Source organism: Onychostruthus taczanowskii, unplaced genomic scaffold, assembly GCF_017590055.1.
Source record: "Onychostruthus taczanowskii isolate IOZ18803 unplaced genomic scaffold, ASM1759005v1 scaffold29, whole genome shotgun sequence".
Lineage (NCBI taxonomy): Eukaryota > Metazoa > Chordata > Aves > Passeriformes > Passeridae > Onychostruthus > Onychostruthus taczanowskii.
This window is the reverse complement of record NW_024500239.1, coordinates 7,669,461-7,785,386: the sequence shown is the minus strand read 5'-3', so window position 1 is coordinate 7,785,386 and position 115,926 is coordinate 7,669,461. Positions and strand designations below refer to the sequence as shown.

The 115,926-nt window shown below is 39.2% G+C and overlaps 1 protein-coding gene across 8 annotated transcripts; it reads right to left on the bottom strand.

The window, feature by feature from the left end:
* Positions 1-820: 820 nt before the first annotated feature.
* On the bottom strand, positions 821-111,235 carry LOC121337816 (myelin basic protein). Of its 8 annotated transcripts, none has more exons than XM_041408156.1 (11): positions 110,904-111,235; positions 85,410-85,483; positions 55,018-55,108; positions 19,448-19,878; positions 16,182-16,205; positions 9,763-9,789; positions 7,286-7,393; positions 6,786-6,821; positions 6,181-6,213; positions 5,094-5,216; positions 821-2,623 (listed from the first exon to the last, which is right to left on the bottom strand). In XM_041408156.1, exons 2-11 carry the CDS (start codon positions 85,458-85,460, stop codon positions 2,567-2,569), a joined length of 981 nt encoding a protein of 326 aa, XP_041264090.1. In that variant the 5' UTR covers positions 85,461-85,483; positions 110,904-111,235; the 3' UTR covers positions 821-2,566. The 8 variants fall into 8 exon arrangements, with proteins under 8 accessions (XP_041264090.1, XP_041264091.1, XP_041264089.1 ...); XM_041408157.1 differs by lacking the exon at positions 110,904-111,235 and adding an exon at positions 109,926-110,828; XM_041408155.1 differs by lacking the exon at positions 110,904-111,235 and adding an exon at positions 110,522-110,828.
* Between the last annotated feature and the right edge of the window lie 4,691 nt (positions 111,236-115,926).

Here is a 115,926-nt window from a genome sequence, read left to right as displayed (position 1 = left end):
TCTTTCTGGTTCAATGTAGTAGTAGGCTTGTGCTAGCCTTGGGGGTTTTGGCTTGAGTCTGCTCAAGCAATTATTTTTATATGTCCATTCCTTCAGTACATTAAATTACACACTCCTGGTATTGGTTGTGCATTCTTGTTTCAGGAAAAATCCTTTACTTAAAAATCAAATGGCCATTTAAACTGCTGGTTTTCATCAAAACTACTGGTGTGTAACTAAAAGAATAAATTTCAGGCTAAGTTTTAGTCTCTTTTCATATTGGTAAAACAATGCCTTCAAGTACTGTACCTATTTCTCTAAAGGAAATAAATCCAAAAAAGCCACTTCGACCCTCTGGGAAAGGTAACTGAGGGGAAAGAAGAGAGATGAAGGCAAGAAAGAAGTTTTGGTTAAATTCTGTTACTCTACAGAGCAGTATTTTGAAATATGTATTTCTCTGGGTTTTTTATTTTAAACAATGTTTCACATTTTTGAGGGCTTTTTGCACCACAGTTGTTCATGAAGGGGGCTGGTTTTTATTTCCTGTTCATAGACATTTTGTGCCTTGCAATATCCCTCTGGCCTGTAGCTGTCACTCCATAGACACTGGCATTCCATAATTCTTGTGTCCTAATGTCAACCTTCTGGGCCATACAATGTCGCTAGAAGCCTGTGTGCAGGGTCCCAAGGTGTCATTGTGTTATTTTCTAGTATCTGAACATTATTAATAAACCCTGGGGGATGGTGGGGGAGCAATAAATCAAACAGACATAAATATATATAACTATATATAAATATATGTATATTCTTCTCCTTTGTAAAAAAACAAAACTGGCCCAAGTTTCATTTCAAGTTGATTACTTTATTTCAATAGTGACTATTTTTAAAAGCTGTGTTCCTATAAGAACAACACCTGTTCAAATTAAATCAACTATTATGTTGCAGAGTATACATCTGAATGAAGCTACAATAGAAAAATACACATAGCAACCAACAAAGGTAATAGATGTAATAGTGTATGTATGCATAATAATTTTGGCAGTTTTGTTTTCTTTAGTCTCTATGTATTTTCTATCATCTCATCTTCCATTGCTTCATACTAATGGACACTGATTTAAACCTACAATAGATTTAGATGTGAAATGTAAATAACATATATATTTATAGGTAACTTTTACTGGGCACTTATTAGGAATGCTATTTCAACCTAGGAAGCACTAATTGTAATCTACAGTGCATAGGCTAAAACTAAAAAAATAAAATAATTAATCAGACACTTAGATGACAGTTTGAAGAAATAGTAAGTTTAAGTAATAAAACAGTGCAATTCAGAAGAGCCTTTTATTTCCCTAAGTGTGGTTGGAATACCATCTCCACACATTCATTTTAGTAATTTATGAACAATTCATATCTAAATCTAACTGAACTATAATTTATTTCTATGAGGCAACTACAATACAACAGTTAAATGTTCACAGTAGTTTACTACGAGTTTGCTTTGGTGCACTGCCCTTAAAAGGCATCCAGGTGTTACTCAGGCAAAATATGAGCCAATCAAATACAACACTGCTGCAATACCAAGAGAAAGATTTCAAATTCTAATGTGAGATGTGCAGGACTATCTGAGATACCAGTACTGAAGGGCTTTCTTTCAGAAATTAGACTTTTTTTGTTTATACGCTTATTTACTTACTGTACTGCAAAGTTAATGCTATTGCAGCAGAGTTTATGTGAAGCACCAGTGACGTCCAGTGGTCACATGTGCAGTCTTAGATGTTTCTCTGGGAATATCCCTTGTTTTGTAACATTAGTCTAACTCAAATTTGAAATCCTCTTTCTCTCCCTCATCTACTCTTTATTCTAATGGTTTGGATGCAATGAGCAAATCATAGTATGGAAAGAATTTCCTTATTGCTATTGCTCCACATCGTATTGATTCTTCAACATCTGCCCCCTCCCACACTTCACATACCTTGAACTCCCAATGTTTGATAAACCTTTCCATGACTGCCTAATCCTGTTATGAAAATTAATTATTCTGTGAGTGAGAGAAGGAAGATTAAAACAAAAGAAAAAAAATAAAAAAGAAACCAAAAAGAAAATTTGGATAAACAGTCCTTACAACTTCTGCACATGTTGGATTTTTTTTTGTTTGTTTTCAACAGCAGTGTCTCAAAAATTCATTAACAGCAGTGCTCAGTGTCCAAGACATTATAGCTCTTTATTTGTAATTCTGATGTTCACTAAAACGAAACCAGAAGGGTTGAGCTTAAATTAGGTGCTTGGGAGAAATAAAGGAGTCCAGCATACAGTTAGGGCATCCTGAAGAAGAAGGGGTAAAGTCAGAGATCTTGTTACTTCACATAAAATAAGGAAAACATCTAGCAAAGCTACTTTTTGTGTTCCTTTCATTCAACTGTTGCTCAGGGATTGCCAATAGAAGTTTGTATCATCTACTGCATGCAGAATCTAATTGGCATTAAGTAATGGATTGCATCTATCTAGGTAATTGTGGCAACTGTTACTAATTTTAAGGCAGTTATATTATGAAGCAGAGTACATGATCCTTGGATGGCATCTTGGAGCTTCAGCGCCTAGCAATGGGGGAACCAGACCGCGATCCAGGTCGGGACCCAGAGCCTCCCTGTGGAGGGAAGAACACAGTTGCATTAATTAGAAATTAATATGTATTTGGGGCTGTGCATTGAAGAATATCAATCTGTTGTAAGTATGATAAAATTTTAAATACTATCTAATGAAAATAGCCTGCAGTTGTTTCTAGTATGTCACTAAATATTATTGGAATTTTCACTTCAAAAAGAAGATTGATTTTCACATAGGATTAACTTGCTGTCATTAAATCTTCCACAGAGGACGAGGCAGTCTCTCATTAACTACTTCTAAGTGCGTGTTCTTATTCAGGCCTTTCTAAGGGAAACAATATGTTTCCTTGGACAGCTTGGAAAATTTCATTTTTACGAATTCTTTACTATGTGCATACTTTAAAATAAGTAACAAAACAAAATCTCCAAACCTTGCATATGAGATGTAATAGTTTCACATCTGAAAGAACTGAAATTTAATAGTTTAATTCTGCAGTAAATTCTCAGTGTTACATCAACATGAGGCTTATATGGAAAGCTCAGATGCAGGTACAGGAGAAAGCTAAGAAAAGATAAAAGGGCTGAAACCTGCCCTCTTCTCAGAAATAATAAGAAAGTGTTAAACTGTGGGGAAAAACCTGTGACAATTCATAAATCTGCACTTGAGAAAGGAAGCAGTTTTATAGCAAAGATGATTCAAGCTGAAATTCTGACATTTAATTTTTTGGAATTTGAGATTAGGCTAACTTGGTATCTTGTCCTTTAGCTTTAGCAACTCTTGTATAGGCAAATCCTGAAAATGCACTTAAGACCACAAATGTAAGATGGTGTGGTCATTTTTACTGTAATGTACTGAACTGTTTACTTGAAAAAAAACCACATGCGTGTACTTTGAGACTTCATTTTCTTCATTTATGTTCTCATCTTTCAGTGCTGCCACCTTAGTTTTAGAGAACTGTTACAGGAAAATTCAGACTAATTCATTAGGTAATTGGCTTTTTTTCTTTCAAAGATATCTTAAAGAATGGATAACTTTTTTTTATTGCAAGACTGTTGAACTATATGAAGAAACAGTAGTTAATGCCTCCTGCTGTAAACAATAGGCCTAAATCAAATAGGTATCAATAAAACTCGTATAAAAGTTCCAGAAATTATAATGGCTGGGAAAAGGCTATCTAAAAACTAAAACTGGTGTATGTATCTCTCAGATATATATAAAAATAAGCTAAAATAGCTGTGATGAGTATGCAAAAAAAAGAATGTTAAATTTCATGAGAGATCATTAATGCATATTTTCAGATGTTGAAATGATGTTTTACAAATAATGAGAGTATATAGCCATAGAATAGTTGATGTACCTGAATGCCACTAAAACCAAGTGCACAGTGTGAAAATAAGATGTGTTTGATTTTTACCTGGGCCTCTGAAGAAATCATTCCTTTTCTTAAATTGCAACAGAAGAATTCCTACTACTTCCTTGAAGTTTTTGTGCTGTCGCTTGGTGCTGCATATATTTGGAAAACAACTGTACAATGGGAGATATAAAACCTAAACTGTTACAAGACAAAAATGTGGGTTTTTCTGCAATTAACGGCACTGTAACATCTCCTGTTGAGGAGAGGAATAGTAAGAGTCTGAAATGATCAGCTCTGTTAAGGATCTCAGACCTTCTGACTTGAAGTTAAGATGACTGCTGATGGCATCTTCATGTGCTAATAGTGTATTGGGTGGTTTGTTATAAGTGAATTCCCTGCCATTATTGCTTTTGAGGGAAAATACAGTCTTCGTTAAAGTATCTGCCAGTGGATATAGTCTGCTTTTCATGTTTCTGTTTCCTGATATAGAATGTGAACAATCCTCACAACTGCCCTTTTTTTCCTGTTTTGTTTTCATTTATTGCCTGTGGTGTTGTGGCTGTGCTGTGCCTTCAAATGGGGAATTGAACCAGACTAAAGATAATCTGACCAAGTGTTTATTTCTAATATGACAGTTTTCTAATTTGCCCTACTTTGTGGTTTCATAACTTTCGATACTGGCATATTGTAAGAGTTCTCCCACCTGGGGTGGGAACAAGCAGGAACTGCTGGAGTTGTTACTGCATCCACATGTGTCCAACACTGCTCTGTACTACCCTTCTGCAGTTCATCACTTCTGTTTTCATTTTCACTATCCTAAATAATTCAGCAGCAGTGAGCTCTGTCATCTCATTTGTCTTCTGTATTTCAGATCATTTTTGCATTCAGTAACAACACTGACCTGGTGCAGGTCTTTGTGGGACATTGTGGACTTACCTTCTTTCCTGATGGCCACTAACTGTATTTTTACCTTTGTTTCCTACCATGTAAGTAGTCACTAAGCCACAAAACAACCTTCTGGTTTATCTGTGCAAGTCTAATTCCATCAGAAGCTTTAAGGAAATATGGTTGTTTCAAACATGGCAGGTTTTGGAGAGGTTTGCTTCTCTTTTTCCCAGTTCAATTTTTTTGTACTTAAAGTTCAATTGTACTTTACCAGTTTAAAGATTCTGGAAAGAGTGCCCTGGCCCTCATGATAGGATCCCTTGTGTCCCTTATGAGCAGATTTATGCTCATAGAATTTTCCGCTTCCATATCCTGGCTTGTGTGTTTCACCACCCTGCAAAGAAAGATTTTCATGTATATTGCAAATTGTCACATTCAAATTATCATATGCATGTTGTAGTTTTTATTTGTGATCACTGAAATGTAATACTTAAATGAGGAATTTGGAGGTTGTTGCAATAAAATCTTATATGTAATAAACAAGGATGAAGGAAAATGTTAGGAAATTATCTGAATAGATTCAAATCTGAGGGAAGCATCAATCTGTAAAAAATGAATTTATATTCAAAAATAAAATACTCAGGTTAACCTGTGTGAAAAAACTTAAAATGTTTTAATTTCATGAGTTCTAAGATGTCAAACACATCAGATAATATGTAGTGTTCTGATGGTGAAAGAAATGCTTAATGACTTGAAGGCTTTGATATTTTGTCTTAAAATGCCAGTAATTTACATGCCATCTCATATAAAATCAAACCTGTGGTAGAGAAGTAGAATTTAATTAGTTGTGAGAGAACAGTGGGAAGAACTTGTCTAGGAATTGCTTAGGCAGATCACTTCTAACTGACAGGAAAGGTGGAACAAAATACTGAGGTTAGTGACAGCATTAATTTTGCAGACTGTGTAAAAGCAGTTGCTTAAGTGGAATAAGCACCTATCTCGTCCCAGCCTTCCCTCCTGTTTTTGTCCATTCCAGGAGAAGAAAAATGCACCAGATGGGTCTTCCAGGAACCTTTAAAGGAAGAGAGCTTTGCCATGCAGTGGATTTTGCTCCCTTTGTGCTGAAGCAAAAGAAATTATTGCTGCAAGGGCTGTCAAATTGCAGGATAAGAGCAAGCAACACAATTACCATCTTAAAGTGCTGTGGAAGGAGGAAGGAAAGTGGAGGAAAAGCAAAATAGCAAACTTGAGACAAAACAAAATTATCGCATTGCTGCAGCAGCTTGAGGCAATGGAGTGAGAGGTGCTTTGGCCTGGTAAATAAAAGGGCTGTTACCGAAAGCACGTTCGTCACCTACCCAGCTAAATCTGGTGAGGGATAATCCTCTTCCCTGTACATGCAAGAAATAGAAACAATGACATGGTGATCACTATGGAACACAGCATCTGGGTCTGCCATACACAGAAGAAGATTAAAAGATAGCCAAGATTATGAAATAATGGTCAGATAATGAGGCAGGCAGGAGTTGAGAACAACAGTCTACATTCATTTCATGAAGGAAAAAATAGGCAAAATTGTTTATTGTAATTACTAGAACTGACTTTACTAGCCATAGTTTGTCAGTATCATGTACTTCAAAAGCCAGTTCAGTATATGGAATGACAGCTCCTGGCTGGTGAGGCTTGTTTGAAAGCATTACCTATTGTTAGTTCATTACCTAAAGCAATCACACCATAAATTGAATATAAAAATCCCTGCAAGTGGCGTCAATTAGTCCTGCACAAAGTCAGGAAGTGCGTGAGTAAGAGAACCATAGCTTCTATGTCTTAGGCTCTTGCTTTAAATTGTTCCCAGTGATACCTGTAGACTTTTACTTAGTGCCGTTAGGGACAGTGAATCAGACTTGCAGTTGAATTAGTGGGAATTAGCCCATAAATGCCTTGAGTCCCTGAAACTGCTTACCTTTGCTTGCATTGGGGGTGGTGTACGGGGTGAGACCTAAAAGCCAACACAAAAGAGTTGTCAAAGGGAAAAATAAATGCCAGAAATCATCAGGCCTTTTGCACATTATCCATGAGCTTCTCAATTATCCATTGAGAAGCTCCTCTGCTGTCTTAGGCTTGCCTGGAATACACTGGATTTATGTCCATCTTGAAACAGTAATAATTCCTGAATACTGCCAGTGTTAAAGACACAGGGACAAAACCTGTCTATGGTGAAGCTGTATAACTGACATGGTTAGCATTTGGCTATGCTAATGGAGGTTCACATGCTTTTTTGGTACCATTCCAGTATTGTTTGTTTCCTAGGTAAAAATTTTGTATTTGAATGGCATAATGAGCTCAAAAGGCACAGTTCAATTTGAGGCTTGAAATAAAGGGTAATGATTGGGGAGTGTTTGTTTACTGATGGATTCTAAAAGAAATATTTAATTTTGGTGTATAAGAGGAGGGGGGACTTACAATGTTCTTGAAGAAGTGGACTACAGGGTTGTCATCAACAGGCCGGCCATGCTGAGATCTCGGGGGAATGGACCCGACGTGGTGGCTGACCCTGGCTGCATGTATGTCCTGAAAAGCAGAACAGGCGCATCGCCCAGTCAGCTGGGAAGGACAGCTTATCAGCCATGGCATGAAGAATTGTTTTCAAAAGAGAAGAGAGGAGGAATATGCCTTGGGAATCTACAGAGATTGCCCTCTACAGTTGTCAGTGCTGTGAAAAGGCAAATACACAGTATGTATAGGCACATATGTTGTGCATATATATGGATGCACTTGTTCTTGATGTTACAGCCCAGTCGTGGAAATGAGGCTCTTATTGGAGAGTTCAGGTAACAGAAGCCTTGTAATTTTCCGTAAATAGGAAATTTTTCTTAAGTAGGATCATAGACTGTGATTTTAGAAAATAAACCAAAATGGAAAAAACCTTAAAATCATGCTGGATCATTCTGCATGGAAAAGCAGGAATAGATCATGTATCATTTTTAGTTCCCAAAGACTTGTAATGCTCATGAGCTGCAAGAGCAATGTTATTTTCAGAATGAGGGAACCAAGTGAGGCTGACAATTTCTGTTTCAGTAGGGCTTTCTATTTTCAGAAGGGCTTCCTGAGCAGCAGTCTAAATGAAGTCAGATCTGTGGTTTATGACATTGACTTCTGTTGGAAAAAAACTAACCAATGCAGAGAAGTTTGGCTGATTTTTATCAGGTTGTTTTTTTGCATGCTAATAATATGTGGATACTTAATTGTTTTAAAAGCAGGAAAATATGAATTTTGGATCTGTGAGATCTCCATAGTGTCAGGTAGTCAGTTCTGTTTACAATTCTGCAGCAGTTTCTTCTTGGTTGCTAGTTCCAGTTCCAAAATAGCCTCTGCTACCATGGTTAGGAAGAGAGAATCAGTTACTTCAGTCACAGTTTTGTCTTCTTAATCTATATTCTACTCTCCCTTTGGAAGCTGCTGACTGCCTTGTCTTTAGTATAAATACCATGGTGCTGCAGATCTGATGGGCTATGAATTGCCACATGAATGGAGAGAAATTGGGATAACAAGGTTTTAGAATGTAGACAGGGTTGAGTTTCTTGATTTTGGTTTCTGACCAATTATTAGGTGCTAATAACTTGGCTTATTGGAAAGGTTGTGGTGCTATAAATACAAAGTTTCTTCTGCCCGCAGTGCTAAATGTCATCACAGGCTTTGATTGTCTCCTGTTTTAATGTGTATGAAGCAGTAGCAAATCTGAAGTAATTTTCAATTACTTTTCTGGGTGAGTTTCTTGGTGTTTAAAATGAAGCACTTTCCATTCATATTGTCATCAGCAAACTTCATCTGTCTTCATAACCTTTGATATTATTGTTTATTTGTGACAGGTAATTTACATGTTTCCACTCAATTCATTGTTGAAATTACTCTTTCACCTCTAGTGTTCTCTTTCAATTTTTGAACTCCTAGGGACAGAAAACATGATTTCATGGTGTTTTTCAGAGACTGCTTTTGTTTATGTAATAACTGATATCTGCAAGTGTTTAAAGGTAAATTCTAATGGATTTGAAATTAAAAGAGAAAACTGATTTATACTGCTACGATGGGCTACTGAGATGGTGTGATATAAGTGGACCTTTTGAATGAACTCAGTTTAACAATTACCTACCGTGTGTTCATTCATGCATTCAGATCACCACTGTTTGCCTTTAAACATGTTTTAAGTGCTTGGTTTTAAATAATATTCTTGTTAAAACGTTACAGGAATAGAGAAGAGCAACCGAGTTTCAGGAAGGGGTGTAATTTGCTTCTTATTTTTTGTGTTATGTGTCTCTTTCACCCAGGGGCTGCAGTGAGCTCTCCCCACACCTCTTGCAATGTTGTTAAGAATTTCAGCCTTGAGAGCATTGCCAATAAAAGGCATCCTTGGCTTCCGTATTGATATATTTTGAAAGGTACTTGCCAAGTAAGAGTGTGAATTCAGAGCCCTTGGGTATTGGTAGGGAAGTTGAAAGTGGAGGTGCCTCTGTTGTGCCCTTTAAGAAAGTTTAAACATACAATAATTCTTCAGTAACTGAACAGAAGAACACTCAGCTTTTCCTGTTCCCAGTTAACATTAATGAAATGTGTGACCTCAGGTAAGGATCTCAGCTAAGTCAACTCTGCTGCACCTTCAAAAAAGCCAAAAGGAACCCTAAGACTGAATGATCTTAGTCAAAAAGATTTACCAGTACTAGAAATTAAAGCAGTAACTGGGAGATCTGATGACAAAAACATAGTTTTCAACTTCACTGTGAAATCAATAGTTTTAAGGATTAATAATCTAAATAAGAATTCTTAAAAATATACATAAAATACCTGCAGTTATCCTGTAAGGGGAGTGATTTTTTTAAAAAAACATTTTGTGATTTTTTCTGGTGATGCACAGGAAAGTAGCATTGTTTTACTGTGTCACCTACCTTGGTAGTATGGTGGTATGTTGGCCACTAAGACAAAAAAAAAAAAGAGAGAGTAACTGTGAATGCAGTGCAAAGAAAACATGCAGGTATTTTAAGTTTCAACATTAGCTATACATTGGAATTGCATTCCCTGTGTTAGCCATGTACTTTCACATCAGACTAATTACATTTACTGGCACAACCTGTATTAGTACCTTGTAAGAGCTGTTAATTAAAAAAATAATTCAAATTATTCTGTTAATAAATGAAAAATTATCATTTAAAATTAATAAATTATTACTAATTAGTTAATGTTAATTAACTAACAATATGGGCTCCATTTGGGGTTTTGTGCAAGGTCATTACATTTCCAGTTGACCTGAAGATACCAAAGTGTGTGTTTGTGTGTGTGGGGGTGTGTGTCTGTATATATATGTATATACACATATATATACACATATATATACACACACAGATATATATGTGTGTGTGTATATATATATGTATATATATATATATATGCATGCTTTTCAATGTTGTGCAACAGTTGGCTCTGGGTATAAAATGGATACAGTTAAGCAGTTACAGGCTTGTTTTTCAGTCATGAAATCCATCCCTGACTTGGCTTGCTATAAATGGGATATGTCAGATCTTGCAACTCAGCTGCATTAGGGGGGACTTTTAAATGCATGTTATAATCTCTCTGAGGACTCATCCTCCACAAGAGGATTACTTATAGCTGAAGATTCCATATGCATGTGATTAGCTCTAACTCCTCATCAGTCTGGGATATGCATTTGTGCCAATAACAGTATTAAGATACTTTTGGAGTACTTGAATTTACAGCTTTTTACAGTTCCTTTCAGTATCACCATTGTGTGCTTTTGTTGCCTACTTTAGAATGTGAGATGAAAATCTAAAGTATCCCATGTTGTTTCTCCACTGGCAAAATCCATACACATAAAATATGGAAATAGCTGTTTTAAAATGCAGTCAAACCAGGTAAAGATAGAAAATAAAGGGCTTTCTCATGGGTTCAGTGGGTTTCATGATTTCCAGTGGCTTTTCTTCACAAGATGCCTAATGAGTTGCTGTGCATGAATTTAAAAGACATCATACAAAAGCCACACATTTCAAATTCATATAGACATGAAAATTGCATTTAGATTGTCTTAGAAAACCAAACCGTTCCACAACCTGTAGGTTGTCCATAATGTTTAACCACCCCCACTAAGACATCTGGAACTGTACTGGTAGACTAAAATTATCCTTTAAGCATTATGTGATGAACACTGTGCTGTGGAAGAAAAAGCTGAAAGTTCAACAGGGAATTTGTAAGCCACTCAGCTGATTTTGTGTTAGTCCTGGAAACAGACTCTGAATCCCAAACTCTAATGAAATTCCTATCCAGGTTCAAATTTAGGTAGTCAGTACGGTTTCTAAATATGTATGCCAAACAGGAATTAAGATGCATCCTTTCAATAAATATATATGCTTTTTCTTTCTTATTTTAATAATATGGAAATCTGTGATATAGTTTAATGAGAAATCTGACAGGCACTTGAATACAGAAATTGCTTCATCTTGGGATTTGGAGGGGCTTTGTCCATGGGGCTTTGTGTTCCTAGGCATGGCTGACACTTCATCAGAAGCTTCCAGTGCTGCTACCCTGGCTCGCACCAGGCAGCAACAGAATACACAGCCCATGTGGGATGTATTTTTCCATGCTTATTCTAGGAGGAATGTAACTTCTGTGAGCATGCACTGCTAAATCAGAGCTGCGGTGGTGTTGGTTCCATCTTTGTTCACGTACAACCCAGGCAGCAGTTGGCACTTTATGGCAGTGTTTGTCCCAGGCTGTTCACGACTTGCTGATCTGTTACCAAAAGCAATGGGAACACTGACGTCTTCCCCACTGGCTGATCTGGTGATGACATTATAGTTAATTACCTAATTCAGCAGGCTTTTTAAATCACTTTAGGATGAGCCACACATCCTTGTAATGGTACTGTTAATTTTTACTAATGTGGAAGTTAAGACAGAAATTAAATTACTTGCTCAAAGGTATAGAGGAGAATTGTCAGGAAGAGGGATGTAGAATGCAGGAGATTCTGCCTTTCAGGGTTGGGCTGAGATCAATCTTTGTCTAGAAATAGGTGATGAATGAAAAGAGGAAGAATTCTTAGCAGAATGACAGGAATAACAAACATGGCAGTAGAGATGACTGAAAAGCAAGAAACACAAAGAAGAAGGAAACAATGGAGAACAGTCCCATCAAGAGAGGTGCCAAATAATCCAGAACCACATTTCTCCATAACCCCGTTACCCCTTAGTGCCTTGATGCTTAGGGTTCATAAATTAGCAGGTAAAAGAATTACTGGGGGAAAAAAGAAGAATAGGGGCAGTTTTTCAGGAGAGTTCTGGTTTATGATGGGACTCAAATGGGAGACCAGTGCCATCATACCTTCTGGGTTTTTTCCCTGTGTCCAGTTTATTCCATTGTTGTGACACTTGATAAATGGTTTCGGAGGCAAAACCCAGTAGTTTAATTTCACCTGGCTTTTTGAAGCATTTTTTCTGCCTAGCATGAATGATTTTATTCAAATATTCTTCATGACAGAAGGTCTTTATCTGCTTGGACATAGTCTCTGATGCATCTCAGTATTGTTCTGTTATTGTTCAAGTTGGTACAATGACATAGATTAAACTTTGTTGAAATGATCCATGGTTTGGGTGGGGGTTTGGGGGCTAGATTTGTTTTGGATTTTGTTTGAGAATCATCACTCCAGAAAAAAAAAAAAAAAAAAAAAAAAGACTGACTAGTAGGTATTCTCCAAGTAGCTTCTGCTACCATCAAACTTCACAGCCTTTACGACTTTACTGTACATGGGCAAGATACGGAAGGCATCCTGCACTGCTATCCACCACGATCAGTGTGTACTGATCACCTGCATATTTGGTGGAGATGCATCTGTTTGCTGCTGTTGCTGCAGCAAAACAATGTAACATCATGGGGTATAGTATGGCCATTGGTAAGAAAGCAGTAATTTATACAATTTTTAGTTGTCCTGTTCCCTGGTATTTTCATATAGTCATGAAGGTAATACAATAAGCAAGATGGGAATTATTTAGAAAACAAAGCTATAAATACCAGGTGTACACTATCACTTTACAGCTGCTGGCCAGAAGAATGTTACTAAAACTTTGATTTCTGTAAATCTCAGATTGCATGCAATCACCCATCCACCACCCACCAAATATTTGATCAGTTCTCTTTTTTGAGGGATTGGCCCAATTCTATTTCTTTTCTGCCTTTAATAGACAAGCAGGTGACAAGCTAAACTCTCATACAGGTTGTTAAAAGCACTATTGCCTGTGTCAGCATAACTTGTAGACAGAGTGTAATAGCAAGGAGAGTTTACTATTATGAAATACTTAGACATGGCATGATTAATAGAATATTTCTTTGAAAGAAATTTTACGTGGTAGAATTTCCAATAATACTGTTAGTATAAAGTGGGGAGGATGGACCACTCCAAACCTGAGGCTCATACAATTTCCAAGGCACATTAATTGTATGTTGTATCAGAAATAGAGAAGTAGATGCATCATAAGCAAAAGACAAAAATTTGTGCTTTACCAATATTTTTAAAATGATTTGTAAAACATTCAGTAAAATCACCTGAAAATGACAGTGGATGATTTCTTGTGCAGCTCAGAAATTAAGCCAAGTAACTTTGGAGTGTAATGTATCTTAAATGGAGACCATTTCAGGAACATGGTGAGATATTTTGCATCAGTAAAAAGGTGAAAGCCAGCAATTGTCACTAATGCTATGTGATGACAGAGGTACAAAACAAGGTCAGGGACAAAAAAAGTACTAACTTTTGCTCTGGTATTTTCTATCTGGCAGCATTGACCATTGTGTAAACTGAAAACAGCTGAAGTACAGTAATTTATTTTGGCATTGTAGGACGGAAAGTGCTAAGGATCATGCAGTTCTTCATTTGCAAGGAATGTGATAGAAAAATATAACAGATTTTAATATAAAGCAATTTCATACTTATCAAACTGCTTCATCTGCAGAGGTAAACATTATATTGTTCTTAGGCAGAGAAAATCCTTGTGCTAAATTTTTAAAAGCCCTATTTGACCACCTGTGTGTACATTTTGGCCATCTGTATGTACATCCCTGCCTGGTCTTTGCACTTCTTTAAACAAATGTCCCCCTCTGATATATGGTTTTAAAATTAAATGCAGACCTTACTCTCAGCTGGGCTGAGGGGCCATGCAGGTGAACAAGAGCGGCATGGCTGAGAATAGCTGAGGTCAATTCCCACTAAAAGATCCCAAAGCTGCCATCACTGCTCCTCCACCAGCTCTGCCATCAGGCTCAAGCCCAGGCAAAGGGCACCAGGCTTTGAACTTCACCAAGTGCTCAAAAGAATCCTTGGGGCTCTTCTGCATGCAACTTATACTACTGTTATTGTTATATCATATTAGTGGATAGAAGACTAGAAATAGTCAAGCAAAAACTGAACTGAAAGGTCCTGTTAGAGGTTTAATAAAAGGGGAAAACCTTTTGTGGAGTGATTAGAAACAGAGATTCTTTAAATGCTTTCGTTGATTAATTTTTATTTTAGCCTGAACACGTTACTAATACATTTCTGAATGTAAGAGGCACAAGACCATATAAAAACAGTAAAAGCAGCAGAGCACACAGGCATTCTTCCAGTCATGATCTCCTCTTTAAGTTGTAAAACAAATCAGCAAGCCCCAAATACTTTGTCCCATTTCTAAACAAACCTTGCCATGCAGCTGATGTCAGGTGAGCACAAAGCAATACTTTACCAAAATTTAGTGCTTGCACTTCGAAGTACCACTCAAAAAGCATATAACCTAGTCCAATTCTCAAATTCCTCTAGTACCTTGTAATAATTACTTCAATTAGTAACTTCCTTGAAAATGCAAGTTCCAGTGTGTTAATTATTAGGCACAAATAACATATTTATGAGCATACAGGTGTTAAATGAACATGTCAAAGTCAATCCCATGGTGTTGGCTCTTAGGCCTTTCACTTCTCACATGGTGTGTGTACTCACCAGTTGGCATTTCCTTGTTTTGTACAGGTGATTTTTTAAAACCAGGCAGATCAAAAGTAGTCTCAGGTTCTACCACTGCACAAGCTAAATGAGCTTCAGACTGGCAGTTCTGTTACACTAATTCATTTTTAGGCTGCTACAAATGAGAGGCCAGATTCAGTAAGAACATCAAATTCAGGAGCTTTGGTTATTCAAAGCCTACCCTTTCCTTCCTGAAGGAAACCTCTCTATTCCCTTCTGTCCAGTGCACTGTTCTAACTGAATTTTGCAGAAGGACACGCCTCTTAGTGAACTAAAAACCTGTCACATACAAGTAGTAGTTTGTTGCAACTTCTGTTAATGGATTAAAGCATTTAAAACAAATTAAATCATTAGTACACTGGTTTTTGTGATGTCAACAGTTTAATGAATACATAAAGCACATAAAAAGCAAAAGATTAAAACAAAATTATTGTTACAACTGCTACAGACTCTATAAATTTTTTTACAAGCATACTGCTTGCACAGCAGGTTTTACAAAACAGTGTATCACAAGCAATACCACTCCCTGAAAACTAGGACTTGGAAATTAAAATCACAGTATTTACTTAAATCACATCATATACTAGTCAGACTAGCACTGATTTTACTGCTTTTCAAATTCTTCATGGTGCTGTAGTACACATTAAAGCTCCCACAGGAAATGTGAATAGAGTTCAAGTGCGAAAAAAGATTCTGATTATTTTATCCCTCCACGGCATTATTTAAAACTCTGGTTCCTAAACTTTTTGCCTTTGCGTGGTTATCACAACCATTTCAGTAGATCCCCACTCTAGCAACTGCTTAGGTCAGGAGTGGGTTTGGAACTGCTGATTCAGAAATGCTGATCCCAAACCCTGGTTCTGCTCAAGCTGAGAAGAACTTCAGTCCAGTGCTGCTCCTGCCTTGTATCTGTCTGTAACATGGGGAAGCCCCATCTCTACATTCCGTATTTCTTGCACCCAAACACACAGAAGTTGGGAAGGAAATACAGGAGCAAGGCTACATTCAGGCAACAGGAGACTGTTACAAGTTTGCATACAAAACTGAAGGAAAATGTAAAACAGAAATTGATTTAATCTTTCACTAAGTCTTCCCTCACCTATTATTTACTGTCACTCACATATTTTGGTTTGTTTGATCTGTGTCACAAGTGTAGTTTAAAGTTTAGTACGTTAATGCAAAATGTTAAACCAGGACAGAAAAGTTCTTGTTTCACAATCCAAACTTTAGTAGAAAAAGAAAATAAAATCATAAACAAAAGGATAACAAAAGCATAAAAAACTGCATCAAAGAAACAAAATAGCAATCAGTACATACTGAAGTTGAATACAGGCTCAGAATCTAGGAGGACAAAGAACATTTGATTGTTTTAACAAACTTGCTTAGCCAAATATACTATAAAGATTAGAAAGGAAATAATTTATTATTATGCTACTCGCTCTTTCATGCTATTTAAAATGTCTGCACCACAGTTTATTTCTGTCACCATTTAAAATTCTTTTTTAATACGATTAAATTTGAGCTGTGCACAACAGTTTTGTTTCAAATATTATATTTCAAAAGTTTTTCTTAAATGTACAAAATTCAAGCTGGTTTTAACTGAGTTTCATCTATCCAAATCTCGATGGGATTGGGAGAAAAATGGCAAATGCACTTGCTGCCCCTCACAGGAAAAGGAGTGTTTCTGTACATTCCAGTATTTCTATTTTTAACAACTCCCATGGAACTCCCATGCAACTTAGCTTCAGAATTGAAGATGAGGGGAGAACCTGCTCCACACAAGAAAAGGAGGCCATGAAACAGTCCCAGCATTGTTCCCACCCCACCTTTCTGGACACAATAGTGAATATTCTTCATTAATGTACTTCTTAGCTATGGATGCAAGAAGAAAATGCCTCCACAAAGAATTTATAATGTGTTTTGCTTGAATGTCAGCCCTAAATCTGTACAAAGAGCAAGTGTTGTCTTTGCATTCCAGTGCTTGCTGGTGTGGGTAGTTGAGATGCTCCCACTGAGGCATGGGCTGGCTGAAAAAGGAAGACTGCAAGAAAGGCAGCTGCAGAATTGCTTTGAAATGCTTCAAAATAAAGAAAGAAAAAAGTGCAAGCAAATAAACAGTGCAGCTCTAGGAACTTTTCAAGCCTTTGAAATTCATCCTTTAAGGTGCTTTAAGTGGCATCTTATTTACCAAAGACTTGTTTACTTAGTGAAGTCTGGAATACTGCCAAGGGACTTCATTCTATTTCGGCTGGTCCATGAACGCCTTCATCATCTATCAGTGATCCTCTATACAAAATTCAGCAAATGGCAACAACTATTTAGGGTTTAAGCACAAATGAGCCATCTACATTTCCTCTGTCTACTCTTGTATAAATAAATGACACCACAAGCCTTTCTTGATACAAGAAACCAAAAGGCATTGTTTTAGAGGCTAAATAAATAATAGTTGAAATGACTGTGCCACTTGCTCAATACTTTCCACACTGAAGCCCTCCCACAAGAGAGCTTCCTAGGAATGTTTCCTAGGATGTACATCAATATTATCATTGTGTGGAAGAGTGCTAGAGGTGCTTTGGCACTGGAAGTCCTAATGTGACAGACATTTGCCAAAATAATTCAGCTTTGTGCTTCCAGCTCAGATCTGTAAATCAGGACTCTGTAACACTATGAGTAGATGTTCTTAAGGGAAAAAAATCCCAAACAACTACTTCTGCTTGGTAAAAAATGTCAGAATTGTCCATAATTCTGTTCTGTTTTGCAGACATTTAAGTTCTTCAAAATAGCATTTTACAGCAGAGATAAATACATGATCTCCTGTCCTCTCATACATAATTACATCAAAATCTATAGAGAATCAATGCAACCATGTTCACGCCAAAGGATAAAATACAGACTTTGTACAGTTGGCAGACATTTTTTAGTCATTACTCCTAAAAACTGAGTTAATTGATTTGATTTATTGCCACGCAGAAATGCACATACCTCTGTATATTCTGTATGCAGAATCTAACTTTTTGGGATTGTCACGCCTTGGTGTACAAAGAACATTTCATACACTATTTTCCATCGAGTAACACAGTACATGAACACAACAGCAAGAGTTGAGCTGGCCAAGCAGGTCCCAGAAAACAGCAGCTGGGAACAGTCTCAGTTATTTGCAGTAACAGTAAGAAAAAAGGTTTTCTTCAAGCTCACAGCAACTGCTTGTTGTACTTAGGAACATTACACACAGAAATGCTACTACAGAAGAAACTGTCTGGCCGCTAAATCTTTGTCAATAGCATTACAGGCCCAAGTTGGTAAAGGTGAGAAATAAAAAGAACAAAACAGCCAGCTTGCTTAGTACTGCCCACCTAGTGTGAGAAGCTTCTGGTTTTAAGTTTCTAGAGTATTTTTCATCCAGTGGTCTCTACATTACAACAACTCTTCAGGAAAGGGCTATTACACATTGTGCTTCCAGATGTGGAGCTGTGAAGGACACGGATGGCCACAGATCAGTTTTACACCACAGGGCAGTTTGTGTCCTGTCCCAGTGCAGCACTGAGAGACAGCGCAGATCACAGGCTGGAACACTGAACAGACCTCAAAGGTTGTCATTTGATTTTCAAAAATGTAGGCTCAGCCAGCAACTATGAATGCTGCTTTTTGAGACACACAACTTGAGCAATTACAACAAATTCAGCTAAAAGTTTTACAGCCCTACAGCAGTTCCATTCGAATGCTTATGTAGTGTGTGGACACACACAAACACAAGACTCCATTTATCATTTACATGGCAAAGGTACAGCCAAAACATCTTAAACTTTGCCACTTGAGTAACAGTGAACTAATATGCCAGCTGCATAATTTATCAGAGGAGGCAGGTATCCTGGAAAAGGGAAGAATGTAATTAACAGCCTTTCATCAATGCCTTGGTTTTGAATTGACAGTGTAGAAATGGCTCATTATGCAATTTCTACTATGAAATGCTTGGAATAAATCTCAACTTCTTGTCAGAATAAAGCAGATGGATTATTTTGTACACCTGGGATTCAGGATAATATCTGTCAAGCCATCTCCCCGGCAATGCTGTCAACTGACCTCAAACATACTCTTGCACAGGCAGGCTGAGAATTTGGCCACAATTCCTTTTCTAACATCTATTTCCAAGTTTGTCCCTCAGTTAGAGCCAAGATATGTGGAGATCGTCTTGCATTTAGTGCTCTCATCCAGCTCCCTTTTGCAAATATTTAAGAATAACACACAAAAGCAGACTGAAATTTCTCTAAATGGCACAGCATAGAAACACATACAGCACACCACAATAAATGCTCATAAAAACTCCTCCCAGTAATGTTTCCAGAGGCCCCTGGATTTCTAATACTCCGTGTTACTAACCAGAGTCGATTCTCTTGTTTCCCAGATCTTTGCTTTTTTTTGTTGCCTTTTTTTTAAAAGCCAAGCATTATATTACAAGTACCATCCTGCTGGCTAGGTCAACTCTTGCCCTATAGCAGTGAGACCTTTCTTTCAGACCCACCCTGCCTCTTTAATTGTACTGTGTTTTGCTGTAGCCTTGCAGTTCTCTATTCCTCAGAGCTCACCTTGCCCGAGCCCCGCCGGGGAACGTGCCTTTCACCTCCAAAGAATCTGCCCAGCGAGTCAAGCAGACCCGAGTCTCTGTGCCGTGGGGATCCATGTCTGGCATGGTCTATAGTGCTCGCAGATGCCAGTTTTGATCCGTGCCGGAAAGAGGAGCGTTTTTGTGAAGCCATCAAATCCGAATTCTCTGAAGCTGCTGCACTGTCCTCTTGGATGGTCTGTAGCTCGTCTGACTCTGAGGGCCGATCTTTGAAGGTGTTGTCTTCTCTTCCTGGGGCATCTCGGGAAAAGAGGCGGATCAAGTGGGGGCGACCAGTCCTGTCAGCTGGGTTGGCCTCGGGCCAGGCATTCTTTGGGTCTGCTGTGCCTTTGGAGTCTGTCACCGCTGGGCTCTTCGTGGAGGTCCCATTGTTCTGGTTCACATCTGCCTCTCCTGCAAACAACAAGGATGAGATATGAATACAGGCCTGTGAAAAACAGCCCAGGAACAATGCTGCTTTCTTTCCCTTGCATTGAGATGCTCATTTCATACAAAACCCTTAATATGTGCAGTTGTAATGAAACTATGTTCTCTTCCAGCCTTAAAGAACATTAAGTTATCTTGGAACTGAAACCAGAATGATGTTCTCACACAAATTCGCAGTAGTTCTAGGTGATTTTTTGGGGTGTGTGTGTAGCTTTGGTTTTGTTTTGGTTTGGTTTTTTTTTTTTAACATATTTATTGATAGATTGAAAGTTTAGTTGAAGTGTAACTGAAACTAACTTTATTTACATGGAAGGTTGTGGATGAGGAGGCTTTCAGTGAGTAATCAGAATTCCTGTACTTTCCCTTGATGACTGCAACTCTAATTATGCCATGTTTCTCTGAAATGGGAAAAAAATAAATAATTACAGTGACATTACAGATCTGTGCTTTCACAGATTGCTTGCCCATTTCCTCTCCACGATGTCAGAGCTTATGGTCTCATTTGGAATCCCTTGCTGTAACTACAATGTGGATCAAACAAGCACAGTGAGGGGAAGGGGGTTTTTGCCCCAGTATTGAAATTGTCCTCACTTCAAAAAAGAGAGCACTAAACTGCAATTTCTGCTTGGCCTCTCACGACAGTTTTTGTCCATATATGATGATCCTGGCACTCCGGGTACAATGTCCTAGCACTGATGCTGAAGGCCTAAAGCAAAACTGTCCAATTTGTATTTAGTGAGAAGTGACAAGAACAATTACCAGCAACTGACAAGCATTTTTTTTTTTTAAGCCAAGAAAGGTGCCAAGACAGACCCCTCTGGTAAGTGAAATGCCTGCTGCCTGCTGCCTTCAGAGTTGTGTTCCGATGCACCCAGTAAAGTACCTGAGAAGCATCAGCTGCAACACACTTAGCCCTTCCTTCACCTGTAGTAGCTCCTTCTATCAGTGACAGAAAGATTTATGGAGGATTTTATGGTTGACCATGACTCCTCTTGTTCTAAAGGAAACTGCACCCACTGAAGAACATGACTTATCTCCGAGGAACACCAAAAGACTATTAGAAGGTCAGTGCTTGAGAAGCAATCTTCAGCACACACACCTCCCACACACTCTGTGTCAGAAATATATTTTGGAGTTAAGGGGGCTCAGAATTTCAGAAATAAGTTAGCCATGTGTTACCTTTAGGGTCTCCTAATTACCTTTTTACATCCTCATTTGATTTGGTCCTTGTTGCCATGGGAGGGATAGGATCTGGCAAATACTGCTGTGTTTTTAAAGTACTCTGGGCTCAAATACTTTGCTGATTCAGCAGAGCAATTTTAGACTTGACACAGCCATTTCATATGGTTCCATCCATCCACAGGGCACTAAAGAAACCTTTTCTCAGGCTGAGAATAATTCTGAAATAATTTTATGGGTAACAACACAAGACAGTAATGATGGCTTCTGCAAAACCTGTGTGTAGGTTACAACTGCTCAATCATGTTACTGCTACAGTTTTTCACATAAAAGTATAAAGTACAGTTTTGCTGTGCTTTTTAAAAAAATTCTTTTGTGAAAACTAGCTAGAAAATGTTCAAGAAAAATTTCTTAGGTTAAAACATCTGAAAGTCTCTCAGGAATACAATTATTTAATGAGTGCTTAACTGTCACTGAATACCTCATTAATGCTGGAAATATTTGCTGGCAACTTTGGAATTTGAGTTTTCCTGAAAAGATGCTCTCAAACTTATTAGAAACTACTAACATACCCAAATGACTTTCTTAACAGAACAAAAGAAAAGTAAGTAACTTGGATGTGTGACACATTCTGAAACTGCAAAACATTTTAAACAGCAACTCTAAGCCTAGGTTCTATACCATAATACAAATCCATTCAAGGACAGAAAAAGAAAAGCAAACAAAAGAGTTATTGTATTTAATTAAATGCATTAACAAAACACCAGAGCATCTGCATACTAATATTTTTTACAACAGTTGTTCTTTGTGCCACTGAATACGGGTATTGGTAAGCAACAAAGAAGGGTATTTGTGCCACAAAAGTAGCTGCTCCCAATGCATACGCAGTGAGCTATAAAGTATAAATCTTTCTCGAGGCTTTATCTCAGCAGTGAAAGGACACATTTAAGTTTGCCTCTAAATTTTCTTCATGCTTATGTCTTCTCTAATATATAAAAATACGTAAGAGAGATACTGTTAATATTGTTGCTAACCAATCAAAGTCTTCCAGTGCATTTGGAGAGACAGATCACTTTAATAATGTCCTAAGGACATCCAGAATTAATGGACTACATAAATGTATGCTTATTTGTTCATTTGAAAACAAATATTCAAGTATTTTATTAAAACCTATCGTAAATGCTGTGTATAGCTACTATTTTTTTAAGTTGGGGGTTTTTTTGGAAGATGAAGCTCTTTCTTAAAACAGAGCAGAGGACCTGTACCATATTACTTGTACAACAGAAAGCTGACCAGGAAGGAAAAAATCTTAAGCACTTCTTCATAGGCGTTAACTGGAAGGCTATGGAAGTGTCTTCTATTTATATGTAAGTGCATATGGTCCTTGAGAGCTGCACAAAAGAGAGCACAAGAAAAGCACCTCCTCACATTAGCCCAAAAACAGCTCAAGGGAACCAGACTCCAAGCAGGGATGAAGCACCCCAGGTGTGGCCAAGGACCAAAGACAATGCCACTTCTCTGCTCCCCTTCACCACACGGGGCTGTGAGCCTGCTGCTAGCACAATGCTCCCTGGCATGTTGGTCAGAGTGAGCAGAGCCATTTGTTCCTGTACACACAGTGACCTCCAAAAAAAGGAACACAGACGGACAAAAGAATTCTTAGCAGTCTGTTAAAAAAACCAAAGAGAAAAGTCCAAAGGTGCTTTCAATGAAACAATACTAAATCCAATCCTTCATTGTCCTTAACAGGAGTTAGGTCCTACATAAGTATTTTCAAAACTACTGTGGCCTTGGTGCTTCATTAGACATGGATAGTTTATCCCATTTCTTGAGAATGAAAATAAGTCTTTTCCCAAAGCTGCTAATTGGCTGGAACCTCTCAGCCCAATGCTTCAAACAACTCCTCTCAACAACCATGGAAATTTGTTCTATGCAAAGGAAAATTTCCAATCAAGAGACCTCCGATACAAATATCCTTCTCATGGGTTGCTTGGAAGGGCTGCTCTATCACAGGCCCCCTGGAGAGCACAGTAGTCTGCAGTCTTCTTCCATACAGAGGACAGCCTGGAAAGACATTGTTAAGCTAAGAGTTTTAAAAAAGATTACAAGTTTTTCATCTCCTCCTACTCCTTTCCAGTCTTGCTTTCTTGCAGATACTTGTAATTCCTCTCACATTCCTACTGCTGCTCCCTCTACAAATGCTGTGAAACCAATGAGGAAGATGAAGCTGATAAAAGCTGAAGTACATTACCTTACTTTGGGTTCTCAAGAGAGGCTTAGATCAACAGTCACAGCATCTTGCAAATATTGATTATACACGACAGCAGCTTAAATATTTGTATGAAATCTTAAGTATTATTTACTTCTTACAAATGCCAGAAAGTACATTAATCAACTTTGTAACACTGAATATTTAATATGTTTCACCATAACTGCAGGCTGCTGTGATCGATTACACTTCCTTTTTCTCAGTCTTCTTTTCTCAGGGTATGGAGATGGAAATTACTGAACTTCTAAATCAACTTTTCATTTTAGCTTAAGTCATACAAAGCACTGTTTCTCAGTAAATGAAATATAATCTGTATTTGTCCTTTTCCACTTTTTAGGTCCTCTCTTTTCTATAAATGTCAACTGGATAGTGAAGTACAATGTACCTTCCAAAGTCCTCAATTCTGAGTTAAGTTTATTTCAGTATTTTTACTGAAATGCTGACAATAAAATATTAGTTAAAACATCTGACTTTTCATATTGATTAATCTAGGTTTAGTCACATGAACAAGAAAAGGTAACACCTAGAATTATTCAACTTTGTCACAGCTGAGATTTCAAGATCTTTGGTAAGCTGTAGCAATAAGACAAATGTATCAGTAAGAGGTTGCCTTGCATTATTTAAGAGGCTGAGACCACTGTTTTGGAACATGTGGCTTCTAATAACACTTGTGGTAACATCAGGCACTTGAAAGAATAAAAGGCCAGAGAAAAAACATCCATTATCACTACATACATGCTGCAGCTGAGGAAATCTGAGTTCCAGCTCTCTGCTGAGATAATTTCACAACAATCCAGCTCCTGGTTTGGACTTTTACTGCAGCACAGCCCACAGCAGAACAGCATGTCCACAGCCATTGGGCTTCACTACAGAAGTATTTGTGGAGACAGAGGAAAAAATTATGTCTGCATTGTTAAATCTGAACTGCAAAAGCTTGATTCATCCTCATTATGCTAAGACACTGCAGACAAAAAATGGCTCTTAGCCTAACTTCTCTAATATTGTTAGAAGGCAATATGCCATCAGACATTTCAATTCACAGACCTAATTATGGGTTTTGTCTGATACTTGTCAAACAGTTGGGAATCAATTTTGGACAAATATTTCTGTTTGAAATGGATTGCATGCAGTACAATTGTGAAACAAACACTTGGTCATAGCTCTGAACCAACCAGAACGGATGTGCTGGTGCATTTAGCCTGTAAACAAACATCCTCCCCATTTTCTAGCAGAGTGAATTCAGCGAGAAGTGCCCAGGTATCTCATGATGCAGTTAAACTCACATGAGTTTAACACCCCTACTGCACTTAGCCAAGAAATCATTTCCATTACAGCTTGCTCTCCTCCCTCCCTCCTTGCCATAGCTCAACACTTTCAGGAAAAAAAATCCACCCAAAGGCACATTTTCTCTATAGCTTCAGCATAACTGAAGGAATGATATTTTTCTGTACAGGAATTTCAGCTTTTTCTATGGGCTAACCAAGCTGCAGACTAAACCACCACAAAAACGAGAAGCCACCTGCTAAGCATAACATGCACTCCTTTGATTTCCCTCCCTCACTTCTTCCATTAGACATTTTACAGCATATAAAGCTCTTACCAGACTAGAATAAAAGAGTTGTGAGGGTGTTTCCATTCCAGTGATGAGTAGAGCACACCTATACATGGATCTGCTGAAGCAGTGAATAAGGTGTCTGCTGTGGCATAACTTTCCTTACAATAAGACTTAGTACTAAAAATACAGCAAAAGGTGAAAAACCTCACCTGGTCCAGTATTTACTTCTATTGCACTAAACTGAAAACAAGACCAACTTTAGTTCTGTACTACATCTTGGGTCAATAAGGATCAGCGGCTGAGCCTGCTGAAAGTTATTGCACTGCTGTTGGCAAAGGCACAACATAGGTTCAGACATTTAGACTACATTGTTGTGGCTGGCTGAATGGAAGTTCCACTTCACATTTTACAAAAGTGCCTGACAAATGCTGCTTTTCCTGAGTCCCTGGTACCTCATGGAATTCCAGTTCTTAGCTGTTCTCTGCAGAAAGCATTATGCCCCCTAAGAGCTGATGCCAGACTGAAAATTAATAGGTCAAATAGGATCTATTAATGGCTAGACCTTTGCTAATACTCAAGTCTTGGCACAGTTTCTTTCAGACTAATTTCTCCAAGCCCTCCCTGATCCTCTCTTGCTGAAGAGCAGCTTCTGAGCTATCAGAGTTTGGCCTTACAGCAGAGCTCACATGAAAACACAAAAAGATTTGATGGAGAGAGTGAAAATGTCGCTCACATCCTGTTATGGAATCAACTGTCTTTGCAGTTGACACTTCAGCTATATTATTTATGCTCATATTTCAAAGAAAAGTACTGCATTCACTCAGGTAGAATAGGAACATGTACTTTTTAACATAAAATTATGCTGTAGGGAAGAAACTGTAAATTGCATAGGAAAATGTAAATTCTTTCAGACACTAACTACTACGGTATGAAAACATAAGTGTGATTCCTCTCACTTTATTTCTAATACTATCCAAAATGTAAAAAAACCCCAAACCCTCTAACATTTGACATACTTTAACATCAATTCACAAGTATCACCTATTTTACTAGCTAAGAGACAGAGTAAAATCTCTCCTGAAATGTCCAGCAACCTTCTTCCCAAAAGGCCAGTCAATGAAAAACTTGCTGCAGTAGTATTAATAAGTAACAATAATTTTGCAAATTCAGTAGATTAATCAATAGCCTGATTTTTTTTCTTTCCCCTTAATTCTGCTAGACTTCATTGTCCCAAATTGTTTAATCTGTAACTGTGAACCACTGCTTGTTACAAGAGCACCAGTTTCATGATAAATACATCCCTTAAGTATTGCTCAGCAATTAAGCCAACGTTATTTGGGAGAAGGATCCCTGTAAGGTGGTACTAACACAGTGGGGAATTTCTTGCTGTGGTATCTTTTTTGCTAGGGTAACTATACTGACTTTTTAAACTTACCCAGTAAAACCATAATGCAACCAATCAATGAGTAGGTGAAAACACACAGCAATGTGACTTCTATTCTAGCTGGAATGGTGGCACTCTGATAAACATGCCTAAATCTTATTTTGTGAATCAGCAATCAGCACATGATTTTTAGTTCTGCTGACAACCTCATGATTCAAGAGGGTTGTTTCTGTGAAATGACTACAAAATAAAAATTAGAAATGAAAAATAAGCTGTATATTTATTACAGCTTATGTTCAGCATTATCACTCTGCTGAAGGCAATTACGCTTTATGGTAGCAGTGTGTAAAATGTAGCAATACTGTCCGAGTCAGAGATTTTTGATATATCAGGAGTCTTCTTGCTGGAAATCTTTTCTGTATTTTCACCAAGGCACACACAACTCCTAGCACCTGCATGACAGAGATGCGAAAACACTTCCAAGTCTGTGCAGTAATAACCCACAGTCCGTGCCCAAAGTCTGAACATTAATGGGAAGCATGTGTGGTTACTGTGGGCTGAAATGTGTTAACATCCCATTACCCACTGAGAGGGCTGCACTCCAGGAGCCAGGTTTAAGACTTGATGGAGAAAAAAGACCATTATACCTTCCCCACTGTACACCCTATATTATTTATGCCTTTAAGAACTCCCTCTCCTCTGTATTCTTAGTGAATAAATTTAGCCAGTCTGCCCTGCCCATGTCAAAGAAAGAGATCAAAGCAAAGCAGTCAGCGAGGCATTTCCAACCACAGGAATCAGAGCAGCAGTTGCACTCCAGCTCCATGTGTTCTCCTGTTACTGATCATGCTGAGGCTTAAAACCAGGGGTGCAACAGACCTTTTTTTCTTAAACCTACTGTGCAAGTCATATTAGATTCAACATACAAGAAATTAGCTGGGAGGCCTAAGTTACACATCATCCATCACTGCATGGTGCTTAATTTCCTCGTCATCATCTTTTTTAATGGGCTATGTATGTATTTCAGCAATTCAGTGGAACACCCTCATAAGAAATTACCAGTAATTAAGCATTGAATAGGACTTCCCGGGGAAGTGATGGAGTCACTGTTCCTGGAAGTGTTCAAGGAATGGCTGAATGCGGCACTTAGTGCTGTGGTTTAGTTGATGTGGTGGTGTACAGTCAAAGGTGGGACTCAATCTTTGAGATCTTTTCCAACTTCAATGATTCTATTACTAGGAAAGAGAAAGTGGCTCAGGACTGTTAGGAGTCTTGTGGTGTGTAAGGTACTGTTTGCTTGCGAGGACAGGTAAAGAAAAGAAACAAGAAAAAAGAGGCATTCAAAAAAGCTAAAAGCATCCCCTGAGTGAGAACAATTTTTGATCTTCAGACTGTAATTAAAACCAATCTACTTGACTGCAGAAACTGCCTTGCACTCTGCATGCCTTCACAGAGCTGGGCACTTGGTTATCCGTGCCCCTGGCTCAGCCTGAAGAGCTGAAACAAAGCCCCCAGCCCCCACGGTGGCCTCCCATTGCCGAGGAATGCAGCAGTGTAGGCCTGGCTCGCACCCTCTCACTCTTGTTTTCCACAGCTCCTGGCATTGCCTCCGCTTGCTGAGGGTTACAAAGGCGAGTACAGAAAACAAAAGAGCCTGTGGTTGAAACCAGTGGGACTTGCTATGGCAGAAATTTGGAATCTATGAGAAGCACGCGGCAATTCTCCACACGGCCTGCAGAGAGGTTTTTAAAAACTTCAACAAAGAATTTTATCCACCCACCGGTTTCAAACAAAAAAGTTCCTTTGTGTTCCTAGAACATATAGGTTTGTTTAAATCTCCAATATCTCACAAAAGAGCCTCCCACAGCAAAGCGAGCTGGAGCATCGTTGGTAACAAACAATTTCATGTACTTAAGGAAGAGAAATTAAATCACCTGCTGACCCATCAGCATTTGTATTCTTTAAAAATTGTGCAACTGACTAGTGTTAGACTAAGATTGCTTGATTATTCATCTTTTCTGCTTCAGTTGCATTGAGTCTGAGTAATTGTTAGGTTGTAGAACTTGGATATATCCCCCACCCACCAAAGTATGGCAAAATGAACAGTGCTTCCATGAGACCTCACAACTTCCACCATCTTTTGTACTTTCCACATCAGTTATGTTTTACTGGAAAATAGCCTATTTCCATCAATGTAACTGGGTACCCAATATTACAGTTATTTTTTTTTCATAATACCATAAAGAAACAGGGCCTTCAAAGCAGCAGAAAAAGAAATGTTGGTGAAATGAGTGAGGTGAGGACAGTGACTGAACTAGCTGGTTCAAAGAAGTCGCCCAGAGCATGATAAGCAGCACAAAAAAAAAACCCCTATCTGTAGAATATTTCCTGTAAAAACTCATCATGTAGCACCTCCAAAGAGGGCCTGATAACACTGCTGTGTTTTTCTTGACCAGGATTTAAGTGTCTGGGTGGTGTTTTATTGTTTAGAAAGAATAAACTGCAGAAGACAATACACTTGTAATAAGTTAACCAAATAAGGTACCTTTAAAAAACATGGTTTGATTGTGACCACAGGGAAACTATTTACAGCATAAGGTTATATACTCCAATTCCTATAAGCTGCATTTTAGTTCTACAGAATAACAGTGCTCATGTGTGTTAACTTTTCCTGAGACCAACTAACCCAACTAAACCCAAACAGAGCCCAAAGTAGAGGAGTTTTTCATATGTTAAAACAGAGAATATGAATGTTTTTAACTCCCCCCAAAATAATACACCAATTTGCTGGTTTGAGGACATAACTTCCAAGTTTGTTTTCCAATACAGCCTTGTATGGGGCAGGTCCAGGTAAAAAGCAAATTACAGGAGTATGGCAGTCCTAGAGAGAAGAGTGCACAACACAAGCAAGGTTTCTGGAAGCTGTGAATCATCTGTAGGATGATTGTCATCAATAAGCTTGACATTTTCACGCATCCTTCAGGTGTACATTGCCATCTCTAGATTTCTCTCTTTTGCCCTAGTATATTTTGAACTGAAGCTTTTAATAGCACAAGTGACCCAGCGAGTCACGGTTACAGAATTTACAGTGAGGGGAATTATGCTTGTAGTTTTTAGAAGATATTTTTTCCCCTCAGAAAATTCTGCAGTACACCACAATGGTATAAGTGACACATTCTGAGTATGACGCACATATTTGCCAATATTTTTAAAAATACCTGAAATACCTGGGCACAAATAAACCTATAGGCCATTTACCATTGTGTTGAATTCTTGTATATGTATAACAAAATTGGAGATGTAGCTCTTCAGAAGCTGACAAAACATACCTCCCAAACAAACAAACAAATAAACACAAGCCAAAAAAGATGGGGTAGGGTTGTTCAAGTCTGCCTAAACTGCAGCTCTTTACAATCAGAACAAGTCCACAGCCATTAGTCATTGTCTGACATTATCTTCAGTTTGGAACAGATTTTCATGTGAATACCTACGGTGAAAGGTCAGAGGAGCAGAAGCGAACAAGTCCACAGCCATTAGTCATTGTCTGACATTATCTTCAGTTTGAACAGATTTTCACCTGAACACCTACAGTGAAAGGTCAGAGGAGCAGAAGTGAGCAGGAGCTTCTCCCAGTCACACAGAGTTTGTTCTCAGAGCTTGTCACACTCAGAAACTGATGCATTACTGTGAGTACCCCTGAGCCTGTGGCAGGCAGAAGCCCAGGGGGGAGCTCCCTGTCCCGGGAGGGTGCAGAGGTCCAGCTGTGACCTCCACATCCAGCTGTGCCCAGGAGGAGGAAGATGAGCTCCCAGTGTCCTGGGGCAATGCAATGACTCACACCTCCAGCTTTACCCGGACACCTGAAGTGGCAGAAGCTCACATTGCTGTGGGGACAGCAGCCACACCAGCAGCTGCATCCATGAGGTGGAAGACAAGCACCTCTGTAACCCTTTGGGGAAACAGAAGACCAGGTCTTCAGCTTCACCTCCAGTTCAAGATGCTGGCATTAAGAGAAGGTCCCTTTCTCTCATGGATATTGTGGCATCCATGTGCAGCTCCAGCTCTGCCTTTGGTGTGGATGGTGAGAAAGTTGTTCTGCCTAAAAGATCACCAGCTGACTGGTAATTTTAAAAACACAGTAAATGCTTCACAAATGTGTCACTTCAGGGATGTTCAGCACTCCAGATGTTAGTTTTTGGCTGCCTGGCAATGCTTACTCTAACCAGATTTTGAAACGTTTTCAGGTAATAATACAGGATTTTAGAAGGTGACAATCAAGCTGGTAACTCTGAACTCTGAGGAGAAAGCTGAAAGCCAGGTTATTCAAAGGACAAATTCCACATGCCATATCCGAAGTCAGCAGAGAAATCACAGCTGAGCACATTTGTAGCAGGGATGCTCTTGGAGCACAGACTCCCAAGGCTGCATTTGGCTGCTCGCACAGTTTAAAGCCTCTCTGCAGGCCCTGGCACAGGAGCACAGCACTCGAGGATGTTGCACCCTGATCACTGCCTTGAACAGAGGGAACAGGATTTGTGCTACCATGCTCTGTCCTGCTGGTCAGAACAGCTTTGTCTGGAAGCTGCACAATGGAGAATGTCAGCACAGATCCAGGAGCAGAGCCATGGAATTTGCTGTAGCAGAATAAGAGGAGGATATAAAAATATTGCAATACATGCTATAAAAGGCAGGTAGTTTGTTAAAATACTAATTATTTCAAGGCCTTTAGACTTTTACAATTATTTAAGTTTTAAAATTATTTCAAGGCTTTTACACTTTTACAATCAATACAATAAAACTCCCAAGAGTTTTAGAGGTAGTTTGGATTAAACAGCAAAAATAAACTCTTTAGAGACTTCTGAGTGATTTCCTCACTGAAGAAATCTGATAACCAAAGAAATACTTTTCAGAAGGGAACTCCAATGTATGCCTGAATAATTGATACGAGAATTGATTAAAATATCTGCCTGCCTGGCAGAGAGATCAAAAGAAAACCTTATTCCAGAACTTATCATAGGGTTTACATGTTCACCTTCCTCATAATTGCCTCAAGTGCAGCCCAAAAAACAGAAAATAAGAATACTTGAAACAAAGAAAATAAATCAATGAATCCAAAGGACTAAAGCACTGACTGAACTGGCACAGGGCCAAACAGCAGAGATATTATTCCACAGAAATACTGGCGGAAAGCTGAGAATAAAATGGTCAAAAGAAAGATACCGGGGGAAAAAAAAGATGACTGGGTTTTTTTGATGATGAACTGGAGACATTTAAAGCTGGACACAAATCACCTTGTCTGTCTATCCTGCAAGAAATGACCAGCATTTACCAGAGAATAAAAAACATTACCAGCAATCACATGGAAAGGCTTTACACTCCAAGGTGAACCACAGAATCCACAGCCTCACATGTCTAGATTCAAACTTCCAGTCCTGAAGGAAAGGTCAGTATTTGCACTGCTCACACCATTCTGCTGTTCTTTCTTCCTCTCTGGCCCCCAGCAGTTTCCAGTCCTCCCTCCCACCTTCCCTTCCCAAGGCTCCTGGACCAAAGCTGCCATCCAAACCACTCTGCTGTGCTGCCTATCTGACTCCCACCAGCTCCAGCTCCACAAAGATCATGATCCCTTGCCATGCTGCTGCAGGCTTTGCAGGCTTCTTGTGGAGCATATTCCAAATTATCCCTGCAAAGGAATTCACCTCTGGAATCTCTCCTTGTCATAAGGGCTGCCTACCCAATACCAGCCAGAGCTGTCAGAAGCTAGTACAAGCAGGCAATAAATACACACCTCTAAACCAACTACAAGAGTCACAAGATTAAAGTGCTACCTCTCCTCACCTACTCTGCCAGATGCTTACAACCCATACATGTTCTTACAATGTTAACACAAAACATCTAAATCCAAAGGGTCCCCACGTGGAAAATAAATACTGCACAGCCTTTTGTCCTTCCTCACTTGCTTCTGCTGCTCTGGATTACTGACATTTGTCCACATTAGCTAAGATCTTTCAAAGTCCTGCCAGGATACACTTCACAAACACCATTCCAGCAGCAACCCTCTACAGCTCTGTTAACAGAGCACGGCTGGATCAGCATCTGCCCACAGCTCTCTTACACCAGCATTATGTGTCGCATTGGTTGGTGCCACAGATTGTTGATTTGGTTTGGGGAGTTTGTCTTTTCTGCACTGAAAGAATAAATATTTGATTTCTCATCCTCCCCAGTGAAATTTAAGTGGCTGTGCTAACACAAAGATCATAAAACTGCTGCCTCCTCTATGTCCCAGTTACAAACAGGGCTCTCCCCATTTCGTCCCACAAGCTCATCTATACAGGTAGTGCGCTAAAAGAAAACAAAATATTTCTATATTGGCTGAAGAAGGGAGCAAAATTACAAGATTTCCAAAGTAGCCTAGGCCATGGGTAGGATTTGTACAGCATGAAACCCCACATTTCTAAAAGATTAATTCACATGGTATTTGATAGATTGAGAGAAAATGTGATCTGCTCACACATCAATTTAAAATAATCTCTTATTTCAGTGGGATTTTACCTGAGATACAGTATGCTCTTAGTCAGAAAAAGTCCCAAGGAAATTACTGGGGAATCCCAAATCTATTAATGTAAAACCAGATATACAAGTCCATTTCACCTCTGAGCTAAGCATCTGTCAGAACAGCCTTAGAGATATCTGCTCTGATATTTCTAACCTCAGCTATTCTCGGTCTTTAGAAACTCCATTCCACTCTCCATCATTATAAATGACATCCTACGCTTCTAAAAATATTAAAAAATCTGTTCTCATCTATCCTAGGCCACATCAGACATATTTGCTATACACTAACAAATCAATGATATCAGGTTATAAATAATGAAGAGGTTTTTTACATTAAGAAAACCCAACACGTTTTTCCCCCGCGCTGAACACTTGTGAGCTGTACCATAGTGCTCAATGTGACTCAATGCTATACGAAGAACAATGGTGACAAACTGTATAAAACCGCGGCAGTGATCGATGGTACTTCACACAATATCTGCTTTTCAGTAGCAGCATTCTAAGAGTGAAAAACTGCTTGCACAGTACCAAGCCTTGTACCAGTTCGTGGGAGTTACTGCTATTAAAAAAGGAAAGAAAGAAAATAAAAGAATTCACAAACTTTATTTTGCTATTTGAGTACGTATAAAGTCACTTTTCATGTGATGAAGAAAGCACGCTCAGCAAAAAGAGCTGTTAACTCTGAAGACTAAAATGGCAGTATGATTGAGCTACACAATATTTTAAGAAGCAAGAAAGGCTGTAAACATGTTTTTTTTCCCAGGTGTTTTTTGGGTACATTTCTCTCAATCCACCCAGCAAGCACGAGGATGAGTAAAGCCCCCACTTCTAGAAAAGTTCACGAAGAGCCTGAGTAACCAATGGGTTACACCAGAAGGACTATCACAGGGCAGCAACTGTATACAGAGGATGCACACAGCACACAGTCCTGCTCACCCAAACTTAGGATGCAGCCCTGGGGAAGAAGGTGATACCATGCCTGCTTTCTGCAGGCAGAGCTTGCTCCGCTGTGCCCAAGGCCAGCAGAAGTCACATTGGAACCCCCAGCACCACGCTCATCCCAGCCGGCAAACTCAATAAATGCCTGGCTTGGTGCTGCCCTGACCTGGGACTGGCAGCCTCCAGCTGGCACTTTCCTGGGTGCAGCAGCCCTGTGCCTGCTGGCAAAAGTGTCAACAATTCGTGGTTCTGGGCCTGTGTTTGCAGGAGCACTGTCCACAAGCCATTTCAGAAGTAAACAAAACAACTCCGCCTTGGTTTTCTCAGCAGGAGGTTTTCGTTTTTCTGCCTCCTAGGAAGTTGTGCAGACAACTCACAGGAGGTAGAAAGTGCTCCACAGACAGAAAAATAGCTGTGTTAATATTATCTCTGAAAACAAAAAGTCATTCATTTCCCAGGTAAGTGCTGTAAAAGCGTTTCTGCAGCCACAGATTGTGACTGGCAAAATGAGAAGCCTTTCATATCCACAGTCTGTGGCTTCCCAGAAAGTTACCTAGCATCCCTCTGAAATAAGTAAATAATGCAATCTGTTTATAAAGCCCTTGCACCTTGGTTCACTTCTCAGTTTAGGATGCAGTTCATTGTAGAGAATAATGGGCTTTGCTTATCCTGAGAAAACAGGATAACCAGGACAGTCTGACAAAGGGGTGCCACAGATTGTAGAAGTCAAATGTGCTGGAAGTAGCATAAAAATTGCCATGTACTTCCAGATTTGTGTTCATGACCTACTAGAATTATTTTTTTTCTCCCCACTGCAAGCCTGAACTACTGGAATCAAGGATAAAAAAAATACAAAGGAAAAAAAATCTAATTCCATCTACAGTAACTGTGAAGAATAGCTGGAAGAACACATGGCTCGAGGACACACTTGCATGTCCCAAGTGCGCCAGCAGGCTCTGCAGCCTCCACCAACTCACTCATCTGCAGTTCCCTGTTCAATGTCAGCTCCAGCCCAGGCCCAGCCTGCCAGGACACAGCTCGGATGAGACAAAGGGCTCTGAGCATCCTCCCGGGTGGCTGGGCTGGAGCTTTGGCCGTGGCTCCTGGCCAGGCCAGACCCGCTGCCCATGCCCAGCCCTGCGTCTGCCCACAGTGGCACCTGCCAGGGCTCTGGCAGCCCTTGCTGCTCCTGCTCCAGCTCCTAGGTGCCAGACCGTGCCTGCCTCGCTGCCACCCTTCTCCCAGCTCATCCCCACACTGGCCAGGCCACTCCTGCTGCTCCCAACAGCATGAGAGCATCAAGCTGTGAAAAGCAAACTCGTTTAGTTTTGAGCTCTCATATTATCTTTGGCTTATTGCAGGAGGGATTCAACCTCAAAAGTATCCTTCTTAGGTATACCTCAAAGGTATTTCCCTCTTAGCAGCAATAAGAGCCCGCTGTGGACAGTATTGCCTGAGAAACAAGTGGAAAAAAAGAAATCAAATGCATGCAGATTAATAGACCAAGATACATTTCATAAAAGTACGAAAATAAGTAGCTGATAATCAGGACAAAAACTTGCACTTGCATAAATTCTAGCTCTGACTGTTTGCCTTTCAGAAAGTATCTATAAAGAGGCATTTACTGAAACAAATCCCCTTTTTTCCCACTTACATCTCCTGACAATTCTTTCTGTGACAACAGGTCTATCACTCACTCCGTTTTCGATTTCCGAATTTTCTATTCTGGCAAGGAAAATATTTCTCACATACCTGAAAGGAATAAAATTAAGACCCATATTCTTCGCAGGTGGCTGATATAACTTAGTTGAAATCAGCAATTGTCAAATTATCCTACACTTCTACTGATGGCACAAGCAGCATGTTGCAATCCATATTAAAAAAAAGAGAAAAAAGAAAGAGGATAACTTGATGAAGAGCTATATACCATGACATCATCTGAGCACCTATTTTTTTTCATACAAGTCTAAAATATCATTTGATACAGTTTGACTAGATGATTGCAAATTGAAGTCATGCTGCTCAGATCTTTCTCTCAATGCCAGGTCCATCACACATAGTAAGAGGTGTCGGTCTTTCTGAATACAGTAACAGTCAACTTACAGAGTAGTTCATTACTTACTGCACAATTTGTATGGTCCTTAGAAGCTGCATGGGACTAGCTAATAGATAACTACCATCATCATCATCATCATCACAACTAACCAGCAGATAAAACTGCATCATGTGCAGCCATTATTCTTCTGCTTGCACTGCAGTATAGATTTGCTACTTTTAAAGGTTATTTTGACTGGTATTCAAGTCAGTAGGAGACACTTGCACTTATGTGAGTGGCAGGACATCCAGACTAGTTTACAGGAACTTCAGCATAATTTAGCTGATGTAATTAGCAGAAGCTGGCTTACCTGGTGACAGACCAAAGGCAATTCCCTTAATAAATATAAACCCTTAACAAATGAATAAATGTCAGCAAAAGGCAAGGGTGGATGTACTGCAGTGCAGAGGCACCACATCCCTGGGTGTGCACCAGGCTCCTTTCTGACAGTGAAGTTTCCCATGTGGCCATACACAGTTTCTCCAGCAACATCTACACAAACATGAGCATTAATAACTCGGAGGTAACAGCAGCATTAAGCCTGCAGAAGGGCTTGCTAATTCGATCAAATACACTTTAAATGGTAGCCAGAAAAGGAATGGATAGGAAAACGAAATACATTTTAAAGGGTCAGTGGTTCTATGAATAGAAATTTATTCAGAGACTGTCTTTTCATGTTTTGCAACACAAAACAGATCAAACAAGGTTCTGCTTCTGAAAAACACAACATTCAATGAATACCATGGCACTTGAATGCTGACTGGAGAGATGCCAGTGATATCAGAGAAGCAATGTCTTTTTCTCCTCTACCAAAACGCTCTTTGCCCTACACAATAGCTAAAAAGTCTTTAAAAAATGGCTGAGTAGAACTCTTTTATCTCTGACTAAGCATATGTGTCGGGGACTATGTGCTTCATCATCCCTACAGGAATTACACAGTATCATGATTCAGAACTAAGCTGATCAATCCCTGGGAAACATCCATCGTATTGTCAAAGCATTCCTGCATCTATTTTACATAAATTGAACATTTATGTAAAACAAAATCTCTGAAGAACTAAGAGGCAGCCTTAACCATACTCCAAATGGCCTGAAAAAAGTCTGTTCATACCAGACGCATTATAGTGGTATAGCTGTGCCCATGCTATGTGTCAGGATGTGAATTCTGACATCCTCAGTCATCCAGCCTGATCATGAAGGTTTTTTTCTTTTTTTTTTTTTTTTTTAACATGGGAACATGGATACAAAGGTTCAGAAAGGGAAAGTAAAGGGACTGTAAGCATGTGAATACAGAAAAAAACCAGGACCTAGCTCTAGGAGAGATGGAAAATATTGCTGGGGTCCTGCAATTTAGAGGGCTTCTTCATATCTTGTTATTCCTTAACTTTAAAAGAAGGGAGAAACAATTGTTTGTTTTAAAAGACGCACATGTAAAAATAAATCACTCACTGAGAAAGAATTCTTAAGTAAAAAAATAAATCTTTAGACTTCAGGATCAGTTATGTGCTTGATCAGCCAAATCTCCAATCCCACTTAAGATGTGAACACTCTAGTACTGTATGTGTACAAAACAAACCAACAAGCCAAATAACAAAAGCTTTCACGCATGACCATGGCCAGTGCAAGACACATGCCGTGACCTTCAGATCAAGATCCAGGAAGAAGGAAACACCCTATTCCCCTACCAGCAGAAGTGTACTCTCCATACTGCACATTCCTCTTGCTTCCCTTGTCCTGCTGCCCCATGAAGATGCCACAAATCAATTGTTAATTCCGCTTCTTTCAGCATACAATGGAATGTGCTCACCCACAGCAATTTAAAAATGAAGGGCCTCTAGAAGTAAAATTAAATGTTTTCATTGTGTAGTTACTGCCCCCAAATGCCTCCCTTTTTGAAGAAAGCTTTTGCATAAAACTGCTGTTTAGGGCAAACATGGACAAGTTACTAGGAAGGCAAATTCAGGCTTGTCACTGGTATGACCAGGTTGTTTTGACAGTAAACTCTAATGGAAATCAAAAGCAAACAAGCCAAATGGGTAGCCACTATACCTTGGAATTAGGCTTTGTTTGAAAAAGGGTGGAGAGAGGAGGTGGAAATAAAGCAGTGGCTGTCAAATTCTGCTTTTGGACTATTTACCTCAAATTTAACAAACCAATCCAAACAGATTACAATGCGCTCAAAAAGAATTAAAAAGTAGAAGCAACAATCAAATTAGTGCTTAGCCAAGTGGAACTGGATGCTACAGATGGCTGCTCTTTAAGAGTATGTGTCAATTTATCGATCTTGCTTGGCTGCCCCCAGTGTGTTCTTACAATACACATACAGCTAAGGGCACTACTGCCAGCCAAACTGGAAAGGTTTAGCAGTGTCAGTGTTTTGCCTGTCAGGTTAATGCTCATATGCAGTCTGGCATCAGATATTTTGACCTTCAACTCTTCCCAAAGAAAAAAACCACCCAAACCCTGTCCCAGCTTCCAAATGCCAACAGTTGTTTTACATCTCAGAGTCCTCAGAACATGGTACTGACAGTGCTCATTACTAACATTTGCACAGGACAAATTTTTCTACTCCTTCTCTTCCATTTACAGTTTTTCCTTTGAGACTGAGCTGTAAATGCGAAAATACTCCAGGATATTCTGCAGAGCTTACCACTGTGCTTAATGTTCTTCATTACTTACCACATACTCAGGTTACGATCTTTTTTGATAGTTCTTCCAGAGTATTTAAAATTCCCTTCAGTCATTTCAGAAAATCCACCCACAACATGCAAATTGCCTGCTCACGAATTTTATGTCGCTTTTTGTTTTCTACCAGTTTCACCCTCTTAATAGAGAGAGGGGTAACATACTGTCATTATATCATGCACATTCACCTGTCTTTTGTTTTGGTAGGTTGTTTTTTAAACCTGAAGCAAGATACTAATCCACAGTACTTAAAATAATTCAGAGAAAGGAAAAAAAGTTCAGCAGTAGATTTAGACATTCAAAATACTTCTCTCCAATAAACAAAATCTCAGTGGGACCCTGAGAAACCCGGCTGTACTAAATACCCTCGGCAAGATAAAATAAAGCCAGCACAGCTTCCCCACCTTCCCGTTCTCCTTGGGACCACAGTTATGCAGCAATTTGTTGCCATCTAAATAACCACTTGCTTTTGGACTCGTTATCATATGTTTTCTGCTCCACCAGGAGAAAGCAAGAGTGTGAAGGGAGAAATGCCTGCGTGTTTTACTCAGCAGGAATATCAAATCAAGTGTCAAATTTATACGTTCCCATTTCCAGCCTCTGGCCCTCCAACAATGCAAAATCTAACAGACTGTGTGTGCTTCCTGATTATAAGCAGCTCAAAGCCAACCATCGCAGCCTGTTCTACTGGGATGGGCTGGAAGCAGTAGGAAGAGCTAGTGGGATTCTAGAAACAGTAATTGGTCATATCTGAGATCTAAGGCTAAGACTGAAATTCATTCCCTTTCATAAAAAGTACAGACAAACCTGAAGTTATACACAAACAGTACAAATACAAAAGTAAAAATATATTTCTTATGCTGGCAGCATTAAACTAATTGGCAGGGGAAAAAAGGGGAAAAAGAAACCAAACAACAAACCAGTAGAACTCTATGATGAGAATATAAATATTACATTGAGGCTGATTTCAGTAGGTGCGAACTAGCAATTTTGCTAAGGACACATATTTTTTCCCCTGAGATTTTATTAAGGCATGGGCACTGCACAAGCAGAAAATGTAAATTCCAGATCTTAATTTTAAATGAATGCAATTTATAATCTTCAACTTTCATTTTTCTTCATCTAGAATGAAAAGGTTAGGTGATATGCCAATCCCAGAGAACACAGAATATATGTATTCGTATTCATTCTGCTGCTGACTGTGCAACTCTTGTGTGTCATACAAATATTTGTTTGCACACACACATGCACAACATAAGGAAACCTCAGTTTTGTTACTAGTTTTCAAATTCAAAGAAAGGACAAGACATCCTGTTGTGGAGTATGTCTCAGTCTTGACTAAAATTTCTTATTATATCAGAATGGCCTCAACTGTCCTGAGCAATGCTATTATCCCAGGTCATCTCATCAGTATTCCTTTGTGCAAGGCTGGAATATTCACTGGCATGTGGCTTGCAGTTTCCCACATACAACATTTAAAAATCAAAGAAGGAAAAATGTAAATTACTGCAAATTGTCCCTTAGCGTATGGACCTTTTTTCCTTTTTCTAATGATCAGGGATAAGAGAAAAGAGATAGATGGGCTAATATTGTTTAGAATGTTTGTGGGAACAACAAGGTTAATCATCAAGAAGCTCACCAGGAGAACTCTGTGTGTCTGTTGGTAGAGAAGATGCTAGAAAGCAGCTGAAGTAGTGAGCCCTGGCAGCAAAGGAAAACCACGAAGAGGAGAAGGGGATAAGGAAGAAAAGGAAGGACTCAGCCAGATGGAATGAGGCAAAGGCAGCTAAAGAAGATCTGGCAGAAACTAATGGATCAGCAGGTGAAAAGAAAATATGGTGAGAAAAACACAGAGAAAAAAAGCCTGGTGGTAAGCAAAAGCAGACAACAGCAATAAAATAGTGTAGTCACACAGAAGGAATCAGTCACAGCAAAAAGGACGACAACTGGGCTGGAGAAATGACCCAGTGCATAAGAAAAGCACAGTCTGTGGTACAGGTTCTGTTTACAACAGGAGGATCTTTAAACTGCTTTAAGAAAAACCAGGAACACTAGACAAACGACTGGGGGAGGGTGGGAGGGGAGGTATTAAATAAAAAAAAAGCACCAGGTAAGTTAAAACACGAAAAATCTCAAACATTTATTTCTGCAGCACCCTATTCCACTAAAACCTGGGATCTGGCAACAGATCAGGCTGCATTTCTCGACTGCCAAACCAGTCCAGTTAGAGATAGTAACAACAAGGTAACATAAACTCTGACTTTCCTCCTCAGAAAGAAATCATGGCAAGCAGTGACCCTATTGTGCTTTGTTGTTGCATAATTGTTAAAGAAATGCTTTCCGATGCCCTGTGAGAGGGGGTACTATCTCGAAAGCTCAAAGGGATTGTTCATTTGATCACTAAGCACAGTGTTATTCCAGCCACTCATGCACGCAGAGAATGCCTCTATTCTTATGTTCCCCTGAGAGTTGAGGTCATCTGAGATATGTTGGCTATCACATATAAAGGCCGAGGTAGAACTGCTGGCAGGACGTTTTAAGTATTTTCACAGACCTGGGATTTCTCTTCTGCCTTTTTGGATGAACTCAGTGACCAACAGGCTAATTTAAAAGGTGTTAGGATACAAGCAATACCTTAGTTAAGAGTTTCAGGCTTGAGACCTGTGTGCTGAATGGAGAAGCAGTTTTAAGAATGAAAAAACAGATACAGATGTGTTTCTAATCCCAGATCCATCTGTCTCTCCCCAAAGGCTTAGGCAGAAACCTAAAAGTGCATTTGACCCAACATTCCTAGCACAACTAGACACTCACACAGGAGAAAAAACAAACAAACAAACAAACCCCAAAACCAAAAAACCAAACAACAAAACCACCTCCCCCCCAAAAAAAACCCTGAAAAAATCCAAAAAACCAAACCAAAAAAAAAAAAAAAACCAAAACAAATCCCCAAACAAACTTCCCAAGAAACTACACTCCAAAACACAAGGAAAATCCCTACACTCCAAACACTAGGCTAAGAAGCTGCACACAAAGATAATGTAATTAGGAAGGAATAAGGTTATTCCATTCTGTCCTCTTCTACAATCTTCCACACAAGATTTCTTTCTTACCTCTTGAATTTTGTTTTATAATATTTCATTCAAGTCACATCCTTGTGATGTGCTTTAATGATTCTTGAATTGTTTTGTTGAAAACATTAAGTTGTTTACCAGAAATCTCAAAAATGAGATGCTCAGCCTCTTATCCACAGATATGTTAATGTTAAAAAACACCCAAACAACAAAACAAACCACCTCTGATTCACATCACTTTAGCACAAGCAGCATATAGGCAAGAACTCCAGCTGGTGCTATGTGCTAAAATCTACAGTAATTTATACACTTTCCAACTTACACACTTCAGAGAGACAAGGAAATTGCCTTTCCATCTCCACTGTGTGCACACTGCTGTTCTCTGAATTAACTCACAAACCAGCCTAGGAATTAAACAGATGAATGTATAGAGCATGAAAGGACATAAATATGCTTTATCAAATTCCTCCCCTAATCCAAGTTGTAGTTTTATCTTCTCTGTCTGTGGAAGACACAGCTTACTAGCATGGTTGCTTATTTTTGTGTATAAATAATATCCTTAAAATAAAAGCACTATTGCAACCACAACCTTTTAAGAAGATCTGAAATAAAACCCCACACTTAATGCAAATTAACCACAATTTTCAGAAAGACATGACCTCATTAGCAATTCTACAAAGAATTAGGATATTTCACTCAGATGAAAATGTCACTATTTGCACAATTTTTTTATTTAACATTATAGATTTAAAAATTACAACTTTCCAACATTCTGAGATTATCCAGATCCCTTTACATTCTCTAATTAAAACAGCAAATAAAACAATTAAATAAAAATACCAGAAGTACCAAGTACTTATATACTCACAAAATGAAAAAGAATCTGCTAAATTAGAGGGGTTATATTTTTATTTAAATCAGGATATTTGAACTATGAATCTTGCCTTTAAAAAATGCTTGTCTTTACATTGCAGTGCTGTAACACAATTATGTCAACACAAGCTAACTAACAGAGATGGAGGAGAAAATGCTCTAAATCATAAATAGCTCCCTATGTCAAACTATCTTATGTTCTGACTTCTCCCACAATTCATTACTGATAAGGAACATGATTATAATACTCTGAAAATAGGGAGCTGACTAGAAAGACAGGTATTTGGACATGCCAGTAGTGGTCGGGTGTGACAATGACTAGCCAAAGCAGCGTGTGATTTTAAATAACATGCTGATTTCAAGACATTCACTTCTGTTTTCTTGAGGAGCCAGCTCCACAGCTTCCTTTTTCTTATTTTCTTTTTTAATGGAATCTTGACGTTAATTTGCAAGAACATTTCAGTCTCAGAAATCTTCTAATAGGTACCTTTAGGCAGAGCTAAACATGAGAACCAAGAAAATACAGAAAATCATATTTTCACTGCAGGAGACATTTTTAATCATGAAATAAAATGTATGAAACATTTTCATACATGAAACAAAAATAACCTGTGGGTGGCAAACGTGTAGCTCAGAAACCAGAAAGACATTTTTCCCTCCTTGTAATTATTCAAAACTGAACAACAAATTGCAAGTCAATATAAGAAGATTGTTTGGCTGCAGAGAGGAATAATTTAAATGCTTGCCTTCAGGGAGCAGTCACTAGCAGAGCTGCATTGCCACAGGTGTGACACTGCAGCTGTAACCCTGCCAAGAGCAGCAAGAGCATTTAGAGAGGCTGCCAGTGAAGTCCACATCCACAGAGAATAACTGTGCTGTGGGGATTCTGCTACTGAGTTCACCCAAATGGAACAGGCTTTATCAGGAACAGTCTAGAGCAATTTCTGCAAAATCTAGAGCAATTTGGTCCTTGTCTTACAGTAAGGAGCAAAATACTACTTGGTGTAAAAGCAGCCTGACTGGCAGGGAAATACTTAGTCTCAGAAATGGGAATCAGCAGCAAGAGGTGCAGAGCAACCTCGTTATGGTCTAATGTTTATAGATAATGGGCTCAGTGAGGTCCAGGGCTCGACTAGGTGCTCCTGCAGTATGAATAGTGACTGAAATAATGCTGGGAGTCTGCATTTGGATTATAGTACTTTGGTTACATAGAGGAAAAAACAAAACAAAACAAAACAAAACAAAACAAAACCAAAAAAAAAAAAAAAAAAAAAAAAAAAAAAAAAAAACAAAACAAAAAAACAACCCTGTGCACCGTGGAAATAATGAGAGCAGCTGAAAAGGAAAAATAAAAATCCCAAGCATGAATGCATTTAGAAGTCTTAACTCCCAGGCTTCTCACTTTCAGAAAATTCCTCAGTTTAATCTCACTAATCACTCCAGCCCATATAATGAAAACAGGCCACTAAATAGAAAATAATGCAATCAAGTGAGCACTGATTTTAAAATAGATGCCAGATTTATTGTTGGTGGCATATAGAAACAGAAGTCACATCTCTCTTCTGGAGCTCAGGGGAATTTAGCACAGAGGGAAAAGTGACAAACAGGTTTTTTGCCCAATCTTCTGATTTTCACTTTAAACCCAAAAGATATTTTCTAAGATCCATCAAATATTTTGGTCAAAATCTGGATAGTATTTTGAAGTGTTAATGCATGTTCCTAATTCTATTGAAATCTAGTGAAGTTCCTCCATTAATTTTTGCTTATTATTGTCCCTCTGTAGGCTGTGCAGCTCATGATGATGTTGACCAGCCACTGATCCCTCAAAACAAAGGTGGAGAAATTTGGTGGAAAATGAGGGAAGCTCTCATTTTTCAGGGGTCTTAACAGTTTTTTGTTTTGCGTTTTATTTCAAGCATGAACCTTGAAACAAATTTGCCTTCAGATCTTCATATGGGAACGATATATTATGAAACAGAGCGGTAAAATTATTTCAAGAAATTTTGGCAAATAAATCAAAATAAATAAACTTTCAAAATTTTTATTTAATGCTGATTAGGGCGCTCAGGCTTGTTGTATAACTGGTATCCACACAGCCATTGCCTATTTTGTAACAGATTTCCTATGCTGACACATGCAAAAGGAATGAAGATACTACAGCAATAAAATCTGAAGACCAAACAAGAGGGTCTTGTGGCCACTTTAAGGATGGCCAGTTTATAAACAAGACTGCACATGGTACACAAAACAGAGGACAGCCTGAAAGTAAGTAAAAGAGAACAGAATAACACTACTGACTGCTCCTGCCATAGCCCTACCTTAGAAAAAATTACATACTTGCACATTTTAGACTTGATGAATAGGTGGAGCAAAAAGGTGCTCAAAATTTATCATGTCTATACCAAATCCTGCCCAAAAAGGCTTTCCAAAAAATCCAGTTCACTCATGACAATGAATGTCAAAACTGCAATTAAAACTCAGTGTATCCATTTCAGAATAAAATTATTTACTACTCCTGTTTGACTTTGGGCTGCAAGACATCAGGAGACCGGAAAATGGAAATACCTGCCTGCCTGAAGCTGCCCCCATGGAATGCTCAATGCCTGATGTGAAAGACAGGTACCTCAAACCTGCTGGCTGAGCTGATGACTTTAGGCACCACATATCAGCATTTTCCCTGGTAGGAACTTGGGCATAACCATAACTATGGTAGGAACTCAAGCACAACCACTGCATGGCTCTGTTAAAATCAGCAGAGTTGTTGTGCTGAAGAAGCAGGAGGTTCCATCAAGGTAAACAGTCACCAACATCCTTATAAATATTCAGGGAAGCAGGCTTATTTCAAAGAAATAAATATTGTCAAATGTCAAGTATGTATTTTAGAAGCATCAGTATTTTCATTTTGTCTCCACTGAGTCCAATGAAATGAAGTGTCTTTATTGTAACATAACATGGTGGCTTAGTTAAGTGTTCCAAAACCTATCACTTTTGTTTCAGAGCCCATTCATTCCCTTTTCCACAAGCAAAGGTTAAAAGAAAATCCTATTACAGATATTTCAGAAGAGAAATGAGAACTCCTCTGAATTTCTTTTATCTGTAGATTGTTTCTATTGAAGTCACTTGAAATAAACATATTTAGAATTTTTTTTTGCAGTCCATGCATGTGTTTAAATGACTGAGTTTAATCTTTAGAATGCTGATTTTCGCTGCAGTGCTATTGAAGTCACTTGAAATAAACATATTTAGAATTTTTTTTTGCAGTCCATGCATGTGTTTAAACAGAGTTTAGTCTTTAGAATGCTGATTTTCACTGCAGTCCTCCTGCAGCAGATTAATATGATCCACAGCAGAAATTTTAAGATGCTACAGCAAGAACCACCAAAAAGGAAAAAAAAAAAATCACAAAGGATGACAGCTACTAGAAATCACTCAAACTAATTTAAAGTTTCTGTTTTGATGGAAATATTTGTATCCAGTATAAAAATGGCTCCTTCTAATGAAGTGGGACTATTAAAAGGACTAGAAAAGGCCAAGCTTTTCATTGGCAGCAGGGAAGGGAAGCATAGGGAAGGCACTAGAGAGGGAGCCTGCTCTGAACAGCACTGGCAATAAAGAGCAGCATTATCATGGCTGTTCTCTGCTCCCTGCAAGGCTTGGGAGCGACTGCAGTCTTGTCGCCACCAGGATGTTTCTGTACAAGTACCAGTGCGTGCACACCAGTAAATACTGGTCCTTTTCACTTCTATTTTCCTCATCAAAAATGGATTATCTCAGACGTGAATTTCAGCTCTGTTCCTCCTTGTCAGCACTTAAAGGGCCACTGTCCCACCCCTAAAACTGAACTATTGCACAAGTGCTGCCGAGCCATGTGTTTGGAGGAGTTAAGCCAAACCACAGTCAGCCTCCTTGAACAAATGCATAACAAAAAGCCACAGCTTCAAGTATGGATTGGATTTCCTGCCTGACATGGTACTGCAGCCCTGGAGTTTTACAGAGCTCCAGGGAACAGGGATGGGAGTGCCAACGGGAAACTGACAGATGCCGAGTCCTGCAAATTTTCATTCACTCATTCAAACACTGTGTATTCCTTCTTGCTTTCATTCTCCACCACCATCAGATTCATTTCAGATCTTGTGGACACAGCTGCAAATGCCATACATGAGGCTGAAGCACAATTTAGATTAATCCAGCACAGGAATAACAATATTTTGTCAGGGCCACCACCAAAACAGCTTGCATGGGATGTTTACAATTGCTGTCGTTCTCCACTCTCATAATCCTTTCACAGTGGGCTTTTTGCTGCTTGGCTCGCCTTCCAGAGCTACACCCATCACACACCCAAGCTGATATTTTCACAGAACTGCTGCTGGACAAGAGGATGCAGCTACAGTGGCTCTCTCCCTGCCCTTCCATACTCTTTGGGCATCAACCTGAACATAAGAAAATCTCTAGGTTTTTCCACACTCCAGACCAGCCCTTTAATGTTGGAAGGATAAGTCAATTGATTTTTGATTTTTAAGCCCAATTCACTATCTTTGTAATTTTGGCAATGTCAATAGAGCTAATTACAGTATCACAAATGAAAATTACTTACAGGGGGGTGTGAGTGGGAAGTATCATTAAGAATACAACACAGAATTTCTTAGGCCCACCAGATCCTGGCACAGAATTGGAATTTCACCCATTTAACAGCACACAGGATGGGAAGCATCAACTTTGCACTGACCTACTGTATTTCTGAGGGCAAGCTGTTTACCTCTGTATCACCTTTTTTCCCCCTGGTCTCTGTCTTCTGCATTCAGAGGAGAAAAAAAATCTGTGTTTGGATATGTCTTTCATGATGTGTGCTACAGGCAGGCTAATGGAGGTCAGACACACAACCAGAGGTAATGATGAGGTCCGAACCATCAACAAAATGCTTCTAACCAGGGTAACTGACTGCTTGAAGTCTGAGAAAAATCCACTATTTTAGTACAATTTTTGCAACACGACATTATTTTGGCTCAAATCACCTATTAAGGATTTTATCTAGAAACTACATAATGAAATTCCATAGTTTGTATTGTGCAAGAAACCCAAGTTGATGGCTTTCATATTATTTATTTTTTTACAGACACAGAAGTATTATCAACCTTAGCTGCTGTTTTCATATTCTCCTAATGTATAGTACAAAAACTCCTTCTCGTTCTCTTCTATCCACTGCATTTAACAGTGAGTCATGTTGTAATTAAAGTTTAATGACAACATATGTTTCAGCTAACCCGACAGAAGAGTGGTTGGCCCACAGAGAACTATTCTGCTTCTTTCACTCAAACCAGAACTGAGTGGTTATTCAGCCTCAAAAAAATTGGAAATGGGACAACAGCAACATTTCAACTCCTGTCCCCAAAATAAGGATCTTTCAGAAGCACTTTTAATTCATTTACAGATAAAATCCTGCCTTAACCCAACTGGATGGTACATAAGAATCAGTGACAGAGAACACTAAGGACTTCTGTGCACACAGAATACTCTCTTGGGCTGCAGCCTGCCAACAGGACAAAGATGACAAAATACACTGGGAAAGGAGTAATTTGTTTCATGGCTAGCTGATTAGCCAAGAGCCTCCTCCTATCACCACCCAGCAGCATGTGACATTAGACCACCCTTGGCGATCCTCACTTTTACATCTGGATACAATGCTTGTTCTGGATAACAATAGGATGGTAAATGCCTATTGTGCTTCCCCCCATCTTGCATACAGACTCACTCTTACTGAATAAACAAGGGGAAAAGAAATCACCAGCTCCTGTACACTGTATAGCAGGCATTAAAATAATGAATAAGTCATTTATTGTTAATGTGTTGATTAATTACGGCAAGCACAGCCCACCACTGCTAAAAACACAGCAGGCATCACTGTCTCAGCTCCACGCCTATGCTCATGACCCAAGGAACAAATCCAGTCCCTATGATATTAGAAAAACCCAGATCTTTGTTATGCATGTTGCTTGCATGTGGTACACACACACACACAAAAAAAAGAAAAATCATACCAAATCAGAGTTGTTAAAATGCCCTAAAGTGCTTGTGCACTAATTTTGCAGCAGGCATCAATGGCATGCTAAAAATAATCCCAAAGGTTTAAATGATGCTATTGTAAAACACTACATTAATTAATTAATGTCATATTAACTAATTAGATGTCCAAGAGCTACAGTTACTGTTTAAAGCATCAGATTGCTGCTAGGAAATAAATAATGTTTGACTGCTACTTTCAAGTAAAAAAAACCATAAAGATGAACCATAACCAAACCAACTACAGAACTAATATAGAAGTTGCAAATGCCTATATTTTATAAAAACCTTCAAACTTTAAAATAACAAAGAAATCCTACCATCTGGCCAGCTGCTCCCTCTGGACTCCTACAGGTCTTTTTCCACTACAGCACTTCCCCAGTATTCAGCTTCACTTGTCCATATGTGAAAACTACATGCAGTTTGCAAAAACCACTTTATGATATGTAAGATACACAAGATTCAGCCCTTTCCCTAAAAAAAGATCTGCAGGTAAGCATGGACTACCACATCAAAAAAGGGAAAGCTGTGAGCTGTACCTCCGAGACCCAACAACTTGTACAAAAAATAGCAAACCGGTTTTTTATTAAGATGTAAATCTTATTAAAATGTAAATTCTTTCCACCTCAGAAAGCTAATCCAGGGTTGCTGTTGTAATTTTGATAAACCAGTGGTCTCCGGATGAAAGCAGACAGACCAAGTCTTGCAAGAAACTGGGAAAAGGAAAGAAGGTTAAGGAAAGTGGAAATAAATGGATAGCTGGAAAACCAGAATCATTACTTAGCTTATAATGAAAACCGACAGGACACTAAATTCTCCCATTTGCCTCTCAGGCAAGAGGAAATAACTGCAACACGATAATAACACCTATTTTAGAACCATTTGCTGTCACACCAGATTGATTTTTTTTTTGTGTAAGCTTGCCATTATTTTGCACTAAAGTCATAGCTCGTGTTCCACAATTGATTGTGTTTACCATGAAAGAAGCTTCCCAGTAAGGTCACTGAACTGCAATAACCCTCAGCTTTTAGCCAGCTCCTGACAGGACTGCATCACCTCCTGATAAAGGCCTTGTGCCTTCCAGCTCCTCCCCTTCACATTCTGCTCCCTCCCTTTTTTAAGCAAGAATCAAAAAGCAAAAATGGGTACAGGAAAAGAGTGACATCCACACAGACGTAACATACAGTAATTTACAGCACATTCTGTAAGACCAGAATACAAATTCTCTCATTTTCTAAGACAAACTTTATAAACCTTTATTTATTATAAATAAATCCTTAGCTGAGGAAAAAAACCCAAACAACAACAACCGAAAAAAAAAAACCAAAAACCCCAACCAGAAATCCCAAACTGGCATTCAGTACACAAAAATTCCTATGTTTGGATGCAGTGGGACCATGGTGAGGAGGACCCACAGTGAGTGTGACTGTGTCTGTCCAACCACTAAAGATGAAGTCTCATGGAGAGAGAGAGGTCCTCCATCCTGCGTGGGTTTACACGTCTGTCCAACCACAAGATGAAGTCTCATGGAGAGAGAGAGAGGTCCTCCATCCTGCATGGGTTTACAAAAGTCCCCACAGGACATTCTGCGTGGGACACAGCAGCAGGCATCAGCACAAGCAAGAACCAGGGTGAGTCAGGGTCACCATGGAATTGTGCTGGATGTACATTTGTTGTATCTCCGAGCTCTGCACAGAAAAAGATTCCTCAGGACATACCCAATTCTGCAGTTTGAAACAGCAGAATGGCAGATGGTGCTGAAAAAGCTCCACAATAGCATCTCTCCTTTTAGAGGGGAAAAAAAGTGTTCATTTTGCCTCTTTTTAGTCAAAAACCCAAAAAACAAACAAACTGAAAACCAACCAAACAAAAAAACCTCACCAACAATGAATAACCAAAGCACAAAACCCCAGCACCAAACCCAAACAACAACAAAAATCCAACACCTCACAGTACAACTCCAGGCACACAGCATGGATCCCTGGAAAGCTCTAAGCCAGAATAAAATTGGCCACATCCAGATACAATTTTAGACCAATCTACCAGATAAAAAAGGAAACCTTTGGATTTGAAAAGATAAAGTCTTACTCTGTCTTTCCAAGTAAGATTTTTTTACCATGAGGGTGGTAAAACACTGGAGCAGGTTAAGAGTCAAGGTGACATTGGGCAGGGTTCTGAGGAACCCAATTTAATTCAAGGTGTCCCTACCCATGGCTGGGCTTAGGACTAGATGGCCTTCAAAGGTCCCTTCTGACTCAAAATATACTATGATTCTGTCACAAAAAGTTAGCACACTTTGACTTTCACTGTCATCAGAAAGGGGAATACACAATATACAACAGTTCCTCCTACAAAAAAATCTTGCTTGTAATTTTATGCTAATTCAACCCTACGGGAAAAAAAAAGTATAATTAAAAACCTGCATTTGTAATTTTCCAGGTTAATGTAATAGGGGTTACACCAAAGAAAGGCAGCTCCAGTTCTTCCAGTGGTCAGAATGACAGGCAGTTTTCTTCCCTGCTCTAGCCTGACCATTGTAGGGTATCATTGGATCAAATAAACTTCCGAAAATATTCTCTGCAAGTAAGGCTAGGAGTCCCCTCCTGACCCATTTCTTTAAATGCATAGCACCACAGCCAGCAAATTTCTTCTCTTCTTTGGACTGAGATGTAATTCAAAATCCTGTTCTGACTACATACTAGTAGCAACAGAGACCATGTTGACTACGTGCAAGTTCAACAGAAGTTTGTAGTGAGCAAGACGTTCTAGCTCCACATCACAGATGCATATTCAGTATATATCAGACAACAGAACTCTGTTGGGTGCCACAAGAAAATCCTTTCAAAGGGCAAACAAAACTAACTCTTGTCAATTCAGAATTGCATAGTTGCAAATGCCATCACTGAGATGTCTTTTCTCTCCCAACGCCCTTACCCTTCTGCTCCTTTTCTCCACTCCATCCTCCTGTATAAAAAGTTAATTGCTTTTGAGAATTAGTTCTGTGAAACATAAGACACACCTGACTTGTTTGTTTCATAAAGCAGCTGGTACAGTGTGGTTTCATCGTTGGCAAGGTCATTTCATCTATACCCCAGTCTAAAAATAAATATTAAAGAGAAATGCAAAAAAGCCTTCTGGAATGGTAATTCCCAAATTTAACCCATACAGAGAAAAACAACAGGAAAACTAAGGCATTTATGTGTGTTCACAAGTGTCCCTTTCCAGCAGAGGATGAAACCTTGCTTGAATCTACAAAGAATGCTGCCAGGTCTAGCAGACTTGAAAGAGAGCCCCACACTTGGTTCCTTACCATCGTGACATTTTGAATCAACAACAAACACTGTGTTTGCTTCCAAAACTGGACCCAGCTGACAGGGACTGATACCACATTTACTCAGAAAGGAGGTATTTAAAAAAAAAACAACTCTATTTAAATGGTACAGTTCATGAGGAATATTCTGTATAACAATCCTTAGCAACTTCATCTATTCCATGCCGTCCACAGCAGAGAAAGCTCCCTTATCCTGAAAGGACATTACTGTCACCTGGTCCGCACCCTGGAGAGTGAGGCGACAAGCACAAATCCAGAGACCTCTGCCTCCCTTGCTGAGGAGCCTTGGAGCCGGCAGTCCAGGCGGCTGCTGCCCTCGGGTGGCTCAGCGACGAGGGACAGCCCGCGGCGCCGGGGACAGGGCTGCTCCCCACCCAGGGCCGGAGCGGCAGCGCTCCCAAGGGATGCCCCTCCTCACAGGGGCTCAGGGCTGCCCTGTGCCCCTGCCAGCCTTTCTGCAGGGGGTGGCATTGCCCAGAGAAAGCTGGGGAAGGGATCTCCGGGGAAAATCAGAGTCACAGAAGATAGTGATGTCCGTGAAAAGGGAAGGCTGAGCTGCACCCGCTCAAAGTGACGGGAGGCTGTTAAAAATTCTTCAGAAGAGGGATTCTAGTCAAAGCTGGAGCTATAAATTAACCAGCTATTGGTGCATACTTGATGCGTGGTATAATTAGCATCACTGGGGAAAAAGAAAGAAATGAGGGATAGCTTGAAATAGATCAAGCCAGAGGCAGAATAACTCAGCAGGGTCTGTAATCATTTAAGTCACAGAACAACAAAAAACTCACCTAGGGAAAACTGCTTCAAGCTTATCCTTTATCCCTAAAAGATGTAAGAGTATTTTAAGAAATTGCCTAGAACTGCAGGGAAAGGCATATATAGCAGTCATTCTCAAGACAACATGAAACTTTTATCTATCAAAATATTTTCCCTGATTCTTACCACAGTGGTTTCACTTGCACCTTCAGTCCACTTTGATTTACTCAATAGACCAGGGTAAGAGAAGATTACAGAGTCCATTTGCACCATACTTCCTCTTTTTTTACCCCCATTTTGACCTAATCTTAAAATAATAAAACAAAAAATCCAGATTGTCATTTGCAAAGTGGTAGGAGGGTTGATATAAGATACTGTAGTCTGACTGGTTTTGGAGTTGGAAAGAAATTTTCCTCCTTGTGTCAAATTATCAAAGAGTGATCAGTGTTTTATGTTAGATAACCACATCAGTTCACAGATTTGGAACATGGAAATATTTAGCAGTTTGTTAGTAAATCATTAGCTTTAAACACCACACAGAACACTGCATGTTGACTTTCTTCAATTAGTTAAAGAATTTGTTGAATAGATCGCTGGATGGTGAGTTTAAACCTACCAGCAGTGAACTTCATGCTTAATTCCATCTTTAAACTCACAATTCCCACATCGACCACAGGCTTGACGAAATACTGGGTTAGCTCTGGTGCACGGGAGTAGTAATCAAAATATACAGAAGGTTTAAATGCCTGAGATTTTGCTGGTAGAAAGAGGCAGATGGAGATCTCCTTGCTCTTCTGTCTCCACACTTCTCACAGAAAGAAAATGAGAGATCTGCACTGAGAATGACACCGTTTGAGATGCATATTACACCGTGCCATGGAGCTTTACAGCCAGTATTACTGGATCTACTGCAAATAACTGGCAGAGCAAATGGCAAAGAAATGAGGTAATAGCCTCAGCACCCACTTAGTAAAGCTGAAAGCTAGTTCTAAAGTCCACTTGTGGATTCATCAGCCACTGGCACTATATGATCAGTGTCAAAAATATTTGTACCGGGAATTCAGGTTCATGTGCCAATCACACTCTATTATCTCACTAAGAAAAGATGATTTTAAATGGTTTCCATTATTAGTAAGAAAGACTAATTATTAATTCTTCATGCTCCATTCCTTTTGTACCTTGAAAGAAAAAAAAATCCTTACTGTATTCAAAAATATTTCACTCATCCAAAAGTTTTCAAGCTAGTCAGCCTTAGTAACATCCACATGATCAGCCTTGCCTTAATCTTTCCTGCATTACTGTTATACTACTGCTTCTTCACTGGAGCTCTATGAGCATAAAATCAACCCTAAGTTGTAATAATAAGGTTGCTCTTATCAGAAAGAGGATCTTCACACAGTGTGTGTTTGGGCACTGGAACAGGCTCTGAAGGGAAGTGCTCACAGCACCAAGCCTGACAGAGTTCAAGAAGTGTCTGGACAATAATCTTAGGCACATGCTGTGATTTTTGGGGTGCTCTGTGCAGGCCCAGGAGTTGGACTCAATGATCCTGATGGGTTCCTTCCAACTCAGCATATTCTATGATTCTATGATTTCCTGTCTCTTTTCCAAAACTCAATGCAGAAGAAAAGGTCAAATGTGGTTTTCAGATCAAATCCTGATGGGTTCCTTCCAACTCAGCATGTTCTATGATTCTATGATTTCCCGTCTCTTTTTCAAAACTTAATGCAGAAGAAAAGGTCAAATGTGATTTTCAGATCAGATAATAAAAATATCAGCAAGACCCATATGGAGAGCAGGGAAAGGATCCCAGAAAAATGCCAAGAGAAGCTCATTTAAAACAGAGGCCTCCAAGAATTCTCAAAGGTCACCAGGTCTATCCTTCTGGCACAGGAGGATTACATCAGTTTAGACAGTTACTTGTCTAACCTGTTTTTCAAGGCCTGCAATGATGAATCTGCACACTTTCCAGATGATGCATCACAATGCTTTAGCATTTGTTTCTATATTTCCCTTCCTGACATTTGATCACATCTTTCTTTCTGCAGTTTTAAGAACTCGTTGCTTATCCTCTCCATTTTGGATAGAGAAAAGTTTATTTTCCCTTACTGCATAAACCTTTAATTTTGTTGAACACTTGGATTCAATCTTTCTTCTCCTCAGAGACGATTTGTTTTAGACTGCTGATCCCTCTTTGTTTTCTCCTTGGTCCTTACCAACATCTTTCCAGGTCTTTGTGGGACTGTACAGCCTGCACTCAAATGCTGTACATCATTAATTACATCACTGCATCTTTGTGGGAATTCCCTTTGTACTAACACATCAAAAAACATTTTGAACTTTTTGCAGTAACTCACCAAATACTTCATTGTCCTCTGATGACTGCTGTGTTAGTCTGGCTGCTTTTGGACTCTCCTTACCTGCTTCTTCCACCTTGGTTTCAGCATTCTGTAAAACAAACATTTACTGAGATTAGTCTTTCATTTACAGCTCTCAAATAGAAACACTCTTCAAACTTCTTAACTGCATTCTTAATGAATACATGTGGTTTTGTTATCTTTGTTACACATATGTGGTTTTGCAAAATATTAAGGAAAAACATGCTCAGAAAATCCTGATTTTTCTTTTGAGTCTGTTTTAATCTGACTAGACTACGGCAGCTGGAGAGGTAGAAAAGACATTTAAACAAGAGAGAGGTCTTAAACCATAACACACTTGTAAGTTTCCACCTTTCCTCCTCATATTTAGTTTTATTTCTATTGACATATTCCATGTTGACTTAATGAACCAAGAGATCAGAAGATAGTACACAAATATTTCTCCTTAGACAGGAAAGGCAAGTGAGCTAGAGCTTCAAGTCATTAACCAATTCATGTAGTTGACTGTTTAAAGCACAAGGAGTGACCTATTTCTGAAAGAAATTTGCCAGTTAGCTACCTGGTGTAACTAGAAATAAATAAACAGCTTCAGTGCTTAACTTGCCAGAAGTTAAAACATTTAATTCCCTAGCTAGAAAAGTCTGAGGAAAACATAAGCTGTGAAACATTGAGTTTTAAATATTTATATTTCTACCAAAGAAAAAGTAACTCATGTTTTAAAAATGTTTTACTTTAGTACTCAAGAGAAACATACACACAAAAGCTTACAGCAATGCAGACGGTAAACTGCATAAGCAGTCAGCTGTTGAATGATGGATATGAAATGACTGATACAGTATTAAATATTACTGCAAAGAGTTGACTAAGAGTTGAGGAAGGAATAAAAGAGGAATGTTTTATGCCTATGCTTTTTAAAGGATACATATTGCTCTATTCAAGTACATGCTCATTTGGAAGACTGTGTGATCTTTTGAGAAATACAATTTTAAACTGTGACATATATTTGAAAAGGCTGCTATACATGTCCATGAAAAATTACCATCTCTGCTCTCAGAAACACAGTACACTTTCAAATTTTTCTTATTTCCCCTTATTAATAACAATAAGGAAGGTATCAGAAGACAGGTAGATTAAGTCTGTTAACCTCCCTATAGAACAGAGGAGTGCAAACTTAAGGCACATAAATTCAAGAGACGTTGAAGCAAGACTGCAAGAATTTGCAGAAAGAAATGAAACATAGACCTAGCAAGCCTACTAGTGTCACAGAGCAGCTGACAAGAACTGGGAAAAGCAGAGACAGAGAAACTGTCTCAGAGGAACAGTGCAGGGTCTTCCTGAAGCAGGAAGGATGTGTAAAAGGGAAAGGATTCTGCACTCCCTCAAAGCACCAACCTGAGTGTGTCCCATGCAGAAAACCCATCATCTTGGTGCCTCTCAGAGCTGAGGGAAGTCAGTTTTAGCAGATACTCACCTCAGACTGGCTTAACTAGTGTCCCTTGGGAAGATGGAGGGACCCAGCCAGAAATCAGTAGTGGCTATACTGGGAGACAGCTTGCTTTGGGTAAACAACTTCATGATCAGCACAATTAACTTAAGTGCTGTCCGCAGAGACATAATCTGTCAGTTGTGCAGTGACACAGTTTGCAATGCTGTCGACTTGGACAAGGGACATATGCTAAGGTCTGGGCTGGCTGACAGCATCACCTGCATTTAGAAGCCACTGATTCTGTAAGTTGCATATTGGACTCAGGTTTTCCATCCTATTTTAGTTGCTCTATAGTGACCAGCAAATCAACTATATCTTTGTTATACAGAGAGATGGAGAACAGCAGTTAACTCAGAAAAAAAGCAGAAGAGGACATCTGCTACCGGGTAAGTCAATCCCAGAGGGAAAGAAAACACTAAAAACCATCATCATGGATGAGACAAAATTAGTACATTTAGATGACCAAAAGTTATGGGCTTTCTCAAATGAAGGGGACAGCTGAACTCCTGATCAGAGCTATTGCTCTAGGCTTGGTAAAGATGGTGCTTGTTAGCTCCATCTTTAATTGTATTTCATCATATTTAGTGTATGGTAAAGCTGGTGGTACAGGAGGAGAGGGATCACTGCTCTTTATGCTCTTGCTCCTCAGGGGAACAGCAGAGAGTCTGTAACGTGCTGCAAGGCATCGAGAGCAGCAGCAGCAAAGCACTCTCCAGCGGGCACCCAGCTGTGTCTGTGAAATGCATTGTCACTCCAAGCTCTTACTGGGGACATGTTTGCATCCCTTACTTTGAAAACAGGGTTTTGGCAGTCTCAGGGAAGTTAGAAAGAATGAATCCTGAGACATTTTGGTTTGACTTAAATCACCGGAAAGAGCTACACAGCAGCTGTGCTGTCTGCTCCCTGCATAAGGCACAATGTTGGTGTTGACAGACACCAGCTCCAAGATGTTGACAGCAAAGCTCTGTACCAGCCTAAAACATGACAGAGTATGGTTGGATATAATTCTGCTTGGTATGCCTTCTTAAGCAAAATGCAAACTTTCAAAAGACTTCTTTTGCTTTATATTTTGCACAGAAGAATCTCCTCAACGCATTATTGCTGGCATATATAATACTTGTATTACCAAAATCAGCACAAGATATATCACTGCAAAAGAACAATCAATGATCCAGATGCTTTAAACCAAACTGTATTGAAAAAAAGTCAACTTTGTCAGTTGTTTGACTCCTTTTTCTAGGGTCCTGAACAATTTTAAGTGTCTCTGTCCTCGCAGTCAATGAAGAGAAAATATGAAAACACATTCCCTTACACTGCCTGAGCTGTGCCAGAAGAGATTCTTTACCAACAGTTATAGTGTGCTTTAGGCTGGTTGTAAAATAAAGGCCCTTTGAACATAACAGAGTAAACATCATTCTACCTAGCTCTTTCAGGCTGAATGCTCAATGCAGTATCAGAAGTGATGGGGAAAATAGATTTATTTTACAGTATCAGTTCCCAGGAGAGTAGATAGTACCTGGTTTTAGCATGAAATAAATATTATATAGGCCTAAAATCACAAAAAACTGTCTCCCCCAAAAAGCATCTCCTTGACTACTCATGTTCCAAAATACCACAGAACACCTAAGGAGCAAACCAGCAGCTACTGCATTGTAACAGCTGGTGACAGAGCAGAACCACTTCTATTACTTCATAAAGCAGCTTCAAAATGAGATGTGCATATACACTGCAGCTCTTTATATGTTAATATTTACATATACAGCTGCTCTTGATTCAGACCTGATAAAAATTGCATTATAATCTGCCTCAGTTTTAGAAGATATTTTTGGCCCAACTTTCCATTGTAGCTGTCCCCTGGTGCCTTATGACTCAGTTCACCAGTTTTCCCATTATCCACCACGTGCACACCACAGTGTCCATATTACACAGCATTTTAAAACTTTGATAGGTAACTATACAAATAACCAGCAGCTATCAAAATATTTGCAGCAAACAAACAGCAATATCAAAAATGTTATATATACACCCATTAGCGCAAGAAGAGGCTACCTGTGTTTTATTGCTATCAGTGCCTACTTAGATGATCTTTACTTACATGGGAAATATTAAGAAATCCTGAGTTACAGTGAGCTGTACTCTGCAGGTACTACAGTGTCAGGCCAGGTTAAAAAGTGCAGTGAGACATATTACATTTAGAGAGGCAGCTAATTCCTCAGGGAACCATAGGCCTTGGAAATGGAAAGTTGTACGCCAGAGTATTCAAGCCAGCTTTTTAACTATGCTTATTTTTGCATACTAGTTAGGAAGGGCTTGTTTCTTTTCCTTTAACCACAAAGCTGTTACTCAATGAGTTCATTTTCTAAGTGATAAAACCACAAAGAAAAGTTAAAACTTCTCATTAGAGATAAAATGGTTATTCAAGAAGTGTTATGTCTCAATGAGAATTGAAGAAATCCAGAGTGAAGCACTGATTCATACTGTCTGTGCTTTCATTCCTGCCTTTTACAATCTACTCCTTTTTCTTATTATATATAATAGCTAGTATGTTTAGCTCCATTCCAATGGCACAAGTGAAGACAGCTAAAATTCCCTTTCTTTTCGGAAAAGTGCCACACAGGCATCAAAAGCTGCAGCAAGACAACACAGACTGAGTGCATGAGCAGCTGCTTTGGCAGCACAGACATTTCTCCAGCTCCTTTTGTCATTCATTCCTGTACACAGCACATTACCTTCCCTCCACAAAACCCAGCAGCACTGGGGGCATGGTTATACACTTGATTCTTCCTCTATGCTACATCTCCAAAACTAAGATAAACAACAGACACCATCTCAAAAGACAGATGAGAGTTTCTAGTGGACATAACTAGATTTGACAGGCAATAAACCTTCATTTTGAAATAACACAAAGAGAGTGAGTTGTTGAAGGCAATAACAATCTGGATAATCTGAACCAAAACCATAGCAGCAGATCGTACTGCTCCAGACTCAGCTGGAGAACTCTGCAAAACATTCCTGATTTTCCACTTCTGCAATGATATTCTCCTGAACTCTACCATGCAAGGCTTTAATATTCATAAAATGTATGTATGATGTCCAGGCTATAGTATACCTTCAGGACAATCTGTAAGTGATTTTCCACAGAGTTCCATGGGGAAAAAGTAAGAAAATTCTTTAAAACATTAATATGTGCTCCTTCAAAACTGTGACACTAACAGGACTGAGAGGCAAGTATTAGTAAGTCTGTCAAATGCAGGGATTTTTCTCTAAATACCAAATACTGCTGCAATCAGCAGGGTAGGATGTAAGTCAATTTTAGGAGTCATGATTTCCCAGTAATTTTTGTGTTCTGCATCCCCAGATTAACAATGCTGTCATAAATGCTGGAGAAATTCCGTGTTACTTCTTATCAGACACCTCAATCAGTATCAAAAATTTCTAGCTTCTATTCATTGAGAGGAATTTCTACACATACAGCTTAACACAGTCAAACAGATGAGATGCTGTGGACCACACTTATTAGCAGCTGGAATTCATGGAATGGCAGCTGGCCCTCTTCAGGTGAGCTGATATCTCCTGGACCTGCATTAACAAGTATGTTCAAACATATTCTTGAACTCAATCATTAATTCTTCTTAAATGTGCTGGTTTCCTAAACACCTTTCTTTTGATACAGAAACTCAAACACACTCTAGCAAGCACCAGGCCTTTTGCACTGAGGGTAAATAGTCAATTTAACCATGTCATACTGGCAGGTTTGTACTCCTCAAACAAGACTACAGCCATCATTCAGAATGAGGTTATGCCAGACTGAAGCTGGGCTCGTGCTATCTATACACATCTTGAAAACATTCCAGGAACTCCTACACCAGTTCATTCTTCAGTCCGCACCAGCAAAAGATGCAAATTTTATCATTAATTTTCAGTTAAATAAAATAACTCCTTTAAACATCAAGCAAATCATAATCATTGTCTCCAGCTTTCTATTACATCTTGTTATCTCCGTTTAATTTTAATTTCTACAGATTTTTTACATGCAGTCTCTAAAATGCAAGACTCACAGTATCCTCTGCTTCATCATTTCTACAAAATTCCTGTGCACGTGTCAAAATCTTATTTAAGGTATAAGAAAGAAAAAAAATATGACAGGGTGATAGAAAAAGAGAGGGCTAGAGTTTCCAAGGACAGTTTTCTATTCCTCTCAGCTTCAACAGCACAGTGCTACTGCTGCTGTCACCAAAAGAGAACTTGAAAAGAAGTTGCAAACAAAGGGATTCTCATCACTAAACCCCAAGGCAGACCAAGGCACTTTTAAAAAGTCTGAGATGCTTCAAACACATTATCCAGGACTTTGAAGAAACTAAATCAGTCTATTTTGAAACTTTAAAATACCAAGTAAAAACCACTGAATTCCATCTCAAAAATTTGCTCCATTCTGCATTATAGTTTCACGCTATTTTGCTATGTGCTTCCCTTCTTTTATGAAAGGCGTTTTAAAACTACTTCAGTTTATGGAGAAGTTGCACAGATTTCACAGAATATTCTGAGTCGAAAGGGACCCACAAGGACCCCTGAGTCCAACTCAAGCCAGTGGCCTATACTGGGACTCATGACTTTGGTGTTACCAGCACTCTGCTCTATTTTGCTACAAACTGGGTTAATACAGAGAATATATCACCTTTAAATGTTCCTGACCACTCTGGGGTTCTCATATTTTATAGCTGAAGTTTCTTCAGCTCAGAATGTAACAGATAATTTATGGACCTACAGTGAAATACTAGTCAACTTTCACTACTCCATACAGTACTCCCCTATGCTCAGGATGGAATTTCAAGCATGCAATAGGAAGAAAATTAGAGATTACATTACTGTGCCCATACAAGTCACAGAGGCTAAAGGCATTTGGGAGCAAGCTGTTAAAATGACAGCATTCATTTCGGAAACAAAACTAAATAAAAAACAGGTCAGACAACCCCGATTCAAGAGGCTTGCATTAATACTGTGAACTGAAAAAAAAAATTATCTCAGGTGCCCTATGCATAGGGGAGAGGGAGGGGAAAAGCTTTGTGAGTGACTTTTTACTTTGTAGGTACTCTAAGATACTGCCATGATCAGGAATCCTCCTAGAACCACAAGGAAATTGCAAAACAAGTAAAGACAAGACACAAAAATATGCTCTGGGTCAATAGTTTCAATTTGAAGCAACTGTCTTTCACTCTGTGCACATTAACCTGAAACCATACCCAGGAAACCCGGATGTGAATCACATCAAAGTCAGACAAGTATGGGCAGGGCTATGACTTGTTACTTCCTCCGCCAATCCCACCCTGGTCCTACGGGGCAGAGCAACCATCGCCACACCAGCTGCACGAGCAGTGCAGTGGCAACAAAAGATGAAACTGTGCAGAGCAGTACAAGGACCTACACCCACACCTGGGCTCAACAGCCTCCAGAAGACCTGGAACTAACGTTACTAAAGAGCATGGGGTACCTGCTTTGAAGCCGGGCGGGTTTTCTACAGCTCCACTGCAAACAGCATCTGGCAGGCACATGGATGGAAGCAGCTCTTGGCCTCATGAATCAAAGAGGAGCCCTAACAACACTCAAGGGACAAAATCAAAAACAGGTACTTTGGACTCCAAGCACAAGAACATGTCTCTTTTACAAAAGGTGCTCAAGCTGATTTCCAGAATAGTCTGCAAAGTGACAGCTGTCAATATCGATGCCTTCACAGCCCATTCATCATCTTTACCTCATCTAAACTGAGTGCAAATTTACTCTCCTTTAAGCACTTATTTTAGCCACATGCTGAACAAGTGCAAATATTTCACATTTTGTTTCTCAAGAAAAGGATGTGGTTTAAGTCATAAACACAGTGTTGATGCTGTAGCCTCAACCCTCAGTGTACCTCCTTAAAAGCTTCATAAATCCATTGAACAATGTCAGTGTCTGGCTCCAGCAGACTGCTAATTTTCAAATGCTACCACATGACATCTTTCTGGAGGGTTATAACAAAAGTGTACAACAGCAATCCTGTTTTCTTCCCAGCTAATGAGCACAAATCCATATTCTAGCATATTGATAAAATCTGAGTTCATGTATCGGGATACCAATATACCAGAAAAAGATACTAAGCATCTGATTATCTACTGTAAAAGCACAACAGAGATGCAAAAAACTAGCAGCTAGGTACAGAATGATGTCCAGTAATTAACAGGTGGAAAAAAAATCAAACCAAAGCCATTTAAAAAAAGGTGCAAAATAACAATCCACTCACCAGGGAGAACTATTTTGGGCTTTTTTTTCAGGTAAAAAATGCTTTTCCACCTCATACATTGAACTTCTCATATAAGAGGTCTCAGTTTGGCAGTTTGCAATGAATAAAGATCAAAATGATTGCCGCCTAATTAGAAATCCTCAGTCTGAATCCTCCTCAGGGGCCTATAGAGGACTGAGGGTGGCAGTAGACCTGGTGATTTGCACCTTTTATCCACAGGAAGAGATGCAGAAGGGGTGGCAGCTGTCTGTGTGGAGCACATCTGGGAGAACACATGGTTCCAAACCATCATTCAGCGCAGAAGTTACCTGATCTCATGATACACAGATGAAAGGCCCCAGTCCTTTTGCAGAGTCCCACAAACCATGGCTATGTAAACCTGCACTGCTGCATTTGCATTATGCTTATGGTTGTTTAAAAAAAACCCCAAAAAATAAGAAATTAGGCTTGAAGCAGTGTCCAAATCTGGTTCATCAAACACAAGGATGGATGTCTACAGTAACCCAGGAACAAGAGGATATTCAGAGTGTCTTAGATAAGTAAAAAAAGGTTTTTTAAAAAATGAGTTAAATCCTCTTTATCTTCTTCCATTACCTCAAAGGTATTTTGAGTGACATATATTACAAAATGAAAGCTATTACAGAGCATCTCAGAAATATTCACTGAAAAAGTGTTGAAACTAAGAACGGTAAACGACTATTATAGATTAACCTTTCTGCTGCATTACCAGCAAAACATCTTTTCTCAGCCCCCAGGTGTGAAAATGTTCTGGCTTTTGCAGTACTCCAACTGACAGTGCACAGGTATTTTTGACAAAAACCCAACACAGGTGACAGCCTGACTCTGCAGCAGGCGTTAACCTTGTTAAGAGAAAACACACGAGGTTCCCCTTGTCAGGGTCAATTGTTGACTCCACGGGCCTGCAGGAGCGAAGTGGAACGTGTGACTGTGGGGGCTACAGAGAGCTGCAGCACAACTGTGCCAAATAAAGATGCACAGCAGGAACTCAGCACCTAACACGAGAGGTTAGCTCTGCCCAGTTCCCCAGCAGCAAACCGGGCTGCAGGGAAGCCAGAATTTCACTTCTGGTATTTTATTCCTAATTCCATTACGTGCATGAACCAATCCTTCAGTGTGCAAAATAATTACACAGAACATGTGTCTGGGTCATTTCCTCAACACGGGTGCAGACTGGCTTTCTTGAATAATAAAAATACCTTTGTAGTGCTTTCTCTATGGTTACAGAAAGAAGACAAAACCAATAGACAACTTTAGAACACTTTCTCTCTGTTCTACTCACAGTGGGCAAGAGATACAACAGATGAATTCAAATCCCCTTTGAGCTTAATGAGTCTGAAATACACTCTGAAACAATTGCCAGTGAACACCAAATATGAACTTTCAACTTATTGAATTTAATTTTCACTTTCAAGTCTCTAGCTCATGAGGAAAGAAAGTTCAAAAGCAGCTATGTAAAAAGCATTCAAAAATCAAAATTACATCACTTCAACTCCCTAAAAACTATAAAGACGTTTTCAGCATTTAAAAGCAAAAGTTACTTTTATTTGCTAAGAATTAAATTTAACATCAAGCAGTTAATTTTAGAATGGAGATTTTTCAGCACACTGAAAGTGCTTTAGATCACTTGGCAGTCTCTAGCCTCATGAAGTATATTTCTAGGCCAAAGCTAAGAATAATTGTACATACAAGTTGCCTGATGCTAAATTACATTTCCCTGCAAGACTTGTAGGTTCAAAGAAAATTCTGACCACAGTACTCATCAATGTTTCTGAACTGTGATAAAAAGTTCTTAAATTAAAAGTTCTTAAATTAAAAGTTCTTAAGTTTTGTACAAAAAGGTTTTTTTGAGGGCTGGTGGGTTGTTAAGAAAAAGACAATTTTGCCTTTCCAAAGTGGCAAGGTATTTTGACACAGACATTTCAGCTCATCATTAGCAAGCACTCCTGCCAAGATCCCAACCTTGTCCGATCTCCAAGGAATGCCTCCTCCCTTCTGACCATACCTACAAGCTGAGCTGCTCCCAAAACTTTTTGTCCCTCAAGGAACCAGACAAAGGGTGAAAGAGGGGCTAAAACCAATCCATCTTAGTAACATGATGGGGGAGAAGGGGAGAAAATGGAACCAAACCAGCTCTTGGGTCCAATGCGCCAGAGAGTCCCTCCCTCACTCCAGTCTGCATGGGAAAATAAGGTTTGCTTTTAACACTTGGTTAAGGGGGAGCTGCCATGACCCTGCCACCACAGCAAACGAGGTCTTGGTGTGCCTGTCTACCCACCCAACACAGACATTTCCCTCTGTGATTTAAATGTTAAATGCATGATCTTGAAAGAAAATTAATTTTATTGCTCTATGCTCCCAGAATGTGCATACGTCCTCTGCGTAGGGTAAATAAACACACAAATACCACAAGACTTGTGGTATTTGTGTGTTTATTTACCCTACACAGAGGGTAATACCCTGTGGTCAATACCCTGTGGTCAATATTTACAAAATAATCAACACAACTGCCTTTTTTAAAATATAAATAGAGATTTCTTTTCAGATTAGAGTTTTGAAATGCAGTTGGTGTGGAGGCAAGGGGGGGTTTTTTAGTTAAGGGAAACTGCTAAAGACACGAAACAGTTTGTGTAATTGTAAAAGAGTGGTATGACATCTTTTAACTCCCACGTAAGTAAATTTTAAAAAACATCAAGCAATATGTGAAGATAAGTAAAGACATCGATCATGTTATCAAGGATCACTTTATCAATATATTACTTAAAAATAGTTCCCCACTATAAGACTACATTAAAAAATTCTATTAAAAATCATTAGAAACATTAAGATACTAAATTTTATCAACAGTTTGAGTCTAATGCAGACTGACCAGGAAAGTTAAGACACTAGGCAAAACTGAGTATTTGCTTGACAGGTCATGGAATCAACCTCTGCCTTCAGCCCCATTACATTTTTTCCAAGGTTCTTTTTGTCTGCATCACCCTGTGCCCTTTGTTTGCCAACCCATTCCATCACTTCCTCACTTGTCTGTGGGTTGTCATCTCTCTCTTCCTTATATTTCCTAATTTAAAGCTCTCCTCACCAGCTTGACCAGCCTGCTGGCAATGAGGCTTTTCCCTGACTTGGTCAGGTAGATTCCATATGAGCAGCCCTTGACCCTCAGAGAGGGACTCCATGGCTGTAAAAGCCAAATGCCTGTTGTCAACATTAGCTGTGCCCCCAGTTGTTGACCTCTAGGATCCATTCCCTTCTGTCCAAGCCTCACTGGGTGCACGAGGGAGAAATTCCTGTGCCCTTGTTCCTCAGATCCAGAGCCACATAACCAGTCTCAGGACCCCCATACCAGCACCAGGGCTGCCCTCATACCAAGGAAGAGAAGCAGGAGGGGGCAAGAGCCCAAGGATTTCACAAGCCCCCACCAGCATCACCACGCCACCATGGACCCAAATCTCTCCCCTAGAAGAGAAAATACATGAGATGGCAAAACAGCATGCACAGAAATGTAGTTGCACCTTATCTAATGACCCTGGATATTATATTGATAATATTGATAAAAAGACAGGAAGGAGGGACCATTAGTTTTTAGAACCATATTAAAGCCCCTCAAGGAGTCTCTTTCTCAATGTGCTTAAAGACCAGAAGTTACCTTCCCTTTCCATACCTCACCAAAGACATTACAAGAAGTTTCTCAGGAGTATTAGTCACCTTTGCAGATTTTTTTTATAGACCATTTTAAAAGATACCCATAAACTCTAAGCAACTTCAATTCTCACACAAGTCAACCAGCAGGAAGCAACAGAATGATAAATGCTAAGTTTTGACTTTAAAATCATCTTTCAGGAACAGCTACCTCTTCAGAAAGCCACAACATCACCCCAGAGATTTGTCCATTTGATGCTCAACTATAGGCCCAAATAGGGCTGACCTTTCCTTCAGCAGCCCACTGTAAGCAAACTTCTAACAGATAACTGTCAATGGTACATAAATAAAACTACTTACTATAACACAAAGAAATAACCTCAGAGATATTTCCTAAGAAACAAAGACATACATTGAAATGCATATAATACTTACCTGAATATTTTTTAAAGAGCAACTTCAAAACACCTATTAAAATTACTTTATAGTTTTGCTTAAAAGACTTGAAGAAAGCACAATGAGGATCCCTTCCTCATTCTTCCTAGTTACCTTAACAACCACAAAATGCAAAATCTGAAAAGGAGATCAACTGATTTCAGAAATATTCTAGCTGTCAGTCATTTTTCAAGAAACTGTCTAAACTGAAGCAGGAAAACTGTCATAAAGTAAATAACTCAAAACAATGCACCTAATTAGCACTAGAACAATAGAACCCAAGTCAGGAGAATGTCAAAAAAGCTAACCAAAACCAATCCATTCCAACAAGAAGGAAGAAATCTCAGAGCAATAGAACACAAATCTCTCAAATTCTCTCAACACAAATAGAAACTGCTCCCATTCACTGCTTGCTTTGACTTCTGCATCCTTTATCAAGAACAGAGGAGCAGAACTCTTGCTGGTGTGATTATTTCCCTTTCACAATGTTCATATGCACTAGACATGTGACAGAGCAGCTTTGGTGGCCACTGGGAGTCCAGCCAGGGTCAACCCACCATATTTTCTGAAAACAAACAAGAGAACAATGCTTCCCTACATGTTTTAAGCCAACACAGAGGCACTCTCACAAAAACTACTGAGCAGTTACAACTGCACCAATATTAGAAGAAAAATCAACCATTGTAACACATGTATGAAGCTGCACGCTGAAATATTAACCTACATATTCAACAGGTGAACTTTCCCATTTCAGAAGGGAATAATGAAGTCTAAGAGGCAAAATATTTTGGAAAAAAAGTACAACAAACCCGATTGTTTACCCAAACATGCCCAGAGAGAAGACATTTTAATTGTTTGTTTTCAGCCTGTTTAAAATGTCTAAATTAGCATTCAAATTGTATTGAGCACCATGAGGGGGAAAACAACAACAACAAATCCTGAAGATCTGGATGTTAATGAACAGCAGAAGCCAATTTCATTAGTTGCCCCACAACTGGCATTTGAAAACTCAGAGCATCTGATCACACTGGGGCTTCCAGGCATTATAAGGGCTGGCACTCAGAGCCTGACCTCTCTGGGTTCTGGCTACCAGGTCACCATCTGGTTTCTTATACCAGTGGCACTAATACCTCCAGATTTTGGCGGCCTCCTCTGGAGCACACTTACAGTCTAATGCAGCCCAGACTGTAACATGCAGATGTGGGTATGTCAGATATGCAATCTGATCAATGCTTTTCCAAAATTCCAAAATGATGTTGTGAGTTTCCAGCAAATATTGGTGATTTCATATGCAAGGAGTACAGCTAAAATGTTATATGTCCCCCCACATATCAGTAATTTAACATATTCCTGACTTTCAGAAATAGTAATCTCAAGTTAACTATTGCTGCCCACCACACTGAAGTAGTGGTAAGACAAACCTTGAGAGCCCAAGGAAATGATTCACTGAGATCTCATGCTCAATGCTTCTTCAGTCCCAGGTGACACCTGAGTCATCAGCAAATACCTGCTATTACTCACCTGGAACTAGGGAAGGTTTTCCTGTGGAGTTAATTGCTGCCATTTCTGTACACCACATAAAAAAGACCATGGTCAGTAAGCATCTATCCAAAGTGCCTCCAGATGGCAAATATGATAAGATACCTGCTCCATAACATAAATGGTTCATAAGCCTGTTCTCATACCTTTTCCAAAGCATAAGCAGCTAATCTAATAACTGAAAAAAAAAGACCCTATCTGCACAATATACAATCCTGTTCTTTGGGAACATTTCTTGTTTTTTTGCAGGGACAGGGGACAGTATGGTTTTAAACAGTTGTAGTTACCATTTTCCAAATATATAAAGTCAAACAAAGAAACTAAACCTGAGAAAGATCAAGCAATATAAATCTCATACTGACTGTGAGATAAATGTCCATTTTCTCTAATCCCAATGTAAATAAGTATCAGAAGTGATGACATTGAAACACTCATGTGCAAGTACAGACAGGAGAAATGGTTAAGACCAGAAATACGATTTGCGAGCAACCGGCTTATCACTCAGTGAGCCAAAAACCAAATAGAAACTGTCATTTAAAAAGATCACAGAATCATTCAATATGCTGAGTTGGAAGGGACCCACAAAGACCATCACATCCAACTCCTGGCCCAGAATCACACTATGTGCCTGAGAGCATTGTCCAAACACGCCTTGAACTCTCAGGCTTGGTGCTGTGACCACGTCCCTGGGGAGCCTGTTCCAGTGTCCAGCCACCCTCTGGCTGAGGAAACTTTTTCTGAAATCCAACCTAAACCTCCCCTGACACAACTTCAGACCATTACCTTGAGTCCTGTCACTAATCACTACAGAGATGATTCAATTTACCACAGTTTGATTCATTAGTGTGGTTCTAGCAAGAACTCTACAACTTCAGGAGAAATACTGCATTGAAATTCAAGAGCGACATGTTGAAAAGAAAAAGAAAAAGAGGTGATTTAAATAAGTGCTATTTTGCAGTATTTATAGTCATCATCTGTGGAAGGCCCAGGCTCTGGGGGGGAGCATGAAGCTCTACTAGCAAGCATACCTATTTATTGCCTGGGAACATCTCCAACTCCTGGCAGGAACACGTGTTCTTTTCTTCAACTTCCACCTTTTCTTCCAGTGCCTAATTTTTAGATTTTTCCTCTTTTATAGCTATTTAACAAAAAACCCCAAAAAAACCCACCAAAAACAGCAACAAAAAACCAACCAACAACCACCAAATGACCAAAAAACCAAAAATAACCACATAAAAACCCAACTGACAGCTCAGCCAGACAGCATTGCCTTTTTTTCGGTGACCAATCAACATGTACGTTGTACTGTTACACTATACAGGCTGCTAGCAATCTGTCAAGACTTGGCAGCTCTGTGACAACTGCCCATCTTTCTAGAAAGGTTTCAAGAAATCAAGGATCATCATACAACTGGAAGGTGCACTTCACGCATCTTCTGTGGATTTGTCCTGAAAGAAGGCCTCAGTATGCTTTTTTTTTGGTCAATAATTCAGAAGTGCAATACTTTACTGAAGAATAAAAGACAGTCAAATGTAGGTACATTTTGTACTCAACAGAAACCTCTGCATTAACACTGAAGGAGTGATAATGCATTGGTAAAAAGAGAGACATGCTTTATACACAGCATTTCAAATGCTTAGCTGTTTTTCTTTTTTTAGATGACATAACAGTTTTAACAGTAATTTTTCCCCATGGATAGAAGGTGTGTAGGAACACTCTGCTTGGATTTATCAAAGGCAAATGGTGTCTGACAAACCCCCTGAACAGCCTTCTGTGATGGAATGACTGGTTTTGTGGAGGAGGGCAGAAACATGACAGCATATCCCCTGACATGAGCATGGCCTGTGACACAGCCTCCCACAGTCTGCCACTCTACCCTTCCAGTCAGACCAAGAAGATAAAGTCTGGGTAGGTGGAATACAAGGGGTGGGTGACTGGTAGGACCACCAAGCTCAGAGGATGGCAGTCAGCAGCATGGAGTCCATCTGTCTGTCAGTCAGCAGCAGCACCCCTCAGGGATCAGCACTAAGGCCAATATCATTTAATGTCTTTATTAAAAACCCAGGTAATAATAATGAACTGGGGGCTGATCAGTACACAGAGGCAGAGGTGCTCTTCCAAAAGGGACTTTGACAGGCTACAGAAGTAAACTGACAAGAATCTCGTGAAGTCCAATAAAGGCACATACAAAACTCTGCAGATGAAATGGGTTAACTCCATGCATGAGGATCACCAGGGCTCAAATGGCCTGAAAGCAGCTTTGCAGAAAAGGTTCCTCTTTTTAGTTTTTAAATTTTTTTTTGCATATGTTTTAGTTAAGTAACTGTAAATGGTTGCATTACAGGTGTTTGGAACTGATGAGCAGCTCCTGAAGTACACGGAAAAAGCAGGTGCTACTGGCAAATAGGTTTAACTCCAGTTCTCCTGAATTTGAGAGAAAAGAAACACATGGGCCCCTATGGAGCAACAAGAAAAGGCATTGGAAGAATAGATGTGTCAATTGTGTGACTATTTTTCTCCCCTTGTTCTGTTTTGCTTCCTCTGTAGACACAAAAGCTACTGTGCTCAGAGTCAGTACTCCCACCAGTGATGACAGCTTCCTGAGGGAAAAGCTGTGGCCAATACACCAGTTTAAAACCACTTGAGCAGTCACAGCTGACCACAAAGAGTTACAGAAAAGCAGGAGCTTGACTTAACAATGAAGAATTCAGGATCAATTTCTCTCCAGAGGGAAGAGTTTCTGGCCTCAAAACCAAAATGAACTGCATGAAAGACTACAAAAACCCTCATATACTATGCTCTCTCAAACACAAGCAAAAAATGCAGTCAGACAGTACTTGAAAACTACACCAAATCAAAAGTGTTAAGAGACTTTACAATGCCAGGAACACACCAACTTTTACAGAGACGGTATCACTAGGTTTGTATGCTGCTTGGCTTGCTGTGTTTTTTGTTTGGTTTTGGTTTTGGTTTGGTTTTTTTTTTTGTTTGTTTTTTTTTTAATTTGCATAGAAATAACAAGAAAATAAACTAAAAACCCAATTGCCATGAGTAAATAAACAAAGTAAATTTTGCACAGTTGACAAATTACGCTACTATTCCCATGACAGTGACAATGCTGGTTACTGAGAAGCCTAGGTAAAAATATAAAATCAACTTCTAGCCATAATGTATTTCTCAGTGATCAGCAAGTAACATTCTTGGATTTAGCTAAAACAAAGTCATTAAAATCCAATAAAATAATGACTGGATATGCCTGATAGATATTTACGACACTTTAATTAAAGGGCTGTGATAGTACTTCATTATAAAAATTTATTTTTGCCCACCTTTTATGTACTCTGATACAATGACATCATTAATGTAAGAACCTCACTGAAATTAAGATCTCCTCAAGCCACAGTGAGCAAATCACACAGCCTGATGAGCTCGTGTTACCTTCCCACTGCAATAATTATTTACATACAAGCACACTTCTCCCTATCCTCCAAGTATTTTAGGACAAAAAGGAATCAAGTAATAGAGAAATTAATTAAAAGCTGTAAGACTTCATGAAAGTTGAACAATTCATCTTTATCAGCATATAAAGGTTTTCAGTTCAAAGCCCTACTGTAAGCCATACTAGGTGTGATTTAAAGGAAAGGTTGGTCATTTAAGTAGAACCTTTTCCAATACAAAAGCTCATTTTCAAGGCTAGACACATGACCTTTCCCAAGTAACATTTACTGGAAAAAAAAACCCTTAGGAAAAACAAATCCTCTGATAGACTGTGAAAAATTAGAAGCAGAGTTAACAGAAGAGCTCAAGGGAAATTTCTCCTTATACTATCAACACCCAGTCTATTCCCCACTCTTTTTGGTTTTTTGCCACTCAACTTTCCTCCCTCTGAAAGAAGGTACACACGCAAAACAAACTGATTGCACATGTAATCCTTTTTATCGATAGATGCAGAAATAAATTCAAATACACAAATATCAAACAAATATTAAAATGCACAAAAATACACATAAATATTTAAAATAGAACCTCCAGAGCTGTGAACTGGAGGACTGCAAATGCAAGAATCATAAAACCCCAGCCAACCTGAACTGTGGGGGGCTTGCTTCTTCAAGTTTATGGTGCTGGATCCCTTCAAGTTTATGGTGCTTAATGGGATTCATCCCAGGATACTCAAGGAGCTGCCCAATGTTGCCAGGAGACCTCCCTTAATGATTTTTCAATGGTCTTGGGATGTTTTCAATGATGTCTTGGGATTCTAGAAAGATCCCAGTTGACTGGAAGCTGGCAAATAAAGCAGACACTGATCTCTCCTCTCTGCTGATCAGTGACAGGACGGAAGGGACTTACCTGATATTGTGTTAGAGGAAGTTTAGGTTAGGTATTAGGAGAAGGTTCTGCATATGGGCAGGTGGCTAGGCACTGGACAGAGCCAAGCCTGAGGGAGTTCAAGAAATGTCTGGACAACACCTTCAGGCACATGGTGTGATATTCTTGGGGATGTCCTGTGCAGGCCAGGAGTTGGACTCAGTGGATCCCTTCCAACTCAGGATATTCTATGATTCTATGAAATATATCAGGGTCCTTAATTATGGTGCGGTATGGAGAGGATGAGGTAGAAGGACAAAAACTGGTTTCATCTCCTCTCCACAGGGTCAGGCTGCAGAGAACACAATTCCTTAAACTACACTGCTGTTTTCCCAAGGTTTTTCTCACACTGCCCACAGCAAATCCCATTACATTAATGTGCAAAATCTATGTTAATGCACTACTTGGCTGGGAATTTTAAGTGCACAAACGTCACACAGTTAAAGACTGCATTTCCCTCAGCAACTGTTACTTAGTAACCCTCTGCACATAAATAGAATTTTACATCACTGCATATGTGTTGTGAAGGCTAAAATCCATGCCTTGATTCTATAGGCCAGCAGGAAGGAAAGGAGTCATGCGGGCAACTGTAAAACAAAGTAGCACCAACTATTTTCAACTGCTTCTCTAGGCAGAGAATTTAACTGGAGAGAAACCTGTGGGGAAACAAGAAGCTATTTTCACTGTCCTTTTTTTGGTGGTATTTCATCCTAAAAAGGGAGCAGGTAGACCTTGGGCAGACCTTCTGGTATTATTCATGTGGTGTGCAGTGGGGACTGCAGACGTAAGCACAACAGACCATGCAAAGCTCTCCACCTTCTCCCCTAGGGATAGTATAATCCAGAGGCTATGTAACTTCTGGGTAGAATTGGTACGGCCAGAGACACAGTCGAAACAAAACTAAAAAAAGCTGTGTGAATCAGATCCAGGACTGAACAAAACAGGTGGAGCATGATGGATAAAAAAATCTTAAAATAAATGTAGATTAGGATCCATCGACTCTAAATACAAAAGCTTAAATAGCTGTGTTTTATTAACATATATATATTCGATCCTTTCCATATATAGGCTACTTGCGATTTGACTGACAGTCTAACTCAAGCAGCTTGAATCAAAATGGTACTTCATAATCACTTTAGACCCAGAGCCTGCCTTTTTAGCACTGAACAAAAGAGGTGGCCTGCTGGAAATACCTAGACATCTTTTTAATTCAATTCCCTAGCACTGCAAATAATATTATCATTACTCAGCTTAGTCCCATCCTTTGCCTCTAACACCCCACAGCTGTAAAAGTGGATTATCTTGACAAAAACCAACTGATTGAGTTACATATAAGCAACAAATATTTTCATTTGAAGAGATCACAGATAAAAAATATTTGCAGTTATTAAACCAAGCAAATAAGTATAAGCATATAGATAAGCAAACACACCTAATTTGCAATTCTACTTTGCAAGTTTACAAGTCCTAAAGTCTAGCACTTCCCCATAAGTGCAGCATGCAAATAATCATGTCTTACTTCTTCTGAACAATGAAAAATTGTTGTTCTTAAACAGGATTTTGAAAACTTTAGCAAACCAAAAGATTCTTAACTCTCAAAATTCTTCCCCTCAGCTCATGTCCTGGTAAGAGGTAACTCAACAGATACAAAGCTTCTCCTTGCAAAATCCCAGGGAATAATACCTTGAAAATAAGGGTTCCTACTTAAAGCTTTTTTCCTATCACCTTGATATTAACAACATTGTAAAGCAAGATATGCCAGCACAGATTAGAAATCTTTACTTCAAGAAAGCATCAAGCAATTTCTTTTAAGAAAACAGTGTTAGGCTGTGAAGCATGTTGAGGTTTGAAACTGACCACATTATACCATGACTAGGAGAAGTCCAGATGCTCAGAGTTGTCTCTGAAGTCCTCATTTTCTTAAGCCCACAAGACCCAACTTGGCAGTGCAGCAGCAGCAGAATTGAGAACTGAGCAAGAGACTCGGCCAAGTCTTACTCAGCGACTGGGACAATTAAATGGCCATCTGGCTCCAGCACAAAGACAGCAACTCTGCACCTGTTCCACCAGCCCACGGCTTGCAGCCTGCTTGGTTAAAGCAAGCCCATGGGGCAAAACCCAGAGCAAGTCGTCATCTGCTGAGACCAGAGCTCAAAGCTGCGATCGAAGCCAAGAGCCCCTGCTGCTGGCGCAGCCATCTCCCTTGGGGACAACCTGCAAGACATCTTCTGAGGGTCCTTCCTGCTTCTTACATACAGCAGCAAGAGACATCATCAGAAATTATCAAAGACATGCAATTTAGTTGATACAAAGTCTGTGTGTCAAGCCCTGTGGGCTCCCAAAATGCCATAAACCCTTTATTCTTCCATAAGCAGGTGACTCAACAGCTGCAATAGAATCTTACATTATTACAGTATTAACTGCATTATGCTATGGCATTATGAACTCTGCAAAATCCCAGAGCAGAATCTGATGCCTGGAAGATCTCAGCATCCCTTGCCAAAGGCAGACGTATCCCTTGCTCCACTGGTTGTTCTTGTACTTGGAGTTAAAGCCATTGGCCAAGACATCCATACAATCTGTTGCAAGGGTATTAGAACCCAGAGCTCCCCATCCCAACTGAACACATCCAATAACAGGGATCTTGTAGCCTCCTTTCCCCCAGGCTCCATAAAACTTTCATTTTTATACAGTTTTATCAATTCTTATAAAGACTATGCAGCACAGCATCATATAAAGGTAATAAAAAATGAAAAACAATAGACAAATGCCAGTGGAAAGGAAAAGAAGGCAACAGACAGAAAAGGTACATTGAAGAGACTCCTGAATGTAGTTCTGTTCCTTCCCTTCCTGAGAAGACTGCAGGAAAGCAGAACATAACACACCACTGAGGGCAAAACAAGCGCAAAAAGTATCAAAGCTAAATTTTTATTAGGTATTTCATCTATTTTTTTTTCTTCTTGCCAATATCCTCACTTATATGGCAAGAAATTAGTTGAAGCACATATAAAGAAAAACCTTTTATTTTGAATATTTTTTTAATACTGTATTGTAGAAAGAAAATATCAACATTAAAATTAATTTGTCAAGTAAAAGTATCCTAAAGCTGAGTGTTCAGGACACATTGTTAGCACCTACAAACAAACATGCTTCACTTAAGCCAATCTAAATGTAATGGATTACAGCGGTTCAGATCCATCTCAAATAAAATATGTGACATAAGTTTACTCCAAACACTCATTTGATTCTGAAGGAAACTGGAGATTAGCACCCCATCGTAGGAGAAGTCCTCCTCTCAGCAAGTTTCTATCAGCAAGTATCCTGCAGCACATGACAAGTTATTTATTTAAGCACAAAAATATAACATTGTCTGCAGCCTTGACCTAGAATCTCATCTCACGTGACCAAGCTCCAGAAATAATGTCTATCATCCCAAACACACTGTTTTCTGTGCAGTAGTGCACCAAAGATAAAACAGTTGTTACTTTACGCAGTGGGTTTCACCTGCTATGAGCTCCAAAGCCTCTCCTAGAACATGAAGATATATATTTATGCTAGTACTATAGAGTTGATGAATATATTAAAGATACTGAATTTTAAATCAATACATATGAAGTATTGAAACAGATTAAATATATTTTATTATGATCTATAAATATTTCTCAACTGTTACAGGCACTGACTTGAGATTCTAAGTCTCACATGCTCTCATCTTCGCACATCTTTCATCTTCCAGGTCTTAAAAACCCAGAATTGTCTGGAATTTCAGTACTGATTATTCAGGCTTTATCACTGTGTACCATAAGGCAAGTTTCACCTGCAGTAGAAAGCTCTGGCTTAGCATTAAGAAAACATTTAGTCTGTAGCTCACGGGGAAGATCAGAATGAATAGACTCCCCAGGGTGAAAAGCTACTGGTCTTGCCTTTTGAAACTGCTACAGGGAGCACATCTGCAGCCATACAGGGATAGAATGCAGTATCAATACCTGAATATACACTTGCATTAATATACAAGTATTTTTTAATATACACTTGCACTTTTTCAGTATGGACATGTGCATACTTACATATATGTGCACAAAAGAAACAAAAGTGGGATTTAAAGTTTTTGCAGTTCCACTTTACACTGACAAATTTTAGCCACATTTCCCCAAAAGGACTACACACAAGTTCTTGCATTTGCTGCACATAACAAATTCTTTAACAAGTACAAAGTACAAATGCAAACATCCAAAACAGCTTCATGACAAAACAGTATATAAGTGACAATGATAGTTTGTCATAAAAGTAACAGAACATTGTTTTGATTTTTATCTTTCAAAAACTGACAATGGCACCAAGGGATTGCTTGGTAAAGCAATGTATTGTGGTAGGCTGGGAAGGTTGCAGAAAGTCATATTATAGCATGAAGAGAGAGAACTGGCTTGAAGAGAAAGTAATTATTCCAGGGGATATGTGTCAGAAAAGTGCAAATTTTCTTCTGTGGTGTTCACACATTCCGGATCAGACTGCCTATCTTAACTGGCCATCTCTTCACTGTTTCTGAGCACTGTCAGCAACTAAATATTTCTAATACCTCAGAAAAATCAAAGCAAGGCATTTTGACTGCATCAGAGATGCTGGCAGAAAATAGCATGAAGGAAGAAAGAAGCATGCAGGTGAAAGAAGCAGAAGGAAGATAAAGGAAGGAGCTAGACGGGTAAGTTAGCTCTGACCACAAAACCAAAACAAGAAAAACCCCAAATGACTCATATTTCAACATCACAGTCTCAATTTTTTTAAATCAAAACATCCCCAGTATATTGGTATTTCCACATTTCATCTGAAAACGTCTGCACCATCACACAGTGAATCCATTCCTGAAGCTCTTGCACTGAACAGGAGAATCTGAGGACCCAAAAATGGTGACTGTTGTTTTGATAAGTGCCTGTTTGAAGATATATCTCATTAGTGACAGACTTGCTAAGATTTCTGGGTCTCTTATGTCTTTTCAATATTTTTTGAGCTGCCTAGAGTTCCAAGCAAGTTGAGTGCCCTCAGGCCTCCCTAAATTCAGCTTTCAATTCTAAGTCCAGCCACACCAGCCTGAACATCACTGTGTGGCACTGTGACAAAAATGCAAGATTTCCATTATTGCCTATTCTGGACTGCAACTGATGCTCAGAAGTCCCCCTAATCATCCAAGGTAACTGGCATGTAATTTGTGGCTTTTAATTCTATGTAAATTTTGATATTTTTATGGCCACATCCACTGGATGCTGCACTGAAATATCCGATTTTCTTAAGAGCAAATGTTATCGCAGCAATCAAGAGTAACATAATATTATTCTGCTTTAAAGTTTTTCAATTTCCTTTTACAAAAAGTTTTTTTTTTGTCCCCCAGCAAATGCTACCAAAGTATTTCCATTGACTTAAAGCAGACAGACTGAAAAAGTTAAATAAAAAGGAAAATCATTCCATGGCATTTCTCCTCAAAGTGGAAAAATCCATTTCTGAGCTGTAGCTGCAGACAAGTTAAATTTATTCACTATACAAATAGCTCCAATTACTCAAGAAATTCAACTTCTGAAGTGCAAAAAGAAGTTACTGTCAGCAATACTTTGCATTGGAAAGCCCTACAACCTTTTCCTTCCTATGTCCATTGCACATTTGCTGAATTTACAAATGAGAGCAAAATTCAACTCAGCTTAATGTGGAAACCCTCTTTTCCCACGGCAGAATATTTAGCATCTGATATGAGAGTGTTTTGACTTTGTACTGATGCACAGTGTAAAACTATGTCTTACAGCTACCCTATCTGGACAGTCAGCTGCATTATCAGAAATACTTGTGAGAAACTGAGAATTAAAATGAAACATGGCTCCAGAACTCTTCTGCACAGCTGCTGCCCAGGAGCATCAAACACCACTGAATTAGCACTAGAAGGAAAAAGATGAGAACAAACTTCAAAATGCACTTTTAACAGGTTTTAATACTTTATTAAGTGCTACAGCCACTGTCTTAGACACTGGAGATTCTGCTGTGGTTTGACACCAAACACGCAGAGGTAAAGCTTGGCCATTTCTCTAAAAGGGCAAATGCATTTCACTACAACTTATTTTACAGATATAACTGCATCTTAAGGTAACACGATACTACAGAAGATTTTTTAAGCTTTTCCCAAATACAACCAGGGTCAAAGTAACAAATCGGAATTTTCACCTGACCCAATTTCAGAGCAGGTGATACAACATTACTGCCACAAGCTGATCCACAACCACCACAATAGTAAAAGCACAAAAGGTTCCATGAGGAAGAAGGACACTGCTCCCTTTCAGGATCACCATGTCACTTACGGCTTCCTCAAAATGAAATATATCAACAACTTTCCCTTCATTTTTATGGCATGAAGGTGCCAAAACACTGAACATGTTCTCAGGCTGAAGTATGGGCTGATTTACTAGAAAAGTCATCTCAGCAGCTAGAACAGTTCACAGAGAGTTCACAAAGAATGCCTACTGCATTACACCCCTGCTCTTCCAGCTCCTTGCTAATTTAAGTGGCACTGGCATTAAACTCATTTGACAGGACATTTATCTAGTTCTGCATCAAAGCTAACAAGGAGGGAACTGTAGAAAACTACCACAAAAACATAGCATCTGAAGCACAAGACCTTAAAAAAGCACAGAGTGCACTTCCCTCTTTTAGTCAGTTCTGCAGGGTGAGGGTGGGAGAGCAAAGCCTGACACCCTACCTCCTCCCCAGCCAAAACCACAGCGACTGCACCTCTTCCTTTTACACCCATGCAGGCTTAACCAGCTCAAAACCCAAACCAAGGAGCACTAGGACTTAGCCATTGCATGCAAAACAGAAAAACACACTTGCAACTTATTTTATGCAACCATTGCCCACACATTTACTCACTCCTTCATTGAAACACAGATCCAGTGATATACTGCCATGGTTATACAATTCAGGCATCTCCTTAAACATTAGCAGTGGGTGCTGTGGCAGGGCCAGAACTTGCTCCTCACTTGCACCTGCCCTGCTTTAACTTTTCCACACGTTCCTTGCACAGCAGAACACTGTACTTTCAGTAGCCTTCACATGCAACAAAGGGAAACATGGAAACGTAGGAGCATCAGCTTCAATTCAGGGACAATTTATCGTCCTCACAAAATTTCAACAAGTTTGCTGTATTTTAGACATGAGAAAGATTAATTGCTGCAGCTACAGTTGACTATACTAAATTTAGCATCCAAAGAGTTTAATGAACAGTCAAGTATTGAAACACATTACTTGCATTTAGACAAAAGTTCTTCCTACAAACTTCATAGTAGAACTATTTGCCTACTGAAACATTAACACAGACTTCTGATAGCATACCGAGTGCTGGTGTTAAGGTTAATTTTTGAGGACAGATGTCACAGCTACTTCATGCTTGGCATTCTCAGAAGTTTCAAACAGTACAGTCATTTCTGTATCATCCCACCAGCAGAAGCACATTAGTGCCTGAAGGCTCCACTCAAGGTCTCCAAGCACTACTACTAATACAGAATGACACTGCATCTATCCCAACAAACCATCCAGTTAGACAGCATGAAGGTTAAGAAATGAAGTAGGAAGACAGAGAGAGGACATGAGGATTTGCTCAAGGGCAAAGCTAGGTTGATGGTAGAACATGAGGAACACAGACATCTATCAAATTCAACTGGTGTTGCTGAACCTGACTGCCCAGAACTTCCCTTCACACCCTTGAAGAAGATTTGCCTCTCCCAAAAGCAGCAGTTCCTTGTACCAGGCATGCCAGCATAACCAGACACCGGATGGTCATAAGGATTCTACACAGCATATCTAACTTGTAAAACTGACTGGTGAAAATGCTCGTCAAATCTCTCACACAAAACACTGGCACTCTCAACATTTTAAAGTTTTTTTCTCCTTTTCACTTGCCTTCAGAAAACAGACTGGCTCAAGGGGGAGTGTTTTAATCTATCCATCAAATAGCAAAGAATTCACCATAATAGTTCCTGTGCTCTTTACTGCTTTACAGGAAAGAGTAAAACACACAATTACACTGGAAAATAAAAAAATAGTGCTATACAACTTTGCTAGGGCGAAAAAAGTGAGAAGGCTTCGTAAATAATTTTTTATGGTAATAAGACTATTTCTTTTTGTTTATTTTTTACAGAAAAGTGTACCCCAGACTTCAAAATCCATACAATCTCTATGTTACATCTCTCAAGCTGTATGTACAAAAAATAATAAATTTTTATATTACAAAAATAATACTTCAGAGCAATTAACTAAGCAAGTAGAAAGTGTTTAATCTGTTGGGTTTTTTTGTCTTTTGATAATTTATGATGCATATCAAGAGGAAGCACCTGGCAAAAACCACACATACAGCTCAGGCCTGTAAACAGCCTAAGCCATGAGAGGTAGTAAAAGCTTTTATGCTTGCAGATCCCTGAGCATGTATGAGATGAACAGTTCAACTACCATCATGTGCCAGTCATCTTAAGAACTTCAACTTCCTTTCACCAGGAAGAGACAGAATATTTTCAATCAGTGTTACCTGACTGCAGCCTTAGAGAGAGTGCTAATTTCACAACATTAGCAAGGTAACAGGGGAAAAAAAGAGGAGAGGAAATAGAATCTCCTCTAAAGCAGGACAGAAACTATCTGATTTACTGATACATGCTCACTGAAGCAATTTAGCTTGAAGTAGTTATGCTGAGCTGTCGTTAAACATTGAGAACCAGACAGTTCATTAAAGTTATATCAAATCAACCACTGCAAAACACATTATAGGTACATAACACAGGACAATCAAAGGCAAGATTTTTCACAAGTTCATTACCCAGCAAGACTTAGTCATTATTAACAGATTATTTTTCGTTCAAAGAAAACGTTAAATTGCAGACTGAATGCCTATTCATCATTATGTCTGTTTTCAGTTTTGGCCTGCAATTACATTTCCCAAGGCTTTTCAGAGCTGAGTACCAGAAGTGGCAATTGGGTTTGGTTCCTTGCTGTTTTCTTACAGCACACCTCAATTACATAAAGGATATGAACTAGGTAGATAATCCAGCATTTCCCATAATCTAACATGTCCCAGGCCTGTATAAATTTCTTGAGCAATCCCTTGACATGGCAGTGCAGTGGGTTTTGATCTTCCATAACAGGTCACAAGCTTGATTTCCAGGTCCCCACAGCACTATGTGACCAAGAAAACCAGGCTGCTTGAACCAGGAGCATTTGGAAGTTGCTGAGCAATAAGTGGGACAATGCCAGACCTTCCTTCCAAACCCCCCTTCCTGAACAATCAATGACATTAACGGCCAGTTTTGACAGACAGCAAGACAGTTCAAAGATTTTGGGATGGCAGTAATGTGCTGTGCGGAATTCTCTAATGAGGAGTAGCAGAGAACTGTGCTGTTGTAACACAGGCAGCTTTAGTCATTGCAAAAGAGATTGTGCCACTTTTTCGTGCAATGATGACAAATTAGCACACATCAACTAGAATGCTGAACCAGTAAAACTCCACTGTCTATTCTTTTTACTCCTCTACATTCAACTCTAAAGAAACTCAGGGCAATAAACTCAGGACAGCCCATTCCTTTTGTTATTGTTGTTCTTAGATATATTTATGTTAAGTACAAACTCAAGTATTAACAGTAAGAAGAAAGTAAACATAATAAATACTTAAACATTTACTAAGGCATTAAGCAGATACAAAGTCTAGTATGTTTCAAAGTAAAAAGAAAAGAGAAAATTCTGGATTCATTGAGGAATTTTTTTGTATCTCACAAAACTCTAAAAGATGCAGATCTATTAAACGTATGAGAAAGAAATCTCACAGAAATGAGCTGGTGTATGCTATTGCTGTGAGTAAAAGAGAAGGGTTTTGTATATACTCCTCCACACTACTTAGGTCAAATATTCTGCAAAGCATTCACTTAATTTCACCGTATCTCATTATTTATTAAATAATCACTGTAGCTTGCCATATTTATATATCAAGAGGAGAGCAATATTTTGAAAGAAGTGTCACAGCATGGGAAGCCATCTTAATGTCGTCTGTAAATTTCCTAATTGAAAGCATACTGGTGTCACCTTAGACATTTCATGAAGTAATTGCTTTCCAGAAGTCCATTTCTAATTTTGTAATTCAAATACACAAATTTACTAAAAGTAAAGTGAAGCTAGACGTCAACTCAAAAAAAACATCAAACCAACCTCACAGTAACTGCTGGATTAAAAGACATTTACTGGACAACCAAGAACTGGGATTGCTGCAATTCGCAACAGTCTCTTTAATGTCACTATACATAAAATAGTTCTATGGAGAAATGGTCTACCAGTCCAGGAGCAGTACAGTGGCTGTAAATCTGACCTCAAAGGTTCAAAGAAGCTGCCTAAAATCATGTTTTTCCTTTGGACCTACAGTTTTGGGAAAGGACTTACAGTAAGCAGCCTGGAGACTGAAAGTAATGAAACTTAGAAAGACCCTTGGTGAGATGTTTGCCTCTTTCTTGCAGTCTCTGCAAACCTTCAGCAGGTCCAGAAGATTAGTGGGAAACAGTTCTAATCTACAGCAATACTGAACAACAACAACTACTTTGACTTTGAAAATAAGAGGGGAAAAAAACCCAAAACAAACTGGCTTGGTTAATGCAGCCACTAAGAAATTTAATGCTGCCTGAAAGAACTGAATCAAGAATGACTAACTGTAGGGAATCCATAGTAGTCTCTTATCAATATATTTCCTGATTTTAAATCCATGGCCTTGTAATTTCTTGTGGCATGATCACTATTTTAGATAAAGGGAGTTCATGCACAACTCTGTGCATAAAGGGAGATTTTGATCAAGCACTGCCAGTTTGAAAGTTTAGGGGTTTGGTGTTTTGGTTTTTTGACCCTCTAGGAGGATGAGTGAAGGCCAGAAGATAATATTACAGTAGTAAGTTCCTGCTTCACAAAACAATTTTGGTAAATTAATTTTATTTTTATTGAAGAATCAAGTATTCTCCATGAACTGATTAGGAAAAAGAAGGAATTTTAAAGAATTGCAGCCATCCATTTCCTTGTAGTTCTGTCCTACATACCAAGTGCAGACTCACGGTCACCTGACTCTCACTCACCACCACAGAATCTGCACCAGAAATTGCACAGAATTATAATTTGAAGAAATTTTTGAAGCCATATGTGTCTCACAACTCACCCACCTGCTATCCAGGTGCCTCAAACACATGTGATCCCACAGCAAGAGAGAAGATACAATGTGATTTTTTAAACCAAATTTTATCCTCAATGACCAAAGCAAGGGGGTATTTGGTGCACTGAAGCCCACCAAGCTCAGTAAACTTAATGTATCATACCTGCAGGATCTCACATGCTTACTCAGAAAGGATCAAAATATTTGGCTAAATGTTTCTGTTTGGCGCATTTGACTTTTCTGCACAAGTGAATTTTCTAAAGGGCAAGTCTGCAAGACCAGGCACCACAAGACAGCAGCTTGGGATTCATACTACTGTTTGTGCTCAAACCAACACTTTGGGCCACGAAAGCATTTTGCAAAATACTGCACCAACACAAAACAAAATTGTATGTAGCTGTCCTCTGTTCCTGCTTTCTCCGGTTCCTTCCAGTGTGACTGCATTTTCCTAAAGGAGACGGCAAGGAACTAGTAACTGTATGAGTTCTAGTTGGTACACCTTTTGAGTTCTAGTTTGTACACCTTTTGGGGATAGCTGCTTATCTTCCACAGCAAAGCAAAATACTCACATTGTTCCAGATAAAGCCCAGAACTATCTTTTACATCTTATGTCGAATGCAAAGGGCAATAGCTTTATACAGTGTGGGCTTAGACTGTACACTGTTATTTTAGGATGAGGATGTGTGGAGGGAAGGTAGCAATAGCTAGCAACAAGCAGTGGGTTTTTTACTTTTAAATATATATAGGAAGATGTTCTGTTTTAAGATGTGTGAAATCTCTTCCGGTACAACACAGAAAAACAAATAAACAAGACATTATCACAAGGCAAACAGAATACCACATTATGTGCAGAATACACAACAGTGTCAGCAGATGCTTAGGAATGAAATACTAGGAAAGAACTTTTAATTAAAATTTTTACAGTTCTCATATTTTTTTTTTCCTAGGGAGGAGATTTTTAAAGCTGTATCTCATTGGATTGACAATCTTGTCCTTAAAAATCCTCTTATTTTACCTATTTTTTCATAGTGTCTTTCTTATGGATGAAGCCAATTTTATTGCCCAAATGAAAAACTGTCAACAGAATATAACACAGAATATAACTCTGCTCACTGACTCTTAAAAAACTCCACAATATCATGATTCTAAGTTCCTTTCACTCATTACCACCATGGCTGAGAAGATTATTACCAACTATGGACCAAACTTCACACCTCTCATTAAATCCAGCACAACAAAATCTTAATTTGGCCACATCTCATAGGACAGTCTTTCAACAACATTGTCACTTCACAGTGTAAACTACAAAACAGTAATGATAACAGTGATCTGGTAAACAACTACTGTCCTAAAAATCCCCTATATTTCACAGAATACATATTTCCCCAGTGGCTCTCTCTTCCATTTTCTACACTCACCTTGGTTGACTTCTCAGTGCTATGCTCTCGTTTTCCTACATGGTTTCCCATGATGGATCACCAAACTTTAAATTCTGAAAAGATAAAAACAAAACAACATTTTTGAAACCAATACATTTATAAAGAAATACAAATAAATTTTTGACCTGACACATAACGAAGAAATTTTTCACATTCAATGAGAATTTTTACAATCCAAGGTAAGACCCTAAGGAAGAAAACTCCCATGCTTATCTGGTCTATTTTGCACATTTAAGCAATATTAGAAAGCTTTCCTACTTCTATTAAAAAAAAAAAAGACACAAAAGAGAAGGGAAAAAATAAAATGTTCTTTTTGAAATTTGCACATAAAACAAAACTAATTAGAAATTAGGTAGAGGCCCTGGCTTTCAATATTATGTTTTTAATAACAAACAGTGCAGTACACATCAAATAATTTGTTACTTTAAACTTCCATAAAAGTTCAAGTAAGTTCTTTTGAATTCATATTTACCACTATATAAACAGCAATTAGTGAAAAAAGCACCACACTAACTGCTAACAATTTGCTGTGGAGGTTAGAACATGTGAGTTGTAGGTTAGAACATGTGAGTTGTTTACAGCTCCCACTATCATGATGAGTACATAAGAAAGTAATGCCAATTCTTTCTTCGTATTTTCTGGCTCATCCTGCTGTGTCTCAGCTTAACAGAGTTTATGTAGGTTAAACCACAACATGCAAATTTCAGCTTTTAGAGCACACGCATGGTTGTGCCACGTATTTTTTGTAATAGATGCAGGTGTCTGTAGAGGACCTTGCAGCTGCTGCCTTGAGATGATTTGAATGCAGTGTGTCACAGCATTTGAGGCCATGAGACTTAAAATTAGATGCATTACTTAAACTTGCATGCATTACTTAAAACTACACGCATGAAATAAAGCAAAGGCTATACAAACTCATATATTGTTATAACCCCAGCTACACACTGGGTTTAATGCAGTGTGTCACAGCATTTGAGGCCATGAGACTTAAAATTAGATGCATTACTTAAAATTGCATGCATTACTTAAAACTACACACATGAAATAAAGCAATAGGCTATACAAACTCCTATATTGTTATAACCCCAGCTACACGCACTGATTTGTGTACGAAAGGATTCTAAAGACAGAAACTTTGCTTTTGACAAAGGACACATCTGTGATGGGCAGTCACAAGTAATCAATCTAATTTTGTAACTCTACTTCAACTTTTGGAGAGACTGATAGATTTACTTACACACACTTTACCACCCCACCCAACACCCAAAATTTACAAATTTTGAGGGTCTACAATGCTCATTTGGCAATTCACTGAATTCAGTTTGCTCTAAGTTCCATGTTATTACTGTATCCAATTAATGAAGTCTTCACAAAAACCCACTTTCAAGGTCTCACAAAATCAAAATTAAAAAGCATCCAAACTCAGTAAATGCACTCAAGATAGAATTTATTGCAAAATTGGAAACAGATTCTTTTAAACCAGCACTACCTATTGCATATGAGATTCAAAAAAACTAACCCTGTACTTTCTAACTGTGAGATCAGCACTATCAATTCACCCATTTTTTACACTCCGAAATTTTTCAAGGAAAAATACAGGATAAATTCATATACACTGGGTTTCAGACCTGAACTTCTTCAAACTGGGCTTTGCTCTACAAATTATGAACAGCGGTTCATTCCTCATCACCTACTTCCCAACATAAGGAAAGCAGAGTGGAATACAAAACTGTAAGACATGTCTACAGCAGAATATAAAGGCAAATGTTCCATGTGTTATTCTTCCACACATTTATGAAAAAATTAACTATCAAATTTGGTCTATAACACACATATGTCTCAGTACACAGATGATGAAGCTAACACAACACTTGCAGACCAGATCTGTGATCCTGTCCTCCTGCCTCCCCTTAGCTTCTCTCATGTCTCTGGACTAACACCCTGAGAACAACCATCCCGTACCCATGAAACACTCACAACTAGATTTTACATGTATCTATTTTTTTTTTTTTCATGTATAAATGAATGCAGATGCTTGAACTGAAGAGAAGTTAGCTACAGGTAACTGCTGTTAATTCCTCATGTAGCAATAAACCTATTTTTCAGCCAAAGGGACAAAAGCAACCAGTCACTAGCAAGGGTACCCTAAATGTTTCTTCATACTACCTATTAAACAGTGAAATCTAAAGTGAAATCTAAGTAATCCTTTGGCAAAGAAAGGATACCAAGAATCTGATAAGAATTATGAAAGAAATTGTATAGTGCCAACTGTTCTGTAGATATCTGATTAGCAAGTAAAACCACACATACATGCAAGCATTTATAGCAACAAAGACTTAATTTTTCACTTCAGCCTAAAGCAGAAATCCACCTTACTTGACTAAAAACTGAGCACACGGTTGTTTTCACTTCAGGATAAAACACTGAGACTTAAACACTGACTTTGGTTCTTACTGTCTGGAGGGAGACCACACTGAACAGTTTCTACCTGCGCCAATCTTTATGCAATGAGTTGAGTCACTGACTTGAACAGGATTACTCACTTTTACAATCTTTGTAGGAACTTGCAGCCAACTATTCTAAACATCTCAGCTGGAAAAATATTCATATTTTCTTTTTAGTCACCTTCATAATTAGGTTGCCAGACTAAGCAGCTCTGTATGAAGTGAAGACACAGCTTCTTAGACTTCCTAACAATGTCCATCAACTGAACAACACTCTTTGCAGAGGAATCCATGAATGATTCAGCACCGATGAACAGCCACAAGAACAGTCACAGTGCTCCAAGCAATGAAGAAGCACAAGTACTGTGGAAATGCAATACCTTCTTTGAATCTCACATGAATCACACCTAACAATAAGCTGCCAGAACAGGCCTGCACATGGGATCAAGCTTATGACCATAACATCATTTGCCAAAAACCTTCCTAGTGAAATCCTGCAAGTTTTGTAAATCCTATGAGATGACATGAGCTTGAGTCACAAATGAGAAGGGACATTCTGCATGCCTGCAGTGGATGGAGTTACATCACCAGCTCCCCTATAAAACTCCCCATCAAGAGTTCCTGGTTCCACATTAAAACCATCTGAGACGCTCAGAAAATTAAAGGCCACACGAGTAAACTGATTTAACAGGACTAAAATCTGAAAACATTTCTGCCTAAAAACTCTTTTGGGTGAAGTGAGTGAATTGGGGCAGGAAGTTGTGAGCCACCGCTGCAGGTGCCACCAGCAGAGCCATCCAGCTGCCTCAGCACTATGCCACAACCACCTAGGGAGCTGAATCAGCTCTGTTGCCATGACCTGGCACTTCCCAATCCATGACTGATACAGCAGTAACTACACCTATGCCGGCTGCTTTGAGTAATTCCAAAAACAGCAGAGAGATTTTGCCTGGGGAAATGAAATTAAGTGTCTCCTCCCATCAATTCACCTTCTTACAGAGTCAGTCTAACAGATAACCTGATGGAAGCCTAGACCAAGCAGCTTTCCCACTTTCTTCAGAGCAGGAACCCATATTCCAACTAGCAACAACTACAGAAATGCTAGTGCCTTACCCAAGGAGAAAAACTTGTATTTCCAAAACTCAAAATAAAAAAAGAGATGGAAAAACTCTGTCCTACACAATAGATACCTATAATAATACACTTATGTTCACATCATGTAATTTATCTTCATCTGAGCAGTTGATTAAAAATAGGGGTTTAAAAACATATATAATTGTAACTTTTTTTAGCCCATTCTAGTCTGCCTGTTGGTATTTGCAGCTAAACAAGTCATTCTTGTCATCTTCCCATACACACCCACTGTCCTATAAAGAAGTTTATGATTTAGAAGTTTCACTGAAAGGCAGAAAAACACTTCTCCAAACCTTCTGAATATAACAAGAAATGCAATGGCATTACTTTCTGCAGGTTATGCAGTTTTAACTGCAAAATATCATTTTCTTACAGGAGCCTGAAAAAAGTTCACCCAGGTAGTCATCGGACTTTAAATATGTGATATTGTAATTGAGGAGTCAAAACAGTCTGTAAGCCAATCCACATGGAGCACTTTTATTGAACATTAATGGTTACTTCAAATTAAAAAGCATAAACTACTGAATGTGTATCACACAATGCTGAAAATGGATTTTAAAATATAATCTTACCTCTTCCCACACGTTAATTATGACTCAACAGAACTACACATAATAATAAAAGTATGCAAGGACTTACCTATTTACAGGTATCAGAACATAATTACTACCTTGTCCAGGAATATGTATTCATCACAGACTGATGTTGGGTAATAGTGCAGAGCTACAAGTGCTCCCAGCCTTACTCACACATGGGAAGGGTAACCAAAGAATATAAAAATATTTGAGGAATTAACTTAAAACTTCCTGCTAAATTCATAATTATTCTTACACAAGTAAACATGACGTTTTACTCCTATATACAGATCTTATCAGAAAAAAAAAAAGGTTAATTTCTTTTAAGAAATGTGCAAGTTCTCTTTAATTCTGGTAGACTCCTCATGTAAACTCTTAATTACAAACTTACCCAAGGTCTTGTGGTATTTTTTGTTGTTGGGGTTTTTTTTGTTTTGTTTTTTTTTGGGGGTTTTTTTTTGGTGTGTGTTTGGTTTTTTGTTTGTTTGTGGTAGTGTCAGATCCTAGTTACACAGCTTCCTGGGAAGAGAGCTGACACATTGCACAGCAGTGGCTGCCAGCTATATGGAAATCTCTGAGTGGTTTTTTCAGGCTCTCAGTGTGATACACATCTTTCCAAGGAAGCCTTTCACTTCATCTTCTTTCAAAACAAGACTGAGGCACTGGGCATGCCTCATCTGTTTCTTCAGAATTCCTTCATCGTGGCAACCAAATATTTCAACTCACCAAGGAAGAAAACCTCCAGCAGGCACAAAAGAGTGACCTGCAGCTAAATCCCTCAGCAGCCACAGTCAGATGCTTCACAGACAGATGTGAGCAACCACGTAACTAAAGTAACCTGCCTCATGGACAAAGTGCTCCACAGGAATCCCACCCTCTTAATTCAACTAAAATAATTTAATAAAATATAGCGCCTTAAACCTTTACAAGTTTCATTGTTATTTAACGCAGATATAATTTTTCATTATTGTGAAAGAGCGCAATACTTCCTAAATCAAATTGTATTTCACTTTTGACTTCCACAATTATACTTCTCTGAAAGAAAAACACATTATTCCAGACATATTTCCATCATGAATTATCAAAACCAAGATTTCAGTGGTGACCACAGCTATAAATCAGAGAAGTCAACAGGAGTTTACTACTTACAGATGTATTTAATCGTGCTTGTACAGTGTCTTGCAGATCACAGTCCTGACCTATCTAGATATTGCAGCAATTTTGATGTTTACAGATAACTGCATGTACCTTAGCAAGGACACTAGGCCTAGAAAACCACTCTGAGATACTGGGCAGGTTCTGAAACACTTTTACCCAAGAAAATACTCCCCAGTGCTAGCATAGTTGCTCAGTAATTTATACACACTTCATGTAACATTGCAAAGGACACCAAAATTATCTCATTTTCTCTAAAACCTTCTGCAACACTATGGCACATGAGAAAGGCTACAACAGCGAGAGACAATATATTCTGTGAAAAAAACATTGTTGCAAACTATTTCCTAAAACTGCCATAGGGTAAGCAGGACCCAAGGTTTAAGATGTTTCCTGACTGTTTTGCTAATCATTTTATTCCATTGCAACAAGAAGGATATTGCAAATTATGTTTTTCAAAAGCATGTGATTTCCAGGAATCTCACCTCAGCACACTGAGCATAGTCCAAACTTCATTCTAGACAACAGTGAGATTACAATGAAATTGCTAAGCCACATTTATTTTATTTTCTGTAGCGCTGGCTTTTCTTCCTTTTCTCTCCTTTCTTCCCTCAACCCACTCCACTCTCCTTGCTAGAGCACCACCCACCCTGTACATTAAGAAAGAGAAAATTTCTCAACAGGGCTCTTCTGCTTCCCAAATGGAAAAATGCTCCCCTAAGGTCATGTAGCACATGCTGGTACCTACACTCCTTTACGCAAACAGAAATCATCGATGACCACAGTCATTTGGCATTAGCCACATGTTTATTGTTTGTCTTCAAAACACTAAGATTAACAAAGCCCTGTGAACTCTGTGCCAATCCACCTGCAGGGTCATAAGGAAATTTCCTTATCACCTCCAGTGCATCTGAGGAGGGAGCCAGGTAGGACCCCAAAGGCCTGGGGCAAGGTACAGATGCACCCAGCATGTGTGAGCTCCGTCCCTTCTGCTTGCTGTGCTCCTACCGCTGTACCTACAACTGGGTCTTGACTAAATGTGGATTTCCTTGTAAGTACTCTGTGACTCTGCTGAGATACTTGTGCCTCTCAGCTATTCCCAGTCCAGGGAACAGAGAGGGCCACACATACACCACCCTTGAATGTATGTATCAAAAGGAAAATGGTGCCCTCCTACGAAGCTATGACTGATTTGTCTGTTTTTCTCTCAGTCACTAATATGAACAGGTCCACTTGCTACATGCTGTCTTTTATGCACAACACCACAACAAAATAGGCTAGGTGTCGTTATTTTCTTTTTCATACAGGTTCAGGTCTGCATAGTATACAACACCTTGGAGCTAGGACCAATTTTTCCAGCTTTCTGGAAAGGATCAGACACATTCATCGATTTTTTTTCAGCACCTATGTGCTTCACAGACAAAATAATTTGATACTACAGCAAAATACATTATCTTATGAAAAAAAAAAAAGACAAAAAATGGGACAGAGAAAGATGGAAAGTTTAAGAATAGAGACATATCATAGCCTCATTTTATCTATTTGTAAGATATGCAGTAGACTCCTAAGACCAGTGCTTATCACCATCAAGGTTTCTAAAGTACCATATTTCCTTTACAAATACACCTGCACAGCTGTGAACCTCAACATTTGGCCTCAGTGAGTCAACAACTAGAAGCAAGACATTTGTCCTAGATTCTTAAGTAGTCTTGAAAAATAGAAAACACCACACAAGAATATATAATCCAAGTGCAGTATTAACCAGAAGGATGAAAAAAAAGAACAAAATTCATATTCAAATCATGGAGAACTTCAGGCCAAAATAACAATCTTAACAGTACCAGAGGGGGGAAAAAAAAAAGCAACTGAGAAATTATACCAAAAATTATAATTGTTTGTTACTTGAAGACTTTCAGTTTCTGAGATTAAGGTATTCTGAAAATAGACAAGACATAGCACCTCTTTTCAGACAAAAATTTAAAATTGCCTAGAGAATAAAACCAAGATATATTCGATAACTCACTTTTTTTCCCGTTCTCTGCTTAGAAAAACCAGCCCTCTCCAAATGCTGAGCGGTATATTCTCCCTTTCAAAGTGAGGAAGGTTACCTAAGCTTCCCAGAGAACACAGGCACTTTGATGATCAGTATTTCATTAACACTTTGTGGAGACTGACTACAAAATGCACACCTGCAGTTCTAAACACACATGAATTAAAGGCACTGTATTCCTGCTCTTCTCATATTCAACACACTGACAGATGGGACAAGGAGATGATTCACCCCCTTCAGACAGCATTAGCTGTGCTGTGAGATAACACTGAATCACTAGATCCTTCCCAATTAAAAGGAGGGGAAAAAAAGTCTCTCTCTCTCTCCCTGACCTTTTTCTCTCTCTTCTGACTTCATATATGTTATCTATACTGCAAACATATCAACCAACAGGATGGATTTCCTGCAGATTCTCCTCTGTAACATTTGGCATGAATAATGATATTGTGAAAGGGTCTGACTTTCACCATACTCCGAGTTGACTCCCTTTGGCCCAATCTACTTCTCTACAGTCATGTTCCTCTCTTCCTTCCCATAAACACTCTGCCAAAGAGGCACAAAACCCAATGTTTCTTCTCTGAGACAGAAAAAATGCATCCTTAACTCTATGCTTGTATTTGTCTCTTCTTGTGCATTGTGTTTCTCACTTCTTTTTGCCTTCTTTTGCCTGGCTGAATTGTATGAGCATTTACACATGAAATCATGATCCTAAAGTTTTTTTTAAAGTAATTTGATGAAGACTCAATCCCTAGTATTTTAATTTGTAAGCATGCTGAAGACATGCAAGAATGTTCAAAATTCATGTGGCAGCCTCCTAAAAGACCACCATTATCAAGAGTCCATTAAGACAAACAAGATGGTTCTCCAGTCAGAAATGGTTTGCTATGCAAGTTGCAAGTGACACCTGATGAAACTTATATGCTCCTCTTCTCTGAACCAGTAAATAAATTTAAGAACAAAGTAACTCAGCTGTAGAGAAGCTATTTTTCTGGACTCATAAATGATTACCTACAAACACAGACACTTTGACCCCAGTTTGGGATTTTTCCCTGGTGATGACACACTGATTTACTTTTCCTTCTGAGAAAGGAAAGCAAAATTATTTTTTTTTTGCAAAGGATAATTGTATAGCTGAGAAATAAATAAACAATTTGTCTTATTTTCAAATAGAATTTTAATCCAGATGTTTTGGTTTTAATAGTTTAGGTCAGAGGCTCAGCAGGTTACAGTCACTAAGCTGTGAGTTGTTGCACTTGGAATTTTAAATAATTAATGAGTAACAGCAGCTGAAATCTGCATGAGGAACATCACCCTGACATAATTATTGTACTAGTGTGCTTCTTTAAATATGCTTTCAAGAACTCGTGGCTCGTACTTGAATGTTGTCTCATTTTATGTAACTCATAAATGTCATGTGCTAATGTTGTTTTCCCAATCTTTATTAGGTACATTCAAAGCCAATATAGAAACAGTCATTACTGAATAACTACTGAAGAGAACAATGACAGACCCAGGGGAAAATTTCCATTTGAACATGAGAATGTTCTAAATGTACACAAGACCATTATCTCCCCTTCTTTCATTAAAAAGAAAACCAGATTGTTTATTCCACGTTAAAAGGAAGACAAAAGCATGTGACAGGCCAAACACTCATTTTTTCAGCATGGTTTTCAAACGCAGTTCACTATTTATCTGCGTACAAAAGAAAAATATAACAAAATCCAGCAACATATCAAAATAATGGAGTGAGAAAATAAATGTTGCAATAAGGAGACTAGCAGTGTATTCACTTTCAATCATGATTAACAAAATATATCTCAAATCCACTATATGATTAAAAGCAACCTTGTATATAATATTTGCAGCACCCATCACAAGAATATCTTGTTCTTGAACAAGTTGAACTTGTAAACTATTTTACTGTTAACTAAATATTTTTTTAAACAGAAAATGTTGCAAATGCCATCATCTGTGATAGGGTCCACAGCTTTCAGCCAAGAGGGGTTCTCCAGACAGTACGGAGAAATAGCAAGGAAGTTCCTTCCTTAAAGGTCTTGCAACATCAGCAGACAAAACACATGACCAGAAGGTAAACCTTTCTCCCATATTACAGATATAGAGCAAAGGCAGAGATAAGTTAAGGACAGAACATTAAAAAAATACTTACAGCCCACTTGAGAAGCTTTGGCAGACATTCGGAAATTAAATTCAGAGTTGTAATTCTGAAAACCCGTTCTCAGCTATTCATAATGCCAGGGTTTGTACTCACAACACACACCTCCTTTCTTATTTTACAAGTGTTCCATGGCTTTCAAATTCTGCTATCAGTCACACAAAATAACACTCCAGCTGCGATGACACAGCCAAGAAGCTTCACATGATTTTACACCAGAACTCCATCAATATACAATGAGGTTATTTCTCTGACATCCTAGGTCTTCATTCAGCCAACTTTGTCTCAAACAAAGAAAATGTGAACTATCAAGCTCAAGATTATCACAAGACAAAGTGGAAACCACTGAAACAACCCACTCCCTGCCCTTTTTTTCCTAAGCAGCTATAGCAGAAGATCACCTATACTATGAGATAATAAGCTTGTGATTAGCGCACTCACACAGGATGTGGGAAACCAGGGATCGCCTTAGATGATACTGAAGGGAAAGATCAGTCTGGCTTGATCACAGGATAACTGTGAGTCACCAGTGTGATCTGGCAAGGGGAAAACAGATTAAAAAAAAAAGACAGACAAACAGACCTACATTGTAACATGAGGGAATATTTCCAGCTAAAACAGGGAAGAATTAAAGTCATCACACAAGCCACTAGCATAACATCAGCTGAATACAAGGTACACTTCTGGTCAGCCGTATCTAACAACATGAATTTTTTACTAGAACAGATGCGAAGATGAGGGGAGCAATAGGAACCTATTAGATAGAGATAAGGCTAAAAGCTTATAACATGTCAAGCTTAAGTAAAGCAAAGCTAAATGAGTGTTGGAGGAAGAGAAAATACACACTACCCACACCCAAGTCTAAACTGAAAGTCAGAATATTTCTAAACATCAGGAGAGAAGGGCTCTGGGATAACCAGAGGAGAGTAGAACACCTAGCTGTGTTGAAGACAGAAAGCAAGAGTCTGACCACTGTATTTCAGGGACTGCGTGAATGGTGTGGTTCTTACCATGGCAGGACAGCCCCAAATGACACAGGGCACTCCTCTGGCCTGGGAATATTTCAGTCCATATTTCTGAACAGTGTATCTGGAGCACTGGGGTGGGAAGTAGGGGGAGTGGGGGGCAGAGAGGGCCTACCTTTTTCTGCATCTGTTCATGCAGTGACAACAGATTGTAAAAAAGGATAAAATAATCAAAGCCCCAAACAAAATAAAATCACAAAACCAGCACTACTCTGGAAAGCAGAATCAGAAATTAAATAGGATAGCTTTTAGCCAGCTGGATTTCACTGGCATGAAGGATGCTAGACAAACAGACTTTATTCCCCACTCTGAGCCCATCCACTTTATCCTGCAAGGGATCAGTGTAAGTATGGGAGAGCTGTAACCCCCTCTGCACCAAGACATGATTTACTGAAGAAAGGGAACATGACTCCTGCTCAACAGCCTCTAGCTTGGCAGCCTGCTCCTTGCAGCAGGAAACACAGGTCTGAACCTTTGGGGAAAGAGCTGGAGCTGATCTCCATCTCAACCACAGCACAGCAGGGTCTTGGCTAACCAGCTCTTCTGCAAGTTTGTGAGCAGTGGCCCTCAGGAAACATTTGTGAGACACACACAAAGCCAACTTCTGCCCTCCGTAGCTCTGGGAACTGAAAAAGCAGCGAAACACACTTTGCTTGGATGGATACTGGCTTTCAGGAGCCTTTGCTCATTGGCTACATTGGGTGATATTCTGAGACATCGGATTTTGAGCACTAGATAGACTAGGGGCTTCATACAAGGCTCTTCAAGTCTCTTTCAACCCTATTTCCCAAACCATTTACAAACTGACTGCTCTTTTCATAACATTCCTCTAAGACTATATACCAAAAGAGTCCTTAAAATCCCCTTCTCAAAAACTCTGCAGTAAACACTGCTCCATGGAAATGCAATACTGAGTAACAGTTCCACAGTCTGTGACTGAAACTTTATAGCACATATGCACAGAACAAACTATATAACTAACTCTTCCAGCAATTTGGGCATCTCGTCATTGACCCAATCCATAAAAGCACTTCTCATTCCACACCTTAAGAGAGTTAAAACCTTTCAGAAGAGATACTTAGCTTCTGGTTTAGCCAAATTCTTTATTTCTTACTCAAACAATATCTCCACCCAACCTACTACCATCCAACTCTTAACTCACCTATAACACTTTCAAACAACAACTACTCATGGCATAAATACAGTAATTAATACAAGTTACTATACCTGAATCAAAACCTGTCATTTAACATTCACATGAGTTAGCTACAAGTGAAAGCAATGGTTCTTTTATTTATCATAGCATCATACTTAAACCAGCTTTTATTGAATTGCAAGCAATTAAGTTATACCAATAGGATTTGGCTGATTTATAACACATTTTTAAGTTGAAATTCAGCTATATAAATTAACAGTTATGATAATGTTACAGCTAGTTCACTAGCTGTATGTTCACTCCCAAATGAAAAATCCCTTCTTTATTTCAACATTGCTCCACTGTGGTGTCTAATATTTAGTCTTGGCATTTTAAGACCTTAAAATAATTCTGAATGACCAAGCCTGCCTTTACTAAGCTAATGCTACTGTTTTCACCACCACCTTCTTTTGGTTCATCCAGTAACACTAAAGCATTACTGCTTACAGGTAAGTATCTATTAGTAAATCCATTCTCAATTTGGTATTTGAGCATCTGTAAATTAATGCCAATTTCCAAAACAAAAATACAGCAATGATAGGGACAAAAAAAAACAAAACAAAACAAACAAAAAAAAAAAAAAAAAAAAAAAAAAACAAAAAAAAACCAAAAAAACAAAAAAAAAACCCACAAAACAAATCCAAACAAAACAAAAAACCACAACTGTTTTCCCCATTTACTATCTTGAAGCACGCAAAATTCACTCAGAAAAAAACACAGCTCCACCCCCAAAACCACAGCCTTCATAGCATCTAGCAAAGATGCTTAAAAGCACTCCGGATTCTGTATGTTTGAAGCTAAGCAAAGTGGAAAGCAATTACCACCAGAACTGTTTTGGGTTTTTTTTAACATAGTTGCATGTAAACATTTCATCACTTTGGATAAATCATAGTGCACTTTTTTTCACTCTTACATTCAATTAGTCATGCACGTAAGTTTCTCGTATCTTGCCAACTACATAATATAAATAGCCTGCCCTAAAGCACTTAAAATGTCACCAGATATTGGTGGTCTGCTAAAACGGAGGAGGATTGCAGATCGTACCACAAACATCTCTCAAATGCCACATGGGGAAAGGTGTAAGCAGACAATAACAGAATCAGATGCACAGTGATGCCAGCTCCAGTGGGACTGGAACATGCACAAGCTGATGAACAAGAGGGGTCACAACACTGCAGAAACAAAGGCACCTCATAATTTTGGTACTGGTTACTATTTTGCTCTTTTCAGGTCATAACACTCGGACAATACAATTATCTTGCCCATCACTTGCTTACCATCTGCCCATTGAAAATCATCCACTCCCAAACATAACCCAGAATATACAATTTTTTCACAAAAGAGTTTTTTTCATGCTCCACCCCCACAACCTGCCTGATCCTATACTGTAAATACAGAATTTGAAAGCAGAGGAGAGCTTCTCTCTTGGCCAGAAACTCACTGTATGCCCCACCACAAGGCTACTCTGCATTCTCTTCAGTCTAAACTGTAATTTCTGGCCTCCCAACAAAATACAAATAAGAATAACTTCAAAGATTTCTGAATTGCAGCAATCTTTCAATTGAGAAAACTCAAAATGCCTAATAAGTTACATGAGAAGCAACTTATTTAACTGACACTACAGGAGTTTTTATACAACCAAAATAAGCTGGAATTGAGTCAACCTACTCCAAGGCAACGCCTCCCTCAAGCAATTAAAAAAAAAATCCCAAAATTACTCAATACCATGAAAAGACATATACAGAATAACTTTTTATCTATTATATATTTAAAATCAGTATGGCAACAAACCTTAATGTCTTCAAATCTTGCTTTCATTTGATCTTACTTATTTAGGTGGTCTTTTCTTATACAAGAAAGCCCATTGATAACTGTTGTATTTGTTTGTATCGGGAAGACACTGCAAAACCAGTTTTTATGCTTGTGTGTGCCAGTATTATTGCTGTAATGCATGAATGATTATGAAATTACTTAACTGCCTTTTTCTAAAGCCCTGGTTATTCCTCTCAGGTTAAAGTACAGAGTGAGCTGATTGTGAAATACATTTAACCATTTGTCCATTTCCAAATGTAATATTCTACAAATACTGTATTTGCATGTTAATCTTTTATTTGCAAAAATAAATTATTTTCTAAACTGAACATGAAGAAAATGTGATTTTACACTTCACAAGTAAAGTATAAAACCAGTTCCTAAAATATGAAAGAGAGAGGCATTATAGATAAAAGTAAGAACTTAGATATCTAAAATTTACTGTAGAGGTACCAATTACTATTCATCATTTAGCATTTGACTTTTTCCCCTCCATGCATTTCTCAGTCTCTGTTTAGAAGATGCCAGTATGATTTTGGAATACAAGTAACATCACGCTAAAATACTGACAATGATTTGCTAACTATTATGATTTTTTTCCTAAAGTATTAAAGTCTTACTGCAATTAAACACTACTGGAAGCATTAAAATCATGAACTAATTACCCCTGCCATTCAAAACATTTTGTGAATACTGTATTTCTGATTAATTCACTGCTGATTAGATGGTTTCTAGAACATTTCTAAATTGTAGAATTTAAGTCTTACAGTCAGTGCAGCTACTGCTCCTTTGGAAATGTTTTATTAAATATATTTGTAACCTTAAGGGGCTTTTCACATCCTGAAAAATAATGCAGTTAATTAAAATTAATATCTAAAGGACAACTATCATCATGTGACAAAATTATTTTGATACCTGATGAACTATACAGAGTAATAACTGCTCATCAGTAACAGAAGATGGAAAATTAAGCACCTGAACCAGGCAAGTGGTGCAAACAATAAGATCTGAGAAACACTGAACTCCCCAGTAAGTCTTTGTGCACTCACTATTCAGCATCATACAATCAGGTTAAATTTCTTTGCTTCTTACTGTGCGCAAATCAAGCAAGTCTCAGTTTTGCTGTGGATCTTGCTGCATTTGACAGGTGCTGGTGTTTTCTAAAGACCACCTAAAATTATGAGTGATAGGGAATATCAAAATAGTGATTATCAGAAAAAAATCCACGACATAATTAGAGAAGTTGTAAAAGCACATTAACAGTAGCAACGAACCAAAAAAAAAAAAAAAAAAAAAAAAAAAAAAAAAAAAAAAAGCGAACAACTACCAAAAAAAGAAGTTTTAAATGCATACCAGAAGGCAAATATAGATTTTTTTTTTCACACATCCTGACACCTGCATATGCAATTCTTTTACTGTCAAGCTAATGGCAAGATAATGGAAGTAGATCAATACAAAAGAAAACCCATGGCAAAGCCCACTGGCTTTAAGCAGATCATCAATATAATCATTAACATGCACTACATCAAGCTAAAATAATTATTAAACTTACTGTCACTTTTGCTGTCACCTTCTTGTCTGGTAAATTCCTCACACACACACAGGGAGCAAGAATCGCTCTAGAAGCGACATCCTGTTCCTAACAAACTTGTTCCCCCAGGTCACATGAAGTCCTAGCTTATTCATCACCACATTCCCAAAGATGCAGGTGCTCGATCCTGTGACCAGCATGCACTCATCACCTACAGATGGGCAGCAACTGGGCACCAGAAAAGAAGTGCAGGAGAGGGATTATGCACAGGTTACGAAGTCTGAGGGATCACTAGGAAAGAAAACACCACAGTCCAAGCCTACTTCCATTGTTTGTTAATCTACTTCCACAGTACATTCTGACATATGCCTGCCTGCATGTCATTTCTGGGCATATTAAGGAGAAGATGGTAATTGGGAATCACCAGGATGGATTTACAGAGGTTAAATTATGCCTAACCAATATGATTGCCTTCTGCCATAAAATGACAGATTTGTGGATGAGACATCACTGGTGTCACCCACCATTCCTGATTTTAAGAATACTCAACAATCTCTCCTGCAGCAGCTTTGTACCTAACCTGATCCAAGTTACAGCACAGATGGGTAAACTACCAGGTGATAAAAAAGCCCAAACATCTCTATCATGAGGCTGAAACAGCAGCTCTTGATGGTTCACAATCTGCCCATGGTTACAAGGTGAACAGGTTAGGGACCCAATCCTGTTTAATTTCTTCTACAGTGACCTGGCAGAGCACACAGTAAGTCTGCAAACACTGCATTTATGGGTGTAGAAGACACACTGGAGGGCAGGGTTGCCATTCAGACTAACTCAGATATGGCCAACAAAAATGTCATGAGAAAATAGCCTGAAGACCAGCTTACTGGGGAACAGCTCCCCCAAAAAGAAGCTGGAAGTCCTGGCAAGCCATGAATCAGCTCTGCAGCTGGCAGCAAGGAGAGCTAACAGCTTCCCAGGCTTTGTAAATGGAAACACAGCCAGTGGATTGAGGGAAGCAATTGCTCTGCTTAATGCACAATCCACTTCTCTGGTGTCTGCACTACCAGGTCTGCTTTTGGATCCCCATTATGAAATGTCAGCAGGAGCAAGTTCAGTGGAAGGCCACAAAGACAGCTGTCAGCCAGAATACATGTCCTGTGAGGAGAGGCTGAAAACACTGGGATTGTTCAGCCTAGAGAAAGCTTTGGAGCACGTGGTATCAAATTTTCAATACCTAAAATAAATTACAAAAATGATGAGGCCAGGCTTTTCACCAAGGTGCATGGGGGCAGAACAACATCAGCTGTGATCTGGGAAGTTGTAAATATGTATTAGGTAAGGGGAAAAGAGACACAGTCCCTAATGGCAGAACATAAACTGCAGTTAAGAATTCTAAATAGCTGCTACTCAGTGCTTTACCACGCAACTCCATTAAGACAAGGAGCATACTTTTGTTGTTGCTGTATGCTGTTTGTGGCCTTGCTAAGGCCTAATGGACAAAATATTACTCACAGGGATAAAACATGCAAGCCATTTACAATAAAAGGCCAATTATGTTGCAAAGTAGTTTTCATTACTTCTTTCTCACTCCTTCCAGGGGCACAAAAAATTATTACTCGTGGCTATAATTTCAGCCTTCAGTTGGAACCAAATATCTTCCTACAGTGCTTTCATTAATAAAGAAGGCTGTGGCGTTCAGAAGTTAGAATTAAGAGGAGAAAAAAAAAAAAACAACCAACCAACAAAAACCCCAAACCCAATAATGAAACCACATACAAAATATTTTACCACTGGAGGAGGAGAAGAATGGAGTATTTCACAACCCACCCTCCACACGGGCCAAAGTTTAAGATTAGCCTTCCAACACCAACACCCCTGCACTCAGCTGAAAAGCACCTACTAAAATTTCCATTAAAGCAACAATTTTTCCATGTGAGCCTATTATGGGTTATTTCCCATTTGACAAGAGTATCTTTCTGAAGAACAAAACCAAAGCCAAATTACTGGCTATCTTCCAGGTGAACACACTGAGTCAGACTGAAAGCTGTGCAGAAACTTACGTGCATCTCTTTTCCAGGAACAAGTCGGGGCAAAGTAATAGTACAGATAAAAGATAACACAAAAGACAAGTCAGGGAGTTTCTATTTGTAGGAGCTCTGCACTTCAGTGAGAAGTCCGTCAGTAACTTCCAACATCTGAGGAAAGAATCTAATAGTAAAAGACTCAACAAGAGTCAAAGCACAAGATAATTGCCATTTCTCTTCTTTAAGTCAGTCTCAATTATTTGAGCATGTATATTAAGCTAAAAACAGCTATAAAAAAAATCCATCTTCTTTTCACTTTCAGAAAAATAAAAGGAGCAAAAACACCAAGGCTGACTTAAGAAATGTGGAAAGGTTCTACTCATAACCAATTTTTTTTAATATATGAAGAACAACAAGCAACCACTTTCAAAACAGTTTGCCACTGTTCTTTAGTCAGCCTTCCAGGCACTATGTTTTTTTCTTTTAAGCTAAGCAATGTACAGATGAAAATGTCTGGAATGAAACTGCTGATGATTTTTCAGTGACCATTTCACTGAAGAGACAAATTAAAATGGGATCACTGGGTAACTTTATAATGGATTTTAGTAATTCACAGGATCATGAGTTTTACTCTGATTTTAGCTCTCTAGAGTGGTGTGAGCTATCAAAACATTCCAAATGCAACACAGCAGGGATCCGAAAGTTTCCTATTACAACGATTATATCATCCTTTATAGATAAAGCTCCAAGGCACACACCAATCCCCAAAGTTATGTTCTGTATTGTTTCATCAGTATTTTATTCCATACCACAGAACTACTGGAAACACAGGTCAGTTATTTTCTTTCATTTGGTTTCAGACTTTGCTGTCATAATTTTCAGTATAACAGGTCCTTTCTGGACACAAACTTGTACAGCCCTCCTCCACAAAAAAAAAAAAAAAAAAAAAAAAACCACCAGCATATGCACAAATCTGCCATAATTTCTTCTGTACCTTCTTAATGCTCTAAGGGACAAGTATAGTATTTTATTTTAATCACTGTAAGCTCTGTCAGATAATATTCCAACACTATTTTTTGTCCAGAGAACAAGATGACAAGAGAGTTCCACTAAGGACTCTTGTTTTTAGAATTAGAAGAGAAGAGCAATGCTGACATCCAGGAAACAACAGCGTTGGAGAAGGATAACTGAAAAGCATTGCAATACATTAGAAAACATCATAAAGCAATGTTTTTCTATAAACCATGAGGTATTGTGGATGATATGGAACTGCCATCCCCAGAAGTGATGAGTCTTTTCTAAGATGAACTGGAAGTCTAGGTAATTGAGGAATTTGTCACAAACTGCAGGAATGCTTCCTGGGAGTCAGTACTGTAGGAAGCTGATAGAGGCTCTAAATATATACACATATTATTACATATATTAGTCAGGAGAAAACGGCAACAAGCTAGGAGATATGTTGATGCGACACAGGTGTAGGTACAGGTTTGAAGGGCAGAGGATAGTAACAGCTGTCACTGGGATCTGCAGAATTGCTGCATTAAAAAAAAAATATTTAAAAAATCTAGGCTTTATCTTCAAGGCACTAACCCAGCCTGAGGGATGAGAGATTTGGCCACCTGTGTGGATAGGCTGGAGGTGATACAAAGTGATACTGTTAGGTTGGTGAGGAAGAAGATCTGAGGGGACAGCACAGACCATCTCTACCATTTAATCCAACCAACATGAAGCCACCCTACCTCACTTCAGTTTATCCATCTGAAATCTATCAAGGAAATATAGGAAAGTCAATTATAAACAAAAATTACAGGACAACTGTCCTTTGGGTTCCAAGGCTATTGCTATATTGGAAACTATGATTTTACTGTGGCAGTTTTAACACCTTAAGTCCAAAGATGAACAAACCTCAGGACTGGCCTTTTACCACCATACCACCCTTCAGCAAGATCATGCCCAGAACAGATGAAGCAGTTGTACACTGTCCCCCAGAAGGCCCTTGAATAACCAGAATACAACTGCCTTCTAATCTGGAAAGTTTCACAGCCCAGTTTATAAATGAGAAGAAACAAACCCCCAGAAAACTGACAGGTCACTGATAGCACAACAGCTGTATTTCAGGACTTCTCCAATCTTCAGGGAAAAATACATGCCCATTGAGGTGACAGGCTGTTATTGCACTACAAGAGCCCTTGACCTAACTTAATCCACATAAAACCATTATTTTTCATGGTCTTTCATGTATTCACAAGACCAAACAGAAAAACTGGTTCAAAAATGCAGCCAGAATGGTTTTATATGTGTCTGGTAGTACTGATCTCTCACACTCACACTGCAAAGTCTCCTGTAAGTATCTGAATTCCAAGGATAGCTATGAATTGTCCAACTGCATCGTTTCACCTGAATTTTGTGACTTCCAAGTAAGAAGCAAGCTAAGAACAGATTTTCACTTGTGATCCAGCAATTTCAACTCTTTCAGCAGAAGCCAAAGACAGCACCAGGTAAACATATTAAAAACACACGACATGCCTGAATTATTTTAGAAAGAAAACTTGGTTTGTATTTGATTTTGCTTTCCCTCTCACCTCCATAAGAGTTAGACACTAGATCCCCACAGTTGTTAGCTTCACCAACCTGGAAAGACCTGAATTTAAACATTTCCAAATGTTTAAGCTTTCTCAAGTGTTTAAAAAAATAAATACTAAGAATTTCAATTGCACACACTAAGGATTTTTACAAGTGTTGAAACAAAATCCAAAAAAAAGTCAGGTTTAAGAAACATCTTTTCTTCCAACATGCCAAACAAACCTAGTACAGCTGATATGTTGATAAAAAATTGGTCAAATTTTAAGAAAAATTAATATAAAACCTGCTATTTTACCTTCATTGTATATTTATTAAAAAAAAATGTTCTGACTTGATCAGTCTTTTCAGATTTTTTACCTTCATTGTATATTTATTAAAAAAAAAAAAAAAGTTCTGACTTGATCAGTCTTTTCAGATGTATTAATTTCCTTGTTTCTCCCCTTTGAAAGGGCTTCCAAAAGCTCCAAGGGGAAAAAAAAAAAAATAAAACAAAAAGGAATATTTATGTAAATATTTAGAAAACTAATTTCCTCACTGAGCTATTTCAAAATCACTTCAGGACCGAAGAAAAAAAAAGCCTGAAAATGTCCATGTTACTTTTTGTTTTTCTCTCACGTGCCTTTTGTGTGGGCTTTCCTGGGTTATGTCCAAGATCTACAGCTATTCCAAGCAACAGAACTGGGATTTCACAGTTACTGCAACTGATGCAAGAAGCCTCATAGGAATTATCTCACTCTATATTAACCAGAGTTCTCCACTTATTTTTAACAGAGCATTTTGAGAAGCATAAAGCTTCTTTCAGAATATGAAAGCCCAAAAATGTTAAAATCTGAATACTGTTGTCAGGAACTGTTTAAGTGTCTGCTATTTAGAAATTCTTTAGCTACTAATAAATGTTCATAATAGATCCTGAATCCTTTAAAGAAAATAGTAGTAAGCTGTGTGTCAATCTCTACAACAAAAAGTTAAACCCAGGATGATCAACCTTTTACAGAAGGGTCAGTCTCTGGAAATGTCTCAAGAAAATTGATAAAAGTGACTGATATGCTTCCCAAACATCTAGAAAATATGTTTTTAAAAGCCGTATCTAGAAAAAGTGTTTTAAAAAACCCCAAAACCCCAAAAACAGCTGACAAAGCAAGAAAACATGAGTACAATTTCTTCTTTAGAGAAGTTAGTAAGATTGTTAATCATAAACATAACATCAGAAATTATTTAATACTACATCAAAAAGTTCACATGACATAAGGATTCAAATAGGAAAATGTTTGGTATGAGTGGTGATTAGACTGAAGAAGATATTTCTTCATGTGCTACTAACACAGGAAAATAACCAGAGAAATGAACATAGAAAATCCATAGTCATCTGAATGAAATTATTAAGTAAAGAAAATCTTAAACTGATTGTGACAAAGCCTTCATTCACTGCCACTGAATACATAAGATTAGGCACTATCACTGTCTCCCTAGGGGAAAGCCATCAATGAAGTTTTGTTCAACTCTTTCCAACCACAGCTTAGCATAACTATTTTGTCTAAATTCTCACGTTGGCAAAACCTTTAGAGAACTGTGTTTCAATTGTGGCACCTTGACTCAGGGCTCAGTCAGCACCAGCATATTGTGCTCCTCCCGCTCGAATGCAGCACTCACAGGTTGTCTCCTCGGGCTGAGAACAACCTGCCTGCAGAATGACCCCAAGGCCAGAGCCAGAACTAGGACTGAAGGCTACAGTAGCACAGCTCCAATGCCATATCCACTGCAGCCAGCCTCTGCCTTGGGCAACTGGATTGGTCTCTCAGAGATGAACTTGTTCATTTTGTATCGAAAATTTCATTAGGTCCAAATCAAGCACTCTGTGCAGAAGGGTGGACACCCTGGAAAATGGATATTGACACAAGAAATATGCAAATAAAGTACTGAAGCCTAGAGTTATGTGTCTGAAATTCCAGTTGCACGAGTGATTTGAGCAGTCAAGCTCTAAAGCATATACCCTTTTTCTGATTCTTCTTCCACTGGCTGATAACTTTTTAATACATATAAATTCAGGCTTCTTCAGACATTACTATGTGCCACTGATTTTTTCTTCGACGCGTCTAACAATTCTGGACACCTTTCTGTCTTTAACAGGGTATTTTAAAGAATCCAGAAAAATTCCTGTTTTATAAAAGATTATCAGCTGTCTGTATTTAAAACAGCAGTTTCTGACCAGCTGCTCTTCATCACTGCTGTTCTTTATTTAAGAGCCTCACGTCAGGAAACACAGATAAGTTTCAACCTGATGTCTTGCCTGAAAGAAAAATTATTCAGGTAGTTAAATACCACAGGACAGAGCACTTTACCAATGATCCAGAAGTCTCTGCTGTGCTTTAATCTGTGGCAGAATTTATACTTGAAACCTGTATGCAAGAGTCTTAGACTGCAAATCTTCCAGCCTTCTCCTCATTAAACACTAGTTATGCTTTAAGTGTTTTAACCAAACAGTACTAGATTTCATTGATATTAGTCCAGTTACAATAGTGACTGTCAAAAATTGTTATGTTCTCATGTAAATTAAATTAATTTAGTTCTGGTAGGTGAAAGTTTGAGCCAAATGGCCAGGTTCTAATATATGAGCACCAATGTATTTTCACAACTCTCCCTTTTGACAGCAAGAGTCTAACAGAAAACAGCAGCGTTTTAACACTGAATGACTTCTGGTACTTATGCTTCAAGTAAGCATGAGATGCATATTTCAGCTTATTCGGCCTTCTCTCAACAGTTTATAATGCATTTCTCCTGTCACAAAAATCATGTAACAGAGCAGTTAGAGCCTAAATTTGATGGAATAAATAACCAAAGTGGCTACTTCAACCATATAGGTAATTTATATCAAGTACTGAATAAACCCTAACAAAAAGAACAAACAAGAAATTTTTGGATACACAACTGCAGGGACACTCACTCAGGTTGCTCTCCTGCCTCATCCCACCATTACCACTCCATGGACCTTCACATGTAATGTAACACACCACAAGTACTCATCTTCTCAAACTTTCAGAACTGAAAAGAACTGGAAGCACGTCCCACTTATGCTATTGATTAATGGGGTGACCAGTGTCATCTCGGTTGTTCTCTGTATATCTGTTCTTGAAAACAGATATGATCCTCCCCTGCATGTGCAGGACACTCTGAGTTGATTACTTCCAGAATTCTGACAAGCTTGTCTTTAACAAGGTTGTAAGGCTCTAGGTGTCATATGGGAGCTAGCATAATGAGAAACAAATCCCAATGTAAGAACAATTCTGTCATGTAATTTTTCATAAATGCACAAAATTAAACAATTATAAGTATGAAACTATTTTTAATGAACATGCTCCAATTTCTGTCATTAAGAGTCTGCGGTGAGCAGAAATTTATCACCTCAATAGCGACTGTAACATTCACTACATTATTTATATTAACTATTATGATAGAACAGGGGCTTTGAAAGTCTGTGAATATTATTCAGCTATACGGAATGGCATAAACTCAATTTCTGTTCTTAATTCTCTACTTACAAATTCAGTGAAGCTGACTATACATTGTATTCATGGCTTTCTCCCAACTCAGTGAAAAATAATTTGAATCCATTTCATTAAGACACCATGCTTTGCCTTTTTCTTTTTATTACAAATATCAAGCTCTATTTTAAATGCATTATCTCAGAGCCTAATTCATGAACAGCACTTGGAAAATTAATATCCCTCAATATAACTCCTGTGCCATGGGCCTTTGTAAACAAGAACTTGCCCTCTGACCATCTTATCAATGATTAATAATGATTAATAATGTCTGTAGAATGCTTCATCTGGTTACCTATTTCCTCAGAGACTGAAAAAAACTACTGTGTAGAATCAAAGAAGGAAAAACAAATTTTGTGTTGGTCAAGAGCAAAGGCGACACTTCTGCCCATGGGAGTGGCTTAGCCACAGCTGCCTGGAGAGAATATTCTAGGGAAGCATCAGTGCAAACTTTTCCTTTCCAAAGGTCCTCTCTAGGCTCTCAGCAGTAGAAACTTGGGTATAGCCTGTTATGGCATTGGAAATGCTCTCATTGGTGCTCTTTAGAATGATCCAGAATGCAATCCATGACAGACAGAGCCGATGTAACCCATAGTCCAAGAGCTTTGATGGACTCATACCAGTAATTACTAACTGCCCTAAGACTATTTAAAGATTTTAGAGAACTGTTTCCTACTTGACTGCCAAGAGTAATCAAATCATTAACATAAACCAAGACTATTCTCTTACTCTGTTATTATTTACCTTGACTGACAGGGAGCACTTCATCATCCTTCCAGCCAGGTGTTTCAAGCCTTTATACACAACCACCCACAATCTACAGGTTAACTTGTTTGTATCTGTTAACTGGCAGTACTCCACGCCAACAAAATTATATTAGTCTCAGCTCATTAAAAATGATTAGTGCATATAATAGAAATAAACCAGTGCAATATATATGCTATCACTCCTAATCACCTAAGACTCAATTCTGCTTCCACTGAAGAGGGGGAAAACTTCAGTTTCTCTGCAAGAATTCGTTATTTTCCCAGTGCCTTCATAGTATCTCCATCAACTTTACTCCAAACACAGCATCTGATATACTGAAGAGCACGGGAAATACTAGCAGGATGGACCTACTTAAAATTGCATGTTTACATTCTTCCCAAGGCAAACCATGCAGCAATTTTTAAAAAAGTCCCCACAAGCGTACAAAGGCACTAGAAGTACAGCCTTTGCTAGGGCCACAGCTCATCCCACACGGAGACACAGTTACCTCAAACACCTCCAAGCCTCCCCAGCGAGCGCCCAGCCCTGGCACAGCCTGGCACGCATCAGAAGCACGGCAACTCCGAGCCGAGCCCAGCCGGTCAGGGCGGAGAAGGTGCCGGGGCGCTGGACAGGAGCGTCCCAGCGGCACCTCGGAGTGGCCGCAGCCCCATGCCCACCTTCCCCAGGGAAACTCAAGGAAATCCCTGCGAGAGCCGCGCAGGGGCCAGCGGGGAGGACAGCGCCTGCCCCGCTCCTCAGCTCTCCGCCAGCGCCTGTCCTGCGCCGTGGCCCCGTGAAGTGGGGGGAAAAAATGAACAAAACAAAACAAAAAAAAAGGAGAAGCTGTCCGTTTCGGTGTAAGGCTCCGGGCACGGCGGCAATGTGAAACCGGAAGGCACGGCACGGACTCCCCGTCCTCCCGCCCGCTTATGTAAGGCACGGCCGCCCCGACGGAGGGGGAGCCCCGCGCCCCTCGCCGACACCTGCGGGGGCCGGGCAGCAGCGCCTGCCCTCCCCGCCGTCCCCAGCTCCGCTCGCCCGCTCCTCAGGCACCTGTCCCGCGGGCGGGATCCCTCCCCGAGGGAGCCCGGGGCCACCTACCGCTGCCCGCGCTGCCACCTGCCCAGGTGTCCCGCAGCGCCGCACGTCCTCCGCCGAGCCCCTCGGCTGCCCCGCCGAGCAGCACGGGACGCGGGCTGCCGCGGCGAAGAGGAAGAGGAACAAGGCGAAAGGCTGCCCGCCCTCCGCCGCCCTGGGGGAGCTGCTCGCTCTGCCGCCTCCCTCCCCGGAGCACAACAACAACAAACACGGCGGAGCGGAGCGCAGCGTGCGGGGCGGGCACAGCCCTGGAGCCGCCGGTGGTGGGGAGGTCCCGGCTGCCCCTCTCTCCTCCCCTTCGCGAAGCCACCCGGAGAGAAGAAAAGAAAAACCTCTAAAAATAATAATTGTAATAATTAAATAAAATGAGTTAATCACAACGCACCCTGTGTATCCTCCTGGGCTGCGGCGCTCCAGGGGCTGCATGCAGCGGGCGGGGGCAGCCCAGGTGCGATGGGATAGCGCGCACAGGCACCTGCCTCCCACCGGGAGCGGCGGCCAGGTGAGGGGAGAGGCAGGGATGGAGCAGGAAGGAGGGAACCTCCGCGCCGCGTTCAGGAGCGCGCCTGGGTCCCTCCCGCCGCCACACAGCCGCGCCTCCTCCGGGGGGCGAGCCGGGAGCTGCCTCCGCTCGGTGTCGGCGCTGTGCGCCTTGTAGCCTTGCTCCTTCCTGACCCCAGCCCTCCCCTTGGAAGCCCGGCGGCGGTTCCCGGTACCTGTGCGGGAGGTGCGCCCGGCAGCCGCGCCCCGCCGCCCGCCCGCCCGCCTTGGCAGCCGCCGGCAACCAGGAAGGAGCAGCGGGAGAGAGCTCCCGCCGGCGGAGGCGGGCAGGGCAGGGCAGGGCAGGGACCCCGGGGGCGAAGGAGAGATGGGGCCCCGTTAGCCCCGCGGGGTTCCAGCTGAGAAAAGGATGCGAGTGGCTCTGGGCCACTGGGAGCTGCGTCCGGCCACGGTCTCTGCGAGGAGAGCAGTGGCAACCTACCTACTGGGCTACCTACCTGCCTGCCTGCCTGCCCTGCCCTGCCCTGCCCTCCCGGGCCCGGCTGCCCTGGGCCGGGGACTTCCTCCTATAGCTGGGTTTACTGGGATCCTGATAAATCTGTTGCCCAAGGGGTGGCGGGAGGGATAGCCAAAGGGACCTGGAGTTTTAGACTCAAAGTCACACGCCCGCAACAGAGACCTGGTATCGCCGTGCTCTGCCTGGTCCGAGGCCCACGGCACATCTCGCTGTTCCAAAGGGAATCCCACGCTGTCCGATGGAGCCCAGGACCCGCTGTGACGATAGCGCTAGGCACAAGCAGACTTCAGCCACCTTCGTGGGATGAAGGTCCAGAGCATGACCCCCGGGTGTTGGGCTGTTTGGAGTTCAGAGGGATGAGAAACTGCCTTTTGCGTTTCATCCAGCATTTGGGGACAGTTCTCTTGCTTGAATACTTTAAGCAGTGTTTCCATTCAGTTCAAAAACACAAAAGCTCAAAGTAAATTTGTATTTTTTTTAAAGTTCATTGGTGATTAGCATCTCTGTTGCACCTGCACCATGTTTAAACCTCTGTAAATAGAGGTTTATAACTCTACGCCAATTTCTCATTATGTAAACCTTTTTTTGTCTTGCTATTCATCTCCAAAGATGGAGGAGTATTTTGGGCCAGATTAGAAATTCTATGTTTTCATGAATAAACAGTTATTTGTATAAATATTTCCATTGTACGAAATGTACATCCTAGCTTCCTAATTCCTTACAGTGGAAAGTGAGAAGTTTACAACATTAGTCTCTATTGAATGTGTGAAGACTACTGTGCAGATAAAATGCTGGAGTGTGAGTTAGAAAAGGTCGCAGAAGGAAGGAAGTTTTGCAGAGGAAATGAAGAGGCGGAGTATCACCATTATGAGCAATTCAAAATCTGGGAATTTTATGTTAAGGATACATGAAATACTGCTTTGAATCATCTCTCTCCTCACACTTCTTCACTGGCAAAAAGGTACCACTTCCTTTCTTGGAAATTTGAGGAAGATACTAAATGAGTTTGATACTTTAGCTTTGTGTACTTTTAAATGTTAACTTTGGTAAAAAGCATGAAAAAAGAAACCAATGCTTAACAACTTTAAGAGACAATACTCAATGTCAGAGTTTGGGTGGTCATCTCTGTCTTTTCTTGCATAAAAATCTCAGGGGAAAATTAGATCCAAAAATCTCATCTGATCACACCCTCAAGAAGACAGATGAATAAATTATGGTAATCAGATTAGAACCCAAATCTTGCATTCTTTCATATTATATGTAGGTTTGAGCTAGCATAATTACCCTTTGGGCAGTGGGACATATATTTACACACATGAACATCTTTGCATACAGATGTGCATACAAAAAAACATACATTTTTTTATATGTGTGTCTACATTGCACACTTACTTACATTGCCTGAATGTCCATGAAGGTTTGAGGAGATTCACAGTTGCATAGTGTGCATTGTCATACAGTATATGGGGAAAAAAAAATTTAAGGGATTACTGCCCTTGTACAGCTGTGTTACCTGGCATAGCTGCAACATCTCTCTCTTGGTGTGTTGAACATCTGACTCCTGTTCAGTTTGTAGTTTCCCCTACTGTTCCAGGATTTTTGTATGTAAGCAAATGTGAGTACACGTAATTACATAGTCAAATCAAACTTCTGTAAAAAACACTGGAATCACTGGACGGCACTGGTAGCTAGAAATATAGACATTCTGATTTGTTCCTTGTAGCTCTTGTACTAATGAATGCCAGCTCCTGGAAACACTTAATGATGAAAGCAAGTGCATATGTTCAGCAGCAATGTGCCCACATCTACAAAGCATGTGTCATTTTGTCTTTTGTTTGCTTCCTTTTTCAGGGAGAAAAGAAAAATGTCATCTTCTTTTTAAATACTCCACATGCTATTTCACCCCTGGTCTTTGGGCCACTGTAAAGAATTCTACCTGAATAAAAGACAGTATGAAAACAAATGTCACAGGAAAATTAATCTTGAAAATTTATTTTAACATTAACTGTCCATGAAAAAATTGCTTGAGTCAAGTATGAAATGTTCCTTTATGCAAATCATAGAAAGGCAATGGAAGGAGAGCAGAATTTGCACAGTCTTTCATATGTACTTTTATCCTAGAATTGCCATTTATTATTCTTAATGAGAAGCAATTGACCTTGTTGGCCAATGGATGAGACTTAGTAGGAAAACTATAGTTTGTGTGCAGTAGCCTCATAATGACCAACATCATATGAACTCATGGAAGGGTTTAATTAAAATTCATGAAACACTATTAAATTAAGATGAAAGAATAGCTATTTGCTTTCAAGAATTGAAAATGGCAAATGTTGTAATGAGGAGCCATCACTGAGACAGTGGTGGTTGCTGATGCAAGATTAACGATATGAAGCCCTACATGCAGAGGAAACATAATTTAGACCTAATTAAGAACTCATTTGAAATTTTTCATGAATGGACCATCAGTGAATTCCACATGATAATAGTTTCCGTTAAGTCTTAGAATCAAGTCTTGATTATAAAGACTTAGGAGGTTGCTGTATTTTCACAAAACCTTTTATGATGTGTGAGTCCTTAAAAATAACAATACAATGCTTACCCTATTTTTATGAGCAGAATCACACAAGTTCTTGATACTTTTTTTTTCCCAAGAAGACTCTGATACAAGAGCATTGTCTCAGCAAGTATTTGTTTGAGTAATGTCAGACTGTTTATATAGGCAAACAGAACACCGTTACCTGCAGATGCTGAGAACTGTCACAGACTGGGTGCTATGTGTTAGCAGTCAATATACTTCAAAGTTAGACTAGAATTCCTAGTTAGGAATTTTCTATATGGTCAGAGCGGCTAAACTTTAGAAGATCTCTGCCAGATTTCTAGAAAAATGGCTCAACGTGTCCTTCTTCAGCAAATACCTGTGAAGGGGGCAGCTAAAAACCACCATTTCTGCAAAAAAATTGCAGTTTTGCTTTCTCAATGAACCTTGAGAATTGGGGTGGTGCTCTGCAGCCAGAAGGGGACAGACCGTCTTCAGAAATATTGTCAGAACTCAGAGTTTCTTACTAGCTGTGGGTATAAAGGCATTATCAAGAAAATCTTTCTATTGGTAAATTGTGATTACCTACGGGATGAATCAGCAGTAGATGAATGACAGTATAATAGATATTGACAGTCCTTGCAAATACGCTATATCCTTGCCTGAATGAGAAAGAAAAGCAACTGTTTACAGAAATACTGGCATTTAAAGAACTGAGTGATTGCATTTTAGAGCAAAAATAGCCTATCAGTGATCAAATGAGAATTTTTGTTCCAAATTGTTGACCTAAATATTTATCTTCAGATTCTAAAGCATTGTTCAAGAGGTGAGCATTATTTTTATGGCACCACCAATACCCTGTTTGCAGGAAAACATTGAAAAGCAGTTGTAGTAGCACAGGACCGTGAAGATGACTGTAGCAGGCTACCAAACTCATTTTCTCAGTTTTCCATTTTTTTGTCCCTGTCTAATCTTTGCCTCTGACAACCCAGTTTTCTGTGAAACTGATCATCTTGCAAGTTATTTCAAACACATCTCATGTACTGCTGCAATATAGGTCAAGGAAGTCCTATGATAAAAGGAGTGTTTACTCTTCTTTTTCTTCTAACTTTAACATTCCAGCTAATGGAAAAAGTTTGTCAAAAATATTTGATGTGTTTAAGTGCTGTTAAGAACATTACCATGTTTCTGCTTTTCACTTCATCAGTAGAGAAAACATGCTTGCTGTGTACAGTTAATTTACAAATGAATGAGTAGAAAACAAGCCTGTGTATAAATACCTCTTCACTTATACAAATTAAAGTGTCTGTATTCTCAGTAATTACTTACAGATGCAAGCACACACACAGATGTACATAAATTTGATCCATTTCTATCCCTCTTTTTGCAACACACGATAGAGTGTTTTAGAGGTTTTTGTGGGCAGATGGAAAGTTAACTTCAAGAGAGACAGAAATTAGTATGTACAGGACTACCTACTATGAACTTTTGTCCTTCCCACCTTTCCTTTTTTACTTATTACACCTTGGCTCTTACGTTGTGTGTGCCTCAGAACTGGGACTTCTCTCTGGGATGACCAGCACAACACTCCCTCTATTTCAGTAAAGGTGCTTTTAAAATAACAGTCCTCACTCAGCTCAGTGCCAGAGGAAGTTCTGCCCGTCTGTGTCTCCATCCGTTTTCTCAATCCATTATCTGCAGCGTGTTGAAGTACTGGTTTGTTTTGAATGCCAGTTCTCCAGCCATTTGGACAAATCATCTTTATTCCAGAGATGTGAAATATCTATCTTCCTGTCATACTGAACTTGGGAACAAATGTAACAGGCAAGGCTGTCCAGCTCAAAGTCCTTTTGC

What these genes read in the sequence shown, in the direction of transcription:
- LOC121337816 (XM_041408156.1), bottom strand. Translation starts at nt 85,460, where the DNA reads ATGGGAAACCATGTAGGAAAACGAGAGCATAGCACTGAGAAGTCAACC. An exon ending in TGAGCCTGTATTCAACTTCA is followed by an intron (nt 9,790 to 16,181) that starts GTATGTACTGAT and finishes TTTTTGTCTTAG; the next exon opens with TGGCCAACATACCACCATAC. An exon ending in CACCCCCAATGCAAGCAAAG is followed by an intron (nt 6,214 to 6,785) that starts GTAAGCAGTTTC and finishes TTGCATGTACAG; the next exon opens with GGAAGAGGATTATCCCTCAC.